Here is a 144,179-nt window from a genome sequence, read left to right on the forward strand (position 1 = left end):
GGGCTTCAAAAGATTTCTTGCATGGCCAGTGGACTCTATCCTTCTTGTCTACAGAGTGATTTCCTTGAGACACTAGGTAATATATCCAGTAGGCCACTGTGGTCCACCATATTGATGCTTTGGCTGGAATGATGTGGAGTGATGGTAAAATGCAGATAGGGCTAACAGATTTGCTTATGATTGTGGCTCCAGCAAAATCTGGTATCATTGGGACAAACAACAAATTGCCCAGGAAACAGACAGCCAGAGAGACAGGCAAACAGGGAGACAGACATATCCCCAAGTCCCATCCCACACAGGAGAGCAGGCTTGAAGATGCCAGCAGCAACTGTGGCTAATTCTTGCCCCAGAGGCTGTACCCCTGGGGTTGGAGAGCACAAGCTGGCTGCAGGTCCACCTTGGGCTTGGATCTCTTTTCTGGGATGAAGGGAGAGGACTGAGTGGCCTGCTCTATAAAGTTTAGTGTCAAGCGGGTGGCTACTGCCAGTAAACAGAGCAGGGAATCAATCTAGCAATCTGGGAGGTTTTCTGAGACTTTCCCCTTGTTGGGGAGAATTCTGAAGTGTACCCCAAGAGATAATCCATTAAGAAAAGGAACCCCCAAGAGGTGAGAAGTGCCTGGTGCATTCCCGAGTTCTTGTAAAGAGTGCCAAATGTGTTCCACCCTCAGAAGCATGGTCAGGAACTCTGTCACTGGCCAGGGCAGAATCCACTGTGTCAGTGAAGCCTATTGAGATGGTGCCCAGTTGGGGTTGGGGAGGGTGTGGTGAGGGCTTTTGGGTCAGGTGGGGTATTAGGGCTGCACAAAACCTAACCTAATAACACCTCCAGATCCATAGCTCTAAGCCTCAAGGGCCTTTCCGAGAAAAACTTCCCTCAGACAACAAAAGCACAGGAGGTGGTAGTGGAGATTCTACACACTGCTCTGGGTGGTGAAGTTGCAGGGAACCTCAGGGAATTACATGGAGACTCTAGAGCCCCACCTCTCCTTGCAGACCCCTTGAGCTCTGCCTCTCCAAGGTCATCCCAGTTCCCAGCTCTAAGGGCATCTCCTCCCAGTTGATGATGCCTTCAGGTGGCTTCCATCCAAGCATATATCTGCCAATCTCCATCACAGCCCTTGGTTGTGGTTTTCTAACATAGCAGACCGGATCGGAGCCATGATTTAGCTCCTACTCCTGAGCTGAGCAGATGCTCCATTGCACAGTGAGTACGTGTTGCTTGAAAGTGCATGGGACCTTGGGGCTAGAGGCTCCCCCAGCCCAAGTCCTCTAGGTAGATGTCAGCTTTCCACCTTGGGTGGTTCTAGTTGAGCTCTGAGGGCTGAGGATGAAGACTGGTACAGAACACTTGTACTCATTTTAGGGAGGCCAGTAGAAGGAATGCCATGGCTACATGGGTACAAGGACATCTTCTGTGATAGGTGCACCCTTTGGGAAAATAGGCAAGGAAACAAGTTGGTCAGGGTTCCCTAGAGAAGAGATGTTCCTGACTGTTGGGTAGAAAACAAGGCCTTGAGCATCCTCCTGATCATAGGTGTGTGCACTCAGTCAATTCCACTGAGTGCATGGGGCCCTGGTCAGGTGGACTGCTCAAAAACATTCTAGGAAGGGCCTGCCAGGCTAGCAGCTGCCCACTGGGCAGGCCATCATGGTGTGCTTGCAGTTCTGGTTGGACATGGCAGAAGCATGTATGGGGTACCTGTGGGCTGGGAATGGGGGTGCATGTGGCTGTTGGGGTGGGTGTGGGTGGCTTTCCAAGGGTAGGCTGAGCAGGGTGGGGCAGTACCCAGGGTCCAAGAACACACACCCAAAGGATGCCCAACTTGGTGAGATGTCAGAATCCAAGTGAAGGCAGACCTCTTTGGAAAATGCCTAGCAAAGTGCCTGGTACCCTGGGGAGCCCTTGATATCTGGTCTGCCATATGGGTAGCTGGGCCCTATCAGGGCAATCTCAATGCCTGGCCTGCCTTCTGGCTGCTGTCTTGGCCCTCAGTGTATGGGTGAAGACAAGAATGAGGCATACCATGGTGGCCAGGGCATTCTGGTGACTGGTGGCAGTAAGCAGGATCCAGCAGCCCCCAGCTGGGCTCCAGGGCCCATAGACCCTGGAGCTGGACAAGGTTCAGCAGCAATACACAGCAAAGTCTCTTGAGGTTCCAGGCTTTTGCAATAAGCATCTATGGCTACAGTACTATGAACGTGTCTGATATAGACTAATGTCTGTTCTCTAAGGCTAATCCAGGTAGGGCCTGGTTAGTACTTGGATGGGAGAATGCTTGGGAATACTAGGTTTGATAGGCTTTTGCCAACAGCATATCTCTCATGCATGCATACTCTTTCTTTCTCCCCCCCCCCACCTTTTCTTTTGCCAGCCTCTGCCCAGAGCATGGCTCTCTCCAGCCAATGTCTCTTGTCCCTTTGCCACAGTCCTGCACTGGCACCATCATCTCCACCATGCTCCATGCACAGTGAGACACAGATAGGCAGCTCCATCCCAACCACTTATTGGATCTCCCCAACCAGCACAAGCACAGACCTGGCAGGGGAAGGAGAGACTGACTGCAGAAGCAAAGAAACCTCACCTGCTAGACATCTTCTTTGCTATTGGGGTCCTAAATCTAATTGGCAACTGCATACAAATGGAACCCAACAGGAGCCGCCCTTTTCCTTTGCTCCCTTCCCTGGCACAACAGGGATAAGTTGAGGGAACTATCCCTTCCCTTTGTAACTGGGATCCATTCTACACACTCTCATTGTCCTCCAGTCTCCAGGGAACAAGACCCATCACCTATGCCTCAGGCCCTGTTAGATATGTTCATGGCCACTGATCTCTAGCAACCAGGCATGGCATTTTCAACAACTCCAGGTGCCTCTATGTAGATGAAGAAACAACAGTTTGGGAAACAGACAAGCACACAGATAGACATACCAGGAAACAGACAGACAAGGACACAGACAGACATACCTCCTGCATAGGCTGGCAGGACTGGAAGGGAAAATGACATGAGAGACCACCGGTGATGGCAGCAGCACTTCCTGGGGAGTCAGTCTTACTGATTCCCAGCCTAGGGTCATTGCATTCCTCTCTATGCCTAGACTAAGCACGAGCTTCTGGCTCACCAGTCACTCTTCATCCTGAGCTCTCTTGCTTGTCTAGCAGTCACCCACTACATCAGAGAGTACAGGTCCAAGGTCTATGGCCTCCATCCAGTTGGTGGCATCCCCGACCTTCCTTCCCTCTGGATCAGAGGGCACAGGCTGCCCTGTGCCAGGATCAATTCTCAGGGATGAGAGGAGAGCTGGATCAGTGGCTTGCTCTCCTGGAATTTAGTGTTGAGTGAAAAGACCAATGGGAAACAGAGCAGGGAGTCACTCTAGGATACAGGAGGTTTGCAGAGGTTGCAGTCCCTTGCAGGGGAGAATGAAGAAATGCTCCTATGCCCAAGTAGTAGTCCACTGGTACAAAGAGCACCTGAATTCCAGGAATCACTTCAACATATACTTTCCTGAAGACTTGGAAATAGCATGGAACATGTTCCCTTCTTCCTTGGGCAGAACTTAGGATCTCTGCACCCTCCAAAGTCAGAATCCACTGTGGCACCAAGCCTTATCTGAAGTGGCCCCAGGTGGGGGGTGGGTATGTGTTTGGCATGAGGTTGCTGGGTGTGGAACTGTTTGGCAGCATCAGCACTAACCCTACTGCAAACCTCAGGACCACAGCTCTTTGCCACAAAGTTTTTTGAAAGCCAGGACATAGCAAAGGCACAGGATCTGTGAGTGAAGGCCAGGGCCCATGACAGAGTGCTTATAGGATTCATGGAGGCTCAAGATGACTGCTGAGCACATGACTGTGGATTAAGAAAATGGATGAATTTGGTTAAACAGAAATTATCATTTCCCTGGTTTGGCAGGACAGAGTGTCTCAGCTTTCTTCTTTCTCCAATCTAGAGTTTGTGACTGTTTGTGTCATTATTTCAGTTTTTACGATAGCTTTCAAAAGGGCTTGTAGACTGTAACATTACAATTTTGTAAATATGTTGATTTTTAGTTTTGTATTTCAGTGCACAATTTTATTTTATTTTATTTTATTTACTTTGTAATAATATTACATTAAAAAATATATATATATGAGGTCCCATTGAACCCTACCTCCCCCACCCCACCTCTCCCCCCCCTCAGCAACACTCCCTCCCATCATCATGACACAGCCATTGCATTTGGCAAGTATATCTCTGGGCACCCCCGCACCCCATGGTCAACGGTTCACACCATGGCCCACATTCTCCCCCATTCCATCCAGTGGGCCCTGTGAGGATTTACAATGTCCGGTGATTGCCCCTGAAGCACCATCCAGGGCAGCTCCATGTCCCAAAGACGCCTCCACCTCTCATCTCTTCCTACCTTTCCCCATACCCATCAGCCATCATGTCCACTTTTCTCAATCCAATGCCACCTTTTCTATGTGGACATTGGATTGGTTGTGTCCATTGCACCTCTATGTCAAGAGGACGCTCAGATTCCACCTGGATGCTGGATACAATCCTCCCACTTTCAGTTGTAATCACTCTAGGCTCCATGGTGTGGTGGTTGTCCTTCTTCAACTCCATCTTAGCTGAGTGTGGTGAGCCCAATAAGTCAGATTGTAGGTGCTGGAGTCTGTTGAGGCTCAGGACCTGGCTATCACATTGTCAGTCCAGAGATTCAAATCCCCTAAATATATCTTAAACCCCGACACTAACTGCACCTCCAGCACATTAGCATGAAAGTCTTATGAAGAGAGATCCCATCTGAGTCCAGATTCGTCACACATAAACACCAGTTCCAAAGAGGGGCCATCTGACCTGGTAGTTAACCCCATCGGCCATGACCATAACTCCCATGGGTCTCTTTAGCCCTCGAAGGAACAGATATCTGGGGGTTGTATCTGCTTTATCTGTCTCTCTGACTCTGCTCAGTTGTGCATAAGGGCAATCCTTCTGACAGCCTCCAGACTCTTTTTTAGAGACTCATAGCCATATAAACTCATTTCTCCTTTCCATTTCCCCCTTACATTAGGTCAAACAGCATTTTAAAGTCATGTTATTTTATGTAGACAGGGAGATTCCGCTGATCTGCGTTGAACCTTCCGTATGAGGTCATTTTCCAGTTGCATCATCAGTTGGTAGTTGATAGTGGTCCCTCGGTGCCAGGGAGACTCATCCCCGGGTGTCATGTCCCACGCTGGGGGGAAGGCATTGCATTTACATGCTGAGTTTGGCTTCGAGACTGGCCACATTTGAGTAACATGAAGGCTGACAGGAGGAAATTCCCAGGCACATGCTGCTCTAGGCCTTGTTCTTATTTTAGGCTTATCAGCTCCCAAGCATAGTCATTAGCGTTATGGGCTCACTGTTGAACGCTCACTCCCTCCCGGTCCCCGCCACTGCACCAGGGAGACTGTCGCTGCTCCCCTAGGGACCACGACAGAGCACCACTGGCCAGGAACCCAGTACCCCCCCTGCTGTGGTTTTTAATTGTTGCCACTATGAGTATATCCAAACATTGTCATGCACCCTGGACATATGTTCTGTACAGCTCCCTGTCAGCCATATATCCCCTGTCAATAGTATCCCATACCAGTATTCCTCCATTGCCTTTGTTGAACCACTCTGTGGTCCAGAACTCCCTGAAATTTGAAGCCCAATATAATGTCAGGGTCCCTTACTAGGAAATGGCATATAGCTATGGGTTTAAAGGTTATATAAAGAATACGTGTTGACTTGGAAAAATTCTACATCCTATCTTTCCCGCCCCCCTAATTATTGAGCTTCTCTTCACAGGAGCCCTAGACCACATCAATGCATATATATAGTATACAGCACTCCCATACATCCACCACAAAACCTTTCCCTTCCACAGCGATACTCTTACACCCTATTCACATCATATTTACTTAACGTAATGTACAGAGTCTGAGACAATAGCTTTCAAACAAGGTGACATTTGTGCTTACATTGTGGTGCATACTTTAGGATACACAGTTTTTTACATTCTTAGTTATCCTATGTTTTACATTATGGTTTACATTATCAGTCTGTCATCTCCTATATGTTATGCTGTAATATTACATGTTTTATATCCATCCTTGTGTACTCTCACGAAACTCCTCTCTTACCCCCCATTTACCTTGGTTCCACACATTTAACATCCATTTTCCCTTCCACCTTGGTGCCCACGGTGACAGCCAGCCTCCGTTTCCCGAGGAGCCACTTCCAGATATAGATGGAATAGTGTTCAGGGTCTAACTTGCTCAACTGCCCCAATGCCCTGGGAGCCACCCTTTCTCTCAAGGGATACAGTTCCCTCTATTTGATGGCATTAGTCCTCCCCAGGATGTGGGTCCACCCCCACTCTCACTACTTGGGTTTCTACCCCATGGTGTCACCCACTCTGGCAGAATGAGCATTTAGACATTCCCCAGGAGCCCGTCCTGCATCAGACCCTCCCCTCCGAGCATTCTAAACAGGTAACCCTCTTTATTATATTTTGATATGATTTTCTCGGCATTTTACTCTCCACCAACACCTGACCCTCTCCTGTGTTCGTATGCTACCCCTCCCTCCCCCCACTTTTGGGCAATGTTACCCATCCGCCCATCCGCAGCCTCCCTCAAACCCGCAAAGCCCCAACCAAAGGCAACCCCTGCCCCCCTTTTATCTCTTCTTTGTGTTCATACTTACCACCATCTCGTCTTAAGTTCCACCCCTGTAGACATCGGCTCACATCCTTCCTCCACCCTCCGATTTCCTGTAAGCCTATCGTTCAGTCTCTTGCTATCTAGGGCAGCTTGGTTATTTCAAATCATTGAGGTCATGTAGTATTTGTCCTTTAATGTCTGGGTTGCTTCACTCAACATAAGGTTCTCAAAATTCATCCATGTTATCACATGTGTTTGTAGTGTGTTTGTTCTTACAGCCGAGTAGTATTCCATTGTGTGTATATACCACATTTTATTGATCCACTCATCTGTTGATGGGCATTTGGGTTGATTCCAACTTTTGGCAATAGTGAACAATGCTGCTATGAAAATTGGTGTACATATATCGGTTTGCATCCTTGTTTTCAGTTCTGCTGGGTATATACCCAGCAGTGGAATTGCTGGGTCATATGGCAAATCTACGGCTAGTTTTTTGAGAAACCGCCATACTGTCCTCCAGAATGGTTGGATCCTTCTGCATTCCCACCAGCAGTGGATGAGTGTTCCCCTTTCTTCACATCCTCTCCAGCACTTGTATTCTTCTGTTTTTTTCATAGCTGCCAATCTTATGGGTATAAGATGGTATCTCATTGTGGTTTTGATTTGCATTTCCCTGATAGCTAGAGATTTGGAACATTTTTTCATGTGCTTTTTTGCCATTTGTATTTCTTCTTTGGAGAAGTGTCTGTTTAAGTCTTTTTCCCATTTTTTAAATGGGTTGTTTATCTTTTTATTTTCAAGATATAGGAGTTCTTTATATATGCAAGTTATAAGTTTCTTATCAGATATATGGTTGCCAAATATTTTCTCCCACTGTGTGGGCTCCCTTTTTACTTTCTTGACAAATTCCTTTGAGGTGCAAAAAGCTTTAATTTTGAGGAAGTCCCATTTATCTATTAGTTCTTTTGCTGCTCGTGCTTTTGGTGAGATATTAATAAATCCATTACCTATTACAAGGTCCTGTAGATGTTTCCCTACACTGCTTTCTAAGGTTTTTATGGTCTTGGCTCTTATATTTAGGTCTTTGATCCATCTTGAGTTGATCTTTGTATAAGGTGTGAGATGGTAATCCTCTTTCATTCTTCTACATATGGCTATCCAGTTCTCCTGACACCATTTGTTGAATAGGCCACTCTCTCCCAGTTGAGAGGGTTTGGTGGCTTTATTGAATATTATGTGGCTATATATGTGAGGTTCTATATCAGAGCTTTCAATTCGATTCCATTGGTCTATGTGTCTCTCCTTATGCCAATACCATGCTGTTTTCACCACCGTAGCTTTGTAGTATGTTTTGAAGTCAGGTAGTGTGATTCCTCCAATTTCGTTTTTCTTTTTCAGTATGTCTTTGGCTATTCAGGGTCTCGTTCCTTTCCAAATAAATTTCATAGTTAGTTTTTCTAGTTCCTTAAAGAAGGCTGTGTTGATTGTTATTGGGATTGCATTGAATGTGTATATCAGTTTTGGGAGGATAGACATCTTAATAATGTTCAGTCTTCCTATCCATGAACAAGGAATAGTCTTCCATTTATTTAGGTCTTCTTTGATTTCCTTGAACAATCTTGTATAGTTCTCGGTGTATAAGTTCTTTACTTCTTTAGTTAAATTTATTCCTAAGTATTTGATTTTTTTATTTACTATTGTGAATGTTATTTGTTTCTTGATTTCCTCCTGATCTTGCTCATTATTGGTGTACAGAAATGCTACTGATTTTTGCACATTGATCTTATAACCTGCAACTTTACTAAACTCATTTATGAGTTCTAGAATCTTTGTTGTAGATCTCTCAGGGTTTTCTATGTATAGGTTCATGTCATCTGCAAATAATGACATTTTGACTTCTTCCTTTCCAATTTGAATGCCTTTTATTTCTGGCTCTTGCCTCAGTGCTCGAGCAAGTACTTCTAAGACAATGTTAAATAGGAGTGGAGACAGTGGGCATCCTTGTCTTGTTCCTGAGTTTAGGGGGAAGGAGTCTAGAATTTCTCCATTGTACACAATATTGGCTTTAGGTTTTTCATATATACTCTTTATCATGTTCAAAAAATTTCCTTGTATTCCAATCTTTTGGAGTGTTTTTATCAAGAAAGGGTGCTGTATTTTGTCAAATGCTTTTTCTGCATCAATAGATATAATCATGTGATTTTTTTCCTTCTATCTGTTTATATGGTGTATTACGTTGATTGATTTTCTTATGTTGAACCATCCTTGCATACCTGGGATGAATCCCACTTGGTCGTGGTGTATAATTTGTTTAATGTGTTGTTGAATACGATTAGCAAGTATTTTGTTAAGTATTTTTGCGTCTAGGTTCATTAGAGAAATTGGTCTGTAATTTTCCTTTCTTGTGATGTCTTTGTTTGGCTTTGGTACTAGGGTAATGTTGGCATCATAGAAGGAGTTGGGTAATGTTCTTTCTGTTTCTATTTTTTGGAATAGTTTCAGCAGGATTGGTGTCAGTTCTTTCCGGAATGTTTTGTAGAATTCACCTGTGAAGCCATCTGGCCCTGGGCTCTTCTTAGTTGGGAGATTTTTAATAACTGATTCTATCTCTCTGCTTGTGATTGGTTTGTTAAGTTCATCAATTTCTTCTTTTGTCAATATGGGCTGCTTATGTGTTTCTAGGAATTTGTCCATTTCCTCTAGATTGTCATTTTTGTTGGAATATAGTTTTTCAAAATATCCTCTTATGATAGTCTTTATTTCTGTGGGGTCAGTAGTGATATCGCCTTTCTCATTTCTTATTTTTTGTATTTGCATCTTCTCTCTTTTTTTCTTTGTTAGTGTCACTAAAGGTTTGTCAATTTTGTTAATCTTCTCAAAAAACCAGCTCTTGGTCTTGTTTATCTGTTCAAGTGCTTTCTTATTTTCTATTTCATTTAGTTCTGCTCTTATCTTTGTTATTATCTTCCTTCTTCTTCCTGTTGGGTTACTTTGTTGTTGTTTTTCTAATTCCTTCAAATGTGCAGTTAGTTCTTCAATTTTTGCTCTTTCTTCTTTTTTGATATATGAATTTATGGCTATAAACTTCCCTCTCAGTACTGCTTTTGCTGCATCCCATAAATTTTGGTATGTTGTGTTATCATTATCATTTGTTTCAAGGTAGTCATTGATTTCTTTTGAGATTTCCTCTTTGACCCACTGTTTTTCTAAGAGTGTGCTGTTTAATTTCCAAATCATGGTGTGAAATCTGGGCTTCTGTCCCTTGCAAATCTCCAGCTTGACTCCACTGAGGTCAGATATAATGTTTTGTATGATTTCAATCTTTCTGAATTCGTTCAGCCTTTCTTTGTGGCCTAGCATATGATCTATCTTGGAGAATGATGCATGTGCACTTGAGAAAAATGTATATCCTGCTGTGTTTGGGTGTAGCGATCTATATATGTCTATTAGATCCAGCTCCTCTAATATACTGTTCAGATGTTTTGTTTCTTTGGTTATTGTCTTTTGAGATGTTCTGTCCAGAGTTGATAGTGGTGTATTAAAATCCCCCACTATAATTGTAGATGTATCTATTGTTTCACTTAGTTTTTCCAGCGTTTGCCTGACATATTTAGAGGCACCCTTGTTAGGGGCATACATATTTATGATTGTTCGATCTTCTTGACAGATTTTCCCTTTCACTAAAATGTAGTATCCTTCTTTGTCTCTCACAATTGTTTCACATTTAAAGTCTAATTTGTCTGATATTAATATAGCTACTCCTGCCTTTTTTTGGTTATTGTTAGCTTGTATGATTGTTTTCCAGCCATTCACTTTCAATCTCCATGCGTCTCTGGGTCTAAGATGTGTCTCTTGTAGACAGCATACGGATGGGTCATATTTCCTTATCCAATGTCCCAGTCTGAATCTTTTGATAGGTGAGTTTAATCCGTTGACATTCAGTGTTATTACTATCAAGGAATTATTTGTGTTAGCCATATTTTGATTGGATTTGTGTTTGTCATATTTTGTTTGTATATATATTTTTTTGTTGTTTTTTTGGTCTTATACTCTCCTCCAACTCTGCCTTTCCTGTTTTTTCCTTTCTTCCTGCAGAACTCCCTTTAGAATTTCTTGAAGGGGAGGTTTCTTGTTGGTATACTCTTTCACTTTCTGTTTGTCTGCGAATATTTTGAAGTCTCCATCATGTTTGAATGCTAGTTTAGCTGGATAGAGTATTCTTGGTTGGAAATTTTTTTCCTTTAGTATCTTGACTATATCATACCACTGCCTCCTTGCCTCCATGGTTTCAGAAGAGAAATCAGCACTTAATCTTATGGAGCTTCCCTTGTATGTGATGGTTTTCTTTTCTCTTGCTGCTTTTAGGATTTTCTCTTTGTGTTGAGCATTGGATAATTTGACGAGTATATGTCTTGGGGTGGGCCTGTTGCGGTTTATGACCAGTGGAGTGTGCTGTGCTTCTTGGATATGTACGTCTGTCTCTTTCAGTAGATTTGGGAAGTTTTCAGCCATTGTTTCCTGCAACACTCCTTCTGACCCCTTTCCCTTCTCTTCTCCTTCTGGAATACCTATAATACGTATATTTGAGCATTTTGCATTGTCATTCAGGTCCCTAAATCCTAGCTGGATTTTTTCTATCTTTTTATCGACCCCTTCTACTATCTGTTTGATTTCTGATGTACTGTCTTCCACATCACTAATTCTCTGCTCTGCCTCTTCTAGTCTGTTGATATTTGCTGCAAGTGTATTTTTGATTTCTTGAACTGTGGTGTTCATTCCCATCATGTCTGTTATGTTTTTGTGTATGTCTGCAATTTCCCCTCCCAGTGTTGTCTTCATGTTGTTAACCTCTTTCATTACTTCATCAAATTTGTTGGTGATAAATGTTGTGAGATCTTTCATTGCTTGTGCGAAGTTCTGCTCCCCTTCCTGATTTTTAGTTTGTTGATTGGATTCAGCCATGTTTTCCTGATTACTGATTTGGTTTGTCAATTTTTGTTGCTTTCTGGTCATCCTTTTATCTTGACGGGTTTAATCAGTTCCTTAGCTTCTTTGTCTAGTCTTGGAGATTAATTAGCTGTTATTTTTGTGTAAGTGTTATATCTTCTTTTTGTCACTTTGTTCTTCTTATTCTAATTTCTTGTTGCTGGTTAAGTTCACTTTAAAGGAAAGTATTAGTGCCAGGGAAAGGCAAATGTGTAAGCAAGGAAAAAGTGTAGAATTGTATTGGTGATATATGTTAACAAAGCAAGAATATGAGATCTGGGAGGATGGAGGTTAGATTCATGTAGATTGTGTAGAGTTATAGCTGTAGGTAGAGTACCTTTTATGAGGTAGATGACTGAATATGGGAGGAATATGGTATGAACTACAAAGCTATTGTTTTCGTGAGAGAGGGAAAAAGAAAAGAAAGGTAATAGTTTCAAGAGTGGATGCCAGACAGAAAACAGAACAAAGGTATTAGAAATTAAGAGTTAGACACTTTGTGGATCAAAGAACGGGAGGTGGGGGGTGGAATATAGGAGAGACAGTAGATGATAGTGGATATCAAGATGCAGGGGAAGGGGGATAGTGTAGTTAGCCTAAATCAGTTCACCCAGAAATGAGGCAGTGGAGGGTGGGAAAACCCAGCAAATGTGAGGTGTTCCCTCTAGCACCTATTGTATGCTTGAATTAAAATAAAATAAGTGGAAAATGAGGGACAAGAGGGAAAGAGAAAACCGAAAAAGAAAAACTAATTATAATAAAGAAAAAAAGAAAGACAAGAAGAAAGGAAGAAAGAAAAAGAGGATGGGCAAAAGGTGGGGAACAGATAGGGGAAGAGAGATACAGGTATACATGTGTCACAATTACAATACTATCTAAAACAACAATGAAAAAACCCCTAAATAACTGTATAAAAAAAAGGACTTTGGGGGTCACGCTAGGAGAAAAGACAAGGGAATAATGCAATATTAGCAATCAGGGTGTCAAAAAGAGTAAAAAATAAGATAAAGTGAAAATAAAAACAAAACAATATGAACCAATAAAGATAAAATGCAAACGTTAAGGTCTAGGGCACTCAAGGACCCCAGGTAGACCCCAGGGCGTGATGGATTCAGGGGTGGAAAGTCTGAGACACTGAAGACTCAAGAGGTGTGAGTCTGGGGTGTGGACCGCCAGAGTCCAGGGGACCCAGACCTGGCAACCTCAAATCTGGTCCACAGGAAGCTTAGGAGCCCCGCAGTGCAACACAGCCCTCAGGGATCCCCGTAGCTGGGTGCCAGCCCCGTGGGGGAAGCCAGGTCCGCAAACTCTATCTTAAATGTCTGATCCCTGCAATTCACCTACTCCTCAGGGTTTCAGCCTTTGGACAGCTCCCTCCCTGTGCTCCCACAAAACGGCCACTTGAGGGCGCCTCTACACCACAGCCAGTTCAATGACCCAGATCCCAAGCCCCGTCGGGTGGGCTGGGCTTCAGCTGGAAACGCCAAAAACAGACTCCGAGACCAGAAACCCCAAACTTTGCAAAATATTCCCCACTCGGCTTCCAGACGTGTCCCCCTCCCTCACTGCACCCTACAACAGTCTCCCAATTGTGTCCCCTTATTGCCAAAAATCCAATTCCGTTGCAGATCGGCAGCCGGACCTGTGGGGATGGAGCTCCAGGCGGAAGCGCAACCCCCCCTGTCCGGCAACCAAAACGTCCCCCGCTTCACAACAAAACACCGTCTGTCTCCCCAAATCGATCTGCAAAGGAGTCTTGTCCCATCAACCCCTCACCAGCCAGCCCATTATCCACGAATTCCTCAGCACCACTAAGCCTCCAGAAAAAGGAAAAAACAACAACAACAACAAAAAAAACAAAAAACAAAACCCTGGCCGCGGCGGCTCCCGGAGCTGCAGCAGCGCCCGATACCGCGGCTCTGCCCACCCAAGGAGGGAACTTCCCGTGCCCAGCTGGGACCTCCGTTTATATATTATAGACGTATCCTCTCTGTTACCTTCCCACCAAATTGACGTCCAGACACCTTCCAACCAGCAAAAATCCCCGAAACAGCGCGGTCCCAAAGAGCCTTCAACGCTGCCCAGCCGCCCCTTGCAGAGACATTACAAGGCAAGCTCACTCAGCCACCATCTTTCTGATGAACCCCCTCTCAATGCACAATTTATTTGAACAAGGTTATAGGTTTTCATAGAGGTCATGCATAAAAAAAGGTCTCATTGCATTTTAACATTTTTCTTGCTCCTTTTAACATATGTTTTTATTGTTTGTAATATTTTTCCAGTTTTTCCAAACATTTAATTATTTGGAATCCATACCATATTTATCATAAAAAGAGAAATGTCAGAATAAGACACAGGTAGTTTATTCTACCTTGTATGTACATTGGTAACTGGTAGCCATTAGGTAAGTAGTTTGGGTTGTCAGCTGTATAACCCTGGGGATATTTTTCACCTGTCAGAGTAATTCTCTTGCATTTCAAAGAGTGGGTATTCTTCAAATATGAGAGGTGAAGGTCTAAGGTTTGTTTCTTTAAACCCACCCTGTTACAAACATGAGTCTAATTAAAAAATAGACCACCCATCTCACAAATTATCAGTAAGCATGGTAATGTCCACCTTTGGCAAGAAAATGTGTGGTTATTTGTTTAAGTACCAGACTTATCCATGGCACAGGTGACTGTCACATAAGTTTATTTTCTATAAATTCCACAAACTGTGCTCTCAAAGAGGATGTCAGCATTGCCCTGACAGACTTTTGAAATACATAATATGAAATTCATTTCCCTACACTCAATCTCATCTATTTGTTTGCAGCTTATTCTTATGATAAAGTCACTCTATGCTTTTCTGTATGAATCCCAGCCATTTAAATGAAAGGTACTAGATAGTTTCTTACCCTCAGCTTTCTCTCCCTGTCATTTCTGGTTCTTCTCTCTTCATGAAGTGCACCAACGTTACTCAGTGTTGTCCAAACCATGCCTTCTCCTGATTTTGGAATCTACTTTAAACTCCATGGCACAAGTAGCCAACGGTGGTTGACAAGTCAGGATGGGCTGAGTTACCTTCTCTCCAACCACTCAACTTCCTCACTTTGTGCTATTATTTAGTCTTTCATCTCCTGTTTTTTGCACCAAATCTTCTACCTTCTCCCAAAGGACCTATGCATTTTTAACTAGCAAGCCTACCTCCAGGACTTCATGCTATGGCCATATAAAAAGATCCACACATTATCTCTCAAAAATATGACCCTGAGCTGTAAACTTTAACCAAAGAACAATTTGAGCTCTCTGAGAAGAAATCAAAGGCATACAGTAATCTTAATGCCACTTACACTTCTAAGAAAACTGGAAGCCTTCTGATTTGAGTTTGCTCCCATTCCCTTCCCCACTCCAGCTTAGTTAATGTAGAGGTGCTGCCAAGACAGGATAGGCAATAGAACAGGAGCACCTCTTACACAGTCAAAAAGGGCTCATTGGGTGCAGAGGAAGCTCAGTGAGTGAATGTCTCCCTTCCACATATGAAGTCCCAGGTTCAATCCCTGGTGTCTCCTAAAAAAGGGGGGATCATTAAATATGGAGCAATGGGCATATCCACTCCTAGCAGCATAATCAGTTTGAAGTGACAATCTCAGAGACAGAAAATTGGAGAGGGCTTAGGGTTGTGTTGTAAGGAAGTACAGGTCCAGATGAGGTTCCATGCAGGAGCAGTAGAGAGCAGGAAGGGGCCCCATCATCCATAAGGTCCTAGGTGATCCTGAAGCTGTATGTATGCACATAGGAGAATTGAAACGGTGCAGAAGGAAGGAAAAGTCAGAGAAGACACAAAAATGTCAGGGACCTTTCAAAAATCCTGTACCCACATAGACCTATGAGCAGAGGATTGAACCATTAGCAGCCCAATATTGTTGAATAGAGCCTCTGTCCATTTATTAGCTGACAGTTAATCTTACACAGAAATAGGCACAATGCATAGGAAGTCAGCAAGAGTTTTTAATATATGCTATACAAAATGTTATATATTTATGCATTTATGCATATATATATGCTGAAACATATATGAAGCAGAGATATATATTATTGTATAGGGGAGAGAGAATTCATACATTTAGTCCAAGCAATACCAAAATAAAAATATGAATGAAAAAATTAATAGTAACAACAGTAAGCACTATCACAAGTATCCAGACACGCTAGAAGATATCATCATTCAGAATGATCAGCTTTCAAAAAAGGAAAGTGATTCATACATAGTGGAAAATGCAGTGAATAGGAATGGTCTATAACCATCTGCAGAAGTCTGGTAAATGAAGACATCAAACAGCTATAAATATGTTCTGAGATATAAATTAGATCATAGTTAATGAATGAAAAGTATTATGACTACAATGAAGCAACAAAAGGAAATTCTCAAAAGGGAGATAAAATTTATTTTAAAAATGGAAATTTTAGTGTTGGTGGAACAAAAATTCATGAAAAAAATCTGTAGAGGAATGCAACAGATGATTCAAGAAGGCAAAAGAATGAATCTTGAACTTATAAATATAATCCATTGTACAGAACCCAACTAAAAATTACTGAGGGGAAATTAATAAAATTTTAGACACCTGTGAGACAACATTAACTATACCAACTTCCATGTAAGACTCCTAGAGGGAAAGGAGAGAAAGAGGAAGAAAAATATTTGAAGAAATAAAGACCAAAATTAACCAAGTTTAATGATAAACAATATCCATATCCAGTAAATTCAAAAATCCCTGCTAGCCACATGCAGTTCTGCTGCATGAAAGGAGTGCCATATTACACACGGGTGCCCCCGCATAGGGGGGGCCCATGCGTAAGGAGTATGCCCTGCAAGGAGATCCACCTGTGTGAAAAAAAAAAGCCCAGCCCACTCAGGAATGGCACCGCACACACGGAGAGCTGACACAGCAAGATGACACAGTAAAAAGAGACATAGTTTCCTGGTGCCACAGAGAATGCAAGTGGACGCAGATGAACACACAGCAAATGGACAAAGAGTGCAGACAATTGTGGCGGGGATGGGAGAGAAATAAATAAAATAATCTTAAAAAAAAAATACCTGCTGGATGTATACAACAAATTCCAGGCCTCACAGACAACCTATGTATACAAAATACAAGGATACATGATGGAACACATGTCTAGAAGAGGGATGGGAACTCTAAGTTCCAGGGCTCTCATATCAGCTTCTATCAAACCAACAATGGCTCCTTTGAAAAATAGGAACTAAAGAGACTTTGTAAGGTATTTCACTTGTGGCTGTAGTGAGAAAAACACAGCAAGGAAGAAATTATTTCTCAATTGGTCCTGGAACCGTTTTTGATGAATGGATACTGCAGATTCAGGTCCACTTTGAGAAAGAACTGGGATTCAAGTGGAAGAAACCTGGAGAAACTCAGGGAATATCTGACTAATAATTACATGAAGTCACCTGGTTTTGTCCACGTCCACATCCAGGGACAGAAATTCCACATCTCTGAGCAGATGACCTTAAGAAAAGTCATTCATCTCATGGAAAAAATGCCAGCAGGAACACCAAGAGGAGAGGGCATGAGGGCACCCTTCTAAGGTCCCAAGACATTCCCCTTCAAACAGGACAAGCAGATGGATATCAAAATTTCTGTAATATTTCAGCCAAGTAAATGAGAGTATCACTAGTTAAGGCAATCAAGTACCTTCCCTGGTTATTATTCAGGAAGATGATAGCCCTAATCCTGAAGAAGGCAGTGGTTCTTGGGAGAGTTTGGCTCCTCCATAACCGAGGAAGGATCCCTGGAGGACCTCTTACAAAGATGTCCCTATGGAGGTGGAGCCACAGTTTCTGCCTGGGACAGATCAAGCCAGCCCTAGGCCTGTCCCTACCGACCAAAGCAATGTTGGAACATTCCAATATGGGATAAACCACAAAAGAGCACACAGTCCACAAACTCATAAAAGTATGAGAACTATTCCAGTATCATTAGGTATCCCTATCAGCTAGACCCACACTAGAGAAGACATAGGAGTGTGAGATCATTTGTTTGTGACAAGTGTCACAAGTTTCTTCCAGACTTCAGACCTCTATGTGCACCAGAAAATTCACATAGTGGAGCCCTACAAGTCCTTAAGCCAACAAACCAACTTGTGAGCTCATGAGAGAATCAGAGAAGCTACCATCAGTCATCTACATACCACAGCCCTGTGAGGACCCATCAGAAAATTAACCTCAAAACTGATTCTTCCACACCAGAAGCTTCCCCTGCAAATGTCCCCACATAAGATATATTTTTAAATTATTCTATATACCTAATTACCACAAAATTTTAATTATTTTAGTAGGGAGATCATTTAAAGATTGGTTACATTAGTAGAATAATTCTATCTTCCTCCTTCCTTTATTATGTGACACCCTTACTCAAAGTTCAATTTAGATAGAAAAAGAAAATTAAACAATATCAAATACAAGGAGAAAATATTGAAAGCAACAAGAGAAAAATGGCTTATTCCATAAATTGGAGTATCAATAAAATTAATGGATAATGGTCACAAATTTATAGAATTATAAGGTCAAAGCATTGCGAAGGAAAACAGTGTCAAAAATGAATTCTATATCCAGCAAAATGAAAGTGAAATAAAGATAATCTAAGAGAGACAAATACCAAATATTTAAATGGTTGGCTTAAATAACAAGAATTACTGGCTCATAATTTAAGAAACTAGCAGTCCAAAATCTAGATGTCAACATGGCTATGATTTCTCCTGGAGTCAGTCATTCTGCTGACAGCAGCACTTCATCACAAGGTGATGTCCTAGGTCTTTGCCTATTACTTTCTCCTGCTGATATTTGCCAAATTAACTCTGCTTATAAAGGATCCAAGAATAAGGTCCTATCTACAAATAGGTTCATACCCAAAGTAATCAAGATTAAGAATAAGAACTTGGCTGTTCTTGGGACAATTTTCCTTACAGGAAAATTGAAAGCAAGTACTTCAGACTGAAAAGAACTTACTCCAGTTGGGGAGCAATGAAGAGCACAAGAAATGATAAATATGTGAGATAATAACTTCTGTATCTTTTCTCATTTCTTGTTTTAATTTAAGAGATTTAAAATCGAGTAAATCAGGGAAGTGGATTTGGCTCAACTGATAGGAATCCATCTACTACATGGGAGGTCCAGAGCTCAAACCCAGGGCCTCCTGGCTCATGTGCAGTGCTGATGTATGCAAGGAGTGCCATGCCACATAGCGGTGTCCCCCACGTAGGGGAGCCCCATGCACAAGGAGTGTGCCCTATAAGGAGAGCTGCCCCACACAAAGAAAGTGCAGCCTGCCCAGTAGTGTCAATGCACACACAGAGAGCTGATGAAGAAAGGTGATTCAACAAAAAGAGACACAGATTCCTGGTACTGCTGACAAAGAATACAAGTGGACACAGAAGAATACACAGTGAATGGACATGGAGAGCAGACAATGGGGGGAGGGGGAGAGAAATAAATAAAAAACAAAAATAAAATTGAGTAAATCATTAATTATATTACATAGGGCATTTGTAATATATAAAAAATATATATCATAACAGTCTAAAGAAATGTGGGAAGAAATGGAGGTACAATGGAGCAAAGTTTCTATATTTCTGGAATTATGTAAGGTTTGATCTGAAGTAGATTGTCATAAAATAAGATGTAGTCCAATCTTTTAATTAGAATCCCAAAAGAATAGCTAAAGGAAATGTCAAAAGTAAACAAATTAATTATATGTTATGATAAATAATAATTTACAAAAATGAAGACAAGAGGAAGATAACAAACAAGAAAAATAACTATTAATTTGGGATATATAAATCCAGAAATACCAACATGTCATTAAATGTGAATTGCTTAAACAGTTCAGCCAAAGTTAGATATCATCAGACTGGATGAAATTACAAGATCTCACAATGTACTGTCTACAAGAGACCCACTTGAGATTCAAAGACACAATTAGAGTGAAAATAAAATGATGGGATAAGAAGTATCATTTAAACAGAAATACTGGAGAACTAGAGTAGTTATATTAGTACCAGACAAAGTAGATTTTACAAGAAATATTACTAGAAACAATGATGGATATCTCATAATAACAACAGAATCAACTCATGAAGAAAATATAACTGTAAATACATGCATATTTAACATCTAAGCCTCAAAATACCTAAAATAAAACACATATTTCAGAGATAGCCCGGTAAAGAATGAGTGGGAAAGATTACTCGCTCATGATATTTCCCAATTCAATTCCTCCCACTTTATACTGCCAAGTTCATAGCATTCAGCCTGATTGTTTTAAGCACATTTACTATTAATAATTTGGTTCATGTAGATCACGTTCTCCCTCTGAATGTCCAACCTTTACTAGCTTGAGTATACAGTTGATGTACAATGAATGCTTTTGAATAAAAACAAAGGAGGAAATGAGTAAATGGATGGTAACCCACACAGAGGTGGAGAAGCAAGGCAGCATAGAAAATTCTAGGACGAGTTATAAGTTGTTCCAAACGCCTTCAGTAGTGTATTCTAAACTGAACTCCTATAGATGTTAATGGGTTTTCCATAAAAAACAGGAGTTCAGTACTGAAAATTTACATTCTTTTCCTTTCTTGGGTGCTTTCAATGCCCACTACTGTGTTCAATCATTTTTCCACTTTCACAAATTAAAATTATTTGAACAGAATTTGATTAATAACTTGAGAATTAATTCTCAGACCTCTGTTGAAAGATTTTTGATAAGGGTGTTTGACATTCACCCTAACAGGGAAGAGGAGACAGAACTTTTGAGAAAGAGCTTTATTTTGAGGTATCCATGAGCGTCCAACTGGAAATTCAGCTGTGGGGCTGAGGAGACAGTTCTCACAGAATGTGAAGATTTGGATTCAATTGCATATTGATTCAGTTGAATCCATTTGTTTGGACATGGTCACTCAGAGAGAGTATGTAGAGTGAGAGGTATATGGGCAGGAGATTGAACCTTAGGGATAGCAACATAAAAGGGATAAATTGAGGAAGATTACACTGAGAAGAAAGAAACCTAAATGTAGGAAGGAATTTAAAAAAGATGATATGTATAAGCCAAGTTAGTGGTAGGGAAGAATATAATCAAACTTATAAACAATGATGAGAAATCAGGAGGAAATGATCAAGAAGATAAAAAAAGGAATGTGTCCATTTCACTTGAGATTTTGAATGTTAGAAGATCAGTTCCATTGGAATAGTTTCCTGAAATGTGACAAGATCATAGCTGGCTGAAGTGGAAGGTGCTAGGTAATGGCCTAACATTCATCTAAGAACCTTAGCTCTCAGAGGAGAGTATGGAGCAATACTTACAGTGGTGGGGGTCTTAAGCAAAGCTGTTATCTCAGTTTTGAATGAGACATAAAGAAAGCGAAGAGCATGCTTATGTACCAAGTGAAAGCCAGAGAGAGAGAAGAGACATCTGAGGGTATTGAGCAAGGTTGGTGGGGCAAGATGGGAAGCAACATAGTCAAAGCCAACTGAAATAGGTCTAGTAATATTTTCTTATTCTAGTATCTTGTCTATCAATTGGTATATTTCCCTAAGAAACAATATTTAGGATAGATTCAGTGAGTTAGGGAGAAACATCTTCTAACCCATTTGCATATTCCTTCCACAGCAGGTTAGAATAAATAGGGGTTAGCTTGCCCAGAAATATGCTTTGCTCATCCTGCTGCTTCTACCTTCTCCATATAGATTCTCTAAATAAAATGCAATCTTATGGTGTCACACCATGTGATCTTCCTTCTTCTCAACTCTCCAATTGCATCCCTAACCAATTTTCCCACTCTCTTTTCTGTATCTTGAACTGGGAACTCCTTTACCCATTTTAGGAACTTGCCCTTCCTGTGACTGCTGCTTGGAAAGCTCTTTCCTTAGCACTTCGCATGCCTCCTTCAAATTCTTCATAGCAAAGCCTAAAGATCACTTCATTTCCTCATGTGAAAGGAGATCTCTGTAATCACCCATACTTTATTAGTGATCATAAGTCTTTTTAAAGATCTGTTTTTTCCTTTATTATGGTTAGTTTTTTACCTTTCTATTTAGAGAAGTTTAGATTCATATTTATAATTTTAAAATAGTAAATTTCCATACATCCCTGCACCCACAGAAAGTTACCCCTATTATTGACAGATTAGTGGTGCCCATTTGTTACAATTGATGAACCAATTGCTACTAATCCTAGCCTATAGATTATAATACTCTTTTTAATTCCTTCAAACCATTGCATGGAACAATGGCTATCTTTTCTGGGATTTAATTAGGCCTGCTGGTAATAAAGAACCATCAACATGACTTATTTACAATAATGCCAGTTTTTCAGTGTATGTAAGTGTGCAACATTCCAGACTGTGAAATGAGTAAGAGAAAACATGTCAAGGTTTATTGTCCTTTACCTCAGAGTGTATAAATATTTAACATGGAAAGAATACACAGTCATTCCTTTCTCGTGGGGCATGTAGAGCAACCATCTACCAACTCTGGCCTGAGCAGTTGGCCTACCTGGGACACTGGCCATGATTGAATCTTTTCCCCTGTTCTTTGGGTGATTTGTGCTAAGTAATAAACTGTTCATTTAAGAAAAAAAAATTTTTGTGGCTAAGCCAGTGTTCCTAAGATGCAAAACAGAGCAACTTGTTTCACTGATTTTGGGGAAGGAAATAGAGTACTTTGCAAATTTTGGAGTGGAATTGATTTTTGAAAATTATTTTTATCATTCTCATACATTTTGTATGGTGGTGTCTTGAGAAAAACAGGACTGATGGGTTGTGGGCTAAACTGAGGGTTTGCCTCTTGTCTACAATCCAGGGTAGAGGTAATGACCCACATTTGGGGCACCGATGGCATGCTGTCTATATCTTCTGGAGATAGGGTGTCAATCATTGGGACTTTGAGAATCCTCATGAATTCCAGGGCTAGTTGATTTAACCCTGAGATCAATGAGGTTGGGGCTTCCAATGCCTGGCATACAGCCTCTTGGCTCATGGGTTCTTATATTTCTTCTCATTCTGGAACTGGGATTACAATCAGGCCCCCAGGAATAATATTTTGGTGAGCGTGAGGCCAGTTATTATTCAGGAGACTGTTAGAATTGAAGATGGTGACCAGGAAAGGAAAACAAAATTATGAGACATTGGGAAAATGGCAGAGTAGGGAGTTTCAGGACTCAATCTTTCCACCAGAACAACTATAAAATACATAGGGACCATCTGAAACACCTAGTTTAAGTGTCCAGAATCCAGAAGAACACTGTACAACATCCAGGGAAGAGCAGAAGGAAAAGGTCAATAAACTATATAAAGAACAGTAATTGCAGTCTCTGAGTGGCAGCTACTGGTGCTTATCCTACATCTCACAACAGGCCACCTCCATTGGGTCCAGTCTATGGTTAGCTGCTACTGACAGAAATGGGTATAAAAATCCTATTCCTCAAGAAGAGGGGAGGCACAGCTGATCACTGATCACAGCTTCTGATTATCAAATTCAGATCACTGGGTACTGACTCTGGAGGAAGTTATTGTTTCAACCTTCTCTGGACACAGGTGGTGGCAGCCAATGTTTCAAACTTTCCTGGACAGGGACAGAGACAGTGGTGATTTAAAGAAGCAGTAATTCTTCAGGGTTGTGGGAGGAGTAAGCTGAAGTGCTGCATTTGCTTTGACAGGCTAGGAAAGCTCATCTTTAGGGAGCCATTCAAGAAGTTTTATTGTTCTTCCTTTCTTCCTCCACAGGGAACATTTGAACAAGTCTGCACCCACTTCATTGGTTCCTGGCTCTGTTATGGCTGGGAAATAACTTGGGAAATTCATCCCTGGGGTGACCTTCCTACCAGAATTTGCACTCTACATAAAAGCACCATGAGACAATAAAAGGAGTGTAAAAAAGTATGCAAGTGGACAGTCTAGAACGAAGGCCTGCCAGCTTCAAATACTCAGGAGAGGCAGTCTATATTCTAGGAAAAGAGGAGACAACCAAGCTCCTATAGACAGTGGACTTCCAAAACAACTAAGAAACAAAGCCACAGGACAAGGGAGAGACAAAGAAAGACAAGGAAAACCCTGCACACTACATTTGACTTTGGCAAACAAAGATTCCTGATAGGAGGGCTAAAGTCCAAGAAAATGTTTGTCTTCTAAACTTTGTAACTCAGCTGGTTATAAAATGAAAAAAAAATCCCAGGCATAAATCCAAGAGTTAACATTTTAAATATTAACACAGTATGTGACAAAAGAACACAATACAGAGAAACAGGAAATGATGGTCCATCCAAAGGAAGAGTACAAAAACACAGAAAATACCAATGACAAAGATGAGAATGTTGACACACTGAACAAAATCTTTTAAAAAGAGGTATTAAAAATTCTCAATATTGTGAATGAAGGCATATGTAAAGGACTGTGATATCAGAAAAACAATAAATTAACAATATGAGAGCCTAACTAGAGAAAAATTTAAAAGTAACAACACAATAGGACAGGAGTTGAAGACAACAATAACTGGTATGAAAAATGGTTACGAGGGTTTCAAGAGCAGATTGGTGCTGGCAGTGATCTTGAATAAAGGCATTTGAAATGAGACAGGCTGAGGAGCAGGAAAAGAAAAGAAAAACTGAAAGTGAAAATAGCTTAAAACATCTTTGCATACCAATATACACATTATGGGTCTGTCAGATGGAGAAGAAAGATAAAATGTGCCAGAAGTGATAATCAAAGAAATAAAAACAGGGAACTTCACAAACTTATAAGAAGGTGTGTATATGCAACCAAGAAGCCCAGAGATCATTAGATGGGCTAGCCATGAAAAAATACACCCCACCATGTATTGATTATACTACCAAATACAAAGGATAATGAGAGAGTTCTGAAAGCTGCAAGAGAAAAGCAACATTTTACATAAAAGTGAGTCCCAATTAGATTGAATGCTGATTAATTTCTCATCAGAACTCAATGGAGCCTAGAGGGCAGAGGGTTGAAATGCTTAACGTGCTGAAGGAAAACAACTGTCAGCCAAAAACTGATATATAGTCACTATTTCAAAATTGAGGGAGAAATTGACATATTCTCAGTTAAACAGATGCTGAGAGAATTCATTACCACTAGACCTGCCTCACAAGCAATACTAAAGGGAGATTTTCAGAATGAAAGGAAAGTGCACTAGAAAGTTCTTCAAAACAGCCTAAAGAAACAATGATCTGTAGTAAAAGTAACCATTTTTGTCATCGTAAATGCCAGCATTCTTGTATTGTATTGTTTGGTATGTAACTCCACTTCTTGCTTCCTATAATGCTAAGATGCAAGTGCATGAAAGGTAATGATAATAAAGGTTTTTGTACAATGTACAAACATATAAGTGGTAAGAAGTGAAAAAATGGTAGAGGTTCAGGGGTTTATAGTATACATGCAGGCTATTGAAGTTGAATAGGTATCAAAGTGAAGATAATTGTTATATATTTGTATGTTAAATTTTAACCTCATGGGAAAGAAACAAATGAAAAACATCCAGATAAATTTGGAAGGTACTCAATATGGTACAACACAGAAAGCAAATTAATGTTACATAGAAGGGTGTGTTCTAAGCAGGTAACAATGTAAAATGATAGCTTCACACCAAACTGAGAGGGATACATCAGACAAAAGAAAGTCTCAGACATGTCAAGCTTGGTGAAGAAAGAGGGTTTAATAGGGGGCTTATGTGGGTCCTCACCCTCAATGTTCCAGAGGGAAGATTCTCTCTCTTGGAGAGTCTAATACTGGTCATAGTCTAAATCTGGATCTGTGACAGTGGGCAGAGTGCATGCCACTTTTGAAGTTCAAGCCATACTTGCCACAAAGCAAGAGGGGACTTTCTCTTTTTACCACAGGTCTATGTGCAGAGGGAGAGGGCATGTGAGGGGTAGCATGATTAAAAAGTACAGCCCTCAAGAAAAATAAACAAGGCCCAGACATTCACCATGTTTTCTAGTAGTGCAGAAGTTACACATTCACAGTAAATATATAAAATTAGCATAGAGTTTCTGGGAGACAATTCTAACCATACATTTTATTTATCAGTAATGAGCTTACAGTCATTTCTCAGGGCTTCCTGAGTAATTAAGAAATGAAATACTTCCATAACTAGAACAGGAAAGAACTTAAAGCATTGTGGGAAAAATTCAAAGCCATATATGCTACAAGGACAGGTAAAAACAGCAGAAGACTTACAAAAGAAAAATAGAATGACAGAAGAAATTTCTTCATTATCAATGGTGCCTTAAATGTAATTGGAATCAACTCTTCAGTTAAATGGAAGAGATTGGTAAAATGTATTAAAAAGCACTAACCATCTATATGTTGTCTGCAAGAGACAAACCTTACATTCAAAATACAAATAGGTTGAAGGTGAAAGGATGGAACCAATACACCATGTAAGTTGTAACCAAAAAAGAGCTGGGAATGGTACATTTGTCACAACTGATGTATAAACATAGAAAAATTGTCTCCCTGTGGGATGCAGGCTGTGTTAAATTTCACTAAAATTTATAAAAGTATATGGTCCAAAATGTAAACCATAAGGTAAATCATTCACCATGGTTAGTAGCAATGCTTCAATATTTGTATAACAATTGTAACAAATATATCACCCACCTGTAAAATATTATTAATAGGGGAAAAGGGAAAAGGGGAAGAATTTGGGTATATGATAATCCCTTATATTCTGTATATGATTTTTCTGTAACCTAAAGCTTCCTTGAAGACAAAACGAAAAAAAAAAGACACTGGGGAAATTAACAGGAGAAGTGTCACTGTACATACAAGCTAACAGCTCTTACAGTGATGGAAAATATAATGTAAAAATTTTTAATTTTATATTTTAATTATTTTTAATTATTCCAAATTTTTAAAAACTTTTTATTTATTTTAAAAACTATATTATGATTTCATTTTCTTAATTGTATATTATTTTCTTAGCTTCATTTTTGAAGAAGTTTTGGATCACAGAAAGGTTACAACTGTGGCAGGGGAGGATCATTGCAGCAGGGTGTCAGTGGTGGGGGATGCATGGGATGTTCACCTGGGGCATACCTTTAAGGCATATGTGTTCAAAATTGCTCATGGGGCATTGTCATGGTGGGTGGAGCTACAATAACTGAAAGTATCCAATTTCCTTCTTGGGGAGCTCTGCCAAATTCTCTAATAGAACAGCAAGAATCCTGAGTACAGGGACAGGGACTACTGAAGAATGATGGATCATTGATAGACCCTTGATATTGATGACTGTACTTATGAGCATTTACTTTGAAATTAAAAATTAGGCTATTATTATAAGGTGTCTGAGTTACCTCCTGAGAGCCTCCTTGTTGCTCAAATGTGGCCTCTCTCTAAGCCACACTCAGCATATAAATGCATTATCTTCCACTCAGTGTGGGAAAAGACTCCAGTGGATGAACCTCCCTGGCACCAAGGGATTGCTACCAAGCACCAACTAGCAATGAAACTGGAAAAAGAAATGAACCAAAAAGGGGAAAGTGTAAAGACAAATGAGTTTATATTGCTAAGAGTCTTCAAAGTGAGTCAAGAGTTCATTCGAGAGATTATGCTTATGCACATCTCAGCAAAATCTCATTGACTGCCACAATAAATACTGCCCAAGTAGCAGAAATATCCAGACACTATAGGTAGAAAAGAGAGCTCAGGAGTTTGATGCCCTGTCAGTGGGCCCTAGTTGGAATTTATGTTCCCCAGTGTGACAGAATTGGACTTAGTTGTGGTCTTCCAGCACAGAGCTCCTCTGCCCCATCTATTTTTTTTTGAGGAAATAAATAATTTTATTCATTAATATTCAGAAAGCAATTTAACTTTGCACTTGTTTTTGTATCTTTGCTTAACTTTTCTGAATTTTATTTATTTATTTATTTTATTATTTTTATTATTATTTTTTTATTTTATTGACTTTGTAATAATATTACATAAAAATATATATATGAGGTCCCATCTATTTGAACCTACACTTAATCCTAGAGTTGATAGGTGTATTTACAAGAGACATAAATCTTTGGACAGTCCATGTGCCAGATGGGACCTGAATCTCAACAGAGTTGCACCTACTCACCAGCTCTTTAGACTCACCCAGGACCATGTAATGATGATGGATAAAAGCATCCCAAGGAACAGAATGAGTCTTAAACTGCTGGAAGAGAGTCCTATCCCTCTGTCCCATGGGACCTAAGCCCCTCTCAACTAGAGGAGAAATTGGCCTCACCATCCCAGAATCCTCAGGATTTGGGAATGAATGATAGACTAGAGTAGACTTATTGGTATTCTACTAAAAACGTATTGTGATTCTAGCAATGGAAGAACTTTTATCATTAATATGGAGGTAGTGACTACTGGAGGTCCTGAAGGGAGGAAGAAGGAAAAACAGGTGTAATATGGGGGCATTTCTGGGACTTGGGAATTGTTCTGAATGACACTGCAATGACAGATACAAGTATTATGTATCTTGTCATAACTTAAAAAATTGTGTGGGAGAGTGTAAAGTACAATGTAAACTATAATCCACATGTAGTAACAATGCTCCAAAATTTGTTCATCTATTGTAACAAATGTACCACACTAATGAAGGATGTTAATGTGGGAAAATATGGGAGGGATTTGGAGTGGGGCATATGGGAGTCCTCTATTTTTTATGTAACATTTAGGTAATTTAAGTATCTTTTTAAAAAAATTTAAAAGTATATTAAAATTAGCTGAGGTGGCTGTACTAGTATAAGACAAAACAGTCTTTAAATCAAAGGCAAATGTTAGTGTCAAAATCACCATTACATATTGAAAAAGGGAACAATTCAAAGGGAACATGTAATAATTATGAATATATATGCAACTAACAGCAGAGTCCAAAAACACATGAATAAAATACAGACAGATTTGAAGTGAAAAATCAAAGTTCTACATTAAGAGTAGGAGATTTTAACACACCACTCTCAATAAAGTATAGACCATCTACTGAGAAGATCAGTAAGGCAGTACAGGAATTGAATGATACAGAAACATACAACCAACTGTTCCTAACAGATATATATATAGAACACTGCACCTGAAAACACAAAGTACATATTTTTTCATGTATACATGGATCATTCTCCAGGATAGAATAATGTTGGGGGCACAAAACAAGTCTCAATGAATTTTTTTAAAAATTTGAAATCATACAATTTATGTTCTCTAACTACAACAGAATAAAGCTAGAAATCAATAACAGAGGGAGAATAGGGAATTTCACAAATATGTAGAAATTAAACAACATAATGTAAAACAACCAATAGGATAAAGAGGAAATCAGAGGTATAATTAGGAATTATTTTGAGGTCAATGGAAATGAAAATCATACCAAAACTTTTGGGAGGCAGCAAAGTCAGTGGTGAGAGGGAAATTTATAACTCGAGATGCTTACATTAAAATTGAAGAAAGACTTTAAATCAGACAGTTAACCTCAAAACTGGAAGAATATGAAGAAGAGCAAACTTAAATCAATAACAAGGATGGTCAAGGAAGGAAATAACAAAGATAAGAAGAGAGATAAATGAAACAGAAAATAAGAAAACAATAGAGCATTAGCAAAACCATAGATTGATTCTTTGTAAAGATTAATAAAATCAACATTTATCTAAATTGAAGAGAAGAAAAGGAAGAGGATTCAAATAAAGAAAATCAGAAATGAGAAAGGAGATATTAATACTATCCTTACTGAAATGTGAAAGGGCCATAAGTGGACTCTATAAACAGATGTGTCAAATTTGCCACAGGCTGCTGGTGCTAAACATCAGAAATGGTTGGGTTTTAGAATGAGAATTTTATTTAGGGAAAAGATTACAATTCTGCAGCCATGAATGTCCAAATCAAGTATCAGCAGAGATAGTTTTTCGCTAGTGTTTGCTACTGGTGATACTGGGGTCCTCCCATGTGGTAAAGCAAGATGGTCACCATTTCCTATCAAGCTCCATGCCTTCCCTTACAAAACCTACCATCTCCTGGAGTTCACCTGTGGACAAGCAGTTCAGAGGGCCTCTCTCTTTTAGGTCCTCCTCTCTAGTTGCTCTGCCTTCTTTCCAAGTTCATCTGTGGGTTTAAAGGCTCATGGCTCATTACTTCAGTAATGAACTGTTCTGGTGGGTATTGTGCTTAATCCCTTGGGGGTATTGTGCTTAAATTTTGGCTGCTGTTGATCCCCACATCCTCTCTCACATGGAAGGATCAAAAATGATAGCTTCTGTTTTCTCTGTCTCCATTTACATAAGGCCAAGCAAGTGGGCAGAATCCCAAACTGTGTCACATTTCAATGATGTAGTCCAATCAAAAGGGCCCAACCCACACAGGAAGGGATTAGGTTTAAAAAAATGTAGTCTTTCACTTTTTTTGGGAGGCACAAAAGAAATTCAAACTGTCACAAGATATATGCCAATAAACTATATACCCTGGATTAAAGGAAAAATTCTTAGAAACATATAAACTACTTACATTGACTGAAGAAGGAATAGAAGATCTAACAAAGCAATGATTAATAAAGATTGTATCCATAATCAAAATGCTCCCAACAAAGAATAGCTCAGGACCACATGGCTTCACAAGAAAATTTTAGCAAACATTTAAAGAAGATTTAACTTTAATTCTGCTCAAACTCTTCCAAGGAAACTAAAGAGGAGGGGAAACTACCTAACTCATTCTATGAGGCCATCATTACCTTCATAGTCCAGATAAAGATAGCACAAGAAAGGACAACTACAAACCAAAATCTCATGAACTTAGAAGTAAAAATTCTCGACAAATTACTAGCAAACTCAATCCAGTAGAATCTTAAAAGAATTATACACGATGATGAAGGGGTAATCATCCCTGATATGAAAATTTGGTTCAACATGAGAAAATCAATTACTGTTACCCACCACACTAACAAAATGAAAGAAAATACCAACACAATCATCTCAATAAAGGCAGAAAATGCATTTGACAAAATACAATACCCTTTGAAGATAAAACACTTAGAAAAGTAGAATAGAAACATTTCCTCCACATGAAAAGGACATATATGAAAAGCACACAGCTAACATCTTACTTAATTGTGAAAGGCTGAAAGGCTTCCATCTATGATCAGGATTGAGACAAGGATGAGCACTGAGTCCTGGAATTCAATATTGTACTAAAGTTCTTGTAAGAGCATTTAGGCAACAAAAAGAAATAAAGGCATCCAAATTGGAAAGGAAAAGGTACAACATTCCCTACTTATACTTGATACCATGCTATATAAAGAAAATCCTGAAAAATCTACAAGAAACTTCCTGGAACTTATAAATGAATCCAGCAGGTTGACAGGGAATGAAATCAACAGCTAAAAATCAGTAGTGCTTCTAAACACAATGAACAATTGAAAAGAGTTAAGAAAAAAATCCGTTCACAGTTACAAATTTAAAAATAAAATACAGAAGTATAAATATAACCAAATATATGAAGGACATCTAAACAGAATATCACAAAACACAGCTAAAGGAAATTTTTAAAAAATCTAAATAAATGGAATACTATTCCATGTTCATGGGTTGGATATCACCCTGATGTCAATACTATTCAAAGCAATTTGTAGATTCAATGTATTCCCAATTAAAATTCAAAGAAGTTTCTTTGCAGAAATGGAAAAGAAAATCATAAAGTTTATTAGGATAGATAATGGGCTCTGAGTAGCTCAAGGCATCTCAAAAAAGATGACAGGAGTTGGAGGACTCACATTTTCCAACCTTAAAAATGTTATAACAAATGCTCAGTAATCAAAACAATTGTAATGCAACAATGGCAAACATGTAGAACAATGGCATAGAATCAAGAACTCAGTACTCAACCTTCACTTTTCTGGCCAATTAGTTATTGACAAGGTGGAAAAGACCTCTCACTCTGGAAAGAATTGTCTCTTCAACAAATGGTGATGGAAAAACTAGATCACCCTGAGTAAAAAGTAGGTAGAGACTTCTAGGAAAATGGCACTGAAGTAGGTAGGCAGAGTCTGACCCTCTCACAAAAAAAGTGGATAGAAGGCAGGGATCTAGCTAAATGAATTGCTTTGGATATATATAGAATGGGAAGGTGGTCTGAGTCATCTAGGAGGGTACTGGAAAGATAAAGAAGTCAAAGGAAAACCGTAAGTTGCTTGACTTGTGGCTGGAAATGACACATACAAGCCACCCTCAGGGCAAGGAACATCGGTGGATCCCCTGGCTCACTGCTGCCAATGGTCTGGGAGGGGGAATTTCCTGGGAGGAGGAGGGGTCTCACAGAGGGTGTACAGTGGTTTCATTGTGGTGAGTTTGGCCAGCTGAGCCCCCTTTGTGCCTCAGAAGCGACTCCAACCCAACAGGAAGAGTGGAGGGCTATTTACTTAGGCAGGCTGTCATGCGCAGCCACCCAAAAAAAGAGAGGAACTAGAATAGAGAAGGGGTGGGGCCGATGCCTAATCAGCAGGGCTCTAGCAAATTGTAGTCTAAAATGCCTGGAGGAAAGGAGGCAGAAACCTTTATGAAGCCTAATTAACTTAAGGAGACAATTTAGCCCAGTGGATAGATTCCTGCCTTGCATATATGATCCCTGGTTCAATTCCCTGCTCTCTTTAGTGAAGTGGAGAAGTGATCCACCTGGTTATCAGACTGATATCTAACAACAGGACGCATGAAGACATAATTTATTTTAGGTTTTCTCTGGTCTGTTATTTTTTAAAAGGTTCCTTTTCTCTTTTTTCCCTTATTTTACTTGCAAAATCCCATACATTACCTTCAGAGGGCAGGCTGCAGGGTGGGTTGGGTGACTGATGAATGCTGGCAGCCAGAGAAGCTCCTTAGAGGCTTAAGAGGGAAGTCTGCATTTCCTTGGTTGTTCATTTTTTTAGTAGCTGCTGCTTTTTTCCCCTTGTTTTTGTGTGTTTCCTATTTATTTCTATTTTTCCTTTAACTGAGCTTTTCCACCTACATTATTTCTTTTCTTTCTTTCCTTTTTCTATCTTCTGTTGTTTTTCTTTCATTCCATCTATTTTTTTTTGTTGGTTTCCAATTTTTTGTTTTTATTTCTTTCTCTCTTTTGTCCTGTTTTTTATTTTTTTTTGTTGTTGTTCTTTTACTTTTTTCTTTCCTCTCCTCATCATTCTGGCCTTTAAAATCATTATATATACTTTTCTCTATATTGTTTCTCATTACATTTTTTCTTTTCCACATTTTTAAATTCTTATTGCTCTGTACTTTTGATTTTATACACGTGCTGATTATTTATTTTCCTAGGTCTTGTATGTTCATCTTCTATTATAATTATTCTTTTTCTCTATGTATCTTTATCCTTTCCTCTGATCCTAATTCTTTTTTTTCCCAAGGGAACATAGACAAGAGCAAGGAAAAGAATAAGAGGAATGAAATGTCAAAGGGAAACCTTACCACACAGAGAAACAACAACAAGAAAAACAAAATGAAACCCTCACATAGGAAGGGAAGCTAACCAACTGAATATATCCATCAACACAGGTGCCTAGAAAGCCAAAAAATTACAAACTGTACTAAGAAACAGGAAGACATGGTCTAGTCTAATGAACAAAGTAAAAACCAGGAGGGGATGCATAACATGAAACAACTATTTAGAGATATGTCCAAACAAATATCATGAGTCAATTTAATGAAGTGAAGGAAGAGTTTAAGGATATTAAGAAGACACTGGAGAGCATACTTAAGAAATTGCAAACATACATAAAAAGATAATGGATATGATGCTAATGAATGGCATAATACAAAAAATAAAAAATGCACTGGAAGCATATAACTTCAGAATTGAACTGGCAGAGGAAAGCATTAGCGATGTGGAAGATGGCACATCTGAACTCAGACAGTAGCAGAGATAGATAAAAAGAAAAATTCCAACTTGGACTTAGAGATTTGAATGACAACATGAAATGCACAAACATAAGCATTATAGGCATCACAGAAGGAGAAGAGTAGAGAAAGGGGACAGAAAGTGTGTTGGAGGAAATGATGGCTGAAAATTTCCCAACTGTTATTGAGGAACACAGATGTGAATGTTCAGAAAGTATAGCACATCCCAAACAGTATAAATCCTAACAGGCCTACCTCAACATATACACTTGTCAAAATTTCCAGTGCTCAAGACAGAAAATATTGAAAGTAGCAAGAAACATAGATCCATCACATACAAGGGAAGCTCAAATAGATTAAGTGCTAAATTTTTATCTGAAACCATGGAGGGAAGAAGGCAGTGATATGATATAGTTAAGGTGATCAAAAGAAAAACTTCCAAACCAAGAATTCTCTATCAGGAAAAACTGGCATTCAAAAAAGAGAGTTCCAGAATATTCACAGATAAACAGAAATTAGCTGTGTTTGTCTATAAGAAACCTGCACATCAAGAAATGCTAAAGGGAGTTCTGCATGTTAAAGGAAAAAACCAGGAGAGTGTTGGGGGAGAGCATAAGAAAAACAAAAAGATAAAAAGAGAAATAACAACATATGGCATACAGAAACCTAAAAATAATATGGCTAATGAAGCAATTCTTTGGTAGTAATAACATTGAATGTTAATGGCTTAAACTTTCCAAACAAGAGACAGAAATTGGCAGGATAAGGAAATATGACCTATCTGTATGTTGTCTATAAGAAATGCACCTTAATCACAGGGATGAAATGGGGCTGAAAGATAATGGTTTTAAAGAATTTCACATGCGGGAAGCAGACTTGGCCCAGTGGTTAGGGCATCTGTCTACCACATGGGAGGTCCATGGTTCAAACCCTGGGCCTCCTTGACCCGTGTGTAGCTGGCCCATGAGGACTGCTGATTTGTGCAAGGAGTGACGTGCCACACAGGGGTGTCCCCATGTAGGGGAGCCCCACGAACAAGGAGTGCATTCCATAAGGAGAGTTGCTCAGCACAAAAGAAAGTTCAGCCTGCCCAGGAATGGCAATGCACACATGGAGAATTGATGCAGCAAGAGGACACAACAAAAAGCTCATGCCACTGACAACAACAGAAGCAGACTAAGAAGAACATGCAGCAAAATGGACACAGAACAGACAACTGGGGGGGGGTAAATAAAAATAAATCTTAAAAAAAAAAGATAATTCTCAGAACATTAAAAAAAAATAAGAATTTCACATGCAAACAATAACCAAAGAGGGTTGGGGTAGCTATACTAATATTGGACAAAATAGATTTCAAATGCAAACTGTTCTAAGGGAATAGTTTTTATTCCTTATTCTAAGAACAAAGAAGGCCATTATATATTAATAAGAAAGGAAAATCTATGAAGAAGATCATAAACATTTATGCACCTAACCCAGACTTGTAAAAATACATGAGGCAAATATTAGAAATCTAAGTGAACAAACAGATACCTCTACAATTATAGTGGGACATGTTAATACACCATTATCACAATAAGACAGAATATCTTAACTGAGAATCAATAAAGAAATAAAGACCTTGTGGTGCAGCAGTGCTCCAAATGTGTTCACTGAGTGTGATGAGTGTGCCACAATGATGGGGGAGGTTGTTGGTGTGGGAGAAGTGGGGTGGAGAGGTGGGGAGTATATGGGAACTTCTTATGTTTTTTTAATGTAAAATTTTTTGTGATGTATGTATCTTCGAAGAAATACAATTTACAAAAATGAGAAGGGTGGGGGGTAGTGAGTGGGTTATATGGGAACCTCTTATGTTTTTTAATGTAACATTCTATGTGATCTATTAACTTTAATTTAAAAATTGTGTAAAAAAGGAAACAAAGACCTTGAATAATAGAGGATCTGGATGTAATAGACATGTACAAAATCTTAAACCCAAATACATCTATATATACATTCTTTTCAATGATCATCTCCATGATAGATAACATACTAGGCCCTAGAAGAACTCTCAATGAATTCAGAGAGATTGAAATTATACAAAGTGCTTTCTCTGACTACAATGAAATGAAGCTGGAAATCAGTAAGGGGGAGAGAAGTAGATTAGGCACAAAGATATGGAAGTTAAGCAAAACACTCTTAGACAATCAGTAAGTCAAGGAGGAAACTGCAAAAGAAATCAATAACTACTTTGAAACTAGAGAGAATGACAACACAATTTATCAAATATTATTAGATGCAGCAAAAGCTGTATGGAGAAATTCATAGCCATAAAATATATGGCTATATATTTTCTAATATATAGATTTTCTAATATAATAGGTTTTCTAATCTTATATTAGAAAAGAAGGAAGAGCTGAAATCAAAGACCTAAGTGCACACCTGAAGTAATTAGAAAAAGTACAACAAACTAACCCCAAAGGAAGTATAAAGAAGGAAATATTAATAACAAAGATTAGAGAAAAGCTAAATGAAGTTGAAAATAAGAAAGCACTAGAAAAAATAAAACTGGGAAACGGACTTGGCCCAGTGGTTAGGGTGTCCGTCTACCACATGGGAAGTCCGCGGTTCAAACCCCGGACCTTCTTGACCCGTGTGGAGCTGGCCCATGCGCAGTGCTGATGTGTGCAAGGAGTGCCCTGCCACGCAGGGGTGTCCCCCACGTAGGGGAGCCCCACACGCAAGGAGTGCACCCCAAGTGCACCCCGTAAGGAGAGCCGCCCAGCATGAAAGAAAGTGCAGCCTGCCCAGGAATGGCGCTGCCCACACTTCCCGTGCCGCTGACGACAACAGAAGCGGACAAAGAAACAAGACGCAGCAAAAAGACACAGAAAACAGACAACCGGGGGAGGGGAGAGGAATTAAATAAATAAAAATAAACCTTTAAAAAAAAAAAGAAAAAAGAAAACCAAGAGCTGATTCTTTGACAAGACTAATAAAGTTGACAAACCTTTAGCTAGACTAGCAAAGAAAAAGAGAGAAAAGAACAAATACATAAAAGAAATAATGAAGGGATATCACCACAGACACCATAGAAAGAGTATCGTAAGAGGATATTTTGAAAAATTGTATACTAACAAGGTGGATAATTTAGAGGGAATGGACAAATTCATAGAAACTCACAAGCAGCCTACATGGATGAAGAAAGAAATTCATGAACTGAACAGACCAATCATAAGCAATGAAATTGAACTAGTCATCAAAAACCTCCTAAATCAGAAGAGCCCAGTACCAGATAGCTTCACAGATGAATTCTACCTAACATTCCAGAAAGAATTAACACCAATCTTGCTTAAAATCTTTTAAAAAATAAAAGTAGAGGGAACATTGCCTAACTGATTCTATGATGCTAACATCACCCTAATACCAAAGACAAAGATGCCACAAGAAAGGAAAACTAGAGACTAGTCTCTCTAATGAACTTAGATGCTAAAATCCTCAATAAAATAGTTGCTAATTGTATTCAACAATACATCAAATTAATTATACACCATGACCATGTGCGTTTCATCCCTGGTATGCAAGGATGTTTCAACATAAGAAAATCAATCAAAGTGATACACCAACATAAACATCAAAAGAAAAAATCAAGTGATCATCTCAATAGATGCAGAAAAAGCATTAAACAAAACACAACATTTCCTGATAAAAAACACTTCAATAGATATGAATAGAAGGAAACTTCCCCAACCTAATAAAGGATGTATAAGAAAAGCACACACTTAACATCATATTCAATGGTGAAATCCTAATAGCTTTCCCTTTAAGATCTAGAACAAGAATCCCAAATGTCACCTTGCTTATTTACCATTGTGTTAGAAGTCCTTGCTCAAAGACTTGAGCAAGAAAAATGTATAAAAGGCATCCAAATTGAAAAGGAAAAAGTAAAAATTTCACTATTTGCAGATGACAAGATCCTATACCTTGAAAGCCCTGAGAAAGCTACAGCAAAGTTTCTAGAACTTATAAATGAGTGCAGTAATATAGCAGGGTATAAAATTAATGTACAAAAATAGAAGCATTTCTGTACATCAATAATTATCAATCTGACAAGGAAATCAAGAAAAAAATTCCCATTTATTATAGTAACAGGAAGAATCAAATACCTAGGAATAAATTCTACTAAAAATGTAAATAACTTTTATGCAGAAAACAACACAACACTGTTAAAGGAAATGAGAGAGGACCTAAAGAAGTGAAAGAATATTCCCTGTTTATGAATAGGAAGACTAAACATCATTAAAATGACAATCCTACCAAACTGATTTAAAGATTTAACACAATCCATGTAAAACATACCACAGCACTTTTTACTGAAGTGAAAAAACTAATTCTGAAATTTATTTGGAGGGACAAGGGGTCCTGAAGAGCCAAAGACTTATTGAAAAGAAAATTGAAATAAGCAGAATCACATTACCTGACTTTAAGTCATACTACAAAGCTACAGTGGTCAAAACTGCATGGTATGATAGCCAGGCCCTGAGCCTCAACAGACTTCAGCTCCTACAATCTGATTTATTGGACTCACCTCACTCAGCTAAGATGGAGTTGAAGAAGGACAACCACCACACCATGGAGCCTAGAGTGCCTACAACTGAAAGCAGGAGGATTGCATCCAGTATCCATGTGGAATCTGAGCCACCTCTTGACATAGAGATGCCACGGACATAACCAATCCAAGGTCCACAGAGAAAAGGTGGCATTGGAGTGGAGTGGGAAAAGTGGACATGGTGGCTGATATGGGTATGGGGAATAGCAGGAAAAGATGAGATGTGGAGGTGCCTTTGGGGCTTAGAGTTTCCCTGGATGGTGCTGCAGGGGCAATCACCGGACATTGTAAATCCTCCCAGGGCCCACTGGATGGAATGGGGGAGAGTATGGGCCATGATGTGGACCATTGACCATGAGATGCAGAGATTCCCAGAGATGTACTTACCAAATGCAATGGATGTATCATGATGATGGGAGTGAGTGTTGCTGGGGGGGGGGGGGGGAGTGGTGGGGTGGGGGTGGTGGGGTTGAATGGGACCTCATATTGTTTTTTTAATGTAATATTTTTACAAAATCAATTTAAAAAAAAACAAAAACTGCATGGTATAGGCACAAGTATAGAGGTACTGACCAATGGAACCAAATTGGAAACTCTGAAATAAATCCTTGAATATACAGTCAACAGACATTTAAGAAGGCCACCAAGCCAACTCAACAGGGAGAGAATGGCTTCTTCAACAAATGGTGCTTAGAGAACTGGATATCTATATCCTAAAGAAAATCACCATCTTTTACCTTATACAAAAATTAACTTAAAAAAAATTAACTCAAGATGGATAAAGATCTAAATATAAGAGCCAAGAAAATGAAGAACTTGGAAGATTATATAGGGAAGCATCTACAAGATCTTGTGTTAGGAAATGATTTCATGAAGCTTATACACAAAACACAAAGCAACAACAAAAATAGATAAGTAGGAACTCCTCAAAATTTAATACTTTTGCACCTAAAGGAATTTATCAAGAAAGTGAAAAGGAAGCTTCCTGAAAGGGGGAAAATATTTGGTAACCATATATCTGATAGGGTCCTAATATAGAGCAAATGTAAGGAAGCCCTATACCTCAAAAATAAAAAGATAAACAATCTATTTTTTAAAATGGGCAAGTTTTTTCCAAGACACTTCTCCAGAGAAGAAATACAATTGTTTACCAACCACAGGCAAAGATGCTCAACATCACTATTACAGAAATGCATATCAAACCTACAATGAGATATCATCTTAGACCCATTAAACTGGTTTCTATTAAAAGAATCAAGGATTACAAGTGTTGGAGAGGATGTGCAGGAATGAGAACAATTATCCACTGCAGGTGGGAATGCAGAATGGTGTAACCATTCTGGAGGACAGTCTGGCATTTCCTCGGGAAGTTAACTATTGAACTGCATTATGATCAAGCAATCCCACTGCTGGTTATCTATCAGAAAAATTGAAAGCAGGGGCATGAAGAGATACGTGCATATCAAAGTTCATAACAGCATTATTCACTATTAGCAAAAGCTGGAAACCCAAATGTCCATCAATAGATGAGTGGAAAAGCAATCTCTGATAATATACATACAATGGAATATTACTCAGCTGTAAGAAGGAATGCTGTATTAACATGTGGGATACTACAATAACATGAATGAGCCTTGAAGACCTTATGTCGAGTGTACAAGCCAGACACAGATGGACATTTATTATATGACCTTACTGACATGAATTAAACAAATTGCACAGACTCACAGTGCTAGAATATGGCGGATTGGTTTACAGACAGAAAGGGAGTAGAGGGTTGTGAGCCAATGCCCACATAAGAAAAATCTATGATAAGGTGGAAGGGTGTAGTTGTGTAGTGGATGGACATGACCATGGTACAGTGATGTTATTGGCTTGGGCAGTGATAGCATGTGAGGGTTGTGGGGTGGGGTTTTTTGCACTATACATGGAACTCAGGGGAGGGTTGGGGGAGGAGTGGGTGAACTGTGGGGATTTGTGCATATGTGGTTTAAACTACAATGTTGGCAAAGGTATTTTGCTAATATGGCAGGTGAGGTTTACTGGCTTAGGATGTTATATGTGGGAGGCATGCAGGAGAGTGTGCACATGGGGCAGGCTTCTAAGGAGTATGTGAGTGTTCATTCTGTCATTGTATATTGTATCAGTGGGTGGAGACCCACACAATGAATGGTAAGGTTTTGGACTCCCATTCTGAGGAGTACTGCTATGTTCTCAAATAGGGAGGTGAGAATCTCTTGAGAGCAGAGCAGTGCCTATTTGAGGAGGACAGGCGAGTGTGTCTAACCCTTAATGTTGTTGCAAGTAACTATGAATCTTGTTCTACAAGGAGTGAAGCTTGGTAGTTTCCATGGGTCCTGAGGGGAGGGGGAGAGGAATAGAATAAATGGGACATGGGGCATTTTGGGGACATTGGAATTATTCTGCATGATCTTACAATGATAGATACAGGCCTCATTAAATTTCATCAAAATTCATAAAAGTGTATGTTCCAAAATGTCAACCATAATGTAAATCACTGACCATGTTTAGTATCAATGCTTCAATATTTGTACATCAATTGTAACAAATGTACCATTCACATGTAAAATGAGGGAAAAAAGGAGGATGTTCTGTATATGGGAATCCCCTTTATTCTCTATGTGACTTTCCTGTTACCTAAAGCTCCTTTGAAGATAAAATGAAAAAATAAGACATTGGTGTAATAAATGAAAGAAAATGTTACTGTACATACAAGACAACATACCCTAGAGTGATGAAAGACCTAATGCCAATTTTTAAATATTTTTATTATTTCAAATTTTTAAATTTTTGTATTTTTTTTGCCATTTTTATAACTATCATTTTCTGTTAATTTTATTCATTTATATTGGCTTCATTTTTGAAGAAGTTTTGGATCACTGATGTGTTACAACTGTGGCAGGGGAGGATCATTGGTGCAGGGTGTCAGTGATAGAGGATGCATGGGAGGAAGTTCACCTAAGGCATACCTATAAGGTATATGAATGAGTTCCAATGTTCATGGGGCATTGTCTTGATAGGTGGAGTTCCATTCAGTAACCAAAAGGATGTCCAATTCCCATCCTGGGCTGTTCTTCCACATTCTCTAGTGGGATAGCAAGAATCCCTAGAGTACAGGGGCTTTGACTCATGAAGTAGGATGAACCATGGATGGGCACTTGATATTGATGATTATACTTATCTTTTCAAGTTAAAAATTAGCCTACCATTCTAGGTTGCCTAAGAGTTGTCTCCTCAGAGCCCCCTTGTTGCTCAATTGTGGTCTCTAACCAAAACAGCATATAGATGCATTACCTTTCCCCCAGCATGTGACATGACTCCCAGGGATGAGCCTCCCTGGCACTGAGGGATTACTACCAAGAACCAACTAGCAGTGAAAGTCAAAAAAGTCTTTGCCCAGAAGGAGGAAATGGTAAACACAAATGAATTTATATGGCTAAGAGACATCAAATTGAGTTGGGAGGTCATCCCAGAGGTTAGGCTTTTGCATGTCTCTGCAGGATCCCATTGATTGCCCCAGTAGATAATGCCTCAAATAGTGGGATACTGAGGGATCCAGAGACATCCATACACTATGGGGAGGGCAGACAGCTCAGAAATTTGGTACCCAGCCAAATTTGAAATTTATGCTCTCCAGTGTGACAGAGTAGGATTCAGTTATGGTTTCTCTTCACATGGCTTTTCTGCCCCTTTGATTTGAACCTAGAGTTAGTACTAGAGTTGATAAATTTATGTCCAAGAGACTTAAATCTTTGGGCTTTCCATGTGTCATTCAGGTCAGGCCTTGAATCTCAGTAGAGTTGCAACACCTACTCACCAGTTCTGTGGTCTCATCCAGTTCAACAAGATGATGATGGACAACTACCATCCCAAGAAAAGAGGATATTCCCATGCATCTGCCTGATGGGACCAAAGCTCCCTCTCACTTATAGGTGGGGTGGGCATACACATCCAAGATCAATAAACTAGAGTAAACTTACTGTTATTCTACTATAGACATTGTAATTCTAGCAATGGAAGAACTTTTATCATTGATGTGGAGGCAGTGGTCTCTGGAGTTTCTGAGGGGACGAGAGGGGTACTAGTAGTAATAGGGGGGTATTTTTTGGACAGTGGAATTGTCCTCAATGATGTTGCAATGAAAGAAACAGGCCATTTATATATCTTGTTTGGGTAAGAGTTTAAACTATAACCCACGCATAGTGGCAATACTCCAATCTGTGTTCATCAATTGAAACAAATGTACCACACTAAGGAATGTTATTGTTAATGTGGGAATGTGGGGGGTGGGTAGGGAGTGGGGCATATGGGAATCCCTTTCCTTTTTCATGTAAAATTTATGTAATCTAAGTATGTTTAAAAAATAATTTTTGAAACTATTAACAATAGCTAGACCACTCTAACATCAAATACAAAAATGGAAGTCAAATTTGTATGATTGCATTTTTAATATGAAAATATAAATGAATTTATAAAAATGAAATTAGATGAGTTATGTATGCATGATGGCATAGAGAGATTTTGAGGAGACTGCTAAGGGGTGTGGAGATTTTCTTTATGCTGTAATGAAATTGTTCTAAAACTATCTTGGTGATGAGGCAGAATATTTTGATTATATTATGACCTACTGATTATACACTTAGGGTAGATTGTATGGTATGTGTCTATAACTCAATTAAACTTCTTTAAAATGAATATGCAAAAATACCCAAAAAGAGCAGTTATGTACAGCAAAGGAATCATAGATTAAGTTGAATTTTTTTTGTTTTTTAATGTTCTTATTGAAATAACAAAAATGTTCTAATAATGATCAAAGTAATGAATACCACTGACTCTATACTTTGGATGGGTTGTATGCTCTAATAGATATCAATAAAATTGATTTGTTTTAAAAAACTTAGTTGTAAAGTTTCCATATTTGCATGCTCTGGATCTTAATGTTTTAATAGTTAATGTTAAGGACAGGATTTCCAAATGTCAGCTTCCATATTTGCATGCTCTGGATCTTAGTGCTTTAATAGTTAATATTAAGGACAGGATTTCCAAATGTCAGCCATCATAATGACACAGTCTATGAGCATGGAACATTTTGGAATCTACTAGATATTATTAAGATTATTGTAGTGCATTTTTTCCTGGATATTTTCTACTGGGAAATTACTGTTGGGCAGTGGTAATGATCTGGACCTCTGACCGTTACATTGAACTACCATGTGCATGATTCTCACACCCACTGATAAAGATTCTAGTCATGAAGATTTAGTATTTTTTCCTCTAATATTAGGAACATAGTGACCATACCTGTTCCTCCCCTTCAAATATTTAATCACTGACCCAGGAAAGGCAGCCAGAGAGCTATATTCATTTCTGTGGGAAAGACTCCAAAATCACAGACTTCATTCTCCTATCCCTAAACGTATAAAATTTCCAGTTGAAACCCACTAAATCATCCATCAGTTACCCATTTATTTTCCCAAACCCCTTAAACAGTATCAATCATAGAGACAAAGTTACTGATGCACACAAACTAATCAATCTCTGAATAAATGATTTTTCATTGCGTTCTCCACCATGAATTTTTTGGAAATCCCTCAATAGGCTTCATTCTCCTAATGAAGTGTTCATCCTCTTATTTAATGTCTTCTGAATATGCTTAAGCTTAGTTTCCTTTGGCACACTAAAGCTTAGATTCACTGAATGATATTGCACAATGATTACAGACCTAGTGTTTCACTCTTTTGGAGTTCACTCATTTAATTTAAAGGATGAATTAGGAATTAAGGCAATCTCATATTGAGTACAGATGTAGAATTCCCCCATGTAATATCCCTGATTAGTTTATGTTAGAGTTCTAGAAGAGGCCTCTTAAATTCCATTATATATACATTGTGTTTTCTCACTTATTTATCTACTAAGGGATATGCTATATGAGTGACATGCATATGGATTCTTACCAGTATGAATGTTATTAAACTATCTGAAGTAGTATGAATACAGGAACTTCCGAACACATTAAAAGCAGTATTTCATCTGTCATCCAATGTGTTTGTACTGTATTCCTTCTTATAGCTGACTAGTATTCCATCTTATGTATATACCACATAGTTTATCCATTCATCTGTTGATGGCCACCTGAGCCCTGAGTCTCAGCAGAGTTGCAATTCCTATTCTCTGGTTTGGTAGACTTACCTAGGTCAGCTAACAGGGAGGCAAAGATGGTCAAGCACTACACCAGGGAACTGAGAGTGCCTACAACTCCAAGCAGGAGAATCAGATCCATCACCCATGTGGGATCTAAGTCCCCTCTCAATTTAGAGGTGGAGTGGACATTGCCATCCCAGGGCCCACAGGATGGAGGAATAAAATATGGATTAGAGTGGACTCACTGGTATTCTACTATAGAACTATTGTGACTCAAGCAATTGAAGGAATTGTATTACTGATGTGGAGACAGTCCTCAGCAATAGCTGAGGGCACGGACAGATGCTGGACATTATATATCTTGCCATAACCCACTGAATGTACTGAGGGAGAGTGTAAACTACAATGTAAACTATTATTCACACAGTGCAGCAGTGCTCCAAAATTTACCAAATGTAATGAATGTGCCACAATGATGAAAGGTTGTTGATGAAGGAGGAGTGGGGTAGGGTGTGGGGTATATGGGAACCTGTTATATTTTTAATAATGTAATACTTTTTGTGATGTATGTTTAAAAAAAAGGCAATTAAATAAATTAAAAAATAAAAATAAAAAATAAAAGCAGTATTTCTCCAGAATGTGAGTTCTCTGCTATGTTTAAATGTTAAGTCTAGTGCTGAAGTCTCTAAAATATGCAAGACTTACAGTGTGAGTTGTTACATTTAAAATAAGAATACTGAAGGGAAGTGGACATGACTCAAATGATAAAAGCATCCACCTACCATACGGAGGGTTCAGGGTTTGATACCCAGGGACTCCTGACCTGTGGTAAGCTGGCCCATGCACAGTGCTGCTGTGCACAAGGAGTGCTGTGCCATGCAGAGGAACCCCCATGTAGGGGAGCCCCATGCACAAGAGTGCACTCTGCAAGGAGAGGCAGCCCATATGAAAAAAAGTGCACTCTGCCCAGGAGTGGTGCCGCACACTTGGAGAGCTGATGCAGCAAGATAATGCAACAGAAAAGAGATGCAGTTTCCTAGTGCCCCTGGCAATGCAAGTGGATGCAGAAGAACACAAAGCGAAAGAACACAGAGAGCAAAGGGGAGAAATGGAGAGAAATTAAATCTTTTTTTTTTTAAAGTACTGAAATATTTAAACCTATCACTATTTCATTTTCCTATTAATTGAATTTGGCAATATATTAGGCTTCCTTTTTGAAACAGTTTTGGATCACAAAGGGATTGAATTATGGGAGGGAAGGAACGCTGGTGTGAGGTGTTATGGGTGGGGGACACATGGCTGGGAGTTCTCCAGGGCATGTATATATAGGGTACATAAAAATGTCCTGATATATGTTGGTTATTTTCATAGTTACAGTTAGAAATGACAACTGAGGGAGTGCTGAGTTCCTACCCAGGTGAGATCTGTCACATTCCCCAATGGAACAGTAACAATCCCCCAAGTGCAAGTGCAAAGAACTGTGAAGGATGCCCCAATGATGAGTCCTTGATACTGATGACTATGCTAATGAGCCTGCATGCCTGAAATTTAAACTGGGCCTAGAGCTGTAGGGTTCCTAAGAGTTACCTGAGAGTCCCCATGTTGCTCAAATGTGGACACTCTCTAAGCCAAACTCAGCATGTAGACACATTACCATCCCCCCACCATGAGACAGGACTCCTGGGGATGGACCTCCCTGGTGCCAAGGTATTACTACCAATCACTACCTGGTGATACCACTAGAAAAAGACCTTGAATAAAAGGGGGAAATGGTAAAGACAAATGAGTTTATATGGCTGTCTTCAAAATACTCGGGTCATCAGAGGGGACACACTTGCACACACCTCAGCAGGATCCCAGAGACAGCCCAAAGTAGATACAACCCCAGAACTGAGGGCTACGGAGACACACAGGTTCAATGGTCATGGCAGTTGGTTCTGGAGTTCAGTGCCTTGTCACTGGGCCCTACTTTGGAATTTGTGTTCCTGTGATGGAGTTGTACTCAGATGTGACCTTTCTACACATGCCTCTTCTGTCACTTTTACTGAATCTGTGGTTGGCACTGGTGTTGGTGTATACCCAGAAGACTTCAGTCTCTGGAGTGGCCAAGTGCCAGCTGGTCCTTAAGCCTCAGCAGAGTTGCAAATGCTATTCTCTGGTTTGATAGACTTATCTAAGTCAGCTAACAGAGAGGTGAAGATGGTCAAGCACTACACCAGGGAACTGAAAGTGCCTACAACTCCAAGCAGGAGAATCACATCCATCAACCATGTGGGATCTAAGTCCCCTCTTGATATAGAGATGGAGGGACATCACCAACCCAGGGCCCACAGGATGGAGGAGTAAAATATGGATTAGAGCGGACTTACTTGTATTCTACTATACAATTATTGTGACTAATGGAAGAAACTGTAGCAATGATCTGGAGAAAGTGTCCATGGTAGTTGCTGAGGGCAGGGAGAGGGAAGAAGAGATGAGATGTGGGGGAATTTTTGGGACTTGGAGTTGTCCTAAATAATACTGCAGGGACAGATGCTGGACATTATATATCCAGCCATAACCCACTGAATGCACTGGGGAAGAGTGTACACTACAATGTAAACTATAATCCATGCGGTGCAGGACTGCTCCAAAATGAATTCACTAAAGGCAATGAAGGTGCCACAATGGAAAGAGGTTTTTCATGTTGGAGGAATGGGGAGGGTGGGGTGTGGAGTATGTGGGAACCTTTTATATTTTTAAATGTAATATTTTCTGTGACCTATGTATCTTTAAAAAAGACAATTTAATAAACTAAAAAAATAAAAACAGACTGATGACTTTCTCAAATTGTTTACATTCATAGGGATACTCTCCATTTGAATAATTTCCTATTGTCCAAGGCTAGAAGAATTAAGGTTTTCCCATACATATATTATGGCTTCTGTTCAGCATGAATTCTGTCATGTTGCCATAGGGCAGAAATACAGGTGAAAGGTTTCCTACACAGACAACATTCATGTGTTTTTTAGTGAGTTCTCTCATGGTGTTTAAAAGTAGAAAATTGACTTATTTTTCCCACATAAAGGACATTTATAGGGTTTCTGTCCAGAGTGAGTTCTCTCATGTCATTCAAGATGGAAATGTTGATTGAAAGCTTTCCCATATAAAAGACATTCATAAGATTTCTTTCCAGTGTGAGTTGTCTCATGTCACCTAAGATTAGAATAATTACTGAATGCTTTCCACGTTGATGATATTCATAGTTTTTATACAGAGTGAATTCTTTCATGTTTTTTTCATGGAAGTAGGATGAAAGAGGTCTTTCCCACAAAAATGGCATTCACAGTGTTTCTCTTCAATGTGAGTTCTCTCATGTTGTTGAAGATGGGAATTTCAACTGAAAGCATCCCTGCAGAGATGACACTCATGAGGTTTCTCTCTAGTGTGAGGTCTCTATTTTTTTAGGGAAGAGATGAAAGATGAAAGATGACTTTCATTGGATTTCCCTTTAGTGTGAGATTTCTCATGCTAAAGATGAATATATTTACTAAAAGCTTTCCCACACCAATTACCTTCATGAGGTTTCTATGCAGTGTGAGTTCTCTCATGTTTCTTTAGGGATAAAGGATTGACTGAAGACTTTTCTGGAAAGATGGCATTCATGCGGTTTCTCTCCAGTATGAGTTCTCTGATGTTTTTTTAGGTAAGCGGAATGACTAAAGGCTTTCCCGCAAAGATGACATCCATATGGTTTCTCTCCAGTGTGAGTTCCCTGGTGCCTACTTAGGGAAGTGGAGTGACTGAAGGCTTTCCCACAAAGGTGACATTCATAAGGCTTCTCTCCAGTGTGAGTTCTCTGATGTTGTTTTAGGGCAGAGGAGTGACAGAAGGCTTTCCCACAAAGCTGACATTCATACAGTTTCTCTCCATTGTGAATTTCCTGATGTATTTTTAGGTAAGAGGAGTGACTGTAGGCTTTCCCACATAGAAGGCATTCATGGGGTTTCTCTCCAGTATGAGTTCTCTGATGTATTTTTAGGGAAGAGGAATTACTGTAGGCTTTCCCACATAGAACACATTCATATGGTTTCTCTCCAGTGTGAGTTCTCTGGTGCATTTTTAAGGAAGAGGAGTGACTGTAGGTTTTCCCACATAGATGGCATTCATGGGGTTTTTCTCCTGTGTGAGTTTTCTCATGTCGTCTTAGGGTAGAACATCGAATGAAGGCTTTTCCACATAGGTCACATTCGTAGGGTTTCTCTCCAGTGTGATATCTCTTATGTTCTTTAAGACGAGCATAGTGACTGAAAGCTTTCCCACAAAGAAGGCATTCATGGGGTTTCTCTCCAGTGTGCGTTCTCTGATGTATTTTTAGGGAAGAGGAATGACTGTAGGCTTTCCCACACAGAGGGCATTCATAGGGTTTCTCTCCAGTGTGAGATCTCTTATGTTCTTTAAGATGAGCATAGTGACTGAAGGCTTTCCCACAGAGAAGGCATTCATGGGGTTTCTCTCCAGTGTGAGTTCTCTGATGTATTTTTAGGGAAGAGGAGTGCCTATAGGCTTTCCCACATAGATGGCATTCATGGGGTTTCTCTCCAGTGTGAGTTCTCTGATGTATTTTTAGGGAAGAGGAGTGACTGTAGGCTTTCCCACAGAGATGGCATTTATGGGGTTTCTCTCCAGTGTGAGTTCTCTGATGTATTTTTAGGGAAGAGGAGTGACTGTAGGCTTTCCCACAAAGATGGCATTCATGGGGTTTCTGTCCAGTAGGAGTTCTCTCATATTGTTGAAGATGGGAATATTCACTGAAAACATTCATGCATAGATGAGACTCATGGGGTTTCTCTCCAATGGGAATTCCATTATATTGTCTGAGATCAGAGCATTGCATAAAATTTTTAGCACTTTGGTAACATTCATATAATTTAATTCTAGGGTGAATATGCTTATGTTGATTTAAAGATGAACGATCACTGAGGATGGCTGGAGGTGGTTCCTTGAAATTGGATTTCTGTGACATGTGCATTGATGCATGTTCTTTCACTGTGGATGTGTAAGAGGAATCTTCTTGCAAATAATTATATTTAATGGAATTCTTTGGGGTATGAGATCTCTGCTGTGGAGAATGAGAAGAGACTGTAAAACATTTGTCCATAAAAATAAATTTCTTCATTGCCCTACATATGAAACATGGATTAATCCACTAGTGATAGTCTATAATTAAAATATTTGCCATGTTGGTTTCAAATATACATTGATCTACTCCATATACAGAGATTCTCTATTATAACAATCTAATTGCAGAGGTGTCTGATCAATTTTGAGCTTCATGATGTTTCAAAGATTAAGCATGTGAAACATTTATGCAATTCATTTTTTATATGAATCAGGTAAGAGCTTTGCTTAGGTTAATTTTTACTTTAATTCAAACTATCCCAGACTTTCGCTGGATTAGCACTTAATGCCAACGTTAAATACAATTTCAATATTTTATTGAATTCTTAATTTATTCTATCCCTAGGAATCAATTTGGAATATTAGGATTCACAAAATTAAGCTTACCCATGCCATGACTTTAGAAGTGTCTTTCCTACAGGTAGGTTGGTTGAATACCATTTCTATCATTTCACATGTTTTAAAGGCACTTATCTTCCCTGTAGTAATTGAAAAGAAAAAAAAAATTGTTAGAATACCATTAGGGAGACAAAAATTTTGCAAAGTTCCAAGTATATCTTTCAGTATGTTTCCCATATTCACAATTAGCTTGGTAAGAATACTGAATTAATGAATACTTCAGGGATAAGAAACCATTATAAGACATTACAATCAGAAAGGTTTTTGGCAGGGAATATAAGAAAAAATGATTTGGGAGGTCAGGGAGATAAAAAAGAAGAAAAATATTCCAAGAATAGGACCAGGACAAGGATCATTACATGAAAGTTTAATTGCAATAACAAACGAATATTCCTTTCACAACATCAATGATAAAAGCTTGAGAAGTATATGGAATAAACATGTGACTAAAATTTCCCCAATTTCCTCCTCTATATTTTAGAAATCATTAATTCATGTAGGGAAACCCTAGGAAAATATAATTCACTTAAGGAATCTTGAAGTTGAAATATTCAAGCACATACTCATTATATCAGGAGACCCTCCTTCCGATGTACAGGTCTTTAGGGCTCACCTGAATTCTGGTACTGAGGAAATCCTATTTCTTCTCTCCACACTTCTCCTTGTTCCAACTGGGAAAGCAAATCTGTTTTGCAGACTTGATATCCTGTTTGTATGAAAAAAGTTATCTGGATTTTAAGTTATGATAGTAACAGAGCATGATCATGATGTCCATGGCACGTTACCGAAGAATAAAGGAAGCATGGAAGGTCAGCAATACAACAAAACCTAGAACTCAGATAACTGATAATATTTCAACAGAAATTGTAACTTGATATTTTTCACATGTCAATGAGGACCACTGGTTATTGTTACCCATGCAACTAGTACAAAGAGTAACTGCTGGATCATCTATATTCTAAATAGGGAGAAATCTGTTTCCAAAGTCACTGAATATTATGTTCAAAAAAAATCAAATTAATGTAAATCCCAAAAGAATGATCTAAATTCTATATGGAAAAGGATATATACAATGCTTTTACTACTATGTACTGAAGCATCAGCATAGCCCTTGGAGCAGAATACTTATTTCATCACAGTCATTTATTCATTGAGAAAGTATTCATTGAGTTGTCAGGACAGCACTGAGTATTGGAAACTGAGATTCAAGAAAGATATTAAGCTGTGGTCAAGAAGATTAAATTCTACTGGGGTGAATTAGATATAAATAAAAACAAGGAAACAATAAGTCAGTTTTATTTTTTATAATGCAATATAAATGTACTAAGATTTAAAATATAATCATGAGAAAATTATTATATAATATGGAGAACTGAAATTTAAATAAATAAATCAAAGATGATTTATGCTAAATATATTGATAAATAGGTTACATAGATGGTAACTAGATAAGGGATAGACAGATACAGAGGGTAGAAAAATTTTGATAGTCTCACCTACTGAGATCAGGCTATTGATATTCTCCAGCATCACTTCTCCGAACAGCTTTTGCTGGGATGTGTCTAACAAGTCCCACTCTTCCTGGGTGAAATTTACAGCCACATCCTTGAAGGTCACTAACTCCTAAAACATCACAGAAATTTGTGTTCACACAGCACTATCCTAAGTAATGTCCTGGGTGTCGTGTATAAACTAACACCACTAAAGAAGTAGAAACTATGCATATAAAACTCAAAATGTGTATGGGGTTCAAGTAACATCATTATCAATGCTGAATTGTCATCTGTATTTCAGATGCACTCACAGACACATACTCTGAATACATCATACTGCATTATAAAAGAAAATCATATGACATGAGATGTTATATACACCTGGAAATTTCCCAACAAACTTATAATTATGCCTTCTTTGATTATAAAGCTTTCGTTCAAGCATTCAAAGCTAAATCAATCTTTCCAAACAATTCTAAGTAAATTTATAGACTTACTGTAAGACAAGGAATATACATGGTATTTCATTTTTAAAAAAAGAGTATGGTTAAATTATTCCCCTACACAGAAGAACTCACTTTCCTCTCATTTATAAAATCATTTTTGAATATGTTACGCATTTTGACAAATGCGAGTTAATATGTGAATTGCTTTCTATCTAAATTCAATTCACAGGTCTATTATGAATTTAAATGGCAGGGAAACTTGTACAAATATCCAGAATTCTGCTAAACTGAAAAGGCATCAAATCAGTTAAGTCCTGCCTTCCTCAGTGCTACATAACTCAGGTATTCATTGTAATGTATAAATACAGATGATTCAGGGTCACAAGCCAAAGATTCCTGAGACACTTGTATGGATACATAGCCTTACACTGACAATTCCTATGAAAGAACACTTTCCAAACTCAAATTTATCTGGGTCTACAAAAACTTTGTCATAATCTCACTTTGAACTTCATCTGTGTGCAAAAATTTTTAAAAATCTTGTTCATTGCTTGTGTCTCCAAATCTTCAAAACTTTTCAGAGAAATAAATTTTATTTAACCTATTATAAAGCACCTGAAACCACAGCCACAATGAAGCAAAAATAATTCCTATACATTGCACCCATTTATAAAATTTGAGTAAGTCTGCTTTAGAAAATTGAAGTTAGGAAATTTGAAAACAGTGGTAAGGTGAATTTTAGTTTTATTTTTAAAAAATACTTGAAAATGTGCAAATATATTCCATCAAAATTTTAAGACAATTAAATTTGGAGAAAATAAAGAAATTATTCTTCATTTACTTTATTAACCTTCTCATGCTTCTGGCAAATATGCCTATCCTGCACAACAATACCTGTAAATTATAGATTGACCCCACAGCTGAAAACTCAGCCTCTTTTCTGACTATAACCTTCTTGTTTTGTTCATCTGTCACCTCTATTCATGACACGCCAACGTCAATCTCAGGCACTAACATGAATTCATTATCCAATGAGCTATGGGATGTGTGAGAAAAAGAAAACATCTGGAACCTTTTCAGAGAATACAGTCTTTATGGAAACTGGAACCAACTCTTGCAATTACCTTGGAAGATTACTCATTCATCAGTCCCTAACTTACCATAATTATTAAAGAATCCTGTATAAATTTAATTTCAGAACCTTGAATAGCCCCTGAATATGCTCAGAATATCCACACCCATAGGAGGAATCTTCCCCTCTGCTAGCAACAGAGGTGCAATTTCAGTAAAAGAATTCCTTACTCACCTGTGATTGCATTGTCAATCCCTTAGCAGGCATATATCTTCCTCTGGATTTTCATGCACAATCAGGCAAGCAGAAGTTAAGCAAAGCTGAGAATGGAGAAGGAATCTTAAGATTCAAATCCTGACCACAAGTTTCAGGCCCACCTGCCATGAATGCCAAACACTTCACTCAGGAGTATACCCAGCCCAGTCAACAAAAGGAATATGAGATGTGTTCAAGAGAAATAAGGAGAGGACTCTTCTATCCCAGAGTCAAGATGCTGGAAGTCTTCTCCTCTCTGGCTAATGAAGATGATATGATTATCTTCGTTATACAGATAAGTACATGAAAATCCATGGGTTATATTTATTAATCACCCCTGAATGTTCAGAGACTTAATTCATCTCTGATTCCAAAACATAGGAATCCCTGACCAAAACCACATCTGGAATTGGGTCCTCAACAAAAGAGGAAACAGACTGGAATTTCTCAATTACTGGATTTAAAATAGCATTGCTTCTCTCATATGCATTTCTGTCTTCTGGATTCCCACTCCCTTCCTGCTCTACCATGAACTTGACCTGATGTTTTGTCTGAAAACATCTTAGTTCTTCCATATGTGGTATCTAACAATACAACCTCTCAACACTAAGTTCTATATCTTACCCCAATGTATTTGTAAATCAACTAAGAAACTTAAGAATATGTATTATTAAAAGAAAAATAAAAAAAAAAATACTTTATGGGGTTGATCAGATCTAGGATTAACTCAGCTATTTATACCTCCAGTCCAGGAAGAAAATGACTGTATTCAACATGTTTGGAAAATTAAATATTTATGATAATTTACTCTTGTCAGTAACCCAGCTGATAAAGGTTAGTCATTTAACAAATGTCCCAAATAGAGATTCTCTAGAGAGCTGAAGTAATACGACAAACGTATTTGACCAGAAAAAGACCCAGCTAGATTTAAATTTTTTCCTCCTATCTCCCAATTTCAAATATCTAAAGGGTTACATTCCACACCTAGGTATTACATGGAATGTCTCCTCTCATTTAAATAATCAGATACCCTGTTGTCAAAACTTCCTCTTAATTTAGTTACAATTAAATCCATGCACAGGTTCACCTGTCACAAGGAAACCTCCACTGCATTGAACCCACTTCCCAAATAGCTTTCACCTCATTTAATATTTACTGCCAGATGTATTCCAAGCTTACACATTTCAGCATATGCTTCATGAGAACTGTATTTCCCATGTTTCAATAAATAGCTTACTATTTTCCACATCTGTCCACATAGGAAGTGATTCTAATTTCCTGTCATGTTTATTACTTCAAGTGACACAGCACATTACTAAGCTGTTGCTTATGACAAAATACAGAATCATAACCCCTAGTGCTTTCAAATGTATCTGCAGAAAAGAATACATCTTGATAATTGAGTTATTCTTCCATCTTCCATAGTTTGAACACCACATATTTTCACATTTCACATTACTTTTACCAGATGAGATTAACATCATAATAACCAGGTGAGTATGTAATTCTTAAAAAATCACCTCAATTTAACACTATGTCTAGTTATTCCTGCATTCATACTCATTAGTTACTCTCTCTCCCATTGAAGAGTCTTGTTACCTGATTAAGTTGAATGTTTCCAACTAAATTCTTGTCTTTCCTATTTCTTTCTGAAATCTCTCCTATCACAATCTTCCTCTCTCGTAACTGATTTCCTTTTTCTTCTTTCATAATCAATCCATATGAGCACTTTTACCCTTTTCTCATACAGCCTTAAATAATGGAGTTAATAACATCATGGATTTCTTAAGTAAATCATGCTACCATCTCCAATAAGCTCCCCATGAATAAACAAACTGTGTGTGCTTCAATCTATAATTTGGAAGTAAACACAAATTGGACCTTTTGGGGACTTCATTTTTCTTAGACTCTTTGGACATCTCAATCCCCAGATTGTATTCAAGTTATTCTAGTTACTCCTCCCTCTTGTGTACTGCATGACATTACTCAAGCAATATTATTAAGATATTTCAAGGATGAATTTTAAACCCCATTTCTGTATACTATCATGACAATAATCACACATCTATTCAATTGCCTCAATTTACTCCACTATTCTAAAGTGACAGTGTACATCTCTATTTTCATAGAGGCAAAAAAGTCAAACATAATGCAAGACATTTCCTCCACCATGATCCCAGAAATCTACAATAAATTCTCTTCTTCTAAAGCTTACTCTCTGATTAACCTAGATGTCAACCAAGATTAATATAATCAAGGTATGCCACTTGAACAAAATATTTCCCTTCAAATTAAGTAGTTTTAAGTTAGAACTCCAGTCATTTAGGGATTGAATGAGAATTCATCACTCAGGAAAACACAAGTACATTCATATTATGTAACCATCCTTCATTTCCATGGAAATCCCCTCAAACACTTTCCCACATCATTCTCATGTTCCTTCAGTCTCTGTCCTGTCATTTTCTCAAAGGCCTCTTCATTGAGCCCCTAACATAAGATACTGTTTGCCCCTCAAAGAGCCTATATTACAATATTGTACTATTCCTTCAGATTCCTCATATAATTTTTCTTTGTACATTTATTTGCTTATATTTTGGTCTCTCCCCCAGTCTAATAGTATAAATCCTTCCCTGAATGCTAGTAGATTAAATAAGCTTCCCTTTGAAAATGATCAAATAATTATAAACACAGAAATATTGTATATCCACAATAAATTAACCAGATGTCATATGGCCTGGGGCCAACTGCCTGCAGTCAAATTAAATACATTCTGATTAAAAAGAAAACCATTTACAAAAAAAAATTAGGGCTCTCCTGCCTGGTTAAAATTCTCTCCCTTATTCATGAGAACACAAATGGTCTGAGAATGCAAGGAATCCAAGTCTTAATGAGGCTGCTTTTACAACGTGTGCACTTTAGAGCTCTTTTGTCTCTAGAAAAAAGCACCATTTTGATGGAAATCTCTATGTAGTTGATATCATCAGTTCTCTAATTCTAAAGACACATCTTGATTAACTCAGATGTTAGTCCAGATAAATGTACTTAAGGCACACCTTGTGTCATTCACTTCCTTCTAAAAGTCTTAAAACCAACCTGCCTGATTTTTGAAGGATACCCCACACTTTTATGGACTTCGGTTGTTCTGGGTAAGTACACTAGAGCACTTATAGCAAGAAAATTTTTACTAATCTGTATATCTGAAAAGTGAAATCTACAAATATTTTCTCAGTCATCCATGTGACTCTATGTAAGCAAAAATATCTGTGCTGAAAAAAATATACAAGGAAAATTTTAATTGTTCAAGAGTGTGTATATTTTACTATAAAGCAAAGACTACCCAGTATAGGTCTCATTATGTGAAATCTATCTTCGAACTTCAAAATATTAGGGGTTCCCATGTTGAAGGAATCCCCTTCCCCTTCCTTCTTCCCCATTGTGCAATGCTGAAATGAGCTGCTTTCTGATAATGCAGACCTTGGGTATGTGTGTGTGCTGTAGGCTGCAGGGTGTGCACCTGTAAGAACTTGCTTGTGTGAGTAAGCAGGCTAATTTAAGTTAGCAACCATTGCCTCAGCCTGTGTCCATTTATCTCAGCTAACAGCAAAATCTGCTTCTGTACTTCCACTTGCTTCCTACCCCCTATATAAGACTCTGAAAGCAGCAGCTTGGGACCCAGAATTTGGAGACCAAACTCTCCTCTGGGTCTGCACACATAATAAAACCTGAGTTCCTCCATATTGCTTGGGTTTTTGACTGGACCTGAACTTCTTCTGCCACATTTGGTTCCCTGACTGGGAAACCCAGTCAAGCAGGCCTGTTGCACCTCCGGCTTGGGAGACAGTGGGCGTGGCCAGTGGTATGCTCCAGATGAACAAGGTAGGCGCCACCTATCCACTTGACAGGACCTCCTTCCAAGGAATTTCACACAGGGCCACATCCCTGCGACCCGGCCCGACTCAGTGGAGTGACCGAACGATACTGGAAGACTTCGGAAAAGGTAAGGCCCTGGGTGCTGAGTCCAGTTCCAGTCAGGCCCATCTCCAGACTCAAGAGGAGACTGATCACCTCCTAACTTCTCAGTTAACAATAATACAGAACAGGGCAGGCCCGGGGGAGGTCATGTTTAAACTCTGAGTGAAAGTGTGAGTGAATGAGGACGGCAGGGGCTTGTGCTTGTCATACCAGTCTGTGGCTCAATGGCTTGCATGGAGTGGGCCCTAATCTGCATTCCGCAGCTACATCATATGGCATAATGGCCAACCTGGACTCCGCACAGACGCCTTAGCCAGGACGAGCCTAAGTTCTTGTGAGAGACATGGACAGGTGGGCATCTGAGAGGCCTCAAAAGGGGCACCCCCATCCTTTGTCTGTCTTGTGCCACTGACACAGGGATGGGTTCATCACAGTCAAAGCCCACCATTTTGACCTGCATGCTTAAGAATTTTAAAAAGGGCTTTTCTGGAGATTATGGCATCCAGATGAATCCAAAACTCCAAACACTCTGTAAATCAAGAGTGGCCAGCCTTCAGCATTGACTGGCCTTCAGAGGGGACTCTGGACATACACAGGGTTCGTGCAGTATGGTTAGTGGTCACTGGAAATCCAGGGTACCCTGACCCATTCCCCTACATTGACTTCTGGTTAGAGATTGCCCAAACACTGCCCCTGTGGGTTCGATTATATGCTGGGGAAAAGGGACAGAGTAGGATTTTAGTAACTCAGGAGTGAGGCTTCAGAAGCCAGTCATTCACCACGTACTGGTAGAAGAGGACCCCCTGCCTCCACCACCACCATATGCCCCTACTGCACTGGTCCTTCCTCCAAACCCTGGCACATTACCAGGCCTCCCAGAGACCACCCCCTTCGGTCTCTCCTCCGGGCCCAGAACCAAGGGCAAACTCTCCTGCTGTGCCCTCTCCACCGGCTATCGTCTCAGACCATGCATCCACTTCGGGGGAGACTCAGGGACCCTGGTGGCCAGGAGGCTCTGGTCACCTCAGCCAGCCTTCCAGATGCCCCTCTGGGAGACACAGGGTCTGCCCCATCTGGGCAAGAATGGTACTCCAGCCTGGCCAGCCTATCCTCTACTATCAGCCCTTTACAATCCCAGACCTCCTGAATTGGAAACACCACACTCTTTCTTACTCTGAAAAGCCACAGGCCCTTATCAACCTCATGGGATCCATTTTTCAGACCCATCATCCCACCTGGGGTAATTATTGCCAACTCCTCGTAACTCTGTTCAATATGGAGGAGAGACGGCGAGTCCTGACAATGGCCCAGAAGGGGCTGCAGGAGCACACCCCAGCTGGTGTCCTGGACCCTGAAGAATGGGCCTGAACGGCAGTCCCAGACACCCAGCCCGACTGAGATTTCAACACCGAACAAGGGCAAGCTGCGTTCTGACACTACTGGGAGGTAATCCTTTGAGGGGTCCGAGATGGCGCCAAGCAGCCCGCAAACATGACAAAAATGAGCTTGGTTGTTCAGAAACCTGACGAATCTCCAGGAGACTACGACAAACAGCTCTGCAAGGCCTTCCGGGTTTACACTAGCTTTAATCCAGAAGCTCTGGAAAACCAGAGTATGGTGAATGCTGCTTTTGTCACACAGGCAGCTGCAGACATCAAAAGGAAGCTACAAAAGCCTATGGTCTCATGGGCATGAACATCACACAACTGCTAGAAGTTGTGAACAAGGTCTTTGTCAATTGAGATGAGGTTGCTGAATGGGAAGCCAGGAAGAAGCTAAAGTAGCAGGCCTCCTTACCAGCAGCAGCCCTGGGAAAACCTAACCCCACTGAATGAGAAGGGCCACCCCGGAAAGGCGGGACCAATGCTAAGAGGGTCTCACTGACCAGAGACCAATGTGCCCACTGCAAGGAGAATGGACAGTGGAAGAATGAGTGCCCCCAAAAAACTCAGGCACACCAAGGAGACACTCCGAGAGGAAAATACCGGCCTGAGCCCCAGGGTCATCTGATCGGACTGGCAAATGACACTGAATAGGGGCGACCGGGCTCATTGAACCTTGGCCCCCATGAGCCCATGGTCAGGTTACAAGTTGGGGGCCAAACAGTGAACTTTATGGTAGACACTGGTGCAGAGCACTCTGTGGTCATGGCCCCTGTTGCCCCCTTCAGCGGGAAAATTGTTAACATCATAGGGGCGACGGGGGGGGGGGGGCGATCAGACTCACAACCATTTTGCCAATTGAGGACCTGCTGGCTTGGTGGCCATGAGGTGACCCATGAATTCTTATACATGCCTGAATGCCCAATCCCTCTGCTCAGAACGGATCTTTTGACCAAACTGGGGGCTCAAATCACCTTCGAACCCGGAAGGCCCGTGACCCTAAGCCTTGGGGCCAGTTTCACTCTCCTAATCTCCATTCCCTGGGACAAAGAATGGAGGCTACACTCGGGGGTGTGCCCGATCCAGAACCCAGAGGAGTTACGAGAACTGTTTCCTGATGTCTGGGTAAAAAAAAAAAAAAACCCCGGGAATTGCATGGAATCATGCACCGGTCACTGTCAGCTTAAAACTTGGGGCACTCCCGACCCAACAAAGACAATATCCGACACCCTTTGAGGCACAGTTGGGCATAACCGAGCATATAGACCGCCTAAGGAAAGTGTCAGTCACACTGGAACACCCTTCTACTACCAGTAAAGAAGCCAAGGCATGGGTTGCCAATGTCAATAGGAAGCGACAATGGCCCAGTTTTTGTGGCAACCATAGTCCAGGAACTGGCAAAAATGTTGGGGCTCAAGTGGAAACTTCATGCTGCCTATAGGCCCCAGAGCTCAGCAAAAGTTGAACGAATGAATTGAACCCTCAAAACCACCCTAGCCAAGTTCTGCCAAGAAACTGGTCTCCCTTGAGTAGACTTGCTTCCCTTAGCCTTTCTCCTGGTGAGGTGTAACCCGGGATGCACTGGTTATTCACCCTTTGAGATCTTGTTTGGACGGCCACCCCCAATTATTCGGGCATTTAAGGGAAAGTCTAGGCTCCTAGGGGAAGCTAACCAGGATTCCCTCCTCTAGCAGTTAGAGGAGGTCCTAGCTGAGATACACAAAACTGTTTTGTCCCAGAACCTCATTCCCCTGGGACACCCAGTTCACCCCTACCTACCTGAGGACCAAGTCTGGATTAAAGACTGGAAGAAGGAACCCCTCCAGCCCTCCTGGACAGGGCCACACACAGTGATCCTTGTAACCCCCACTGCTCTTAAGGTTGCAGGTACCGTCCCTTGGATCCATCATTCCAGAGTCAAAAAGGCACATCCCAGTGAAGAGCCAGCCAACTGGGCAGCCCAACCTGTGCCCAACAATCCCAAGGGTGGGAATCACTAGGAAACGGCAGACCTCAGCCACACGGAGCAACAGCTGAATGGACTCCTGTTTCTGGTGGAGTCTATCCTTGTACTGCCTACTCACCACATTTGGAGTCAGGCTCGCTGCTGTGGCCCCCACGGACTGGACTACTGGGAATAGGGTCCTGGTTGCTATTGTTTACTGGGGCATAGTAGGATGCTTCGTTACCTTGAGTTGCTTCTGCTTCCCCTCCTAACCTGGTCCCTTGAGACCGAACCCCCAGCTCACTGGAAGTTACAGGTTAGTAAGGTCTGGGGAAGTCAGGAAGTCCTAAATGTCTTGGCCCCTTTTCCAGCAAGGGCCACTTCTGCCTCTGCTTTGTTTAATGTATGTCAAGCAATAAGGAGAGAAGCTCATGAACACTCAGGATGCCCAGTTTATTGCACCTATGAGAAGTATTGGTGCAAAGGATCTGGTGGGGAACACTTCGGCAGTGAATGGTCATATCTGATCGCTGCCACCACAGCCTGGAGACCATCATGGGTCCCAAGCAACTCCTCCTACCTGCTGCAGAACACCCCCAAACCATCCATGTGACTGGGACCTTTGCATCCAAGTAAATCTCACCCTTTTAAATCAGACCGACAGCTTCCAGAGAGCTGAGGTAAGAGAAAGACTCAACATAGGAATTTATGTCTCAGTAGGTAAACACCTGCATGACTTCATACTAATTCATCTGGTTCAGGTTCGGGTGCCGGTGGCCCCCTTAGTTCAGGAAGTCCTCTCCCCCAGAAAGGTCCTACAAAGAAATGTAAGTAAAGCCACTCAAAAGCTTTAGGCTAAGCTCAGGAAGATACCCCAAAATATACTTCTGAGCCAAGTCCAAACTTTCCATCAGCTCCTAAACAAGACCCTGCCCAGTATGGCAACCTCCTGCTGGTTATGTGCTTCTCCCACCCTGACCATCTTTCCTGTGCTCATCTCCAAGGACATAACCTCATACCTCGGGAGTGGCTCAGAGACTGACAATAAACCACTCTCCATCTGCATAACTGAGCCCCCTGGGGAACTACTTACCTGTATGAATGTGACCCCGGGACCGGCCCCACACCCACACCCATGCCGGCTGCCCTCCCCCTTGGGGAAACAGACTGCAACACCACTTACCCATTTAAGGGAACCAGACGGTGTGCCAAGAACTCCACCCTTTGGATCTGTGGTACTCAAGGGTACCAATGCTTGCAATCGGCAGGCCAAGGCATATGCTACCTAGCTTGGCCAGTACCATCATTCTTGGTATATGGGAATGAGCTGCCTGAAGAACTCTCCCAAACCAAACGAGCAGTACAGGCAATCCCTATACTCCTGGGACTGGGGAAGGCTACAAGTGCAGCAGCGCCGGGGCCTATCTTGAGATAAATCAGCAGGGCTTGCGAAACCTGGCACAGGAAACATCAAAGGACCTTGAGGAAATAACGGGGGCCCTCGGTGAGATTTAAAACCAAACAGACTCACTCACAGAGGTAGTACTGCAGAATAAATGAGGATTAGACTTGCTGATGGCCAGCCATCAGCTGGGGGATTTGTCAGGCCCTGGGAGAAGAGTGCTGCTTTTATGCCAACTCTTCAGGTATAGTCAGGGACAAAATAGCTGTGCTAAAAGAAAGAGCTAAAGCCCACTTAGAATTGAGCTTACCAGGCAGCCACCTGCAATATCTCTTCTCTTGGATATGGCTATTCATGCCGGTAATAGCCACAATTTTCTTCCTCATAACCTTTGGGCCATGTGTCCTGCAATACCTGATGCAGTATGTCACCTCCCACTTAAATGACGTAAAGCACCAAGTGATGCCTCAAGTGAAATATCAACCATTAAGCACAAGGGGACAGTACTCTGGGTCAAAGGGTGATGCCCTATAAAAATTATTAAGGGCATCAAAGGGCAGAATGTTGAAGGAATCCCCTTCCTTCTTTCCCATTGTGCAATACTGAAACGAGCTGCTTTCTGATAATGCAGCCCTTGGGTATGTGTGTATGCTGTAGGCTGCAGGGTGTGCACATGTAAGAACTTGCTTGCGTGTGTCAGCAGGCTAATTTAAGTTAGCAGCTGTTGCCTCAGCCTGTGTCTATTTATCTCAGCTAACAGCAAAATTTGCTGCTGTACTCCCGCTTTCTTCCCGCCCCCTATATAAGCCTCTGAAAGCTGCAGCTCGGGGCCCAGAATTTGAAAACCCAACTCTCCTCTGGGTCTGCATGCATAATAAAACCTGAGTTCCTCCATCTCTCTGAATAGCATTTGGGTTTTTCAGCCAGACCTGAACTTCTTCTGCAACACCCAAAAGAAATTATTAAGTTTCACTGTTGAATTTTGTATGAATAAGTTGGGTTTTAAAGAATTTTCTAAACTAAAATTATTATCAATGTATGCTTGTATATGCTTTAACAGTACATTCAGCTTATTTTGAGTATTAACAAAGCTTGCTATTTTAGTAGTGCTAAATAATTACTGGCACTATCAAAGAACCTGCTCCAGAAAATATTTTTCCTTTATGACAATATAGGTACATTACTGTAATCAGAACTACATCATATATTTTAAGGCACTAGGCCTACTGAATATAATTAAACACTATACACTGATTTCTATCAGAATATCGTTTGTAACATATGGTTCTATAATCTATCCCCCAGATGAGTGGTTCCCATAAGTATGGATCTTTATGAAAAAGGTAATGTTATATTTCTCAAAAATACTGTAACTTCTAGCATGTATTAGCAGACCAATATGCTTATTTTGTTTTTTAATTCTTTAGACATATGAAAGACTTGAAATGGTAGCAACCTGGTAATCTTTATCAATACTCAATGGCCAATGGATTTAATGTGCAAATTAAAACCTACTAGCATTTTGTTTAATCTATGTATCTTTACAAAAAAAAGATAATTAAAAAAAAATAATAAAACCTACTAGCATACCAGGAAACCATGACAATAAGGGACCAAAAACACTAAAGCAAAACAAGAACATAAGAACAAAATCTAAAGCATTTACAGATATTTGTCAGTCGTTTACTTATTTCTTTTTAAGATAAGCCAATTGAAAGAAATTGAGGGCAGTAACCTTCTGCTTCTCTCTCACAGACTTATTTTTCATTTCAGTCTCCCTAGAGTAGGCCTGAGTCAAAGGTCTTTTGAAAAGATATGGAGGTTCAAAGTCATCCCAACTATGATCTCACTTTGCTTAGTACTAATTATCTCTCCAGTCAGTAGCAATTATATTAGTTGATTACAAAATTATTCATATATATCTTGAAAAATAGAAAAAAATATTTCTGTAGAGGAATCAAGAATGTATTTCCATTTTAGGAAAGAATTTGTAGGAAAGCACATAGAACTGTATAGTTTGATATTAACTATAGCTGTTAGTTCCTCTTTGTAAAGAAATATGTAAACATGTAATGCTTTACTCAATCTATTATCTTTATCACCATGAGAATTAGAGACCCCAGGATTATTATGTATTTTGATGACAACAAGAGAAAAACACTAGAGAAATTTCCCAGTGCATTCTAAGAGAGCTCAAATTAAAGGTTAACTTTCTTTGTTGAAAACCTGTATAAAAGCTGTAGGAAAACACAACACCTTTGCAGGATATATTAAAGGAAGCCTTAGAACCTCAAAGAAAAAGGAGAGCGAGGCCTAGAGGAACATACAGAAGAAAGAATAGAGAATGGACAACCGAAAGATTAAAAAGACAGAAAAAACATGTATGACATATGAAAACCAAAGAAGTCAATAATGCATTTACAGTAATATCATTGAATGTGAATGGATTAAACTCCCCAATCAAAAAACAGGTTGACAGAAAGGATATAAAACATAAGCCATTCATATGCTGCTTATAAGAAACTCACCTTAGACACAGGGAAGTGAATAGGCTAAAAGTGAAAGGTTGGAAAAAGATACTCCACACAAATAGTAACCAAAAAAAGAGCAGGGATTGCTATATAAACATTGGACAAAACAGACTTTAAATGTAAAAACTTATCAGATAGAATAGGCCATTATACATTAATGAAAAGGACAGTGCACGAGAAAGATATAACAGTCATAAATATCTATGCACCTAACAAGGGTGCCCCAAAATACATGAGAAAAACTCTGGCTAAACTGAAGGGAGAAATAGACATCTCTACAATAGTCACTGGAGACTTCAACACCCCTCACATCATTAGATAGAACTAGACAGAAGATCATCAAGAAAACAGAGAACTTGGACAATATGATGAATTAGACCTAACAGACATATACAGAATACTGCATCCAAATTCAGCAGATTATACAATCTTCTCAAGTGCCCATGGATTTTTCTCCAGGATAGACCAGATGATAGGGCAGCTCTCAATATATTTGATGAACAGATATTTTTCCAAAGAAGAAATACAAATGGCTAAAAGGTACATGATAAAATGCTCAAAGTCACTAGATAATAGGGAAATGCAAATCAAAACTACAATGAGATACCATCTTACTCCCATAAGGCTGGTGACTACCAAAAAATAACAAGACTTCAAGTGTTGGAGAGGATGTGGAGGAATGGGAACACTCATCCACTGCTGGTAGGAATGCAGAAGGATCCAGCCATTCTGGAGGTCAGTATGGCAGTTCCTCAAAAAATTAGCTATAGATTTGCCATATGACCCAGGAAATCCACTGCTGGGTATATACCGAAGAATTGAAAACAAGGACACAAACCGATATATGCACACAGCGGCATTATGCACTATTGCAAAAAGTTGGAATCAACCCAAATGCCCATCAACAGATGAATGGATAAATAAAATGTGGAATATATATAGAATGGAATACTACTCAGCTATAAGAAGGAATACAGTACTAACATATGGGATAACATGAATAACTCTTGAGGACCTTATGTTCAGGAAAGCAACCCAGGCATTGATGGACAAATACTACATGACCTTATTGATATGAATTAAGCAAATCGAGCTGTCTCAGAGAGCTAGAGACTGGATGATAGGCTTACAGGAAGTTGCAGGGGGAGGAAGGTTGTGAGTTGATACCAACATGGGTGAAATCTATCATAAGCTGGAGGTATTTGTACAGGGAAGGGATAAGATGGGGGCATAGGGATAACTTTGGGTGGGGCTTTGCAGGCTTGAGGGGGGCTAAGGTTGGGAGGATGGTTCAGGTGGCCCAAGGAATTGGGGGGAGGGTGAGGGTGAACTGCTGAACATGGGAGATTGTCGGGCATGTGACTGAAACTATAATATTGAGAAAACTCTTTAGAAAATTTAAGGAAGGGTTACCTGTTTAAGGTGCTTAATGGGGGCATCTGGCACAGGGGCTTGCTTCTAGGGAGTGTCTATTTTGTCATAGTGTGTTATATCATTGGGTGGAGACCCATACAATGAGTGGGAAGGTATACCCACATCCTGGGGAGGTCTAATGCTCTCAGAGGGAATTGTATCTCTCGAGAGAATTGGTGGCTCCCAGTAGGGGAGGGCAGTCTAGTATGTCAAACCCTCGGCATTGTTGCAAGTATCTGTGAATCTTGTCCTTCAAGTAGTGAAGATTGATTGTCACTGTGGACCCTAAAGGGAGGGCAAGAGAGGAATAGAATAGATGGAAGCAGGGTGAATGGGGGGCAATGGAAGTGTTCCACAAGATAGCACAATGATGGATACAGGACATGTTAAATTACACCAAAAATGTATAAAAGTCTATAGGATAAAATGTAAACCATAATGTAAAACATAAGGTAACTAAAAATTTAGAATATTGTACAGTCTAAAATATAAACCATAATGTAAACCAAAATGGGACCATGGTTGATAGCTATGTTACAGCATCTATACCTCAGTTGGAGCAAATATACCATGAACACGTAAAGAAGATCATTGCTGGGGAAGGGGAAAAAAGGTTTGATGTTGTATACATGGGAGTCCCTTGTATTGTATATGTGACTATACTGTGATCTCAAGCTTTTTTGAAGACAAAATTAAAACCTAGAAAATAAAAAAAGGATGTAGACATTGAGAAAGAAATGAAAGGAACTGCCCTGCCACTGTACATACAGGGCAACATGTATTACAGTGATGGAAGGCAAAACATCAAAATAAAAGTTTTATGATATTTTTCATTTTTTAACACCCCAATTTATTTTTACTTTATTTTAGTTTTTCTAAATTAGTATGTATTCTATTTCTAATCTCTAAACCTATCACTACTATGTCATGTTCCTATTAACTGAATTTGGCAATACATTAGGCTTCATTTTTAAAGAAGTTTTGTACCACAGAGGGGTTCAACGATGACAGGGGAGGAATGCTGGTGTGGGGTGTTATTGATAGGGGGCACATGGTTGGGAGGGAGTTCTCCAGGTATGTATATAGGGTACATATAATTGTTTGGATATATGTTGGGTATTTTCATAGTAGTTACAGTTACAAATGACAATTGAGGGAGTGCTGAGATCATAGCCAGGGGAGCTCTGTAACATTCCCCAATGTAACAGCAACAATCCCTCAAGTGCAATGGCAAAGACCAATGAAGAAGGATGGTCCAATGATGAGCCCTTGATACTGATGACCATGCTTATGATCCTGTGTGCCTGAAATATGAACTAGGCCTAGAGCTGCAGGGTGCCTAAGAGTTACCTCCTGAGAGCCTCTATGTTGCTCAAATGTGGCCACTCTCTAAGCCAATCTCAGCATGTAAATGCATTACTTTCCCCCTAGTGTGGGACATGACTATGGGGGATGAGCCTCCCTGGTGCCAAGGGATTACTACCAATCACTAACTGGTGATACAACTAGAAAGAGACCTTGAATAAAAGGGGGAAATGGTAAAGATAAATGAGTTTATATGACAAAGAGGAGGTCATTAGAGGGGGTCTCACACATGCCTCTGCAGAATCCCAGAGACAGCCAAAATAGATACAATCCCAGGTACTGGTGCTCCTCAGGGCTATAGAGACACAGGTTCTATGATCAAGGAGGTTGGCTCTGGATTTCAGTGCGTCAGTGGGCCCTACCTGGTAATTTATATTCCTGAGTGTGATGGAGTTGGCTAGATGTGACCTTTCTACATATGCCTCTTCTATCACTTTTACTGAACCAGGGGTTGGAGCTGGTGTTGGTATATACCCAGAAGACATCAATCTTGGGACTGGCCATTTGCGAGCTGGGCCATGAGTCCCAGGAAAGGTGCAACTCCTACTCCCCATTTTGTTGGACTTGCACAGGCCGACTAACAGAGAGCTGAAGAAGGTCAACCACCACACCAGAGAACTGAATGTGCCTATAATTCCAAGCAGGAGAATCACATCCATCAACCTAGATCTAAGTCCCCTCTCGGTATAGAGGTGGAGCAGAAAAAAATGAACCCAGGGTCCAGAGGATGGAGGAATAAAATATGAATGAAAGTGAACTTACTGGTATTCTACTATACAATTATTGTGACTAATGGAAGAAACTGTAGCAATGATCTGGAGAAAGTGTCCATGGTAGTTGCTGAGGGCAGGGAGAGGGAAGAAGAGATGAGATGTGGAGGAATTTTTGGGACTTGGAGTTGTCCTAAATAATACTGCAGGGACAGATGCTGGACATTATATATCCAGCCATAACCCACAGAATGGACTGGGGGAGAGTGTAAATTACAATGTAAAGTATAATCCATGTGATTCAGAAGTGCTCCAAAATGTATTCACGAAATGCAATGAATGCGGCACAATGATGAGGGAGGTTGTTGATGTGGGAGGAGTGGAAGGGTGGGTGGTGGGATATGTGGGAGCCTCATATTTTTTCATGTAACACTTTTTGTGATTTATGTATCTTAAAAAGACAATAAAGAAAAAAAAAAGATATCTATCCTATCCAAACTGATCTACAGATTTAATGCAATCCCAATAAAATCAACACAGCACTTTTTAAGGAACTGGAAAAACTATGAAATTTACTTGGAAGGAAGGTAAAGAGGCCCTGAATAGCCAAAGACATCAAAATAGAAAAATGAAATTGGAGGAATCAAACTACATGACTTTAAAACATACTACAAAGCTACAGTGGTTAAAACAGCATGATACTGGCACAAGGACACACATATTGACCAATGGAACTGAATTGAGAGTTCTGATATGGATCCTTGCATATACAGTCATCTCATATTCAACAAGGCCACCACCCCACTCACCTGGAGAATGGCCTCTTCAACAAATCGTGCTTCAAAAATTGGATATTCATAGGCAAAAGAGAGAGGATTGCCATCTCATACATTAAATACATCAACTCAAGGTGGATCAAATATCTAAAAATAAGAGCCAATACCATAAAGGCATTGGAAGATATTGGAGTGTGGGGTAGCATCTACAGGACTTTTTAATAAGAAATGGCTTCATGAAGTTCACACCCAAAGCATGAGCAGTGAAAGGAAAAACAGATAAATGGGACCTCTTCAAAAATAAATCCTTTTGAACATCAGAGGAGTTCATCAAGAAAGTGAAAAGACAGCCTGCCCAGTGGGAGAAAATATTTAGTAAACATATTTGATAAGAGCTTAATATCCCACATATATAAAAGGACCCTATATCTTGAAAATAAAAGGACAAACAACCAATTCAAAAAATTGGCAACAAACTTGAACAGACACTTTCCACAGAAGATCTACAAATGGCTAATAAGGACATGAAACGATGCTCAACATCACTAGCTACTAGGGAAATACAAATCAAAACTACAATGAGATAACATCTTACTATTAGACTGGTGACTATTAAAAAAAAGAGGAATACACATGTTGGAGAGGATGTGGAGAAACAGGAACCCTCACCCACTGCTGGTGGGAATGTAGAAGGATCTAGCCATTTTGGAGGACAGTTTGGTGGTTCCTCAAAAAACTAGGTATAGATTTTCCATATGACCCAGCAATTCCACTCCTAGGCATATACCCAGAAGAACTGAAAACAAGGACACCAACTGATATATGCACACCAATATTAATAGCAGCATTAATCACTATTGCAAAAAGTTGGAATCAACCCAAATGCCCATCAACAGGTGAATGGATAAACAAAATGTAGTACACACATACAATGGAATACTACTCAGCTATAAGAAGGAATACAGTACTAACACATGGGATAACATGGATGAATTTTGAGGACCTTATGCTGAGTGAAGCAAGTCAGGCATTGAAGGACAAATACTACATATCCTCTCTGATATGAATTAAGTAAATCAAGCTATCTCAGAGAGTTAGAGACTACAAGATGGCTTACAGGAAATTGGGGAGGGGGAAGAAGGAGGTTGTGAGATGACACCTACATGAACAAAATCTATGATAAAGAGGAGGTAAGTAGTTGTGAACTGAAGGGATAATATGGGGGCATAGGGATACCTTTGTGTGGGGCTTTGCAGGCTTGAGGGTGGCTAGGGTTGGGAGGGTGATCAGATGGTCCAAGAAATTGGGAGGAGTGTTTGGGGTGAGCAGGTGAAGTCAGGACATTGTCAGGGAAGGGTTAATGGTTTAAGGTGTTTGATGGGGGTATCTGGAACAGTGTGCAGGTATGGCAGGTTTGTAGGGACTGTGTGGGTGCTCATCTTGTCACAGTGTGTTATATCAGTGGGTGGAGACCCATACAATGAGCAGGAAGGTATTGTAACCCCTTCCTTGGGAGGCCTGACGTTCTCAGAGGGGAGGGTGTCTCTCGAGAGCATGGATTGCTCTCAGGAGGTAACTATCTTTACTGGTCTTGTTGCACTTGGTGGATGTCCCCCATTGGGGGGGGACAGACTATTGTCTCAAGCCCTCAGCTTATTCCAAGTATCTATGAATCTTGTCCTTCAAGTAGTAAAGCTTGGTTGTCACTGTGGGACCCAAGGGGAGGGGGAGAGAGGAATAGATTAGATGGAAGAGGGGATAACTGGGGGGGGGGGGCAATGGAAGTGTTCTACAAGATTCTGCAATGATGGATACGGGTCATGTTAAATATAATCAACAATTTATAAAAGTATATAGTCTAAAATATAAACCATAATGTAAACCATAGCTGTAGCAAATGTAACATCCACATGTAAAAAGATCATTGCTGGGGAATGGGAAAAGGGTTTGATGTTGGGTATAAGAGAGTCCTCTATATTGTATATGTGACTTTACTGTAATCTAAAACTTTTTTGAATAAACTTTAAAAATAAAAATGTACACACTGAGGAAGGAATAGAAGAGATTGCTATGCGTCTGTACATACAGCAACACCTATTACAGGGATGAGCAGCAAAATGTCAAAAGCAGAATTTTATATTTTTCATTTTTAATACCCCAATTAATTTTTTTTTACCATATTTCAGTTTTTCTAAATTATGTATTCTAATCTTTAAACATTACTATTTCATTTTCCTACTAATTGCATTTGGTAATATATTAGGCTTCATTTTTGAAGAAGTTTTGGATCACAGGTTCAACTGGGTAGGGGAGGAGCACTGGTGTGGGGGGTCATTGATGGTGGACACATGGGTAGGAAGGAGTTCTCCAGGGCATGCTTATAGAGTATATAAATATGTTCGGATATTCACTGGGTATTGTCATAGCAGGTAGAGTTACACAAGAAAACTGAGGGAGTGCTGAGTTCACATCCAGGAGCTCTGGCACATTCCCCAATGGAACAGCAACAATCCCCCAAGTGCAGGGGAAAAGACCAGTGAAGACAGTTGGTCCAAAGATGGGCCATTGATAATGATATCTATGCTTATGAGCCTGTATGCTTGAAATTTCAACTAGTTCTAGAGCTGCAGAATACCTAAGAGTTACCTCCTGAGAGCCTCTATGTTGCACAAATGTGCCACTCTCTAAGCCAAACTCAGCATGTGAATGCATTACCCTCCCCCCAGCATGGGACATCACTCTCAGGGATGAGAATTCCCTGGCACCTAGGGATTACTACCAAGCACCAGCTGGTGATGCACCTAGCAAAAGACATTGAATAAAATGGGAAAATGGTAAAGACAAATGAGTTTATATGGCTAAGAGACTTCAAAATGAGTTGGGAGGTAATCAGAGGGTTTGTGTTTATTCCCATCTCAGCAGGATCCCAGAGACAGCCAAAATATATACACCCCTAAGTAGGGTGTTTCTGAGGGCTACGGAGACACACAGGTCCTACAGTCATGGCAAATGGCTTTGGAATTCAGTGCCATGCCAGTGGGCCTACTTTGGAACTTGTGCTCCTGAGTGTGATGGAGTTGGACTCAGATGTGACCTTTCTACACATGCCTCTTCAGTAACTTTTACTGAACCTGTGGTTGGCGCTGGGGTTGTTGTATGCTCAAGAGACTTGAATTTCTGGACTGTTCAGGTGCCAGCTGTGCCCTGAGCCTCAGCAGAGTTGAAACATCTACTATCCAGGTTGTTGAACTTACCCAGGTCAGTTAACAGGGAGATGAGGATGGTCAACAACCACAGCAAGAAACCCAGAGTGTCTACAACTGCAAGCAGAACTGCATCCATCACCCATGTGGGATCTAAGTCCCCTCTCAATTTAGAGGTGGAGTGGACATCACCATCCCAGGGTCCACAGGATGGAGGAACTGAATATGGATTAGAGTGGGTTTACTGATATTCTACTATAGAACTATGTGACTCTAGCAATGGAAGAAATTGCATCATTGATATGGAGACAGTGGCCACAGGAGTTGCTGAGGGCAGGGAGATGGAAGAAGAGTTACAATATGGGGGCATTTTTGGGACTTGGAATTGTCCTGAATGATACTGCAGGCACAGATGCAGGATATTATGTATCCTGCCAAAACCCACTGAATGGACTGGGGGAGAGTGTAAACCACAATGTAAACTGTAATCCATGCAGTATAGCAGTGCTCCAAAATGTATTCATCAAATGCAATGAATGTGCAACAATGATGAAAGAGGTTGTTGATGTGGGAGGTGTGGGGGCGGGTAGGGAGTTGGGGTATATGGGAACCTCGTGTTTTTTAATGCAACATTTTGTGTGATCTATGTGTATTTTTTAAAAAGGATAATAAACAAGTACATGAAAAAATTACCAGAGAAATTTTTACTGATTTGGAAAATCTAACTATGAAGTTCATTTTGAAAGGCAAAGGACCTGTAGCAGTTTGATATGTTTATGAATTCCAAAACTAGATATTGGATTGTTTGTAATATGGTCTGTACCTGGGTGTGATTGAGTTATGATTAGGGCTTTGTTTGGAACACATCATTAGGGCATTGACTCCCTGCCACTTGGTGGGTGGGGACTCACAGATAAAAGGCATGGCAAAGGACAGAGTTGAGGGCTTTTGATGTTGGAGTTTTGATGCTGGAATTTGATGCTGAAGCCTTAAGCTAGAGCCCTGGGAAGTAAGCTCACAGAAGAAAGAGAAGCCAGCACTAGGAAGACAGGAACCCTGAGCCCAGGAAGAAGCAAGCCCTGGGAAAAAAGGAATACTGACCCCAGAGAGAAACAAAACCCTGGAAGGGAGGAACCCAGGAATTCAGAACCTTCGTAGCCATCAGTAGCCATCTTGCTCCAACACATGAAAATAGACTTGGGTGAGGGAAGTAACTTATGCTTTCTGGCCTGGTGTCTGTAAGCTCCTACCCCATATACCTTTTATAAAAACCAATCAATTTCTGGTATTTGCATCAGCACCCCTTTGGCTAATACAGAATTTGGTACCAAGGAGTGGGGAAGTGCTTTTGCAATTACCAAAATGCTGGAATGGTTTTATAAATAGGTAAGGGGTATTTTTTGGAGAATTATGAGCTGCTTGATAGAAAAGGCCTAGGGGCAGAGCAAGATGGTGTCTGAGTGAGTGCACCTTATAGTCTCTCCTGCAAAGAAGTGGCTGGGCAGCATTGGAAATTCTTCAGGACCAGGCTGTTTCAGGATTTTGCAGGGCAGGAGGTGTCTGGACATCGATTTGGTGGGACGGTGATAGAGAAGACTCGTGTAAAAGGTGGAAATCAGGCTCTCTTTTATGGAGATAGGGGCCGAGCGCAGGACGCTCCCCCCTGGGGCAGGTGGCACGGCAGCAGCAATTCCTGGAGGCTCTGCGGTGCTGGGGAATCCATAAGCCCCAAGCAGGCTATTCAGGGGCTTGCAGGCCAGGAGCCCTGTGGAAACTGATTTGGTGGGACAGAGACAGAGATTTTTGCGAGGCATGAAATTTTTGTTTTCTGACATGGGATATCAGCACTTCTGGCTAGAGCCCTGCGCCCTAGGTCTGGCTGCTGGTCTGCAGCATCCTTAAAACGGCTGCAATAAAGAGGCGCCCCCAGCAGGCTGTTTCAGGGGATTGCAAGGTAGGAGGTGTCCTGAAGTCAAATTGGTGACACAGCAGGGACCCTAGTGAGAAGGGGAATTTTGGGTTTCTGACACAGAGGTCAGAGTTTGTGGATGTGACTGTCCCCATAGGGCTGGGCACCTAGCTGCAGGGATCCCTGAAAGCTGTGTTGTACTGCGGTGCTCTCAGGCTCCCTGTTAACTGGATTTGAGGTTGCCAGGTCTGTGTCCCTGAAACCCTGGTGGCTCACACCCCAGAGACTCACACCTCTTGAGTCTGCAATATCACAGACTTCCCATCGCTGAATCCACCATGCGCTGAGGTTCATCTGAGGTCCTTGATTGTCCTAGCCCTCGACATTTCCGTATTTTTTCCCCCCTCTTTCCTCTTTCCTTTTTCTTTTTCTTTTTTTTATTTTCTTTTTTATCTTTTTTATTGTTCTGGTTGCTAATATTACATTATCTCCTAGTCTTCTCCCATTGTATCCCCCAAGGTTTTTTTTTCATTTATTTAGGTTTTTTTTTTGTTGGTGTTCTCTTTCTTCTTTTCTTTTTCTTACTTGTTTCCTGCCCTTTTCTTTACCCACCCCCCTTTTTTTCTTTCTTTCTTCATCTTTCTTTTTCCTTTCTTTTCCCTCTTTTTCTTCTTATTTTATTTTATCTTAATTATACAATAGGTGCTACAGGGAACACCTCACATTTGCTGGGTTTCCTCATCCTCCATGGCCTCATTTCTGTGTGAATTGATTTTGGCCACCTACACTATCCCTTTTCCCCCACAAATTGATATCCTCCATCATCTACCGTCTTTCCCATATTCCACCTCCCTTTCTTTGGTCGTCAAATTGTCTAACTTTTAATTTCTAATACCTTTGTTTTGTTTTCTGTCTTTTATCCACTCTTGATACTATTGTCTTTCTTTTCTCTTTCCCTCTATCATGAAAACACTGGCTTTTTAATTCACACTATATTCCTTCCAAATTCAGTCTACTACCTCATTATAGGTACTCTACTTACTGCTATAACTCTAAACAATTTACATGAATCTAATATCCATCCTCCCAGATCTCATATTGTTGCTCTGTTAACATTTATTACCAATACTACTTTACACATTTTCCTTTCTTGCACAATTGCCTTTCCTGGCCCTAATATTTTCCTTCAAAGTGAACTCAGCCAGCAACAATAAATTAGAATAAGAAGAACAAAGTGACAAAAAGAAGATATAACACTTAGCAACAAGAAATTAGAATAAGAAGAACAAAGTGACAAAAAGAAGATATAAGAACAACAGCTAATTAATCCCCAAGACTAGACAAAAAAGCTAAGGAACTGATTAAACCCGTCAAGATAAAATGATGACCAGACAGCAACAAAAATCTAAAAACCAAACCAGGAACCAGGAAAACATGGCTGAATCCAATGAACAAACAAAAAACCAGGAAGGGGAGCAGAACTTCGCACAAGTAAAGATCTCAGAACATATATCAGAGACAAACTTAATGAAGTAAAGGAAGAGGTTAACAATATGAAGAAAACACTTGGAGAGGAAATTGCAGATATATGCAAAAAGATAACAGATATGATGGGAATGAATACCACAGTTCAAGAAATCAAAAATACACTCGCAGCAAATAGCAGCAGATTAGAAGAGGCAGAGGAGAGAATTAGCGATGTGGAAGACACTACATCGGAAATCAAACAGATAGTAGAACTGATCAATAAAAAGAGAAAAAATCCAGCTAGGACTTAGGGACCTGAATGACAATGCAAAACGCACAAACATACATATTATAGGCATCCCAGAAGGAGAAGAGAAGGGAAAGGGGTCAGAAGGGGTGTTGCAGGAAATAATGGCTGAAAACTTCCCAAATCTACTGAGAGAGACAGAGGTACATATCCAAGAAGCACAATGCATTCCAAACATCATAAACCCCAACATGCCCACCCCAAGACATATACTTGTCAAATTATCCAAAGCTCAAGACAAAGAGAAAATTCTAAAAGCAGCAAGAGAAAACCATCACATACAAGGGAGGCTCCATAAGATTAAGTGCTGATTTCTCATCTGAAATCATGGAGGCAAGAAGGCAGTGGTATGATATAGTCAAGGTACTAAAAGAAAAAATTTCCAACCAAGAATACTCTATCCAGCTAAACTAGCATTCAAAAATGATGGAGAGTTCAAAATATTCACAGTTAAACAGAAACTGAAAGAGTATGCCAACAAGAAACCTCCCCTTCCAGAAATTCTAAAGAGAGTTCTGCAGGAAGAAAGGAAAAAACAGGACAGGCAGAGTTGGAGGAGAGTGAAAGAACAACAACAAAAAAAAAACAAAAAGAGAAGAAGAAAAACAAACAAACAAAATATCACAAACACAAGTCCAAACAAAATATGGCTAACATAAATAATTCCTTGAAAGTAATAACACTGAATGTCAATGGATTAAACTCACCCATCAAAAGATTCAGACTGGGACACTGGATAAGGAAATACGACCCATCTATATGCTGTCTACAAGAAACACATCTTAGACCCAGAGATTCATGGAGGCTGAAAATGGTTGGAAAACAATTTTACAAGCAAACAATAACCAAAAAAAGGCAGTAGTAGCTATATTAATATCAGACAAAATAGACTTTAAATGCTAAACAATTGTGAGAGAAAAAGAAAGATACTATATATTAGTGAAAGGGACACTCTCAAGAAGAACGAACAATCATAAATATTTATGCTCCTAACAAGGGTGCCTCTAAATACGTGAGGCAAACACTAGAAAAACTAAGTGAAAGAATAGATGCATCTATAATTATAGTGGAAGATTTTAATACACCATTACCAACTCTGGACAGAACATCTCAAAAGAGAATCACAAAAGAAACAACACATTTGAAAAGTAGATTAGAGGAGCTGAATCTAATAGACATATACAGATCATTACATCCAAACACAGCAGGATATACATTTTTCCCAAGTGCACATGGATCATTCTCCAAGATAGACCATATGCTAAGCCACAAAAAAGGCTTAATGAATTCAGAAAGATCAAAATCATACAAAATAATATCTCTGACCACAGTGAAGGTGGAAATCTACAATGGCCACAGGCCCAGATTTCACACCAAGATATAGAAATTAAACAGCACACTCTTAGAAAAACAGTGGGTCAAAGAGGAAATCTCAAAAGAAATCAATAACTACCTTGAAACAAATGATAATGATAACACAACATACCAAAACTTACGGGATGCAGCAAAAGCAGTACTGAGAGGGAAATGTATAGCCATAAATTCATACATCAAAAAAGAAGAAAAAGCCAAAATGCACATTTGGAGTAATTAGTAAAGAAACAACAAAGTAACCCCACAGTAAGATGAAAGAAAGAAATAACAAAGATAAGAGCAGAACTAAATGAAATAGAAAATAAGAAAGCACTTGAAAAGATGAAAAGACCAAGAGCTGGTTTTTTGAGAAGATCAATAAAATTGACAAACCTTTAGTGAGACTAACAAAGGAAAAAAGAGAGAAGATGCAAATACACAAAATAAGAAATGAGAAAGGCGATATCATCACTGACACCAAAGAAATAAAGACTATCATAAGAGGATAATTTGAAAAACTATATTCCAACAAAAACAACAATTTGGAGGAAATGGACAAATTCCGAAAAACACATAAGCAGCCTATATTGATGAAAGAAGAAATTTAAGATCTCAACAAACCAATCACAAGTAAAGAGATAGAATCAGTCATTAAAAACCTCCCAATTAAGAAGATGGCTTCACAGGTGAATTCTACAAAACATTCCGGAAAGAACCAATCCTGCTGGAATTCCTCCAAAAAATCAAAACAGAAGGAACATTGCCTAACTCCTTCTATGATGCCAACATTACCCTAGTACCAAAGCCAAACAAAGACACCACAAGAAAGGAAATTACAGACCAATATCTCTAATGAACCTAGACGCAAAAATACTTAACCAAATATTAGCTAATCGTATTCAACAACACATTGAACGAATTATACACCACGACCTAAGTGGGATTCATTCCAGGTATGCAAAGATGGTTCGACACAAGAAAATCAATCAATGCAATACACCATATAAACAGACGGAAGGAAAAAAATCATGATTATATCTATAGATGCAGAAAAAGCATTTGACAAAATACAGCACCCTTTCTTGATAAAAACACCCCAAAAGATTGAAATACAAGGAAATTTTTTGAACATGATAAAGAGTATATACGAAAAACCCACAACCAACATCATTTACAATGGAGAAATCCTAAAATCCTTCCCTCTAAATTCAGGAACAAGACAAGGATGCCCACTCTCTCCCCTTCTATGTAACATTATCTTAGGAGTACTTGCTTGAGCACGTAGGCAAGAACCAGATATAAAAGGCATTCAAATTGGAAAGCAAGAAGTCAAAATTTCATTATTTGCAGATGACATGATCCTATACATAAAAAACCCTGAGAGGTCTACAACAAAACTTCTAGAACTCATAAATGAGTTTAGTAAAGTCACAGGTTATAAGATCAATGCGCAAATATCAGTAGCATTTCTGTACACCAATAATGAGCAAGATCAGGAGGAAATCAACAAACAAATACCATTTACAAGAGTAAATAAAAAAATCAAATATCTAGGAATAAATTTAACTAAAGAGGTAAAAAACTTATACACTGAGAACTACACAAAACTGTTGAAGGAAATCAAAGAAGACCTAAATAAATGGAAGAATATTTCCTGTTCATGGATAGGAAGACTAAATATTATTAAGATGTCTATCCTACCAAAGCTGATCTAAATATTCAATGCAATCCCAATAAAAATCAACACAGCATTCTTTAAGGTACTAGAAAAACTAACCATGAAATTTATTTGGAAAGGAAAGAGGCCCCGAATAGCCAAAGACATTTTGGAAAAGAAAAATGAAATTGGAGGAATCACACTACTGGACTTCAAAACATACTACAAAGCTACAGTAGTGAAAACAGCATGGTACTGGCATAAGGAGAGAACACATAGAACAATGGAATCAAATTGAAAGTTCTGATAGAACCTCATATATATAGCCATATAATATTCGATAAAGCCACCAAACCCTCTCATCTGGGAGAGAATGGCCTATTCAACAATTGGTGCATGGAGAACTGGATATCCATATGTAGAAGAAGGAAAGAGGATTACCATCTCACACCTTATACAAAGATCAACTCAAGATGTATCAAAGACCGAAATATAAGAGCAAAGACCATAAAGACTTTGGAAAGCAGTGTAGGGAAACATCTACAAGACCTTGTAATAGGAAATGGCTTCATGAACATCACACAAAAAGCACGAGCATCAAAAGAACAAATAGATAAATGGGACTTCCTCAAAATTAAAGCCTTCTGCACCTCAAAGGAGTTTGTCAATAAAGTAAAAAGGGAGCCTACACAATGGGAGAAAATATTTGGCAACCATATATCTGATAAGAGACTTACAACTTGCATATATAAAGAACTCCTGTATCTTGAAAATAAAAAGATAAGCAGCCCATTTAAAAAATGGGAAAAAGATTTAAACAGACACTTCTCCAAAGAAGAAATACAAATGGCTAAAAAGCACATGAAAAAATGCTCCAAATCTTTAGCTATCAGGGAATTTCAAATCAAAACTACAATGAGATACCATCTTACTCCCATAAGATTGGCAGCTACGAAAAAAAGAGAAGAATACAAATGCTGGAGAGGATGTGGAGAAATGCGAACACTCATCCACTGCTAGTGGGAATGCAGAAGGATCCAACCATTCTGGAGGACAGTTTGGCAGTTTCTCAAAAAACTAACCATAGATGTGCCATATGACCCAGCAATTCCACTGCTGGGTATATACCCAGCAGAACTGAAAACAAGGACAGAAACCAATATACGCGCACCAATGTTCATAACAGCATTGTTCACTATCGCCAAAAGTTGGAATCAACCCAAATGTCCATCAACAGATGAGTGGATCAATAAAATGTGGTATATACATGCAATGGAAAACTACTTGGCTTTAAGAACAAATACACTACAAACACATGTGATAACATGGATGAATCTTGAGAACCTTATGTTGAGTGAAGCAACCCAGGCATTGAAGGACAAATACTACATAACCTCAATTATATGAAATAACCAAGCTGCCTCAGAGAGCTAGAGACTGGATGATAGGCTTACAGGAAATTGGGGGGTAGAGGAAGGATGTAAGCTGACATCTACATGGGGGCAATCTATGATAAGCTGGAGGTAAGTATGTGTACAAGAAAGGGATAAAATGGGGGCATAGGGTTACCTTTGGGTGGGGATTTGTGGGCTTGAGGGGGGCTAAGGATGGGTGAATGGGTAATATTGCACAAGAAACTGGGGGGAGGGTGGGGCAACATATGAACATAGGAGAATATCAGGTGTTGGTTGAGAGCATAATGCTGAAAAAACCTTTTCAAAATATAATTAGGAAAGTTACCTGTTTAAGATACGTAAAGGGGATAATGAGATGTAAGACAGACTCCTAGGGAATATGTGAATGCTCATTTTGCCAGAGTGGGTAGAGACCCATATAATGAGAGTGGGTAGAGACCCATATAATGAGAGTGAAGGTAGACCCACATCCTGGGGAGGACTAATGCCATCAAATAGAGGGAACTGTATCTCTCAAGAGAAATGGTGGCTCCCAGGGCATTAGGGCAGTTGAGCAACTCAAGCCCTCAACACTGTTGCAAGTATCTCTGAACATGGCTCCTCAAGAAAGGAAGATTGACTGTCATTGTAGGCCCCAAGGGGAGGGGGAAATAGATATTGAATAGATGGAACCAACGTAACTGTGAGGGCAATAGAAGTGATTCACAAGAGTACACGAGGATGGATATAAAACCTGTAATATTACACCAAAAACATATAGGGGCCGACAGACTAATAATGTAAATCATAATGTAAAACATAGGATAACTAAAAATTTAGAAAATTGTATAGCCTAATGTATAAATCACAGTGCAAACACAAATGTTACCTTGTTTGAAAGCTATTGTCTCAAAATCTGTACATCAGTTTCAGTAAATATGGTATGAATATGTTAAAAGATTATTGCTGTGGAAGGGAAAAGATTTTATATTGGATATGTGGGAGTACTGTATCTTGTATGTATGAATTACTGTGATCTATGGCTCTTGTGAAGAGAAGCTCAATAATTAGGAAAAAAGAAAAGAAAAAGATAGGATGTAGAATTTTTCTAAATCAATATGTATCCTTTATCTAATCTTTAAACTCATCGCTATATTCCATTTTACTATTAAGGGAACCTGGCATTATATTGGGCTTCACTTTTCAGGAAATTTTGGATCACAGAGTGGTTCAACAATGGCAGTGGAGGAATACTGGTATAGGATGTTATTGACAGGGGACATAGGGTTGACAGCGAGTTATACAGGGTATGTGTCTGGGGTGCATGGAAATGTCTGGATATACTCATAGTGGAAACAATTAAAAACAACAGCTGGGGGGGGTGCTGGGTTCCTGGCTGTGGGGGCTCTGTCGTGGTCCCTAGAGGAGCAGCAGCAGTCCCCTGGGTGCAATGGCAAAGACCAGGCAGGAATGAGGGTCCAACAGTGAGTCCCCGATACTAATGACTATGCTTGTGAGCCTATACACCTGAAATAAGAACAAGGCCTAGAGCAGCACTGTGCCTAAGGGTTCCCTCCTGACAGCCTCCATGTTACTCAAATGTGGTCAGTCTCGAAGCCAAAATCAGCATGTAAATGCACTGCCTTCCCCCCAGTGTGGGACATGACACCTGGGGATGAGCCTCCCTGGCGCCAAGGGATCATTACCAAGTACCAGCTGATGATGTAACTAGAAAATGACCTTGAATAAAAGGTTCAACGTGGACCAGCAGAATATCCCTGTCTACATATAATAACAGGAGTTAAAAATGCTTTTTGACCTAAATTAAGGGGGAAATGGAAAGGACAAATGAGTTTATATGGCTATGAGTCTCTAAAAAAGAGTCTGGAAGTTGTCAGAAGGATTATCCTTATGCACACCTGAGCAGAGTCTCAGAGAAAAATAAAGTAGATACAACCCCAGGTATTGGTTCTTCTGAGGGCTAAAGAGACCCACAGGTTTTATTGTCATGGCAGATGGAGTTCACTGCCATGTCAGTTGGCCCTTCTTTGGAGTTGGTGTCTCTGCGTGATGGAGCTGGACTCAGATGTGACCTCTTTTCACAAGCCTTCCCTGTTATTTTACTGGAATTGTAGTTGATGCTGGTGTTTAAGATATATCTAGGGGATCTGAACCCTTGGACTGACAATATGATAGCCAGGCCCTGAGCCTCAGCAGACTTCAGCTCCTAACTCTGGTTTATTGGACTTACTCCACTCAGCTAACATGAAGTTGAAGAATGTCAACCACCACACCATGGAGCCAAGAGTGCCTACAACTGAAAGCAGGAGGATTGCATCCAGTATCCATGTGGAATCTAAGCCCCATCTTGACATAGATGTGGAATGGACACAACCAATCCAAGGTCCACAGGAAGGAGGAATACAGTAAGGATTAGAGTGGACTCACTGATATTCTATTCATGAACTATTGTGGTTAGTAATAGATAAAATGTGGCATTGGTGTGGAAAAAGTGGCCATGGTGGCTGCTGGATGTAGGGAATGGGAGGAAGAGATGAGATGTGGAGGCATTTTTGGGACTTGGAGTTGTCCTGGGTGGTGCTGCAGGGAAAATTACCGGACATTGTAGATCCTCCCATGGCCCACTGGATTGAACATGGGAGAGTATGGGCTATGATGTGGACCATTGATCATGAGGTACAGCGATGCCCAGAGATGTACTCACCAAATGCAATGGATGTGTCATGATGATGGGGGAGAGTGTGGCTGTGGGGGGAGTGGTGGGGTGGGGGCAGAGGGGATGAATGGGGACCACATTTTTTTTAATGTAATATTTTTTAAAAATGAATAAAAAAATAAAAAAATAAATTAAAAAAAAGAAAAGGCCTAGATCACTTTGAAAAGGCTGTTGATACAATATGGATGCTAAAGAGACATTTTATGATGCCTTAGAAGTAAATAACTAAATTATTATTGGAATCAGGAGGAAAGGTGATCTGTGTTTTAAAGTTGCAGGGAAGTTGGCAAGATTAACTCCTGGTTAACTTCTGGAAGGCAGAATTTTAAAATGGCAAGCCTGGGCACTTAGCTGAAGAAATCTCCAAAGTAAACACGGAGAATGTGGCTTGGCTTCTTCTTGCAGCTTATAGCAAAATGTTAGACAAGAGAGATATACTGAGGACTGAACTGTTGGGCACAAAGAAAACAGAATTCCCAGATTCTGGAAATTCCAAGCCTCTGGAAATCAAGCTCCCAGATGAAAGTGCTACATTGGAGGACTCAACTAAACATGGAACTTGCAAATCAGACTTGAAGAGGCAGTTATGTCAGAAAGACTTGTGGAAAGTCTTACTGTCTGACGGCTTAGACCCCTGCTTCTTGCATGCCAAACCAATAAGCTTTTTGAGAGAGCTGTATGAACAAAACCACTGTCAGCCTGGAATAAACGGTCTATGGAAAGGAGGGATTAAAGGGGAAATGACTTCAAGAGGAAAACCATGGAAGCTGACCTGGAATTAGGACTTTACCTTGGGCCAAGAAAGGAATCCCACCAATGTGTACAGAGAGGGCGTGTTTGCCCCAGCAGTTGCAGGTAGTGGATGTTCCCACCCAATGTTCTGGGAGAGTTTTGCCACCCCAGGGTAGAGAGAAGATGGAGCATATCCCCAAGGATTAGGGCAGTTAAGGCTAGCACCCCACAGGTCTGAGAGGGGTGGACCCATCCCCCAAAGGTTAGGGAAGGCCAGGTGGTCAACTCGTTGCTCTGAGAGGGTTGGGCCTCTATTCCAAAGGTTAGGGAAGGCCAAGTGGTTAACTAAATCCTCTGAGAGGGTTAAGCCTGTATGCAAAGGTTAGGGGGAATGTTGTCTTCACATCACTGTACTAGGGGGGTTAAGACTCTAACCCAAAGATTGGGTAAGGTGTGGCAATCACCCCAACACTCTTGGAGGTAGAGGTCTGGAGCTTGGTGGACTTCCAGATGCTAGATGGGGGTGGAACCAAGAATATGTCCATTGGGCAAGGTTATGGAAAGGATGGGTTCCCTTAAGGCACCAAGGAGAAAAAACCATCATTGTAAGAATGACTCTCAGACTGAAATCAAACAGGATGCTCTGCAGGTTTACTGAAATGGAGAGGACCCATGACTCCCTTCCAATTTCTCCTTATTGTAATGAAGATGTTTATCCTTTGTCCACTTGTGTACTGGAAAAAGATAAATTGTTTTGTAGGTTTCAGAGGTCTATTGCAGACAGGACTTTGCCCCAAGACAAACTATTTGTTTAAAATGATTGTGATATGATTTAGTACTTGTATTGATAATTTCCCAGTTCATCTTTGGACAGCCAACATCTCCCAGAACATGTCAAGAACCTTCACTGGACTTTCATTGCAGCCTCTGGTAGCAGCCTGCTTGAGGAACCTGGACTTGTGCATTCCCATGGCAGCATGAGAGACTCTTATAGAATCGCACACTATTGACAGACATCTCTTACAGATTGTTTCCCTAGAGTACCCTAATACAGGACCCTAAATAGCCAAAGATACACTGAAAAGTAAAATCAGAGGCATCACACTACCTGAGTTAAAATAAATTACAATGCTACAGTGGTCAAAAATGCATGGTATCTTCAAAAGGATAGATGTACTGATGAATCAAACTGAATTGAGAGTTCTGATATAGATCCTCGCATATAAAATCAATTGATACTAGACAAGGCCAGCAAGCACATTCAACTGGGTGAGAATGATCTCTTCAACAAATGGTGCTTGGAGAACTGGACATCTATATTCAAAAGAATGAGAGAGGAACACCATCTCACCATCTCACAACTTCTACAAAAATTAACTCAGGATGAACCAAAAATCTAAATATAAAAGCCAAGACCATAAAGACCTTGGAATATAATGTATGGAAGCATCTACAGTATCTTGTATTAGGAAATGGTTCTGAATTTTACAACCAAAGCACAAGCAATGAAAAAAAAAAGAAATAAATGGTACTGTATTAGTCAGCCAAAGGGGTGGTGATTTAAAATACCAGAAATTGGTTGGTTTTTATAAAGAGTATTTATTTGGGGTAGGAGCTTACAGATACCAGGCCATAAGCATAAATTACTTCCCTCACCAAAGTCTATTTTCACATGTATAAGCAAGATGTCTACTGATGTCTGCCAGGGTTCAGCCTTCCTGGGTTCCTCCCTTCCAGGGTCTTGCTTCTCTCTGGAATCAGGGTTCTTCTCTTGCCAGGGCTTGCTTCTTCCTGGGCTCAGGGTTCCTCTCTTCCTGGGGCTTGCTTCTCTTTCCTCTGTGGGCTTACTTCCTGGGGCTCCAGCTTAAGGCTTCAGCATCAAACTCCAACATCAAAAACCCTCAACTCTGTCTTTTGCCATGCCTTTTATCTGTGAGTCCCCACCCACCAAGGGGTGGGGACTTAATGCCCTAAGGACACAGCCCAATCAAAGCCCTAATCATAACTTATTAACGCCCAAGTATAGACCAGATTACAAACATAATCCAATATCTATTTCTGAAATTCATAACCATATCAAACTGCTACAGGTTCCTTTTCAAAATTAAAACATTTTTGCATTTCAAAGGAATTTGCCAAGAAAGTGAAAAGGCAGGCTACTCAACTGGAGAAAATATTTGGTAAACAAATATCTGATATAGGCCTAATATCTAGCATATTTAAAGAAATCTTATCACTCAAAAAGACAAAGAAAACCCATTTAAAAAATGGGCAAGTGATTTGAAAAGACACTTCTCCAAAGAAGAATTACAAATGGCTAAAATACATATGAAAAGGTGCTCAACATCACTATCTACTAGGGAAATGCAAATCAAGACTACAGCAATATCTTACAACTGTTGGTTAGCTATTAAAAAAACAGAGGACTACAAGTGTTGGAGGAATAGGAACTCTTATCCACTGGTGCAACCATTGTGGAGGCCAATTTAGTGTTCTTTCAGAAAGCTAAATAGAGAACTGCCATATGATGCAGTAATCCCACTGCTGGGTATATAACCAGAAGAATTGAAAGCAGTGATATAAATAGATATATGCACACCAATGTTCATAGCAGCATTCTTCACTATGGCAAAAGTTGGAAACAACCCAAACTTCCATCAGCAGATGAGTGGATAAACAAATTGTGGTATATACATACAATGGAATATTACTTAGTTGTAAGAAGGAATGCACTATCAAAACAAGGGATAACATGGATGAATCTTCAAGACCTTATGTAGAGTGAAACAAGTCAGGCAATTAAGGACAAATATTACATGACCTCAGTGATATGAATTAAGCAAATTGAGCAGACTCACAGAGATATAGTCTAGAAGATAGGTTTACAGGAGACAGAAAGGCAAAATAAGATTGTGAGCCAATGCCATATAAGGAAAATCTATGATAAGGTTGAAGGGTGTAGTTGTGCAGTGGGCTTCCAGACCAGTAGTGCAGTGATGTTATTGGCTTTGGCATGGCTGGATTGTGACAGAGGAGTATGGAGAGGGTGGGTTGGGCTGTTTATGGAACTGGGGGAAGGGTTGGAGGAGAAGGTAACTCTGAGGATTTGCAGTATGTGGTTGAAACTACAACGTTTGGTAAATATGATAGGGGAGGGTTACTGGTTTTGGGTGTTGGATGTGGGGACATGTGGGACATCCACTGGGAAGGCCTCTAGGGAGAGTATGCATCATGTCATAGTGGTTTGTATCAGTGGGTGGAGAACCACATGAGCAGGAAGGTGTAGGACTGCTTTCCAGGGAGTCCTCCTATGTTCTCAAGATAGTGGGGCAGGAGTCTCTCAAGAGCATAGGAAGTATCTAATAGGGGAGGACAGACCAGTATGGCAAGCACTCAATATTGTTGCAAGGAACCATGAATCTTGTTCTCCAAGGAGTGAAGTTTGATAGGTGCCATGGGTCCTGAGGGGATGAGGAGGGAGGAATAGAATAGATGGAACATGGGGTGTATTTGGGGTGATGGAATTATACTCTGTGATTGTGCTTTGATGGAAAAAGATCATCTTAAATTTCATCAAAATTTACAGAAGTGTATGGTGCAAAATGTAAACCATAATGTAAATCAGATTATGGTTAGTAACAATATTTCAGTATTTGTACATCAACTGTAACAAATACATCATCCACATGGAAAATGTTATTAATAGGGGAAAGGGGGAAGATGTTGGGTATATGGGAATCCCCTATATTCTGTAAGTGACTTTTCTGTAACCTAAAGCTTCTTTGAAGGTAACATGCGAAAAATAAAATGGGTGAATGAAAGGAAGAAAGTAACACTGTACACACAAGACAACAAATATTACAGGGATAAAAGACATGTCAGAAAAATTTTTTCAATTATTTTTACCAATTTTTAAAAATTTTGGTACTTTATTCCTTATACTTAAAGCTACTGTTGCTATTTCAGTTTCTTATTTGTATTTGTTTTTTTTTGTTGGCTTCATTTTTGAAGAACTTTCAGATCACAGAAGGGTTACAACTACGACAGGAGAGGATAATTGGTGTGGGGTGTCAGTGATGGTGGACACACAGGAGGTTAACCTGCAGCATATCTATAAGGCATATAAATGTATTCAAGTGTTCATGGATCATTGTCATGGTGGGTGGAGGTTAGCACAGTAACAGAAAGAATATCAATTTCCCAACCTCGGGAGCTATGCCACATTCTCTAATGGAACAGCAAGGATCCCCTGAGCACTGGGGAACAGACTAGTGTAGGAGGATGGTCCACTGACAGGCCTTGATATTGATGACTCTTCTTGTGAAAATTTTCTTTTGAAATTGAAACTTATCCTAGTATTATAGGATGCCTAAGAGTTACCTTCTGAGAGCCACCTTGTTGTTCAAACATGGCCTCTCTCTAAGCCAACAGCATAAAAATGGATTGCCTTCCCCCTGGCATGGGACATGACTCCCATGGATGAGCCTCCCTAGCACTGAGGGATTACTTCCAAGACCCGACTAGCAATTCAACTGGTTAGAGACTTTGGAGTAAAGGCGGAAAAGTAAAGAAAAATTAGTTTATATGGCTAAGAAACTTCAAAGTGATTTGGGAAGTCATTCAGAGATTATGCTTATGCATGTCTCAACAGGATAACAATGACTGGAAAACTAAATCCTATCTCAAATAGCAGGGCTCCCAAGGGCTCTGCAGACATCCGGACACTATATGTAGGGCAGAGAGTTCAGGAGTTTGGTGCCCATTCAGTCAGCCCTACTTTGGAATTTATGCTCCCCAATGTGGTAGAGTTGGACTCAGTTGTGGTTTCCCTACACATGGCTCTTCTACCCCTTCTCACCAAACCTACAGCTCATCTTAGAGTAGATAGGTATATGTTCAAAAGACTTAAATCTTTGGGCTATACATGTGTCAGTTGTGCCCCGAATCTTAACAGAGTTGCAGCATCTACTCAGCAGTTCACTGAATTCACCCAGCATGACTAACAAGGAATAACAATCATAAACCTATATGCACATAAACAGGATGCCACAAATTACATGGGGCAAATAGCAGCAAAAGTAAAAAGAGAAACTGATCTCTTTACAGAAATTTGGAGACTTCAATACACCACTCTCAGCATTGGATAGAACACCTGGGGAGAGGATCAAGAAAAAAACAGGAAGCTTGAATAATATGATAAAGGGAACTGAACTTAAAAGACATATATAGAACACTGCATACCATAAAAGTAGTGTATATATCCTTCTTCAGTGCTCATAGATCTTTCTCAAGGACAGACCATATTTTGGATCACAGAGTATATCTCAGTAAATTCAATAAGATTTAAATTATACAAAGCACTTTCTCAGGTCATAATGTAACAAAGTTGGAAATCTAGAGGCAGGAAAAGGGAAAATTTACAAATATAAGGAGATGTAACAAAACACTTTTAAATAATCCCTGGGTCAAAGAAGAAATTTTGAAAGGAATCGATAAATATCGCAGGATCAATGAAAATGAGATCACAACAGATCAGAATCTATGGGACATAGCAAAGACAGTGCTAAGAGGAAAATCATTAGCCCACAATGCTTATAATAAAAAAGGAAGAAAGCTAACATCAATGACCTAACTACACAACTGGAAGAAGTAGAATAACATCAAACTATTTCCAAAGAAGTAGAAGGAAATAAAATCAGAGGAGAAATAAATGAAGCTGAGAACAAAAAAATGTAGAGAATTCATAAAACCAAAAGATGTTTCTTTCAGAAGATTATCAAAACTGACAAACCCTTATCCAAGCTGATAAACAGAAAAAGAGAAAAGATGCAAACAAATAAAAAATTAAAGTGGGGACATTACTACTGACCCCGCGGAAATAAGGAGGTCATCAAGTCATACTATGGGATACTTCTGAGAAGATGGCTAACTAGAAAGATACAGGATTCTCTTATATCACAGAAAAATAGCTAGAGGACTGAAAGAAATGGCCTGAAAAAAATCTTCTAGAGTTTAGTACACTAGGGAAAGGCTGGACACAGCCCAGAAAAGAGAGGGACAAAGAAAAAGAATTGTGATGGCAAAAGTGTGAGTTAAAAGCTGCAGCTGATACTGGTGACACCCTCCTTCACACTAAGACACTTCTGAATACTAAGGCCTCTGGGCTGGTGGTTTACAACAAACGTGGTCCCAGGGATCCACCTCAGCAAAGGGGCCAGAAAGGGAAACAGCCTAAATCTGACTCAGCTTTGACCCACAAACTTACTATACTGTGTCCCACGAGTGCTTCTGGGCAGTGTGGGGCCACATTTTTTTTGCATTAGAAACCAGCAAGGGACTAAAGAGATCTGACCCACTTGGTCTACCTCTCTACTAAGTGGATGGATTGTTGAGGACAAAGATAGTAGTGAAATAATTTCCTACCTGGGAAAAGAGAGGAAGCTCCCAGCAAAGGTTATAGAACTGTCTCTGAGAAAGGCTGAATTACAAGGCCATTAACCCTAAGGAGCAACCTATATGACATTGATCTGGTCTGTGTTACAGCAAACACAATCAGACCAGGCACTGAACTGAGAGGACTGCCAAAGCATGCCATCTGCTGGCAGGCCAAGGGAGTGCATGTGAGGGAATTAAAAGTAAGAGACTTTTTCTGGCCTTTATACACTCACTTCCCAAGGCCCTAGAAAGCAGCAACCCATTACTGGTTCTAGACCCCAGTTTTGAGCAATTAACAGGCCCATTCATAAAATCCAGTTTGAACCAAGAATCAAAGAATAGCAGTAACACACAGCCTGCTGCCACTAAATTATTACAAAAGGAGAGAAGTTGAGCATCTGAGTACATTCACCATCCTAGTCAGATGATTAGGCATAAAAAAATTATGGGACTTACTAAAAAAAAGGAAGACCTGGACCAAGAAAAGAAATATAGAAGCCTAGAAGAGATGCAGGATTTGAGACAACTACAAATGAGTTGCACACAAATTTCCAAAATCAAATTAGTGAGCTGAAAGACAATATGGATAAAGAGAGCAAAGACATGAAGAAAGCATTGAGTAAGCAAAATGAAGACTCTGAAAACCTGAATAGAAAACAACAAAGCTCATGCTAATGAAAGGCATGATAGGTAAGATTAAAAACACATTAGACACATACAACAGATAGAAGAATGAATAAGTGATATTTAAGACAGAATAGCTGAAACTGAAGAAAGAAAAGAACAAAGAGAAAAGAACAAAGGAACAAAAGAACAAAGGAAAAAGTGCCAGGGACCCAGGGAGTTGAATGACAACATGAAACATAATATAACGCAGACATAACATATGTCATGGGAGTTCCAAAATGGAAAAAGATGGGTAGAGGAGCAAAAAGACAATTTGATGAAATAATAGTGGAAAATTTCCCAACACTCACAAAAGAAATGAACTTACATGTGAAAGAAGTGTAGTGTACCCCAATTACAATAAATCCAAATAGGGCTATTCTGAGGCGTATGCTATTCAGAATGTCAAACGTCAAAGATAAGATAAAATTCTGAGACCAACAAGGGAGATTTAAACCATCACATACAAGGAACATCCAGTAAGACTTATTGCAGAATTCTCAGAATTCTCAGAAATGATGGAGGTGAGAAGACAGTGGTATGATACAATTAGGAGATTTAAAAAAAAAACTGCTGAGAATTTTTTATCCAGCAAAATTCTACTTCAAATATGCAGGTGAGTATAAAATATTCACAAACAAACAGAAACTAAGAAAGACCATAGAAAAGAATCCAACTTGGCAGGAAGTAGTAAAGGAAGACTTAAGAGCCTGAAAGAAAAAAACTGGAGAGAAAGGCTTTAAGGAGCATATAGAAAAAAGAACAGGAGAAAGGACAACTAAAAGAGTAAAAAGGCAGATATAAACAAGATACAACAAATGAAAACTGAAGAATAAAATGATGGAAGTAAATAATGGATTTACAATCAATGGTATTTAGTATAACCATATAGTTGTATATTTATCATTTCAATCATGATTAGAGCATTTTCATTCTTACAATAATAAAAAAAATTGGATAAACTGTATGCTTTATTAATATGTACATTTACAGTAATACTGAATGTGAATGGATAAAACTCCCCAATCAAAAGACACAGGCTGACAGAATGGATAAAAAAACATGAGCTATCCATATGCTGCTTATAAGAAACTCAGCTTGGATGTACAGATATGAACAGGCTGAAAGTGAAAGGCTGGAAAAAGATATTCTACACAAGTAATAACCAAAAAAGAGCAGAGGTTGCTATACTAATATTTAAAATAGACTTTAAATATAAAAAAATTTAGATACAGAAGTCCATTATATATTAATCAAAGTGACAGTCCATCAGAAGGCTATAAAGTCATAAACTATGCACCTAACCAGGGTGTCCCAAAATACATGAGAAAAACTCTGGCTAAACTGAAAGGAGAAATAGACATCTCTACAATAATCACTGGAGACTTCAACGCCCCTCACATCATTAGATAAAACTAGATAGAAGAGCAACAAGAAAACAGAGAACTTCAACAATATTAAAAACGAGTTAGACCTAACAGACATATACAGAACACTGCACCCAAACTCAGCAGGTTATACATTCTTCTCAAGTGCCCATAGATTTTTCTCCAGGATAGACCACATGTTAGGGAAGCTCTCAATACATTTTATGAAGCCAACATCACCTTAATTGCAAAGTCAGATAAAGACACTACAAGAAAAGAAAATTACAGACCAATTTCTCTAATGAACATAGTTGCTAAAAAATTCTCAACAAAATACTTGCAAATCGAATCAAACAACATATCAAAAGATCTGTATATCATAACCAAGTGGCATGCAAAGATGGTTCAAAATAAGAAAATCAATCTACATAACACACATTAACAAATTGAAGGAAAAAAACACATGATCATTTTAAGTGATACAGAAAAGGCATCCAACAAACCCACAGCCAACTTTGTACTCTATGGGGAATAGCTGAAATTGTTCCTTCTAAGATTGGGAACAAGGCAAGGAAGGCCACTGTCACTGTTGTTATTCAACATGGTTCTAGGAGTTCTAGCTAGAGGAATTAGACAAGAAAAAATTAAAGGCATCCAAACAGAAGAAAGTAAACTCTCAACTCTGGGGATGACATGATCTTATATTAAGGGAATTCTGAAAAGTCTATGATAAAGCTATTTAGCTAATAAATGGCAAGATAAAGATAAACATGCAAAAATCAATAATTTTTTATACACTAGTATTGAACAACCTGAGAAGGAAATCAGTAAAGTTCCATTTACAATGGCAACAAAAAGACTCAAATACCTAGGAATGAATTAAACCAAAGAGTATAGATCTATATGCAGAAAACTAAAAAAAAAATCCTAAAAAAAACAATAAAAACCTAAACAAATACAAAGACTTTCTGTGCTCATGGATTAAATGACTAAATATAAAGATGTCAATCCCACACAAAGAGATTTATAGATTCAATGCAACAGGCTACACTACAGAAATAGAAAAGGCAATTACCAAATTCATTTGGATGGGAAAGTACACCCAAATTGCCAAAAGCATTCTAAAAAGGAGGACTGACATGGGAGGAATTTCACTACATTACCTTGAAACATATTACAAAACTACAGTGGTCAAAACAGCATGGTACTGGCATGAAGACAGACACACTGTTCAGTGGAACTGAACTGAAAGTCCAGAAATAAACCCTCACCTCTATGGCCAACTGATTTTTTTTTTAAGATTTATTTTATTTCTCTCCCCTTCCCCCTGTTGTCTGCTGTCTGTGTCCATTTGCTGTGTGTTCTTCTGCATCAGCTTGCACTATCCTGCAGCACTGGGAAACTGTGTCTCTTTTTTGTTGTGTTGTTTTGCTGTATCAGCTCTCCGTGGGTGCAGCGCCACTCTTGGGCGGGCTGTGCTTTTTTTTTTTTTTCATGTGGGGTAGCTCTCCTTGCAGGGTGCACTCCCTGCACGTGGGGCACCCCTGTATGGCATGGCACTCCTTGCCTGTGGCAGCACTGCACATGGGCCAATTCACCACATGGGTCAGGAGGTCCTGGGGATCGAACCCTGGACTCTCCATATGGTAGACAGATGCTCTATCAGTTGAGCCATGTCCACTTCCCTGGCCAACTGATTTTTGACAATCCTACAAAGTCCCCATTAACAGGAAAAACCAGTCTCTTCATAAAATGGTGCTGCGAGAACTAGATATCCTTAAGCAAAGAATGAAAGAGAACTCCTATCTCACTCCCTAGACAAGAAACAACTCAATATGGGTCAAAGACCTAAATATAAAGGAAGGACCATAAAACCACTAGAAGAAACTGTAGGGAAATATTAAAAGAACTTTTGCTAGGTGGTTGTTTCTTGGACCTTACACCCAAAGCACATGCAACCAGAGACAAACTCAGACCTCCTAAAAATTAAATGATTTTGTACCTCAAAGGACTTTGTCAAAAGAGTAAAAAGGCAGCCAACACAATGGGGAAAAACATTTGGCAATTATATGTCCGATAAGGACTTTGTCAAAAGGGTAAAAAGGCAGCCAACACAATGGGGAAAAACGTTTGGCAATTATATGTCCGATAAGGGTTTTATAGCAATTATACATAAAGAGATATTACAACTTAGAAATAAAAAGACAAATAACCCAATTTAAAAAATGGGCAAAAGACTTGAATAGACATTTGTCTAAAGAAGAAAGACAAATGAGAAAAATACATGAAAACAATGTTCAACATCACTAATGATGAGGGAAATGCAAATCAAAACTACAATGAGGTAGATATCATTTCACATCTATGAGAATGGCCACTATTAAGACAGATAACTACAAGTTTTGGAAGGGATGTGGAGAAATAAACATATTCAGTGTTGGTGGGAATAATGGCATAATCACTGTGGATGAATGTTTGGCAATCCCTAAAAAATTTGAATATAGATTTGCCATGTGACCATGCAATACTATTACTGGATATATAACCAGAAGACTTGAGATCTGTGACACAAATAGACATCTGCACACCAATTTGCAGAGCAACATTATTCATGATTGCCAAAAGTTGGAAATAGTCCATGTATCTATCAACCAATGAATGAATTAACAAACTGTGGTGTAGTTACATGATGGAATATTATGCACCTGTAGGAAGAAATGAAGTCATAAAGCATATGACAACATGGATGAACCTGGAGGACTTTATGTTGAGTGAAGCAAGATAGACACAAGAGGACAAATACTGTACGCTTGTGCTACTATGAATTAAATATATTGTGAAACATATTGTTTGATTCCATTTATATACAATGCAAATATAAATAAATTTATATAAAGATGAAATTAGATTCATTGTTAGTAGGACTGAGGAAGGAATGCGAGGGGATGTGGACTTTTTCTGTTTGAAGTAACGAAATTGTTGTAAATCTTTTCATCATGAGGAATGCACAACACTGTAATTGTACTAAAAGCTATTGATTACACACTTATGGATGTAAAATTTTCACTTTTTGCAGATGATATGATCTTATATCTAGAAAGTCCTGAAAAATCTTCAACAAAGCTGCTAGACCTAATAAATTATTTTAGTAGAGTGGCAAGATAGATTGATATGGGAATATCAGTGATGTCTCTATACACTAATAATGTACAAACTAAGCAGGAATTCAGGGGAAAATTCCACTTAGAATAGCACCTAAAAAGTAAAATATTTAGAAATAAGCTTAACATAGAATGTAGAGCACTGGTATTTAAAAAATGACAATACATTGCTAAAAGAGATTTAAAAAGACCAAAATAATTGGAAGAACATTCCATGCTCATGGATTAGAAGACTAATTATTATTATTTTTTTAAAGATTTATTTTTATTTATTTATTTAATTCCCCTCCCCCGGTTGTCTGTTTTCTGTGTCTTTTCGCTGCGTCTTGTTTCTTTGTCCGCTTCTGTTGTCGTCAGCAGCACGGGAAGTGTGGGCGGCGCCATTCCTCGGCAGGCTGCTCCCTCCTTCGTGCTGGGCGGCTCTCCTTACGGGTGCACTCCTTGCGCGTGGGCTCCCCTACGCCGGGGACACCCTTGTGTGGCACAGCACTCCTTGCGCGCATCAGCACTGCACATGGGCCAGCTCCACACGGGTCAAGGAGGCCCGGGGCTTGAACCGCGGACCTCCCATGTGGTAGACGGACGCCCTAACCACTGGGCCAAAGTCCGTTTCCCTAGGAGACTAATTATTAAGATATCTTGATATATGGATTGAATGCAGTCTTGAAAAACCTTCCATCAGTATTTTATAAACAAATAGAAAACACAATTATCAAGCTTATTTGTAAGGGTAAGTAGCCTCAAAAAGCCAGAAACATTTAAAAATTAAAAGTGAAGTTGGAAGAATTTCACTTTGGACTTTGACTCACATTACCCAGCTACAGCGGCAAAAAACAGCATGGTACTGGTATGAAAACAGACACACAGACCAATGGAAACAAATGGGTGGTTCAGAAACAATAACATCTATGGTCAAATGCTTTTGACGAGGCTGTTAAAGCATCCAGTAGAAGCAAAATAATCCACTCAAACAAACTGTGATGGGAGAACTTGATATCCACAGCCAAAAGAGGACCCCTATCTCACACTTTATACAAAAATTTACTCAAAATGAATCAAAGACCTAAATATAAGAGCTAGAACCATAAACTCCTACAAGAAAATGTAGGAAACATCTTCAAGACCTGGTGTTACAAGGTGGATTCTTTAGCCTTACACTCAAATCATGGGCAATGAAAGAAAATGGGATAATGGGGACCTCCTCAAACTTAAAAGCACTTTTGAGATTCAAAGGAATTTGCCAAGAAAGTGAAAAGGTAGCCCATTCAATGAGAAAAAGTATTTGGAAACCACATATCCAATAAGGGTTTGATTTCCATTTTATTTAAAGAGATCTTACAACTCAACAACAAAAGAGCAAGCAATCCAATTTTTAAAAAGGGCAAAAGACTTAAACAGATATTTCTTCAAAGAGGAAATACAAATGGCCAAAAAGCATTTGGAAAAATGTCCAATAACACTAGCTATTAGGGAACTTAAAACCACAATGAGATATTGCATACCACATAGAATGGCCATTATTAAAAAAACAGAAAACAAGAGGATGTGGGGAAATAGGAAAACTCCTTCACTGTTGGGATTGTAAAATGGTGCAACCTCTGTGAAAGACAGTTTGGCAGTTCCTCAGGAAGCTAAATATAGATTTGCCGCATGATCCATCAATTCTTCTTCTAGGAATATATTCAGAACTGAAAACTGTGATACAAATAGACATTTGCACACCAATGTTCATAGTTGACAAAAAAATGGAAGCAATCCACATGTCCATCAACTAATGAATGGATAAACAAAACATTTATAGATATGATGGACTTCTATGCTACTTTAAGAGAAAATGAAACTGAGACACATAAGATAACATGGATAAACTTCAAGACATTAACTTAAATAAGCCAGAGAAAAAAGGACAAATATTGCATGGTCTCATTAATATGAATTAACTATTAATATGAATTAATATGAATTAAAACCTAGAGTAAAGGTTATTAGGAGATAAGAGAAGGGCTGAGAAGGTGTGCTGATGCTGAATGTATATGGAAGTTTTAATAAACTTGATTGTAAATGTGTGGAAATGGATAGAGTTGATGGTAACACACAGTAGAATGGAGCACAAGTATAAATGAGATTGAGGTTGAAAAGGGTAGTCTTTGGATATAAATGTGAAGCAAAAGAAAGTTCTAGAATAATCTAGGCATTTAGAGAGGTAAATGTAAGAGCAAAACTATGCCACTTTTACAAGTAAATATAGGGGTAATTCTTCTTTATTTTGGTTGTGGCAATTGATGCTTAGATATGACATTAAAATCACTAGAAACAAAAAATAGACAAATTGTTTCTCACAAAAATTAAAAACTTTTTAATCAAAGGAAACCCTATCAAGACAGTGAAAAGATAACCTAAAGAAAGGAAAAAATGCTTTTCAAACATTTATCTGAGAAGGGCCTAATTATTTCAGAATGTATATATTTTTTTAAAATCCTCTACCTTTAACATAAAGACAGTCTAATTTAAAAAGGGCAAAGTATATGAATAGACATTTTTTCAAGGAATACATGCAATTAGATAAACACATGAAATAATGCTCAACATTTTTAGTTATTAAGGATATAGAAATCAACACCAAAATGTGACATCACTTCAGACCTGCTGGGATGGTTATAGTTTTTTGAAAATCTAAAATAACTGTTGACATGACAAGAAGACACACCAAAAAAAGAAATAGATTCCTGGTGCCACTGATAGGGACAGAAGCAGTCACAGAGGAACATGCAGCGAATGGACAGAGAGAGCAGTCAACTGGGGGAGAAGGGGAAATAAAAAAAAATAAAATAATTGTTCATTAGGATGTGGAGAAATTGGAATAGTTGTACATAGCTGGTGGGTATGTACAATGGTACAACCACTTGGAAAATATTTATGCAGTTCCTCAATAAAGTATACACAGAAATAGCTGATGACCCAGTAGTTCTCTTAATATATACCCCCAAAATTGAAGAAAGACATTTAAGTAGTTGTGTGTAAATGTTCATATAAGCATTATTTACAATAACACATAAACAACCCAGATTTCTATCACCTAATAAATGGATAATCAAAATGTGTATAGTATCCATACATTGGAACTTTGTCTAGTCATGAAATGGAATGAAGTAACGGTATAAGCTATACCATGGAAAAGACTTGAAAACATGCTAAGTGTTTTCAAAACTTAGGCCAAATACAAAAGCTCACATTTATACACAATATCCAGAACAGGTAAATCAACAGAGACAGAAAGATGATTAATGGTTGACAGAGACTGAGGGGAGTGGGGAGTATGGAAATATTCCTTTTGTGTGTTTGAGGTTTCCTTTGGAGTTCATAAAATTTTCTGAAATTAGATATAGCTGATACAGAACATGGTGAATATACTAAATGTCACTGTCCATACTTTAAAAATGGTTAATTTTATTTCATGTGAATTTCACCTCAATAAAATTGTACAGATAAGGTAAAGTACAGAAAGTACATGAGATTTTATTCAAAGAAATCCAAATTTCTCTAGCACATAAAACATATATATTTTATTGTATAAAAGTGAATATAGGGAAGTGGATTTGGCTCAATGGATAGAGCATCTGCCTACCACATGGGAGGTCCAAGGTTCAAACCCAGGGCCTCCTGACCTGTGTCGTGAGCTGGCCCACTCACAGTGCTGATACATGCAAAGAGTGCCCTGCCACACAGGGGTGTACAGCCTCACGCACAAAGAGTACATTCCGTAAGGGAGCTGCCCTGCGTGAAGAAAACGCAGCCTGCTGAGGAGTAGCACTGCACACAAAGAGAGCTGACACAGCAAGATGATGCAACAAAAAGAGACACAGATTCCGGGTGCCGCTGACAAGAATCCAAGTGGACTCAGGAGAACACACAGCAAATGGACAGAGAGAGCAGACAATGGGGTGGGGGGACAGGGAAAAAAAAAAAGTGAATATAAATGTGTTCAAAAATTTAATGAGCAGACACAGAGAACAGACAACTGGGGTGGGGGGTGAGGGGAGAGAAATAAATAAATAAATCTTTAAAAAAATTTAATGAGCATTTTCTCAATTAATTTTTATACATAAATGATACCATATTCATAAGATAAAAATGACAAATTAAGAAGAAATCCTTGAATTCCTCTCAAATATTTTTATAATTCAATTGTGAATGAAATGGCAATAAAATTATGTCCTGAACTGTTATAATTTCCCATTATAAAAACAAGTATAAAATTGACATTCAATATTCTTTCAGATAATTACTAACCTAGTCTACAGATTACTGTATAGTTTCTACCCTACCACTCCCACCATTCATTCTTCAACCTAGTAACCTTTTAAATTTTTGTCACTTCATTAGACCTGTTGAAATGTTCATATTTATTCATCTTGCATTTTTTTTCCAGATCTATACGAGAATTCCAGAATTTAACCTATAGAGAACCAGTCTTTTAGGATCTCTAATGAATCTCCAGGATCTGGAATATTTCTTAGTATACATAATGAAACTAAAAGAAATTAGGAATGAAGAAACAAATGAATCTTCATAATTTCTCTTCACAATACCCTTACATATCCAATATCATCTGAGAGATATAATTCTGAACTTACCTGGTAAATGCACTGAAGATTAACAGTATGTGTCCCACAGAATGAAGCACTGACTAGTTTAATTATCAGTGTAATCAGGCTGTGACCCCATGGAATATAGTCCTTATGTGGTTGGAATGTTTTAAATGGGTATTGAAAAATAGAGGTTATATTCACCTTAAGAAGAAGAAACCGGACAGGGCAGGATGGACAGGGCAGGAATTCGAGGAGAGAGGAAGGTACTGCTTTCTTTTGTAACATGTATCAGAACCACTGACCTCATCATTTCTTCCAATTTTGGAGTTCTGGTGAGTTCTCCAAACAACAGATATGAGTAGACCACACTTATTTGCATTTATAAGTCCTGAGTATTTTCATACTTTTTATTAAAAAAGAATTATCTTCCACTTTTATTGTATCCACTTTTGCCTCACCATTCTCATTTACCATTTTTGACTCTTTGCGTCCCTTATTCACTTTTTAAATCTATTTCATTACTTTTAATTGTGTTATCTAAGATTCTAGGTCTTTTCTGTTCAATACAGTAAGAATAAAACATATATGACTATTAAACTTAATCAAATTTAAATAAAACAAAAAATTCAGTGCTCTAGAAGCACTAAACAAATTTTAAGTGTCCAATAGCTATATGTGGCTAGCGACTTCTGTAATAGACTATGCAGATATAGAACACTATCTTCATTGAAGAAAGAACTATTAGGAATATTCACCTGAATCTTAGACAATTCTTCTATTTTTTTCCACTTAAAAATGAATTCTTTTTTGCTTCTCTATTAACTCCTATGTCTCCACCCCAATAATATTTATTTTTATTTCTTTCAATTTTTTAAGGTAGGTGCTTATATCATTTAATCATTTATTTTAATTTACATAAGTATTTTACATAATACAAGACCCATAATTATCTCAGGAATATTGATTTAGATTTGTGGCTTGGGTAATTTTACATAATGTATTCAACTATTATTGTTATTTTTCATAATGTACTTTATATTGTGCCAAGGTTATTTATAAGTTTCCCTCTTAATTTTCTGTTCATAGATGATATTTTTCATGTTTCTCATTATTTTCTGGTTTTATTTCCTTTTGAATAGGGAATGTTGGTTATCCCTTTCAAAATTTTTGAGGTTTTCCTCTGTCCTATTTTATGAAACATTTATATGGTGGGTCCATAAGTTCTTAAAAGGTAGTTTTGTTTTTTTTTCAGGGTATGGTATTTTATTATATGCTTTGCTGGATAATTGTGGAAATTGTTCTAATTTCTTTTGATAAAGTAGTTAGGAGTTTTCTTATCGAAACAAGAAGTGATAAAAGCCTATGAGACGATACATAAGTTTCAAAGGCCTAAGTCCCTCATTCCAAGCACCAGATCAACAAACTAAAGCTTTCCTGTCCCTGTAATTGTTGCTATCCCACAACGTGAATCCTGAGAAAAACCAATCATAACTCAAAAGTTCCTTTTCTTCTGTAACTTATTTCTTCTAAGTCAAGAGAAAGCCAAATAAGGAAAACAATCCTGTGTCAAGTCATAAGATTATTTTCATTAAGACTACCTCGTCCTTTTTACACAAGTCTTTTTGCTCATTCTTCCAAGCTTCCTTCCATTTTAGGGATTGTTTGTTCTCTCATTCATGAATTGCTTTAAAAACATATGAGATCCATAAAACCAAATTCCTTTGGCCTTTTTTAAAATTTTTGGCCATTTTGCCTAAGAGGAGAGGATCCAAAAGCCCCCACTCTAGGGACAATAAGAAAGACAATATAAGACTGCTGAATGCTTTGTGTTTTCTTTCCTCCCCAATATCTCCAAGTTCTTTGATGAGTCCCTCTCAGATCTGAGTTCCACTCTTCCTGTGTTTGATCTCTCTGATCTCACTAGCTGTCAGTCTAAATGTTAGTGGGTCAATCTTAGTGATGAGAAAGTTCAATTTTTTAGCCTAAATACCTAGCCTTTTAGTACAGACCTGTTTCATTTCTGCTACTGCTGGTTTCCTTGCCCTGTGCACAAGGTTTGAAGTGAAATGATAAAGATGGGATCCTAATGCTTATCTAAAATTTGATTCTCTATACTCTGGGACCCTGGCATATGTGGCCTAAGAGTTACCACCTCAGGGCCTCCTTGTTGCTCAAATGTGGCATCTCTGTAAGCCAATCTCAGTATATAAAAACACTACCATTTCCCTGACATGGAACATGACTGCTGGGGATGAGCCTCCCTGGCACTGAGGGATTATTACCAAACACAAACTAGGACTGCACCTGGAAAAAGACCTTGACCAAAGGTGGAAATAGTAAATACAAGAGTTTTTATGGCTAAGAGATTTCAAAATGAATCAGGAGGTGACTCCAGAGGTTATGTTTATGCAAATCTCAGCAGGATCTCACTGATTGCCACAGTAAGTAGTGTCTGAAATAGAGGCTCCTGAGGACTCTAGAAACATCCAGACACTATAGACACTGAGACAGATCAGGAGTTTTGCACCCTCACAGGGCTTTACTTTGGAATTTATGCTCCCCATTTTGACAGAGCTGGACTCATCTGTGGTTTCCCTATACATGGCTCTCTTACCCCTTCTATTTGAAGCTATATTTAGTATTATACTTGATATGTATATGTCCAAGACACTTAAATCTTTGGTCTGTCCACATGTCCACATGCCAGTTTGGCCCTGAGTCTCTGTAGGTTTACAAAATCTACTCTCAATTTCATTGGACTAACCCAAGACAACTAACAAGGTGATGATGGTGAATAACAAACATCCCAAGAAACAGAGTGTCACTCCAAGCAAAATAGTTCCATCCATCTACCCAAAGGACCTAAGTGCCCTTTAAATTAGGGGCAGAGTGGGCATCACCATCCCAAAATGCTGAAGACTGGGGAATGAACAATAGACTAAAATAGACTTACTACTTTTCTACTATAAACTTATTATTCTAGCAATGGAAGAACTTCTCGCATTGATGTGGAGGCAGTGGCCATCAGAGTTTCTGTGGGGAGGAAGAGGGAGGAATAGGTGTACTATGGGGACATTTTTTGGGACATTGGAATTGTTCTGAATGACATTACAATGGCATATACAGGCCATTATACATATGTGTGTGTGTGTGTGTGTGTGTGTGTATGAGACAGAGTGTAAACTATACTGTATACTATAATCTATAATTAATGGCAATGCTTCAGTATGTGTCCATAAATTGTAATTGATGTACCACACTAATGAAGGATGTTTTTAATATGGGAAACTGTCTCAGGGGGAGGGAGTGGAACATATGGGAATCGCCTATATTTTTATGTGATACTTATATAATCTAAAGCTTCTCTAAAACAGAAAAAAATTATGTGGCTGGAATCTGTATCAATCTAAGAAAATGGCAAAATCTCACCAAAGACATTCTGGAATTTCCGTTTCATTTTGGGAAATATCCAGGACTATCTGCAAAAGACAAAAGGGAAAGTATAAGCTCAGAGGATTTCTGTTTTATTTCTATGTTTTATGCCTGAAAAATAGCTAAATTAGTTTTAATTCAAGCTATAAGCTACCATTCCTACCTCTGAATGGTATTGCCAAAGTAACTTATGAAATTCCTTTAAAGAGCTCTATTCAGGTTAGCTTAAAGATAAATAAGCATTTACATATAAATGAAAACTCCTATTGTTCCAGTGATTAAGGAAAACAAGCTTCTAATATTTCCAGGGAAAACAGAGAATACATAGAAATAAAAATTTTTAAAAATAAATTAAATTTCACATAATAAGGTAAACCCTAGGCAAATAAGATTGACTGAATATTAACTAAATAAAAATTACTATGTCTTTGGAATTACCAATACTAAGTTGAATATAAGCACAGAATTTTACTCTAGTTTGGTGTGTTCTTAAATTTATGCAGTGTTCTAATAAACTAATTTAGCATTATATCTACTAGATCCTTAAGATGATCAAAGAATATAAACTGAGTTCTGAAGGATGTTGGGTTGAAGGCAGTTTATAAGATATTTTTGTTAACAAATATGTAAGGTATGCAGGATGTGTTTTTTTAAGGGAATGGAAAATAGACTTATCTAACAGTAAAATGATGTTTTTACAGAATGATGAAAAGGAATATGTAGAACAATCTGAATAGATTCAGCAGAAATTGCCAAATTAATTATAACCTCAGCAAACTTAACTCTGAGCAGGCCTAACATTATTCCTCCAGAAAACTGACTTCTTAACTGATCCTTTACCTCTTAACCTTCACCTAAAATTCTGTGACGTTATTGACCCTGCTACTCTTCTATCTTTATTCAGTCAGGGGATACCTCATGACTGTAAACTGTTAACTTCAAAATTAATGTTCTTATGATCAACACAGATGTCATTCTATTTTGTTAATCTTCTTATGCTAGAATTGTTAATGGTATATTCCAAACAGGCTATACCACACACTAATCAAATAAGATAGCCATGCACAATATTCTTCCACAAGAACTTTGAGCTCCTACCCAATCCTGCTATCAGAAGGAAATTCTGTTAACATCTATAGCGGGTTTTTTTTTTTTTTTCCATGGACCCCTTTGCTAGTCAGGTGAAAACCACAGACCCCTTCTCAGAAGGTAGCATCAGATAATTTTAGGAGACTCAACACTGGCATGTCTTTAAATTAAAATTTTCAATTCAATCTCACAGACCCCTTGAAATCTTTCCCCTGGTTTAAACCCCTGATCTATAGTGATTTCAGCATACTATGGAAGCAAAGAGGGTTCCTCACTTCTTCTGGTATGCCAGTTGAGAATTTTGGACCAGTAAATTATCTTCTACCAATTTACTCCTATCTACTGTTGCTGTCATTAAGATAAAGGCTTAAAGGACTGAGCCTAAATATTTTAAAAAATGCATTTGTGTATTTTCATGCAAAAACAGACACTTATAAAATAGGTGTAATTATAAACTTAAATTAATACTGTCTAAAATAACTGAAGAATCTAGCCTTTCCTGGCCAAAAATTTTACCTTTGGCCCTCTTTTTATTCATAGCATTCCTTTTAAAGAACTCACATTCTCCCCATATGAAATTGTTCCTAGCAGACGTATTTCTGAGAATAAACTGAGAACTGATCACTTATTGTCACACCATGGCATGACCCAATTTGCAAATCCTTAATGCATTATGTCAAAGATTATCTTCAAACAGTAAAGGACACCTTTCCTGTCCCACATGACAGACACTCCATTAATCATAATCTGTGACAGGATACTGGGTAAACTGGAAATGACACAGACAAATGACAGCCCTATATCCTCATTAAAAGGAACCCTGCCAGGTACTCCTAACTTCCCGTAATGCAACTTAATTACAGGGTGTTTTGCCATGGGTTCACTTTACTCAACTAAAAAAAAATTCCATCAGACCTGGACTAATTATGGAGACTTAAAAATCAAACAAGCCAGGAAGGGAAGTTGAAAATGTCACAAAGTAGATGACTTACTCCTAGATCAAGTACTAACAAAAACAAGTCCACATAGGCTCTACCTTACTAACACTTACAATGCATAAAATCTTTCTATTGCCTTATGGTTTGCCCCTGCACTGGCCTGGAAAGACAATGCCATTGCTTGCTTCTCCAAGGACATTTGAAAGGAAGGTAAGCTTACAGACTGTTGGAATTGTCACCATAAACCCTATCTATGCACACTGCAAGTGACCCCATAACATATTTCTTTCTTATCCCAAATGCTTCAGTCTCTTTGGATCAGACAGCATCTTTAGATTCATATCAAATATGAATACTAGACCCTAAGTCTTCTTTACTTGGCTTTAAGCTTTCTTGGGCCTGTAACCTTGTAACCAAAACTTAAGAATAAAAGTTTATGATTATTCAATTATATAGATGCTCTTTTCCTTATTTTATCAGTATATTATAGAATAGCCAAAAGCTAATACCTGAAATTACTGAAACTGTCTAGGTCAAATTAACTTTTTATGGTTTTTGTAAACAGGGCTCACCGTTGTGTATACTAACTATCCTGATGGTTATTCCAGTCTGACTTTACCTTTGTTTATGGTTATTTCAAAGGTAGTCTCACCCTTGTGTATACTTACTATTGTGGTGTTTATCCTAAACTAATCTTACACTTGTTTATGGTTATTTGAAAACTAGCTTGTGTATATTTACTATTGTGATTGTAGCCATTCTACCCTCTGGTTTGAATACATTAAAACCCTAAACTCCTCACAATCAAGGAGGCAGATTTGGGGGACATTGCTAGACTGATGATATCTTTGCTATCCTAGCAAATAAACTTTCTCACTTGGAACTACAGTATCTCAAGAATTGGTTGCTAAACTGTATTGGAAGGAAAGAACTTGCTTTTGCTCAGTATCATACATACTATAGATACAACTGGTTGAGAGAATTATAAAGATATCTTCTAGTTTGGAAAATTTACTATAATAGTCCACATGTTTCCACAAACTACAAGTTACCTTAACACACATTCAGGTTTAAGGTACCAGATCTGCAAATGATTCACAACACAGACTTTGGTCAGCTTTTCGTCTGAACTCGCAATACCACAGGCCCTTGGATACAAAGGACAAAATGACAGTATTCCTAGTAATGAATTTATAAACATCATCATCTTGACTGTAGTTACATTGTTCTGTCAGGCAATACTTTTATTGTGGAAATTTTATCAGATATTTGCCTATGCAGTAAACTACCTTAATAGCTGATAAATGTTTGGGCAATGTGCATTTTTTCTCCTCACAGTCCCTTAGGAATTTATAATAAATCTGAAACTTCTCACTGATCTACCCCCCTCAATCTAAAGTCTCAAGTAAAACAGGATTTACCCAGGGAGTTAATGATTCTGTGTTTCCCTCTTTGGTCAGATTGCTGCTACCTTGGCTTGGGTTTAACACAAATGAAAACAGACTTAGATATTTATCAATCACAAGAGGAGAAATTACTGAATCTACTGCTAGAGCTAGAGCTGCACAAAGTCATTAGATTTATTAGTTAAACCTGTTTTAGACAAAAGCATTGCCAAACGTTACTTATTAGCTGAAACAAGGAGGCATTTTTGCCATTGCCAACATCACCTTTTGTACCTGGTTCCACACTTCTGGAGAACTTGAGACACAACTGCATGAAATAATTAACTAGAACACATGGTTTAAACAGGTAAGGTCTTTCTCGAGGCCCTGATTTAATCACATTGATGTCAGTTGGGTCAAATGGGTCCTGGGTGTAGGAGTTTACTATGATGTAGGCAGTTCAGCCTTTCATCACTCTAGTACTCAGTATAGGCTCCCTGCTATACTGCTTTCTCTCAAGGTTTTGAATGTGTGTGCCCAGCCACTTGGGATTTCTTTACATCTGGGATCACTTCCCCAGCAAGTGATTTAAGTCTGGATGACATAAAAATGATGATCATTAGAAAACTGGAATCATGACCATCTATGGGCCCAAAATGAATACAATCTGCAGTACTACTCCAAGGCCTTAGGCAGTAACTGAAAATGGGCTCCACACCTCACATTTTGATTACAACTCTCAATGGCTAAGAGCCAGATCAAACTGGGGGAAATTATTAAACAAATTAAGTAGGCCCTAGATGGAGTCCTTCAGGCTAAGCCCTACAACAGAAAACTGAAGTTTTACTTAGTTTCTACCTCATGTAAGTGCTCATTTCCCAAGAACCTAATACATAACAACCTGCCATAACTTGCCAGGTCGTTTCCTCTCCTCCTTCTCCAGGAATCTTGATCTGTTCGGTTTTTGTCCAGATTTTTGTTCCCAGTTCCTATGATTTAAATTCTCTTCCTCACTCAGTGCCCCATTTGCCTTACAATTTTCATTCCTGGGACTTTCCAGTCTAGCAGCAATTCAGTTCAACCCTCCCTTTCCATTTTTCTCTGTGAGGCTTTTCTGTCAAAAGTTTCTTCCCTCCTAGGTTATTCTACCTCTGAGAGTCAGACATGGTCATTCCAGAAAGACGGGATCTCAGAAAAGTCTATTCTGCCTTGAAGGAATTACACCGACAGTAACTGGATTGAGTGCACAGCGTTCGGCTGCGGATTTCACTCCCCACCCCCTAAAATGGAGGCCCTTGTTTCCAGCATTCCTCAGCAGCTTGTTTTCAGCACTGGGTCTCAGTACGTGGATGTGCGTGGGGATCTAACTCACTACGGTGAGTGCCTCTAAAATCTGTTTCCCCAGTGAGAGGGACCCGGGCTGCTTGCCGCCTCTGGAGAACTCCCAAGTTTTGCACGGGACCCGCTGAGAGGGAAGGGAAGAGGACCCGTAAGCCCTGGATGGAAGTCTCTTACGTGTTTTCTCCTTTCTTCACTTCAGCAGTTGTGGAGTCCTCCTCCAGTCTCCTCCACTCTCCAGAGAATCTGGGCAGTTGTTTTCCAGGTGTGGCTTCCGTCGCTTTGTTTATGACGTCACTCCTCCGACACTGACCTTTTTTTAAAGCTGTACAGGAGATTGACCCCTGGACCGCACACTGGGAAGCAGACCTTAACCACTGAGCTGCACCTGCTCCCCGATGGGACTTACTTATTTCATTTGTTTTTCTTTTTAGGAAGTGACAGAGATTGAACCCAGGTCCTCCTACATGGGAAGCAGGAGCTCAAGCAACCACACTCCCTCACTGATTTACTCATTTCATCTCAAGTTCCTGAAACCAAATAATAGGCAAAAGGCAGCTTAACAATTTATGGAAGCATTAATCTGAAAAATTCTGTCAGGTCACATTTATATTACTTCATCCGAAAATCAAACGCAATCGTTTCTCCAGTGTTTAGAAAGATACATAAATAACTCCCTTCTCGGGTGGGTGAGGAGGCGGCCCACGCAGGCGCAGCCGCCGCCGCCGCCGCCTCCCGGGCTGAGCCTCCCGCACCCTGGGGGCGCCCGCTGCCTTCACGCCGCCGGGCCTGTCCTGGGTCTGCCGCCCTTTAGCTGTCCCGGCTGCTCGTCCCGCCACGGAGCCGGCGACGTGCTCCTGCCCGGAGAAAGCTCAGGAGCTGAGCGAGCAGCCCCAGCTCCTTCCCTCCCGCTGCGGAGGGAGGAGGCCGAGCGACTGCGAGGCCAAAGGGATCGCTGAGGCGGCTGCCCTTGGCTGGAGCCCCCTGCGCGGGGACCTGCCCGAGCGAGGGGCGGGCGCTGGGCTCCCAGATCCCCCGTGAGCTCCGCGGGCGCCGGCCCGGGCTGAGGGGCAGAGCCGGTGCCTGCGCCTCGATGCTTGGACTTTCTCTAGCTCGAACACGTACTGGGCTGTGGCCCAAGCCCGGCTGGACGCGGACCGCGGCCGGGGCAGTGCTTAGGGTTAAAGGGCTGCTCTCTTCCCATCTCTGCTCCCTGGGAGTCCGTGGTGGGGCCGCCCTTAGATCTAGTGCCTGCCTCGGCCCTGCCCCTGCTCCTGCCTTTCCTTTTGGGGCTCGGATGCTTGGCTTTCCAGGGGGAGCCCTACCGCCTGCCCACCTGTCAGCTTCCTGAAAGAGGACAGTGGTCTTTTTTGGTAGGTTGGAGTACTATTGAATAAAATAATTGGTGAGGGGTCATTGTTATTATTCGTAGTGGTATTGTTTTTACATCTGCGTATTAGCCGGGATGAAAAGGAATTCCATAACTTGAGTCTCTTGAACAGTGGAGCTTATATTCCTGGAGATTTTAATAATTTGATGTTTTCTGACCAGCTAGACGGAATGAGAAAGTGTGGACACTGTGTTGTGTGCTTCATAACTGGTGAAGGTTCATTTATAGGTTCAGAGGTGGAAAAGACCTATTTTTAGTTTGTTCTGCCACAGCCTTTGAAATAAACTTTTTAGCCTGTAAAAAAAAAGGAAAGATACATAAATGATTACAGACTGGTTAAGTGTCATAACCAGTGTCTCCTTCTTAATGAAGAAATTGAAGAAAAAATGTTTTATTACATTCATATCGCATAAAACTAAGCCAAGCCCATTTTTTTTTAACCTTTAGCATTGATATAGTACCTTCTTTGCCATTTCTACAAAACTATTACAATGTTACAGGTCACTATAGTCACATTAGTTGCATTGTTCTTATTTATCACGAAGTTCCTAAAATCTTGTAGCTGAAGAACATTCTGGTATTTATAGAATTAACCACAATCCTAATCGTCCACCAAAATCACGATGTTATGCATCCTCTAGATTATCCTTATGCTGTCTTTCAATTAACATTAATTTCCCTGGACTACATCTTTTAACTACAATCCCAGGTTATAGTGTAGGGAAGCATCTACAGGACCTTGTAATAGGAAATAGCTTCATGAACTTCACACCAAAAGCACGAGCAGCAAAAGAACAAAAAATAAATGGAACTCCCTCAAAATTAAAGCCTTCTGCACCTCAAAGGAATTTGTCAAGAAAGTGAAAAGAGAACATACGCAATGGGAGAAAATATTTGGTAACCACATAACTGATAGGAGACTATAACCTGCATATATAAAGAACTCCTAAATCTTGAAAATAAAAAGACAAACAACCCATTTTAAAAATGGGAAAAAGATTTAAACAGACCCTTCTCCAAAGAAGAAATATAAATGGCTAAAAAGCACATGAAAAAATGCTCCAAATCTCTAGCTATTAGGGAAATGCAAATCAAAACTACCATGAGATACCATCTTACTCCCATAAGATTGGCAGCTATGAAAAAAACAGAAGAATACAAATGCTGGAAAGGATGTGGAGGAATGGGAACACTCATCCACTGCTGGTGGGAATGCAGAAGGATCCAACCATTCTGGAGGACAGTTTGGCGGTTTCTTATAAAACTAGCTATAGATTTGCCAAATGACCAGCAATTCCACTGCTGGGTATACACCCAGTAGAACTGAAAACAAGGACACAAACCAATATATGCACACCAATGTTCATAGCAGCATTGTTCACTATTGCCAAAAGTTGGAATCAACCCAAAAGCCCATCAACAGATGGATGGATAAATAAAATGTGGTATATACATACAATGGAATACTACTCAGCTTTTAAAACGAATACACTGCAAACACACATGATAACATGAATGAATCTTGAGAACCTGATGTTGAGTGAAGCAACCCAGGCATTGAAGGACAAATACTACATAACCACAATGATATGAAATAAGTAAACCAAGCTGCCTCAGAGAGCTAGAGACTGGATGATAGGCTTAAAAGAAATTGGGGGGTAGAGGAAGGATGTAAGCTGACATCTACATGGGGGAAATCTATGATAAGCTGGAGGTAAGTATGTGTACAAGAAAGGGATAAAATGGGGGCATAGGGTTACCTTTGGGTGGGGATTTGTGGGCTTGAGGGGGGCTAGGGATGGGCAAATGGGTAATATTGCCCAAGAAACTGGGGGGAGGGTGGGGCAACATATGAACATAGGAGAATATCAGGTGTTGGTTGAGAGTATAATGCTGAAAAAACCTTTTCAAAATATAATTAGGAAAGTTACCTGTTTAAGATACTTAAAGGGGATAATGTGATGTAAGACAGACTCCTAGGGAGCGTGTGAGTGCTCATTTTGCCATAGTGGGTTATATCATTGGATAGAGACCCATATAATGAGAGTGAAGGCATACCCACATCCTGGGGAGGACTGATATTCTCAAATAGAGGGAATTGTATCTATCAAGAGAAATGGTGGCTCCCAATGCATTAGGGCAGTTGAGCATGTCAAGCCCTCAACACTGTTGCAAGTATCTCAGAACATGGCCCTTCAAGCAATGAAGATTGACTGTCACTGCGGGCCCTAAAGGGAGGGGGAAAGAGGTGTTGAATACATGGAATCGATGTAACTGTGTGGGCAATAGAAGTGTTCACAAGATTATGCATGGATGGATATAGGACATGTTCAATTACACCAAAAATATATTGGGGCTGATAGGCTAAAATGTAAATCATAATATAAAACATAAGAAACTAAAAATTTAGAAATTGTATAGTCTAAAATATAAACCACAATGCAAACCCAAATGTTACCTTGTTTGAAAGCTATTGTCTCAATATCTGTACATCAGTTTCAGTAAATATAGTAAGAAAATGTAAAAAGATTATTGCTGTGGAAGGGAAAAGGGTTTTATGTTAGATATGTGGGAGTACTGTACATTATATATATGAATTACTGTGATCTAAAACTTTTGTGACGATAAGCTTAATAATTCTGAAAAAATATATAAGAAAAAGAAAGGACATAGACACTGAAGAAAAGACAGAAGAAGTTGCCTTGCCAATTTGCATACAAGGCAACACTTACTGCAGTGATGGAAGGCCAAACATCAAAAACAAAGCTTTTGCATTTTTAGATTTTTTGATACCCCAATTTATTTTTATCTTAATTTTTCTAAATTAATATCTATTCTATATCTAACCTTTAAACTCATCACTATATTCCATTTTACTAGTAATGGAATCTGGCAATATATTGGGCTTCATTTTTGAAGAAGTTTTGGATCACAGAGAGGTTCAACAATGGCAGTGGAGGAATACTGGTGTGGGATGTTATTGACAGGAGACATATGGTTGGCAGGGAGTTCTTCAGGGCATATATCCAGGTACATAAAAATGTTTGGATATTTTCATAGTGGTTACAATAAAAAACAACAACTGAGGAGTGCTGAGTTCCTAGCCAGGTGAACTCTATCATAGTCCCTAAAGGAACAGCAACAATCCCCCAAGTCCAACGGCAAAGACCAAAAAAGAAGGAAGGTCCAACAATGAGCCCTTGATACTAATGACTATGCTTGTAAGCCTGTGCACCTGAAATAAGAACAAGGCCTAGAGCTGCAGGGTGCCTAAGAGTTACCTCCTGAGAGCCTCCATGTTGCTCAAATGTGGACAGTCTCGAAGCCAAACTCAGCATGTAAATGTGTTGCCTTCCCTCCAGCATGGGACATGACTCCCGGGGATGAGCCTCCCTGGCACTGAGGGATTACTACCAAGTACCAGCTGATGATGTAACTAGAAAATGACCTTGAATAAAAGGGTCAACTCGGACCAGCAAAATATCTCAGTGTACATATAATACAAGGAGTTAAAAATGCTTTTTGACCTGAGTAAAAGGGGGAAATGGAAAGGACAAATGAATTTATATGGCCATGAGTCTCCAGAAAGAGCCAGGAGGTTATCAGAGGGGTTGCCCTTATGCACACCTGAGCAGAGTCCCAGAAACAGATAAAAGTAGATACAACCCCAGGTATTGGTTCTTCTGAGGGCTGCAGGGACCCACAGGTTCTGTGGTCATGGCAGATGGAGTTCAGTGCCATGTCAGTTGGCCTTTCTTTGGAGTTTGTGTTTCTGTGTGATGGAGCTGGACTCAGATGTGATCTTTGTCCACAAGCCTCTCATGTTACTTTTACCAGAACTGTAGTTGGTGCTGGGGTTTAATGTATACCCTGGGGACCTGTATCTCTGGACTGAGCATGTGATAGGCAGGCCCTGGGCCTCCACAGACTTGCAACTCCTACACTCTGGTTTATTGGACTTAGCCCACTCAGCTAACATGGAGGTGAAGAAGGCCAACCACCACACCAGGGAGCCAACAGTGCCTACAACTGAAAGCAGGAGAATTGCATCCAGCATCCATATGGAATCTAAGCCCCCTCTTGATATAGATGTGGAGTGGACACAACCATTCTAGGGTCCACAGGATGGAGGAATAGAGTATGGATTAGAGTGGACTGACTGATATTCTATTCATGAACTATTGTGATTAGTAATCAAGGAAAATGTGGCATTGGTGTGGAGAAAGTGGCCATGGTGGCTGTTGGGGGTAGGGAGTGGGAGGAAGAGATGTGATGTGGGGGGCATTTTCCGGGGTTGGAGTTGTCCTGGGTGGTGCTGCAGGGACAGCTACTGGACATTGTATGTCCTCCCAGGGCCCACTGGATGGAACGTGGGAGAGTGTGGGCTATGGTGTGGACCGTTGACCATGGGGTGCAGCGGTGCTCAGAGATGTATTCACCAAATGCAATTAATGTCTCATGATGATGGAAGAGGTTGTTGTTATGGGTGGAGGAGTGGTGTGAGGGGGGTGGGGGGTATATAGCGACCTCATTTTTTTTTTATGTAACGTTAAAGAAAATAAATAAAGACAAAATCCCAGGTTATAAATAAGCAGTGTGTGTAATAGTCAGTATAATGTGCTAATATTAGCTCAAGCCATTACAAACATGTAATTGACCTTATTAAACATTCTACAAACAATTCAGTATCATCTCCCCCTTCCTAACCAGCATTCTGTCTCCTACTAATCTGTACTCTATAGTGTTATTCCATTAAGTTTACGAATCTTATTTGGTCTAGATCAGTGAGAACATAAAATATTTAGCCTTTTGTTTCTGTCTTATTTCACTCAATATCATCTAGGTTCATCCTTGTCACATGCATCCCAATTTCATTTGGTCTTTCATGAATAGCATTCCATATATACATTGTATTAGTGAGCCAAAGGGGTGCTGATGCAAAATACCAGAAATTTATTTGTTTTTACAATGGGTATTTATTTGGGGTAGGAATTTACAGATACCAGGCCATAAAGCATAAGTTACTTCCCTCACCAAAGTCTATTTTCAGGTGTTGGAGCAAGATGGCTTCTGACGTCTGTGAGGGTTCAGGCTTCCTAGGTTTCCCCCTTCCAGGGTCTTTCTTCTCTTTGGGTTCAGGGTTCCTTGCTTCCCAGGGCTCCAGCTTCAGCATCAAACTCCACCACCAAAACTCCAACATTAAGAACCCCCAACTCTGTCCTTTGCCATGCCTTTTCTGTCTAGTGCTTGTCCACCAAGGGGTGAGGAGTCAAAGCCCTAATTATAACTCAGTCATGCCCAAGTACAGACCAGATTACAAACATAATCCAATACCTATTTTAGGAATTCATAACTATATCAAACTGCTATACTTCACCCTTTGAATTCCAAAATGACATTATAATTTTCAAAAAAACCTTAAATCAGTAACAGTGCAAGTACTAAATCATATCACACGCAATTTAAAGAAATACAGTTTGCCTTGGGGCAAAGTCCTGTCTGCTATAAACCTCTGAAACCTAGCCCAGCAAGATAAACAGAAATACAGACACCACAAAATATTACAAGCCATACTAAGGAACAGGAAGACAGGGGTCCGTCTAATGAACAAACTAAAAAACAGGACATGCAGAATTTGGAACAACTATACGGAGATGTCCAAACAAAGATCATGAATCAATTTAATGAAGTGAAGGACGAGATTAAGGATATTAACACTGGGAGAGCACACTGAAGAAATTGTAAACATACTTAAAAAGATAACAGATATGATGGTGTGAATGACAAAACGCAAGAAATCAAAAATACACTGGCGAGCGTGCGGATGGCGCACCACCCGGCGGCTGGTCACGCGCTGTGGCTGTCTTGCCCGTCAGGGCGCCCCCGCGGGAGCGGGTGGTCCTGATCTCTGTGTCAGGCGCGGGGTGAGGGAGCCCCGAGGCCCGAGGGGAGGCGTGGTCCCCAGTGCGCAGAAGCGGGTCCCAGCCTCGGCGGCGGCGGCGCCCGCGGTGATCCTGTGCGGGCCGGGTCTGGGACGGCGGTGCCCGAGTCCCGGACTGGCCGCTCCCCTCCCCCGTCTGGGCCACCCACAGGGTCCGATGGCGGCGGCTCCGGGGATTGGCTCCGAGCAGGTGGATGCGTCGTCCCCAGGGCCCTCACCCGACTCGACCCCACTCCCAATCCGAAAGCCCCATATTAGGGGGCCCTGCTCAGGTCAGGGCAGCCCAGGCTCTGTGCCCAGGGTCGATGGGCTGTTGGTGGCCGGATTCTCGGTTCTGACAGCCGTGGCGATGTGGGGGGGAAGCGCGTTAGACACGGGACCACGTGAGCAAAGCCTGGAATGTGCGGCTGAGCCGGGGCCCCTCAGGAGACCTGGAGTCCTTTGGTATCTGTAGGCATCAGAGTAAGGAGTCACGCCTGGAATGGCATGCAGAGGAGTTGTACCTTCATAGCAAGGACACTGGGAGCCATGAGGGTTTGGAACAAAAAGGCAGCATGATGTCAGCGGGGATTCTAAAGGTGTTCCACAGGTTGCTCAGGGCAGAACAGAATGGAATGGGTGAGAATGATGAGGATGAATGCATGGAGTCCGGGAGAAGGCTCTGTAGATTCCAGGAGTGTTTTTGCGGTGGCTGGACCAGACAGTGGCGAGGGATAGAGGAGAAGGTATCAGACCTTTATAGGACCAGCGGCATTTTCTGCTGTTTCACATATGGCTGTTAGTCAAAGTAGGGAGTGAAGGATCATGTTCCCTGAATATCTTGAAGGATGGAGTTGGGGAAGTTGAAGCGTTTAGCCTAATTCAGGGGAATCAGAAGTTGGATTTTTGACCTGGTAGTTCTGAGATGTCAGACTGGAGGCATCACACAGGCAGCCAGGCATGAATGCCTGGAGTTCTGAGGATGGGACTGGCCTGGAGATGCCAATGCAATGAGCAGTAGTGGTCTTGACCAGATTATGGCCTGGAAATCCAGGTATGAGGGGAGAGTCTTAAGGATGTTATTTAGGTTGGGCATCCCAATGATATTTTCCAGAAGTGGGGGGAGTGGGGTGTCCTAGCATGCAATCCAGTTCTGGCCACTGTGTGTAGGAAAAGAGGGCTTTAGGGCATAAGAGACAAAGAAGGATAGTATATATTAATAAAAGGGGTAATCTATCAAGAAGAGAGAACCATAAACACCTATGTGCCTAACCAGGACGCCTCAAAATACCTGAGGCAAACACTGGAAAAACTAAGTTGAGAAATAGATAAGTCTACAATTAGATTCAGGGACTTTAATACACCATTATCACCATTAGACAGAATATCTTGACAGTTTCAATACAGAAACAGATCTCGAATAATATATTAGAGGGTCTAGACCTAATAGACATATACAGAATATCACACCCTAATACAGTGGGATATACATCCTTCTTCAGTACACAGGGATCATTCTCCAGGATAGACCGCAGGCCAGGCCATAGAAAAACTCTCAATGAACTCAGAAAGATTGAAATTATAAAAAGTATTTTCTCTAACCACAAAGGAATGAATCTGGAAGTCAATAAGGAGCAAAAAAAGAGATTAGGCACAAAGATAAGGAAGCCAAACAAAACACTCAAACAATCAGTGGATCAAGGAGGCAGTTGCAGAAGAGATCAGTAACTACCTTGACATGAATGAAAATGACAGCACAATGTATCAAAACCTATGGGATGCAGGAAAAGCAGTGCTGAGAGAGAAATTCATTGACATACATGCCTATATTAAAAAAGAAAGCTCTAAAACTAAATTAACCCCAAAGCAAGTAGAAAGACAGAAATAACAAAGATTAGAGCAGAGCTAAATGAAATTGAAAAGAAAACTGCATTAGAAAACAAACAAAACCAAAAGCTGGTTCTTATGATCAATAAAATTGAGAAACCCTTAGCTAGACTAAGAAAGAAAAAAGGAGAGAGTATGCAAATATGTAAAATAAGAATTCAGATATCATGGCTGACCCCACAGAAATAGAGAATCGTAAGAGGATACTTTGAAAAATTGTATGGGAACAAGATGGATAATTCAGGGGAAATGGAAAAATTTCTAAAAAAACATAAGCAGCCTACATCGATGAAAGAAGAAACTGATGAACTCAACAGACCAATCACAATTATTGAGATTTTTTAGTCATTAAAAAACTTCCAATTAAGAAGAGCCCAGAACCAGATGGCTTCACAGGTAAATTCTACCAAACATTCTGGAATAAACTAATACCAATTCTGCTTTAAACTCAACCAGAAAAGTAGAAGTAGAGGAAATATTGCCAAACTCATTCTTTGATGCCAACATCACCCTAATACCAAAGCCAAAAAAAAAAAAAAATCACAAGAAAGAAAAACTAATAACCATTCTCTCTAATGAACCTGGGTGCTAAAGTCCTCAACAAAATACTTGCTAATCTCATTAAACAATACAACAAATGAATTATATGCCATGACCAACTGGGTTTCATCTCTGGTATGTGAGGCTGGTTCAACATAAGAAAATCAATCAGTGGAATTGGAGGAATCACACTACCTGATTAAAACATATTACAAAGCTAGTGGTTTCAACTGGAAGAAAATGGCCTCTTCAATAAATGGTGTGGAGGAACTGGATATCCATGTCCAAAAGAATGAGGAGCACCAGTCTCAACAATACACAACTTAAAATGAATCAAAGATTTAAATAAGTAATGTTAACTATTCTAAATAGAAGAGTAATGATAAGAAGGTCCCAAAGATTTGATTACTTAATTTTTGAATAATCCCACTTTTGGTTCAAAAATTTAGAGATCTTTTTGAACTATTTTATGAATCTTTACTTAATTGATAGCAAGTTCTAGCTTTTGAATCACGGAAAATATTTCAGATTTGTCTCCATATGCTTTGAATTTTCCTCCGGTATAGAGGAATTCTGATGCAGTTACCCACATATAAATAATTGCTGTTGTGTCATATTCTACTTCTTTAGAAAGTATTTGAAATAAAATTAAAGTTATTCTTACGAACAAATTAAGTGGAAAACAGAGGCACACTCACACACATACACACAAACAGAGAGACCCAACAGCCCCCAACTGCAAACTCTCTCCTATATCATGTGAAAGCCCTTGCCCAAACCCAATAGGGAAAAGCCACCTGTAGGCTAAAAAGGGAGATATAGACCTACATGTGTATAGGTGTGGTTTCACAAGAATATGGGAGGTGAAAGGGATGGTTCATGAAAATCAAAGGCTGAATCCTCCAGTCAGACAGTACAGTCCTCCCTCTCTAGGCACCTATCATCACAGCCTCCATCTTGGGAGAGCAACAAATGGAAGACCTGACTAGAGAAATAGGTAAATACCAAACCATCATGTGTGACTCTCATCTCCCTCATTGTATTAATGTATTTTTTATTAACAGATATCTTCGTACATGAACATACATAAAGATGAAGTATATAGTAAAAGTTGTGAACTTAAAAAACAAGCAGGCATAACAACATACAGGGGTCCCATACTTCATGGCCCCAACACCATGCATTGTTGTGATCCATTTGTTACAAACTAAGCAAGAGCATTGTCAAAATATTACCAAAAAACTATAGTCCATATTTCACATTTGGTGTATTTTCCCCCCAAACCACCCTACTTTTTAAACAAATCTACTTATTGATACACTAATAAAGGTCCAATCTATGCATAGTGTACAACCAATGGTGTTTGGTATATTCAGAGTTTTGCATTCATCACTGCAATCATTATTAAACCTTTTCATTATTTCAATAGTATTAATAATAAAGGAAAAAAATAGAAAAACAAGAAAATTCCTTCCCTTTCAATCTGTCTATTTCCCTTGAAGCACATAGCTTCCATTCTGGCTATTCTTGGCCAAATATTTATTTTTTTTATCAAGCAGTTTTATTGAGATATAATCACAAACCATATTATCTAGCCAAAGTGTATAATCAATGATTTTTAGCTATTGAAAAGATCTTTATTGCAAAATTGTAAGGTAAAATAGAAAATAGATTTAAAGAAATGGTAAATATTTTTAAAAGAAGGTAAGATTTAATATAATCCATTATATGAAATATATAATATTGTAACAAACATTTATGAATGTAAATAATAATTCTAATATAACAGAAATGAATTATAACAAAATTCTATATTTTACTCCAGCTCTAACTATTGGACATAATATCCAAAAATGAAATAAATTATTGGTTTATTTATTCAATTTCCATTGAAGCCATATTTCTCTGTGGATAATCAAATTCCTATTTTGGAATTTCTCACATCTTATTGCATGAATTACGACAGATAAAAATATGGCAACTCATAATTTTCTGAGTACCAAAATCTCAAAATCTCTTTTTTTTAAATTTTTATTTCTCTCCCCTCCCCTCCCCCAGCTGTCTGCTCTCTGTGTCCATTTGCTGTCTGTTCTTCTGTGACCACTTCTATCCTTATCAGTGACACTGGGAATCTGTGTTTCTTTTTGTTGCTGTGTCAGCTCTCCATGTAGTCATGCTAAAATCATTGACCCAGATGGATTATTTTAATTAATGAATATGCATAAAGGCTAAAAAATGAAATATCCAGAAATATATTTCTTCAGTCCTTCTCAATTAAAAGGTTTCTTCTCAATGAAAAAACTTACAAAATAGTTATCATCACCACTCTTTTAATAGGCATCAGAACAAGCAACCTGAGAGAAAGAGAGTGAGAGAGAGAGAGAGAGAGAGAAGGGTGAAGCAGTTTGGTGGAGAAGAAAATGGAGAAAAATGTAAATAAGGAGAGAGAAGATAAAGAACATGTTCATTAGAGCCTTCACTGCTCAGAAGGATAGATTCCTGCTCTTTTCAAGTCTACCTCGAATGTGGCTAGCATGGCCAGTATACTAGGTCAAAACCATTCCCAACAAATTACAAAAAAACTCAAATCTGTAGAGGCAGTTCTCAGTAGGTTGGTGAATTAAAGTAGAATCATTAGGGTTAGGGTTAGGGTTAGGGTTAGGGTTAAAAAAGAAAAAAAAAGTAGAAATCAATCGTAAGTTTGTAACTAGGAAAACCCCAATATTCCAAAATGGGTTCCTCAGAGCTCAGTAATTCATGAGTCAAGGAAGAAATAACAACAAAAATGAGAAAATATTTAAAACTCATTATGAGATAGTATATCAAGTCCCAGTGGACACCTGATACATCTGTACTAATTCATCAATAGATAAACTGTTTAAGGAACTCTAAATTGGCCGACAGGCCTGTGTTACAAAATGGCTCCTGAAGAGGATGCTCACAAGACAGGACAAGAACCCCTAGACTATGCTGACCCATGGAAAAGTGGCCCCCTTGTGGCCCCCAACAACTTGGGTGGAGAGGCAGCTCACTCCTCCTACCATCAAGCTCCCATGTGGGCACACCTGGACCATGTCCACCACTGTGCTGGGAAGGTATGGAAGAGGGACTCTTTAAAAGAAAGTCCTAGAAAGAAGGCAATGCAGAAAGAGCAGATAGGAATTGAGAAAATATACCCATCATAAATACAAGGTAACTAAGGTATGATTCTGTTTTGTAGTTGTGGTTTGGTTGTGATTCAAATATATAAATAAAATATGAAACACTAATCAAATTGATGATTATAGAAGAAAAAAAAATTAACCACATCAGTAGTCAAAGCAGGTACACATTCCCAACAAAGCTTGCAGACACCACACCAATAGGACACAAATGATTGTATAAAATCCTGAAGCCTAAAAAATTGGAACACAGAGAACAAAGGCCCCTATTCTGAAAATCCAGCTTGCAAAGCTGACACACACACAGCACTCGCATCAGCTGGGACATATCAGAAATTCTTTTCAGTTAAAGAATTCTCTACCCAACAAATTTTGTAGAAAGAGAATTACACTCCCAGACTGAGGAGATATTCCAAAAGTCACCTTAATCACACAAACTCTCTCAGAAAGGATGAAAAGAAATAAGCACCATTCTGTTTCTCTCTGATAAGGTGAGGCCACTCTATCAATGAGATGCTATCAGACCAGGACCTTATAAGAAGAGATCCTGATTCATAGCAATCTATTTCATAAATACACGTACAAATATTTGAAGAAAAATAAAATCCAACCCTCTACAGAAATAGAAAGCAATTGATACCAAGTAGAACAGGTAAAAGTGAATTAGAAAATAAACCCATCCTAGAAAGAGAGTAACTAACCTATAATTCTGTTATATATATTTAATGAAAAAACCCCTTGTGAAAATGCTTATTATGATTAATCACATCAGGAGACAACACAAAAGCAGTCTTCCACAGCCTGCAACCATCAACCCACAGGACACACACATGCATATATATTTTAATTACTTAAAACATTTTAATAAGTTTGCACATGAGAAAATGTTTGCCAGTGTTCTCATAGAAGTTAGAATGGGGAGGTCTTAAAATGAATTTCAATTTTGAATTTATACTCTTTTCTCAGCTTGTTCCTGATAAGACTGTTCCTTTGCCCTTCAATCCATATTCTTTGAAGATACCCCAAGTGATTAATTTCTTGGTTTCATTAACTGCTAGATATTTTTCATAAAAATTTCTCTAGAATGAGGACTCTAATTTCAGTTATGGGAAACAGTGATCTGAGCAGGTTTTCTGATCAGATAATCTGTCAGCTAGTGTTGGTTTGATTTTGATTTTGTTCATACAGATCCTTTTCTGATTTTTATCTCATTCCCTACCTCAGTGTGTAATTAAATTTGGGACAATGATGACAAAGTGTGCATTTCTGGATAAACATTATATTCATTAAGAACACTTAACCAGCCTGATAGCCAATAAATACAGTCATTTAGAAAATTGAAACTACTCAGCTAAAACTTCCAGTTATCCTTAATGGTGTTAAAAGCAATTCAACACAAATATGAATTCCCTTAAAATTCACTTATGATTTACCAAAAAAAAAAAGTATGTCAGTGATGTTAGTGAATGTGGAAGTTTGCTGTGTTTGGGAAATTTGACAAGTTTATTTTCAGCAAATTGCTTGTAGACAATGTCCTGTGTTCAGTAATTGTGATAAGTTGATATTATACAGGAGAAAATTCTGTAGCTGCAAAGATACAACACATTTCCCTAGAGATTCCAGTGTTTAGAAGGACTGGCTTACTTATTCTTAGAATTACATTCACACATTCAAATTCTGCAAAAATCTGAAGTTAATTAATATAAAGCTAGCAATAGGCATGATTTCATTTCACTGTTTTCAGTGTTCATGAGGAACATCACTTACGGTTGTATTCCATTCCATTTAAGCATAGCTTAAAATGATATTTTTTCTTTTATCAGTTTTTCCTCTAGAAACTTGTTTCCACACACATACAAACCATATTTTATGTCTAAGAGAAGTAGGTGAATGCAAAAAGCCTTTCCACAGGCCCCACTCTGCCTCACATTGAGCACTTTGGCCTGGGGATAATTACTGAAACTCTCCATGTGTTTCTTCATCTGACAAGGAAGAAAGAAGATGAGTTATTGGCTTTAAACTTCCTAGTTTAAAAAAGACCTATGCTCTTTAATCAATTGAAGTCCACTACATAAAACTGATTAAAGCAGAAAATCTGTGATTGGAGGCAGATGCAAACCCTGGGCCTTCAGTCTGCAGAACAATGTCTATGTTGATTGCCCGCTGGAGAATGTTCTCTGGTGCCTACATGATTTTCTCTATGTGCCATGTTTTATCATTTTTCAAACCATGGATTTATATAAGTACAGCGGTTGCAAAAAATGGGTCACAGAAATAAGTTTATTCCTCCCAATTTATCTAAAATCATCCTACCTTGATCTATTAGCAGAAGCATGCTTTGAGAGTTGCTAAAATGCTTTAGTCTTATTTTGTTTTTAAATGTTTTCCTCTGCATGAATATATATGTGTGCATGCATGTGTTTACGTGTGACAGTAAAATTCATTGGATGAAAAGCAGAGAAAAGACTACACTGACATCATAAACACCTCTAATTACAAGGCTCCATTCAGGCCTAACCAGAGAATTATAACTCCTGCAAGTGCTTTTCATTTTACACCAGAGTTTGGGAAACATGACAAAAATTGTACTGGAGACATTCTGTCTAGAAGAGGAGCTGTAAAGCTGGAAAAAATTACAGGCCCCCAAAGTTCAGATCTGTTTTCCCAGTTGGTCCTCTGTGCTCTGACCTATATTGGGTTAGGCTATGAGTTCCTTGGTGGGGAAATAGCCTTCTTTTATTAGGCATAAGGAAAAATCAGACCACAATGGAATATCACTGTACACCTATTAGAACAGATAAAATAATGAATAGTGACAATACCCAATGCCTTAAAAAAATACCCAGACTGGATCCCTTCTACATTGTTGATGGGAATATAAAATAGGACAGTTATTCTGGAAAAATAGTTTCTTAAAAACAAAACCCCAAAATCTATATTAAAAATGCAACTACCATAAGATGCAATAATTGCCTTCCTGGGTAATTATGCCAGAAATCAAAACTTATGTCCACAGAAAAACATGAATATTCATATCAGCTTTTTTTTATAATAACCCCCAAATGGAAACAACCCAAATGTCCTTTAATAGTTAAGCCTAAACAAATTGCGATTCTTCTACCATGAAATTTGAGCCAGGAAAAAAAACACAAAAAACAAAAAAACAAACTCTTGATGTACACAACACTGTGGATGGACATCAGGATGCTATGCCAAGGGAAAAAGCCAACAATAAAAAGTCACATTTGAATGATTCCATTTATAAACATTCTTTTCTATTATCTACTTTTCTATTATCTACTTTTAAAAGATGTATAGATCACATAAAATGTTACATTAAAAAATATAAGAGGTTCCCATTTACCCTGACTCGTCACCCCGCCCCACTCCTACCACATCAACCTCTTCCATCAGTGTGGCACATTCATTACATTTGATGAATACATTTTGGAACACTGCTATACAGCATGGATTATAGTTTTCATTGTAGTTTATACTTTCTCCCAATCCATTCAGTGGGTTTTGGCAGGATATATAATGTCCTGCATCTTTCCCTGTCATAATATTACTCCAGGTCCCAAAATCGCCCCCGTATCAACCTCTTCTTCCCTTTCCCTGCCCTGAGCAAATCCCATGGCCTCTGTCTCCACATCAGTGACATAGTTTCTTCCATTGCTAGAGTCACAATAATTCTATAGTAGAATACCAGTAAGCCCAGCCTAATCCATACTTTATTCTTCCATCCTGAGAACGCTGGGATGCTGATGTCCACTCCATCTATAAATCAAGAGGGTGCTTACATCCTACAGGGCTCATAAATGGGATTCTCCTCCTTGCAGTTGTACACTCTCTCAGTTCCCTGGTGTGGTGCTTGACTGTCCTCACTTGACTGTTACCTGACCTGGGTAAGTCCATCAAACCAGAAAGTAGGTGTTGCAACACTGCTATGGCTCAGGGCCCAGCTGCCACATGGACAGTCCAGAGATTCAAGTCTTCTGAGCTTACAGCAATCCAACACCAACCACAGGTTCAGTAAAAGTGACAGAAGAGACATGTGTAAAGACATCACTTCTGAGTCAAATTCCATCACACTCAGAAGCACAAGTTCCAAAGTAGGGCCTAATAGCAAGGCACTGAAATCCAGAGCCATCTCTCATGGCCATAGGGCCTGGGTGTCTCTGTAGCCTTCAGGATCACCATTACCTGGGTTTGTATCAACTTTGGCTCTCTCTGAGATCCTGCTAATACGTGTGTAAGCACAACACCTCTGATGACCTAACAACGCTCTTAGCCATATAAACTCATTTGTCTTTACTGTTTCCCCACTTTATTCAAGGTCTTTTTCTAGTTGCATCACCAGCTAGTGCTTGGTAGTGATCCCTTAGTGCCAGGAGGCTCATCCCTGGGAGTCATGTTCTATGCTGGGGGAAGGTAATGCATTTACATGCTGAGTTTGGCTTAGAGAGTGGCCACATTTTAGCAATGTGGAGGCTCTCTGGAAGTAACTATAAGGCACCCTGCAACTCTAAGCCTAGTTGAAATTTCAAGCACAGGTTCATAAGCATAGTCATCAGTATCACGGGCCCATCATTGGACCATCCTTCATCACCGGTCTTTGGCCTTGCACTTGCGGGACTGTTGCTGTTCCACTGGGGAGTGCAACACAGTTCCCCAAAATGGGAACTCAGCACTCCCCCACCCACTTGTCTTGTGAAACTCTACCCACTATGACAATACACAGCAAACATCCAAACATATCTACATACTTTATATGCATTCCCCGGAGAACTCAGTCCCACCAGTGCATCCTCCATCAATGACATCCCACATCCCTGCTACTCCCTGGTATAATAGAACCCCTCAGGATCCAAAACTCTTCAAAAATGAATTCTAATATATTGCCAAGTTCAATGAATAGGAAAATGAAATAGTAAAGAGAGGTTTAAAGATAAGAAATAGAACACAAAATAATTTAGAAAAACTATAGAATAGTAAAAAAATAAATTTGGGTATTAAAAAATGAAAAATATCAAAAAATTTTTTGACATTTTTCCTGTCATCACTGTAATAAGTGTTGCCCTGTATGTACAGTGGCAAGGCAATCTTTCCATTTTTTCCTCAGTGTCTATATCCTTTGTTTTTTGTCTTCAAAAAAGTTTTAAGTCATAGTAAAGTCATATATAGAATGTACAGAACTCCCATATACCCAATATCAAACCCTTTTCCCTCTTCCCCAGCAATCATCTTCATACATGTGGATGTTACATTTGCTGCAATTGATGTACAGATATTGAAAAATAGCTACTAACCATGGTTCCATTATGATTTACATTATGGTTTATGTCTTAGACTGTACTTTTTAAAAATTTATTGAAATATATCACTCATACATAAACAACAAATGTGTAATAGTTGTGAATTTACAAAACAAACATATATAACATCTCACCCTATCACCAATAACTTGGATTGTTTTTAAACCTTTTTAACTAATGATTAAAGAGCATTGTCAAAATATTACTACTAAACAAAATATTTTCTCCAACCAATCTGATAATTATCTTTATATATTTATATATGAACATACATAAACAATTAAGTGTATAGTAAAAGTTGTGAACTTACAAACATGCATAACATCATACAGGGCTCCCATACATCAACCCTCCACCAACACCTTGATTTGTCCTGAGACGTTTGTTACAAACTATGGAAGAACAATGTCAAAATCTTACTACTAATCATGGTTCTTATCTTACATTTGATGTGGTTTTTCCCCAACCTATCCTATTATTATTTTTAAAATATACTTCTTGGTGTGACCACACCATGGAGCCTAGAGTGATTACAACTGAAAATGGGAGGATTGCATCCAGCATCCAGGTGGAATCTGAGCCTCCTCTTGACATAGAGGTGCAATGGACACAACCAATCCAATGTCCACATAGAAGAGGTGGCATTGGATTGGGAAAAGTGGACATAATGGACAAAGGGTATGGGGAAAGGCAGGAAGAGATGAGAGGTGGAGGCGTCTTCGGGACATGGAGCTGCCCTGGATGGTGCTTCAGAGGTAATCACCGGACATTGTAAATCCTCACAGGGCCCACTTGATGGAATAGAGGAGAGTATGGACCATGATGTGAACCAATGTATATGAGGTGCAGAGGTGCCCAAAGATGTACTTACCAAATCCAATGGATGTGTCATGATGATGGGAACGAGTGTTGTTGGGGGGGGGGGAGAGGGGGGGTGGGGGGGTGGGGTTGAATGGGACCTCACATATATATTTTTAATGTAATATTATTACAAAGTCAATAAAAAATAAAAAAATTAAAAAAATATATACTTCTTTATGACAGAAGTTGTAAACTTATAAAACAATCATGCAATGTGCAGAATTCCCAAACAACACCCCTCCACAATGTGGTGTGTCATTTGCTACAGATAAAATAATATCATCAGATTATTGCCATGTCCATAGTGTATATTTGGCTCACATTTTCCATACTGCCTCAGTATCAACACAGTACATCTTTTGCAGAGATGCAAGAATATTATATTATTACTACTAACCACAGTCCATAGGTCACTCCAGCTGTATTTTTCCCATGCTTTTCCACATTTCCAACACCCAGCAGTAGTGATATACATTTGTTCTAGCTAACAAAAGATACTTTTGCGTCTGTACCATCAACCACAATTCTCACCCACCTCTTGGTTTACTGTGCTATCCAGTTCCTAGATTATTCTCTAGCATTCTGTCAATTGGCATCTACATAACTAGACTACCATTTTCAGTCACATCCCCATTTATAAATTAGCTGTTACTCACTGTGTGTTACCCTCCACTCTATACATTTCCACAATTTTACAGTAAAGCTAATTAAAACTTCTACATACATTAAACATCAGTAGTCCACTCAGTCCTTCTCTTATCTCCTTTAAGAATCCACTATCTACCACCAGGTCTTGAAAATATTTTGCAATAATTTCTTCTAGAAGTTTTATGGTTCTTGTTTTATTTTTAGTTTTTTGATCCATTTTGAGTTAGTTTTTGGATAAGGTGTAAGGTAGGGGTCCTCCTTCCTTCTTTCAGCTATGGATGTCCAATTCTTTCAGCACCATTTGTTGAATAGATTGTTCTGTCCGAGCTGCATGAGTTTGACAGGCTAGTCAAAAATCACTTGACTGTATCTGTGAGGGTCTGTTCTGAACCATAAATTTAGTTCCATTGGTCTATTGTGTCTGTCTTTAGGCCATTACCATGTTGTTTTTACCACTATAGGTAGGTATTATGATTTAAAGTCTGGAAATGAGGTTTTACTTTTCCTTTTTATGATGTTTCTGACTATTTAGGACTCCTTACCCTTCCAAATAAATTTAATGATTGTATCTTCAATTTTTTCTTTAACGCTGGTGGAATTTTTATCGGTATTGCATTAAATCTGTATATAAAGTTTGAGTAGAATTGACATCTTGATGATATCTAGTCTTCCAGTCCATGATCATGGAATCTTCTTCCAGTTATTTAGGGCTTTTTTGATTTGTTTAACATTGAGTTGCAGTTTTCTGAATACAAGTGCTTTACATCATTGGTTAAGTTTATTCCTGATTATTTTAGTTTTATCTGTCATATTTTATTTTTACCACTCTTTTGATACTTTTAGTTACTTTTGCTGATATAATCTTCATTTCTAGACTCTCTTCCAGGCCTCTCTCTTCTGTCTTTTCTTTCCAAATCCTAGCACACACTTCAGTATTTCCTGAAATTCTGGTCTCTTGCTAGAAATTCTCTCAGTTTCTGTTTATCTGTGATTATTCTAATTTTGCCCTCATTTTTGAAAGACAGTCTTGCTGGATATATGATTCTTGGCTGGAAATTTTTCTCTTATAGTATCGTAATTATATCAGACCGGGAAGCAGACTTGACCCAGTGGTTAGGGCATCCGTCTACCACATGGGTGGTCTGTGGTTCAAACCCTGGGCCTCCTTGACCTGTTTGGAGCTGGCCTATGTGCAGTGCTAATGTGCGCAAGGAGTGCTGTGCCACACAGGGGTGTCCCCCGCGTAGGGGAGCCCCACGTGCAAGGGGGAGCCCCACGCACAAGGAGTGCACCCCTTAAGGAGAACCACCCAGTGCAAAAGAAAGTGCCTGCCCAGGAACGGCGCCGCACACATGGAGAGTTGACACAACAAGATGATGCAACAAAAAGAATTACAGATTCCCATGCTGCTGACAACAACAGAAGTGGACAAAGAAAAACAAGCAGCAAATAGACACAGAGAACAGACAACTGGGAGGGTGGGAAGGGGAGAGAAATAAATAAATCTTAGAAAAAAATAATTATATCAGATCACTGTTTTCTTGCCTTCATGGTTTCTGGTGAGAAATCAGCACTTAATCTTTTTGGATATCCCTTATATGTTATGCATTGCTTTTCTCTTGCTGCTCTCAGAATTCACTCTTTGTCTTTGGCCCTTGACATTCTGATGAGTATGTGCCTTGGAGTTGATCTATTTGGATTTTTTCAGATGGGAGTACATTTGGCTTCTTGGACAGGCATATCTATGTCCTCCAATAGTGTTTGGAAAATTTCTACCATTATTTCTTTAAATATTCCTTCTGCCACTTTTCCCTTCTCTTCTTCTTCTGGGACACCCATGACACATATGTTTGCATGCCTTTTGCTGTCATTTAGTTCCCTGACACCTTGTTCAATTTTTTCCATTCTTTTCTTCATCTCTTCTTGTGTATGTTCACTTTCAGAAGCCATTTCTTCAAGCTCACCAATCCTTTCTTCTGCCTCCTCAAATCTCCTATTATATGATTCCAATGTTTTTTTAAAAATTTCATTGATTGCACCTTTCATTCCCATAAGATCTGCCATTTTTCTATGTATGTGTTCAAATTCTTCTTTGTGCTCATCCAATGTCTTCTTTTTTTTAAAGATTTATTTTTTATTTATTTCTCTCCCCTTCCCCCCCCAAGTTGTCTGCTGTCTGTGTCCATTCACTGTGTGTTCTGCTGTGACTGCTTCTATCCTTATCCTTATTATATTTTTTAAAGAGTTTTATCAACATTATAGTTTCAACCACATACCCAACAGTCTCCTATGTTCCCCTTCTCCACTCAAACCCTTCCCCCACTTCCTTGGATCATTTGACCCATTCCACCAAACCTAGCCCTCAAGCCTGCAAAGCCCAACCCAATAGTATCCCTATGCACCCATCTTATCCCTTCACTACACAACTACTTACCTCCACTTTATCATAGATTTCACCCCTGTGGGAATGGGCTCACAACCTTCCTCTGCCCCATATTTCCTGTAAGATTATCTTACAGTCTCTAGCTCTCTAAGACAGCTTGATTTCCCTAATTCATATCAGAGAGATCATGTAGTGTTTGTCCTTCAATGCCCGACCTGCTTCACTTAACATAAGGTCCTCAAGATTCATACATTATCCCAGGTGTTAGTACTGAATTCCTTCATACAGCTGAATAGTTTTCCATTGTATGTATATACCACATTTTGTTTATCCATTCATTTGTTGATGGGCATTTGGGTTGATTTCAAATTTTGGCAATAGTGCCACTATGAACATTGGTGTGCATATATCAGTTCACTTCCCTATTTTCAGTACCTCTGGGTATATACCCAGCAGTGGAATTGCTGGATCACATGGTAAATCTATGCCTAGTTTTTTGAGGAACTGCCAAACTATCCTCCAGAATGGCTGAATCCTTCTTCATTCCCACCAGCAGTAGATGAGGGCTCCCATTCCTCCACATCCTCTCCAACACTTGGAGCACTCTGATTTTTAATAGCCGCCAGTCTAATGGGTATAAAATGATATATCATTGTAGTTTTGATTTGCATTTCCCTAATATCTAGTGATGTTGAGCATCTTTTTCTATGCTTTTTAGCCATTTGCATTCCTTCTTCAGAGAAGCATCTGTTCAAATCTCTTGCCCATTTTAAAAAATGGGTCATTTGTCCTTTTATTTTCAAGATATGGGATTTCTTTATATATACTGGATATTAGGGTTCTTTCAGGTATATAGTTACCAAATAATTTTTTCCCAGTGGGTAAAATGGGTAGGCTGTCTTTTCACTTTCTTGGTAAAGCCCTTTGAAGTGCAAAAGTCTTTAATTTTGAAGAGGTCCCATTTTCTATTGTTCTTTCATTGCTCGTACTTTGGGCGTGAAGTTCAGGAAGCCACTTTCTATTACAAAGACCTGTAGATGCTTCCCTACATTGTTTTCCAAAGTCTTTATTGTCTTGGCTCTTATATTTAGATCTTTGGTCCATCTTGAGTTGATTTTTGTATACAGTGTGAGATGGTAATCCTCTCATTCTTTTGCATATGGATATCCAGTTCTCCAAGCACCATTTGTTGAAGAAGCCATTCTCTCCTAGTGGAGTGGGCTTGGTGGCCTTGTCAAATATCAGATGACTTTATATGTGGGGATCTATATCAGAACTCTCAATTCAGTTCCATTGGTCGGTATTTCTATCCTTGTGTGAATATCATGCCATTTAGACCACTGTAGCTTTGTAGTATGTTTTAAAGTCAAGTAATGGGATTCCTCTTATTTTGTTTTTCTTTTTCAATGTCTTTGACTATTTGGTACCTCTTTTCCTTCCAAATAAATTTTGTAGTTAGTTTTTCTAGTTCATTTTAAAATGCTGTGTTGATTTTTATTGGGATAGCATTAAATTTGTAGATCAGTTTGGGTAGGATAGACATGTAATGACAGTCTTCCTATCCACAAACAGAAATATTTTTCCATTTATTTAAGTCTTCTTAGATTTAACAGTGTTGTGTAGTTTTCTGTGTATAAATCTTTACATCTTTAGTTAAATTTATTCCTAGGCATTTGATTTTTTTTATTTACTACTGTAAATGGTATTTTTTCCTGATTTTTCCCCTTAGATTACTAATTCTTAGTATACAGAAATGTGCCTTATTTTTGTGCATTGATCTTATAACTTGTGACTTCACTGAACTCATTTATAAGTTCTAGAAGCTTTGTTGTAGATTTCTCAGGGTTTTCTATGTATAGGCTCATCTGTCTACAAATAGTGAAAATTTTGACTTTATCCTTTCCAATTTTGATACCTTTTATGTCTGTTTCTTGTCTCAGTGCTCAAGCAAGTACTTCTATCACAATGTTAAATACCTGGGGTGATAGTGGCATCCTTGTATTGTTCCTGATCCTAGAGGGAAAGATTTTAGGATTTCAATATTGTAGATGATGTTAGCTGTGGGTTTTTCACATATACCCTTTATCATGTTATGAAAGTTTCCTTCTATTCTTATCTTTTGCAGTGTTTTTATCAGGAAAGGGTACTATATTTTGTCAAATGCTTTTTCTGCATCTATAGATATGAACATGTGATTTTTTTTCCAGATCTGTTTTTTGTGGTGTATTACATTAATTGATTTTCTTAGGTTGAACCTTCCTTGCATAATAGGGATGAAACCCACTTGGTCATGGTGTATAAGTAGTTGATGTGTTGTTGAATACAATTAGCAAATATTTTGTTGAGAATATTAGCGTCTAGGTTCATAAGAGAGTTTGGTCTGTAATTTCCCTTTCTTGAGGTGTCTTTTTGGCATTGGTATTGGGGTAATGTTGGCATCATAGAATGAGTTAGGCAATGTTACTTCTATTTCTATTTTTTGGAAGAGTTTAAGCAAGACTGGTGTTAGTTCTTTCCAGAATGTTTGGTAGAATTCACCTGTGAAACCATCTGGTCCAGGGCTCTTCTTAGTTGGGAGGTTTTTAATGACTGATTCTATCTTTTTACTTGTGATTGGTTTGTTGTGATAATCAATTTCTTCTTTCATCAATGTGGGCTGCCTATGTGCTTTTAGAAATTTGTCCAATTCCTCTAAATTGTCCTTCTTTTCGGCATATAGTTTTTCAAAGTATTCTATTCTGTGAGTTCAATGGTGATATCCCCTTACTCATTTGCTATTTTGTGTATTTCCAAATTTTCTCTTTTTTTCTGTTAGTCTACCTAAGGGTTTGTCGATTTTATTGATCATCTCAAAGATCTAGCTCTTTATTTTTCTAGTGCTTTCTTATTTTCTATTTCATTTATTTCTACTCTTATCTGATCATTTTCTTTCTTCCTTCATTTGGGATTAGTTCATTATTATTATTATTTTTTACTAATTCCTCCAAGTCTGCAGTTAGGTCTTCAATTTTAGCTCTTTCTTCTTCTTTGATATATGAATTTGTAGCCATGAATTGCCCTCTCAGTACAGCTTTTGCTGCATCCCATAAGTCTAAATGTTGTGCTGTCCTTTTCATTATTTTAAAGGTAGTTAGTGATTTCTTCTGAGCTTTCCTCCTTGACTCACTGTTTATCTAATAGTGTGTTCTTTAACTTCCATATCTTTGTTCTTGATCTGGTTTTCTGAACCTTGCAGATTTCCAGATTCATTCCACTGTGGTCAGAGAAATTATTTTTTATGATTTCAATCTTTCTGAATTCACTGCCACTTTCTCTGTGGATTAGCATGTGGTCTATCTTGGAGAATGGCCTATGTGCACTCGAGAAGAATGTATATCCTGCTGTATTTGGATGTAGTGGTGATATCTTTTTCTCATTTCCTATTTTGTGTTTTTGCATCTGTGTATGTCTATCATTCTGTATATGTCTATTAGGTCCAGATAATCTAATATATTATTCAAAGTATATATTATCAGAATATTCTCTGTTGAGATATTCTGTGTAATGATGATAATGGTGTATTAAAGTGTCCCACTATAATTGTAGAAGCATCTATTCCTCCAGTTTGTTTTTCCAGTTTCCACTTCATGTATTTTGAGGTGCCCTTGTTAGGTGCATAAATGTTTGTGATTGTTCTTTCTTCTTGAAAGATTGCCCCTTTTACTAATATGTAGTGTCCATCTTTGTCTCTCACAATAGTTTTGCATCTAAAGTCTATTTTGTCCAATATTGCTCCTAAGATTATTTTTCAGTTGTTCACTTTCAACCTCCTTGAATCCCTGGGTCTAAGGTGGGTTTCTTGTAGATAGTATATAGATTGGTCTTATTTCCTTATCCATTCTGCCAATCTGTTTCTCTTGAATGGTGAGTTTAATCCATTAACTTTCAATGTAATTACTCTCAAGGAATTACTTACATTAGTGATATTTTCTTTGGATTTGTGTATGTCATATGTTGTTTTTATTTCTCTTTTTGTCTTTTTAGTTGTTCTTACACTCTCCAAGTCTGTCTATTCTGTTTTTTTCTTTCAACCTGCACAACTCCCTTTAGTATTTCTGGAATGTTTCTTATTGTCATACACTCTTAGTTTCTGTTTATCTGTGAATATTTTGAACTCCCCATCATTTTTAAATGCAAGCTTTGCTGGACAGAGTATTCTTGGCTGGTTTCTTCTTTTAGTACCTTGACTCTCTGTCATACCACTGACTTCTTGCCTCCATGGTTTCAGATGAGAAATCAGTACTTATTCTTATTGAGCTTCTCTTGTATGTGATGGTTCTCTTTTCTCTTGCTGCCTTCAGTATTTTCTCTTTGTCTTGAGCATTGTATAATTTGACAAGTATATGTCTTGGAGTAGGCCTGTTAGGGCTTACACTGTTTGGGATGTGCTACAATTCCTGGATTATCCATCTCTCTCAATATGTTTGGGAAGTTTTCAGCCATTATTTCCTCCAACACACCTTCAGTCCCTTTTCCCTTCTCTTCTCCTTCTGGAAGGTCTATAATGTATATGTTTGTGCATTTTGCATTGTCATTCAGATCCCTAAGTCCCTGCTGGATTTTTTCTATCTTTTTATCTATTAATTCTACCATGTTTGAATTCAGAGGTACTGTCTTCCACATCATTAATTCTTTCTTCTGCCTGTTCAAATCTGCTGTTATTTGCTGAGAATGTATTTTTGATTTCTTGGATTGTGCCATTCATCACTATCATATCTGTTATCTTTTTGCATATGTTTATAATATCTTCAGTATGCTCTCCCAGTGTTTTTTAAATATCCTTAATCTCTTCCTTTACTTCACTGAGTTGATCCAAGATATTCGTTTAGATAGCTTTGATTAGTTGCTCAATGTTCTGCTCCTTTTCCTCATTTTTAGTTTGTTCTCTGGACTGGGGCATGTCTTTGTCATTATTGGTATGGTTTGTAATTTTTCATTGCTGTCTGGTCATCATTTTATCTTGATGGGTTAGTTCAGTTGATTGGCTTCTTCCTCTGGTCTTAGGTTTTATTTAGTTGCTGCTTTTCTGTGTGTGTTAAATGTTCTCTTTGACACTTTGTTCTTCTTATTCTATTTCCTTGTCGTTGTCTAAGTTTCCTTTAAGGAAAAAGTTTAGGGGCAGGGTAAGCAAAAGAGTTAAGAAAATAAAAAGTACAATAGTAGTACTGCTAGTAAATATCAGCAGAACAACCACATAAGTCCTAGGAGAATGAATATTAAACTCATGTAGGCAGTGTAGAGTTGTAGGAATAAAAAAGTGGTGTATCTACAATGAAATGGGAAAGTGAATATGGAGAAGAATATAGTATGAATTAAAAGGCCAATGTGATGAGGAGAGGGAGAGAAAGAGAAAAGAAAGGAAAATAACAGAAAGAGTTAATAAAAGATAGAAAACAGAATTGTTAGAAATAAAAAGCCAGAAAAATTGGGGGCTAACCAAAGAGTAGAGGAAAGTTAGAAGATCAGCAGAAGAGGAAGATAGAAAGATGTAGGAAGGGAAAGAAATAGTGTTGGTAGCCAACATAAGTATACACAGAAAAGAGGAATTATAAGAAAATGAAACACAGCAAACAGGAAACAAGCTGCCTGCACCTAATTTTAGAAATGGGGGTTGGGGGAAGAGGAAAGAAAGACAAAAAAACAAAAACAAAAAAACAACAGATGAACCCATAGGAAAGGATTCAACCAAACATTAAGAAGAAACAGACCTTCTTAAGCCCCTGAAGAGCTTGTCAGGCTGCTGGTGTTTATCAATCAATTACCCTGCAGCTTTCTCATTGCAGATTTTGAAGTGGGTTTTAATGAGTAAACTAAGTTAAATTATGTAACAAAAGCAGTCTTTTTTTTTTAAAGAAAAATAAGACACCCAAGGGGAGCTAATACAATGATAATGTCTATGTTTTTCCTGTCCTAAAGTATCAACTAAATGTTTAATATCCTAGTGGGTCACTACTCTCAGAGGAGGCAGGAATTCAACTAAAGACCTTGGACATTCAAGGGTGAAACTCCTCCACTGAGCAAAACTTTCTTTCTGGGTTGATTTGATCAGGAAAGGATTCCTTTCACAGGCAGTACTGACTTTTCAATTGCATAAACTGCTGATTAGGAATCTGTTCTCCCCGTCCCCCCTTCTTTTCCCCTAACTGCTTTCTCTCCCAGGGTGGCAGGAAGCCTGTGTGTGAGTTTCTCTTTGAAATTCAAATGGGACCCTGGTGATTTAACATAACACAGAAAATAATTGCTCCCAGTCTCTTTGAGACAGAGCACTCACACCTTGCCCAGACCTTAAATATGCTCTTGGAACCTTTATTTTTTTTCCCAGAATTCTACTCAATTTATTCATTTTTTTAAAAATATTACATCCAAAAAATATGAGGTCCCCATTCACCCCCACTGCCCCCGCCCCACCACTCCCCCCACAGTAACACTCTCCCCCATCATCATGACACATCCATTGCATCTGGTGAGTACATCTCTGGGCATCACTGCACCCCATGGCCTGTGGTCCACACCATAGCCCACACTCTCCCACATTCCATCCAGTGGGCCATGGGAGGACATACAATGTCCAGCAATTGTCCCTGGAGCACCACCCCGGATAACTCCAAGTCCCAAAAATGCCTCCACATCTCATCTCTTCCTCCCATTCCTCACACCCAGCAGCCACCATGGCCACTTTTTCCACACCAATGCCACATTTTCTTGATTATTAACCACAATAGTTCATGAATAGAATATCATTAAGTCCACTCTAATCCTTACTGTATTCCTCCTTCCTGTGGACCTTGGCAAGGTTGTGTCCATTCCACATCTATGTCAAGATGGGGCTTAGATTCTACATGGATACTGGATGCAATCCTCCTGCTTTCAGTTGTAGGCACTCTAAGGCTCCATGGTGTGGTGGTTGACATTCTTCAACTCCATGTTAGCTGAGTGGGGTAAGTCCAAAAAATCAAAGTGTAGGAGCTGAAGTCTGTTGAGGCTCAGGGCCTGGCTATCATATTGTCAGTCCAGAGATGCAAATCCCCTAGATATATCTTAAACCCCAGCACCAACGACAATTCCAGTAAAGTAGCATGAAAGGCTTGTGAAAAGAGATCACATCTGAGTCCAGCTCCATCACACAGAAACACCAGCTCCAAAGAAGGGCCAACTGGCATGGGAGTGAACTCCATCTGCCATGACCATAGAACCTGTGGGTCTCTTTAGCCCTCAAAAGAACCAATACCTGGGGTTGTATGTACTTCATCTGTCTCTGAGACTCTGCTCAGGTGTGCATAAGGGCAATCCTTCTGACAACCTCCAGGTTCTTTTTTAGAGACTCATAGCCATATAAACTCATTTGTCTTTTCCATCTCCCCCTTACTTTAGGTCAAACAGCATTTTTTAACTCCTGCTATTATATGTAGACAGGGATATTCTGCTGGTCCACGTTGAACCTTTAATTCAAGGTCATTTTCTAGTTATGTCATCAGCTGGTACTTGGTAGTGATCCCTTGGTGCCAGGGAGGCTCATCCCCAGGTGTCATGTCCCATGATGGGGGGAAGGCATTGCATTTACATGCTGAGTTTGGCTTTGAGACTGGCCACATTTGAGTAACATGGAGGCTGTCAGGAGGGAACTCTTAGGCACAGTGCTGCTCTAGGCCTTGTTCTTATTTCAGGTGTATAGGCTCACAAGCATAGTCATTAGTATCAGGGGCTCACTGTTGGACACTCATTCCTTCCTGGTCCTTACCATTGCATCTTGGGGACTGCTGCTGCTCCCCTAGGGACCATGACAGAGCCCTCCTGGCCAGGAACCCAGTACCCCCCCAGCTGTTGTTTTTAATTGTTTCCACTATGAGTATATCCAAACATTTCCATGCACCCTGGACACATGTCCTGTATAACTCCTTGTCAACCATATATTGCCTGTCAATAACATCCCGTACCAGTATTCCACCTCTGCCATTGTTGAACCACTCTGTGATCCAAAACTTCCTGAAAAGTGAAGCCCAAAATAATGTCAGGTTCCCTTACTAGTAAAATGGAATATAGTGATGAGTTTAAAGGTTAGATATAGAATACATATTGATTTCGAAAAATTCTACATCCTATCTTTTTCTTTTCTTTTTTCCTAATTATTGAGCTTCTCTTCACAAGAGCCTTAGATCACAGTAATTCATATATACAATATACAGTACTCCCACATATCCATTATAAAACCTTTTCCCTTCCACAGCGCTAATCTTTTAACTTATCCATATCATATTTACTGAAACTGATGTACTGATATTGAGACAATAGCTTTCAAACAAGGTAACATTTGTGTTTACATTGTGGTTTATTCTTTAGGTTATACAGTTTTCTAAAGTTTTTAGTTATCCTATGTTTTACATTATGGTTTACATTATTAGTCTGTCGTCCCCTATATGTTTTTGGTGTAATAGTACATGTTTTATATCCATCCTTGTGTACTCTTGTGAAACACTTCTTTTGCCCTCACATTTACTTTGGTTCCATCTATTCAATATCTATTTCCCCCTCCCCTTGGGGCCCACAGTGACAGTCAATCTTCCTTTCTTGAGGAGCCATGTTCAGAGATACTTGCAACAGTGTTGAGGGCTTGACTTGCTCAACTGCCCTAATGCCCTGGGAGCCACCCTTTCTCTTGAGAGATACAGTTCCCTCTATTTGATGGCATTAGTCCTCCCTAGGATGTGGGTCTGCCTTCACTCTCATTATATGGGTCTCTATCCAATGGTATAACCCACTCTGGCAAAATGAGCATTCAGATATTCCTTAGGAGTCTGTCCTGTGTCAGATTATCCCCTTTGAGTATCTTAAACAGATAACTTTCGTAATTATATTTTGAAAAGGTTTTCTCAGCATTATAGTCTCAACCAACACCTGACAATCTCTCATGTTCGTATGGTGCCCCACCCCACCCCAATTTCTTGGGCAATATTACCCATCCGACCATCCCTAGCCCTCCTCAAACCCCCAAAGCCCCAGCCAAAGGTAACCCTATGCCCCCATTTTATCTCTTCCTTGTACACATACTTACCTCCAGCTTATCAGATTTCAACTATGTAGATGTCAGCTTACATCCTTCCTTTACCCCCCAATTTCCTGTAAGCCTATCTTCCAGTATCTAACTCTTGCTTATTTCATATCATTGAGGTCATGTGTTATTTGTCCTTCAAAGCTTGGGTTGCTTCACTCAACATAAGGTTCTCAAGATTCATCCATGTTATCACGTGTGTTTGTAGTGTATTTGTTCTTAAAGCCGAGTACTATTCCATTGTATGTATATACCGCATTTTATTGATCCACTCATCTGTTGATGGGCATTTGGGTTGATTCCAACGTTTGGCGATAGTGAAAAATGCTGTTATGAACATTGGTGTGCATATATCAGTTTGTGTCCTTGTTTTCAGTTCTGCTGGGTATATACCCAGCAGTGGTATTGCTGGGTTATATGGCAAATCTATGGTTAGGTTTTGAGAAACCGTCAAACTGTCCTCCAGAATGGTTGGATCCTTCTGCATTCCCACCAGCAGTGGATGAGTGTTCCCATTTCTCCACATCCTCTCCAGTTTTTTTCATAGCTGCCAATCGTATGGGAGTAAGATGGTATCTCATTGTAGTTTTGATTTGCATTTCCCTGATAGCTAAATATTTGGAGCATTTTTTCATGTGCTTTTTAGCCATTTGTATTTCTTCTTTGGAGAAGTGTCTGTTTAAATATTTTTCCCATTTTTTAAATGGGTTGTTTATCTTTTTATTTTCAAGATATAGGAGTTCTTTATATATGCAATTTATAAGTCTCTTATCGGATACATGGTTGCCAAATATTTTCTCCGATTGTGTAGGCTCCCTTTTTACTTTCTTAATAAACTCCTTTGAGGTGCAGAAGGCTTTAATTTTGAGGAAGTACCATTTGTCTATTTGTTCTTTTGCTGCTCGTGCTTTCAGTGTGATGTTCATGAAGCCGTTTCCTAATACAAGGTCTTGTAGATGTTTCCCTACATTGCTTTCCAAGGTCTTTATGGTCTTGGCTCTTATATTTATGTCTTTGATCCATCTTGAGTTGATCTTTGTTTAAGGTGTGAGATGGTAATCTTCTTTCATTCTTCAACATATGGATATCCAGTTCTCCAGGCACCATTTGTTGAATAGGCCATTCTCTCCCAGTTGAGAGGGTTTGGTGGCTTTATTGAATATTCTATGGCTATATATATGAGGTTCTATATCAGAACTTTCAATTCAATTCCATTGGTCTGTGTGTCTCTCCTTATGCCAATACCATGCGTTTTCACTACTGTAGCTTTGTAGTATGTTTTGAAGTTCGGTAGTGTGATTCCTCCAATTTCGTTTTTCTTTTTCAATATGTCTTTGGCTATTTGGGGCCTCTTTCCTTTCCAAATAAATTTCACAGTTAGTTTTTCTAGTTCCTTAAAGAAGGCTGTGTTGATTTTTATTGGGATTGCATTGAATGTGTAAATCAGTTTTGGTAGGATAGACATCTTAATAATATTTAGTCTTCCTATACATGAACAGGGAATATTTTTCCATTTATTTAGGTGTTCTTTGATTTCCTTGAGCAGTCTTGTATAGTTCTTGGTGTATAATTTTTTACATCTTTAGTTAAATTTATTCCTAAATACTTGATTTTTTCATTTACTATTATGAATGGTGTTTGTTCCTTGATTTCCTCCTGATCTTGCTCATTATTGGTGTACAGAAATGCTACTGATTTTTGCGCATTGATTTTATAACCTGTGACTTTACTAAACTCATTTATGAGTTCTAGAAGCTTTGTTGTAGGCCTCTCAGGGTTTTCTATGTATAGGATCATGTCATCTGCAAATAATGAAATGCTGACTTCTTCCTTTCCAATTTGAATCCCTTTTATATCTGGTTCTTGCCTCAGTGCTCGAGCAAGTATTTCTAAGCCAATATGAAATAGAAGGGGAGACAGTGGGCATCCTTGTCTTGTTCCTGACTTTAGAGGGAAGGATTTTAGGATTTCTCCATTGTAAATGATGTTGGCCATAGGTTTTTTCATATATACTCTTTATCATGTTCAAAAAATTTCCTTGTATTCCAATCTTTTGGAGTGTTTTCATCAAGAAAGGGCGCTGTATTTTTCTGCATCTATAGATATATTCACGTGATGTTTTTTCTTCAATCTGTTTATATGGTGTATTACATTGACTGATTTTCTTATGTTGAACCATCCTTGCATACCTGGAATGAATCCCATTTGATCGTGGTGTATAATTCATTTAATGTGTTGTTGAATATGATTAGCAAATATTTTGTTAAGTATTTTTGTGTTTAGGTTCATTAGAGAAATTGGTCTGTAATTTTCCTTTCTTGTGGTGTCTTTGCTTGGCTTTGGTACTAGAGTAATGTTGACATCATAGAAGGAGTTAGGCAATGTTCCTTCTGTTTCAATTTTTTGGAAGAGTTTCAGCAGGATTGGTGTTAGTTCTTTCCGGAATGTTTTGTAGAATTCACCTGTGAAGCCATCTGGCCCTGGGCTCTTCTTAGTTGGGAGGTTTTTAATGACTGATTCTATCTCTTTACTTGTGATTGGTTTTTTGAGATCATCAATTTCTTCTTTTGTCAATATGGGCTGCTTATGTGTTTCTAGGAATTTGTCCATTTCCTCTGAATTGTCATTTTTGTTGAAATATAGTTTTGCAAAGTATCCTCTTATGATAGTCTTTATTTCTGTGGGGTCAGTGGTGATATCTCCTTTCTCATTTCTTCTTTTGTGTATTTGCATCTTCTCTCTGTTTTTTTTGTTAGTCTCACTAAAGCTTTGTCAATTTTATTGATCTCAAAAAACCAGCTCTTTGTCTTGTTTATCTTTTCAAGTGCTTTCTTATTTTCTATTTCATTTAGTTCTGCTCTTATCTTTGTTATTTCCTTCCTTCTTCTTCCTGTGGGATTACTTTGTTTTGTTTTGTTTTTTTAATTCCTCTAAATGTGCATTTAGTTCTTCAATTTTGGCTCTTTCTTCTTTTTTGATGTATGAATTTATGGCTAAAAATTTCTCTCTCAGTACTGCTTTTGCTGCATCCCATATTTTTGTATGTTGTGTTATCGTTATCATTTGTTTGAAGGTAGTCATTGATTTCTTTTGAGATTTCCTCCTTGACCCACTGTTTTTCTAAGAGTGTGCTGTTTAATTTCCAAATCTTGATGTGAAATCTGGCATCTGGCCCTTGCAAATTTCCAGCTTCACTCCACTGTGGTCAGAGATATTATTTTTTATAATTTCGATCTTCCTGAATTCATTAAGCCTTTCTTTGTGGCCTAGCATATGTTCTATCTTGAAGAATGATCCATGTGCACTTGAGAAAAATGTATATCCTGCTGTGTTTGGGTTTAATGATCTGTATATGTCTATTAGATCCAGTTCCTCTAATATACTGTTCAAATATTTTGTTTCTTTAGTGATTCTCTTTTGAGATGTTTTGTCCAGAGTTGACAGTGGTGTATTAAAATCCCCCACTCTAATTGTAGATGCATATATTCTTTCACTTAATTTTTCCAGCATTTGCCTCACATATTTAGAGGCACCCTTGTTAGGAGCATAAATATTTATGATTGTTCGTTCTTCTTGACAGAGTGTCCCTTTCACTCATATGTAGTATCCTTCTTTGTCTCTCACAATTGTTTCACATTTAAAGTCTACTTTGTCTGATATTAATATAGGTACTCCTGCCTTTTTTTGGTTATTGTTTGCTTGTAAGATTGTTTTTCAACCATTCACTTTCAGCCTCCATGAGTCTCTGGGTCTAAGATGTGTCTCTTGTAGACAGCATACAGATGGGTCATATTTCCTTATCCAATGTCCCAGTCTGAATCTTTTGATAGGTAATTTTAATCCATTGACATTCAGGGTTATTACTTTCAAGGAATTATTTATGTTAGCCATATTTCGATTGGACTTGTGTTTGTCATATTTTGTTTGTTCATTTTTTTCCTTCTCTTTTTGTCTTTTTTGTTGCTCTTACACTCTCCTCCAACTCTGCCTCTCCTGTTTTTTCCCTTCTTCCTGCAGAACTCCCTTTAGAATTTCTTGGAGGGGAGGTTTCTTGTTGGCATACTCTTTCAGTTTCTGTTTATCTGTGAATATTTTGAACGCTCCATCATTTTTGAATGCTAGTTTAGCTGGGTAGAGTATTCTTGGTTGGAAATTTTTTTCTTTTAGTACCTTGACTGTATCATACCACTGTCTTCTTGCCTCCATGGTTTCATAAGAGAAATCAGCACTTAATCTTATGGAGCTTCCCTTGTATGTGATGGTTTTCTTTTCTCTTGCTGCTTTTAGAATTTTTTCTTCGTCTTGAGCATTGGATAATTTGACAAGTATATGTCTTGGGGTGGGCCTGTTGGGGTTTATGACAATTGGAGTGTGCTGTGCTTCTTGGATATGTACATCTGTCTCTTTCAGTAGATTTGGGAAGTTTTCAGCCATTATTTCCTGCAACACTCCTTCTGACCCCTTTCCCTTCTCTTCTCCTTCTGGGATGCCTATAATACTTATGTTTGAGAGTTTTGCATTGTCATTCAGGTCCCTAAGTCCTAGCTGGATTTTTTCTATCTTTTTATCGATCAGTTCTACTATCTGTTTGATTTCCGATGTACTGTCTTCCACATCACTAATTCTCTGCTCTGCCTCTTCTAATCTGCTGATATTTGCTGCGAGTGTATTTTTGATTTCTTTAACTGTGGTGTTCATTCCCATGATATCTGTTATCTTTTTGCATATGTCTGCAATTTCCCCTCCAAATGTTGTCTTCATGTTTTAACCTCTTCCTTTACTTCATTAAATTTGTCTGTGATATATGTTCTGAGATCTTTAATTACTTGTGTGAAATTCTGCTCCCCTTCCTGGTTTTTAGTTTGCTCATTGGATTCAGCCATGTTTTCCTGATTACTGCTTTGGTTTGTAGATTTTTGTTTCTGTCTGGTTATCATTTTATCTTGACCGGTTTAATTAGTTCCTTAGCTTCTTTTTCTAGTCTTGGGGATTAATTAGCTGTTGTTTTTGCATAACTGTTTTATCTTCTCTTTGTCACTTTGTTCTTCTTATTCTAATTTCTTATTGCTGGCTGAATTCACTTTGAAGGAAAGTATTAGGGCCAGGGAAAGGCAATTGTGTAAGCAAGGAAAAAGTGTAAAGTAGCATTGGTGATAAATGTTAACCGAGCAACAATATGAGA

General features: G+C 39.1%; 1 protein-coding gene across 8 annotated transcripts; it reads right to left on the bottom strand.

Annotated features, from left to right (window-relative positions):
- Positions 1-47,093: 47,093 nt before the first annotated feature.
- LOC101416633 (zinc finger protein ZFP2-like) lies at positions 47,094-108,801 on the bottom strand. 8 transcript variants are annotated; one of them, XM_004451263.4, is made up of 7 exons: positions 107,985-108,801; positions 103,055-103,104; positions 53,132-53,217; positions 51,383-51,509; positions 50,500-50,592; positions 49,875-49,966; positions 47,094-49,428 (listed from the first exon to the last, which is right to left on the bottom strand). In XM_004451263.4, the coding sequence occupies exons 3-7, from the start codon at positions 53,162-53,164 to the stop codon at positions 47,914-47,916; spliced, it is 1,860 nt and encodes a 619-aa protein (XP_004451320.2). In that variant the 5' UTR covers positions 53,165-53,217; positions 103,055-103,104; positions 107,985-108,801; the 3' UTR covers positions 47,094-47,913. The 8 variants fall into 8 exon arrangements, with proteins under 8 accessions (XP_004451320.2, XP_071068808.1, XP_071068812.1 ...); XM_071212707.1 differs by having other exon boundaries at positions 47,094-49,425; positions 107,985-108,506; XM_071212711.1 differs by having other exon boundaries at positions 50,500-51,084; positions 107,985-108,506.
- Positions 108,802-144,179: the final 35,378 nt, after the last annotated feature.

The sequence above is a fragment of the Dasypus novemcinctus genome, chromosome 29 (assembly GCF_030445035.2).
Source record: "Dasypus novemcinctus isolate mDasNov1 chromosome 29, mDasNov1.1.hap2, whole genome shotgun sequence".
NCBI lineage: Eukaryota > Metazoa > Chordata > Mammalia > Cingulata > Dasypodidae > Dasypus > Dasypus novemcinctus.

Coding starts and splice junctions, on each gene's coding strand:
- LOC101416633 (XM_004451263.4), bottom strand. CDS start 53,164: ATGCCTGCTAAGGGATTGACAATGCAATCACAG. Junction 51,510..53,131: donor GATTGACAATGCAATCACAG/GTGAGTAAGGAA, acceptor GTGATGTTTTAG/GAGTTAGTGACCTTCAAGGA. Junction 49,429..49,874: donor CTTCTAAAGTCATGGCATGG/GTAAGCTTAATT, acceptor CATTCTCCACAG/CAGAGATCTCATACCCCAAA.